This window comes from Chroicocephalus ridibundus, chromosome 2 (genome assembly GCF_963924245.1).
Source record: "Chroicocephalus ridibundus chromosome 2, bChrRid1.1, whole genome shotgun sequence".
In the NCBI taxonomy this organism is placed as follows: Eukaryota; Metazoa; Chordata; class Aves; order Charadriiformes; family Laridae; genus Chroicocephalus; species Chroicocephalus ridibundus.
In genome coordinates, this window is record NC_086285.1 from 39,303,472 (window position 1) to 39,425,020 (window position 121,549).

Genomic DNA, 121,549 nt, shown 5'->3' on the forward strand with positions numbered 1-121,549 from the left:
TTGTCACAAAAAATAAAACCAAGGGGGTTTTGTATTCACAAAGATCGCAACTGACATGTCGGAGCTTGATGCTTGAAGGAAGCAGGTTTTTTTTTTTTCCTAGAAATGTGCAATAAATTGCTATTGGGAAGCGCTGGTGCCCTAAAATAAAAACCAGGTGCTAGGCTCCTGCATGTTTTAACAGTGTAATGGTAAAAGATTCTGAGAAGCCTTCTGATGTTGTTTTCCTTATGACTTCTAAATCATTAAGTGGATTATAAACTGGTTTACCCTTTTTTCCCTTAATGCACATGCTTTCTTCAGCCCAAATGACATCTCTTTCACATACCACTCCTCAGACTCGCACCAAAACGTCCATTTAACAAAAGGCATTTCAAAACCCTTTACTTCTGTAATCATCCTCTTTCCCTCTAACCTCTTTCTGTCAACCCCTGTTACACTCAGCTTGAGCCCTATGGGGCAAGGACACATCTCTCTAATTGTACGGGCTCACCCGCCTAAAGAGTAGTATTCAACCCACACACACACACACTCTCTCCCTCTCACTGCACCAAAATATGGAGGAAAACTAGAATTTCATACCCCCCCGCAAATAGCAGTAACCTCCTGTCACTGTTAACAAGAAGCTCTTTCTTACCTTGAGCAGCTCTCCTGCCGAAGGGCACGGAACACCTTCACTCCGTAACGCAGCGAATGGTCACAAATGCCATTTCTGAGCCAGGAAAATTAAAATCCCCGTCCTCCGTAGCCTTTTCCTCTTGACACCTAAGAATCTTTCGGAAGCCTCTTTCTTTCTAGAATTTAGTGGTCTTGTAGTGAAACATCAGTTTCACCTTGAAGTCTGTTACTGGATCCGACTCCACCATAATTGAAAGAAAAAAACCCCAGGAAAATTAACCTATATAAACATATGCTGTATAAATAAATAAATGTGGTATTAGCTTACGCTGACGGGAACAGAGAGCAACCCCTGCTGTTCAGCAGCTACTGAGTTGGAGAAATATTCTCATCTCATTGTCGAATCATAGAAAAATGTTTATTCCTCTTATATTTGTGTCATCAGCTAAGGAGTGATTTGAGGAGAAAAAGTAGACTGATACTTTTTTTTTTCCCCCAAACAAAATATGAGAGAGATGCAAACCATCTCTTTAAGTTAAATATAGATGTATAGATGGACAGGTGAGTTACTGCTTTATTAGCCTGAATCTTTTTCTTCCTGTGACATTTATTTTACCAGTTCGCCGTGTGCTCATCTGGTACAATAAATATGAAGTATTCCTATAGGATTTGCCTTCATTAACTGGAAAAAAGATGGGCTATCCAGTTATCATTACGTCATTTTAGTTAGTAGGGTGCTTTTAGAACGAATAACAGAAAGCGCTTACATTGAAAAGTGTCTTTTTTCCCCCTTTGGCGTATAGGTAAGGTACTGATTAGAGTCCACCGCCACATGCAGCACCACAGGCACCTTTCTGCCGACGGAGCCTTTGGCAAGGATCATCCTCTAAAGCCAGAAGCGCGTCTCCTCTAACAGCCTTGGAGACATGAATCGCATCCACAACTCTTAATTCATAGGGGCGTTGGTATTGTTAACCAGCGTTCCTCATACTTTTGAGAAGCATTTATCAGCAAGAAATTAGTATCTGCTCTTCTTATACTCTTCAGACCTGGGAGGATGGAATTCCTGCATAAAAAGCTGATCGTGCTTCATTTCTGCCCTGTAATTGGCTCCCTGAGGCAAATGTACAGATTCACGGCAACTACAAAGAAAAAGCAGGGTATCCGAATGCAGAGCCCTTCCTCTGCTCGCCTCAGAAACCCAGGCTGACAGAGCAGCCAAATTAGGGGAAAATAAAAGTAGTATATTGGTTTGTTCTTCGCTTCATTTCCACACGTGTGTTAAAGCTACTTTGAGGTATTTCAGTGATTCTGTTTTCAAGTGCACAGGTCAAATAATCAACAACATTATGCAAGATGAACTGCTAGTCAAATTGTCTGTGCATTTAACCTCTCCTAAGCTCTACGTAAACTATTTAAATTATATTATTATATTAATATATACTTATTAATTACATTATATATTATTATTCAACATCTTGTACTTCTTACCCATCTTAGCTCTACCCCTCTACCTCTGCCCCCCGCTGTTTATTTTGTTATAAAATCTCTTTTCCATCCTGCCTTTAATTCAGCCGCTCCTCGTTGCCATCTTCATTTGGCCTTTGACGTTTCTTCACTTGTCTGAGCTGGGTCCTTTCCGTTGAACTCATCCCATTTAACGACTGTTGTCTGGCTCAGATGACCACCTGCTCTAACACCAGCACAACTCCTCCCGACAGAGTAGCCTGTGCGCTCCTCCCTCAAAGGGACTGGTCTATACACCTGAGTTTTGTTGGTCTAACAAGGCCATGGTCACATTAAAATACACAAGTGCCACTTGTGTGTGCTGTTGTGCTTCATTGTCACCAGCCGGCATCGGTACCATGTGGTAGCACAACCCATCGGGTCATTCCCTAGGCATGCCGGCAATACTCACTGGTGTCTCCTTCCCTTACAAGAGAGGCATGGTAAGATTAGTTTGCATCCTTACTGGGAGATTCTGCCCAGTTTAGGGGAAAAATAGGTTGGCGTCTCTCTCAGTGGGAAAGGAAAGGGCCTGGCTTCTCTCTCCACCATCCGCTGGGGGTGACAAACCCTGCTATGGAGCTCAGAGTAACTGTGGCTTCTCCGGGGGAGAAGTCAGTATGGAGTCCTGCCCTACCTCTGCGGCCAAACTCCCATTTCAGCTTCTCCCACCTATGGTGAGTCTCTCCACTGTTGGTGTGTTTCTCCACATAGGTCAGGTTTTCAGATACAGGAGGTTCAGCTCTGGCCTAGCCCTTTCTCTTCTCCATTCAGGCTTCAAATAAGATGATGACCGCCTGCTTTCACTTCCTTGGCCACTCTGGTGGTCTGGCTTTTTCAAGCCCAAAAATGGCAAAGGCAGCTGAGGTAAAAGGCAGGTAACAGCTGTGGAGCCTTGCTGCCGTACCCCAAGCCTGCCTTCCTCAGCCCTCATCACATCTGTATCATCCCTCCACCAGGTGATTTCAGCTCTCTCACTTTACTTGAGACAGAGGCATGGTGAAAGCACACACACGGTATCACAGAATGGTAGGGGTTGGAAGGGACCTCTGGAGATCATCTAGTCCAACCCCCCTGCCAGAGCAGGGTCACCCAGAGCAGGTTGCAGAGGAGCGCGTCCAGGCGGGTTTTGAATGTCTCCAGAGACACAGACTCCACCACCTGTCCGGGCAGCCTGTTCCAGTGCTCTGCCACCCGCAAAGTAAAGAAGTTCCTCCTCATGTTTAGGTGGAACTTCCTATGTTCAAGTTTGTGCCCGTTACCTCTTGTCCTGTCCCTGGGCACCACTGAAAAGAGCCTGGCCCCATCCTCCCGACACCCACCCTTTAAGTATTTGTAAGTGTTCATAAATTCCCCCTCAGTCACCTTTTTTCCAGACTGAAAAGACCCAAATCCCTCAGCCTTTCTTCATAAGAGAGGTGTTCCCGTCCCCTAATCATCTCGGCAGCCCTTTGCTGCACCCTTTCCAGCAGTTCCCTGTCCCTCTTGAACCGGGGAGCCCAGAACTGGGCACAGTACTCCAGGTGCGGCCTCACCAGGGCAGAGTAGAGGGGGAGGATGACCTCCCTCAACCTGCTGGCCACACTCTTCTTGATGCACCCCAGGATGCCATTGGCCTTCTTGGCCACGAGGGCACATTGCTGGCTCACGGTCATCCTGTCGTCCACTAGGACTCCCAGGTGTCTTTCCACAGAGCTGCTCTCCGGCAGGTCAGCCCCCAACCTGTACTGGTGCATGGGGTTATTCCTCCCCAGGTGCAGCACCCTACACTTGCCCTGGTTGAATTTCATAAGGTTTCTCCCCGCCCAACTCTCCAGCCCGTCCAGGTCAAACTCCAGACAGCTGAACTAATTCAGAGTAATTCAAAGTCACAAATTGGAATTGATTACGTGACTATAAAACCAAAACCATTTGCCCTTTTTAAACTGAAAAAAACATGGAAGTTCTCGAATCTTCCCAACCCTAAGCCGCTCCCGCGTTTACAGGAACAAAAGTTTACATCAAGTTTTCACTTAAATAAGTGCCACTTCCTCATAGAGCCTCATGTGCTCCGTCAGACTGGTGACAGAACACCAAGTAGCCAGTTCTCCAGCCCTGGTAACTCCTGCTAATTCGTGGTGAGGAGCTTCCCTTCATCACTACTGAGAGATCTCAAGTTCCTCCTGTTGGGGACAAACTGTTGGCAGTTGTGCAAGTACCACAAATAAGAAATCTCCTCGTGACCTTTATTTCTCTTTAGTTTTTTAAGCAGTTGGGATCCAGTTAAACAAGGTCAAGCTGCAATTCAATAAATGCTTTATATTCAAAAGTACTGGGACGGTTCTTTCTACCGCAACACTTTCTACTAGTAAAATGTTCATTAAATACAGTATATTTTTAAACAAGATTAATACAAAGCTAGTCCTTGAAATAGAAACCATCAGTAGAAGGATCTTATGCTAATAAAATTTGCAAACAGGTACTTAAAACTGTACAGAATGAAGACCTTATATTTAAGTAGAACAACTGAACCTTTTTTTGAGGCTATCGGAACTTCAGTTTAATCTCAAGAAACAGAATGAAATAATTGAACAATACCCTCAGAAACCGAAATTAGTTACAGTCCTGCAGTTAAACCACTGAATTCAAAATAAAAACTCTTTAAGCAATGAAAAAATACCACCGTGCTTTGTGTGTGTGAAATCGAATGGTTTAAACTTGAGTGCCGTTGTCCCAATTAGATGAATATTCAAAGTGCTCTCACTTTTTTCCCTTCTCTGCAATGTTCTGCCAACTGTCTAATTTTTAGGCATGGAAGATGCTTTTGAGCCACTCTAGGTGCACATTTGACACAGAACATAGTTTTTTGTACAACATTTTGATTTGAAGACTAAGGAAAATTATCAGAAAGAGATCAGTCAAGGGAACAAACAGCAAAACGCTTGCAGAGTTCTCGCTTTAGACAAACAAAAAGCAGGGGAATTCAGAATGTATTTCTCACCTTGTTCCCAGATTACTTGACCACTTCTACATAGGGATGAAGGTGGTTAAGAAGAGAGAAACTACTTCCTACATGTTTAAGAATACTGAAGTACTTGGAGAGCATTGGCACAGAAGCTATATTACACATGTACATTCACTTGTAAATATTTTAATGTAGCTCCAAACATAAAAATGCTGGTAATTTTACAGAATTCTGTTAGGTATCAGTCCCAAAATATGGTTCCTTGTATTAAAAAAAAACCCCTCTATTAAGGTATTTGCGTTTTGTAAGGTGATTTAGTGACATGTGTTGGCCACTGACCCCTGTGTACAATTTCAGTTCCTTCCCAACACGTATTTCATACCAGCGAGGAAGTGCTGCGAAATCACCTGGAAGAGTCAGGAGGTACCATCTAATTGCAATTTTAGTTGAAGAGCCACTGAAAGAAGTACATTTTATCTGCTTTTTTGTTTCCTGTTTTCCTGTCTTCTGCAGCCCCCACAACTACTGATGAACTGCTGATTGGCAAAGAGAACAGAAACGTGAACGGATAGGAAATTGCGTTTTATATCGGAATTGTCTGCCTCACGCAAATTTACCATGGGGTTTGTTTACCCTGTGTGCCTAAAATAGGTACATAATTTCCTTATTGCTTAAAGATCTGCAAGAGTTAATAAACTTCAGAGTATCAGCAGTAAGTATGCTATAGGAGATAAATACCGATAACAGCCATCTTACCTAAGCTTTCCAATTTCAGCCTGTTTTAAGCCCAAATACCAATTTCATGACACTACAAGCTTAAGGACAAAGTAACATATGGCACAATAACTTCTCCAGCAAAGATACGTGGACAAGAAAGTATTACAGAGCAAAATCTGACCAAGTGGAACGTTTGCCCTGACCTAGATAAAAACCTAGTTTGCTGAGGTCGGTCACAGTAACACCCGAGTATGTTTTCTGTCCCTAGTTTTTAATTTAAAGTGTAGCTCTAGGAGATAGTGTAGGGCATTTCCCACTCTGTAAAGTGGATAAAATGGAATTTTGTAATTAATTTCCATGGTTTAAAAAGCCCGGGCCCTGCAGTTACTTAAAATACCAAGATATCGATGTGCTAAGGAGCAAAGGAAGTACAATGCCAAAGAAATGCTGAATTGAGCAATGGAGTTACCGATGGCAATTAGCAAAATCTGTTCTTTTGTCTTGGCAAAGTATCAGCAACTCACAGGACTGGTGAAGCGCGGCTCTTATTCACCGGAGCAGCCCGTGTCCTGCCCTGCCCCATCGCTGCCATCACAGCCGTCCGGTACCGGAGCGCAGTCTCCCGCCTCTGTTCCCGGATCCGCACAGCAGCCAGATGTGCTCTGGCTGAGGCTGACCTGCGCGTCATTGTCATCAGTATCGGCAGGACACGTTTCTTCCGATGCCCTATCGTGATGGGTACCTCTGTCGTCGGTCCCTGCTACCTCATCTCCCAAGTCTATGACATCATCCAGCTGCTGTTCGGGATCAGGCTTTGTTGCTGTTGAGATCTGTGCTTCTAAGTTTCTTGTGTTCTCCGTGACTTCAAACTCCTGCTTCTCCTCTGCCATTTGCTTCTCCTTAGTACTTAATTTGGCCTTCATGGATTTCTTCGTTTGTTTGTTGTGCGTGTCATCTTTAGAGAACCTCCAGTGAAACTACAAGTAAGAGATCCAAATGTTAAAGGCCACTGGAGCCAATCTCACGTGGGCATTTGCTTTCCTGAGCACAAATTGTTGTATTGTTTATTTTTAATTCAAAGACTAGCTTGACCAAACAGACCTAAGATTTTAAAAAACTGCACGACGAAATCAGACGGTTTAAGATTATTTCTGCCTACATGTATATATCTGTTACGCACAGAAAAGAGAACGTGACGCATTCTGCTGCTGCTGCTGTTGCAGGTGCCCGGTGGGTTCCTCTCCACAGGCTGTGTCACCCTCGAGGTCTGCAGCTCCCTGGCAGCCAGCCTGCGCTGTCTGCAAAGCAACACTATGCAAAGCTGCACGAGGGCAGAGGGAGGAAGCAATCCTACGGCGTTATTCCAATGGTTTTCAGCAGGTTAGCAGCAGAACTAACGCTACACCCAAAACTATATCCAAACAGTAAAATACTCCGAACCATTTGTATGAAGGGTTTTTGATGAGAAAGCGTGAAGCTGCCTTTTGCAGCACTCGCTGCAAGACTTACCACAGCTGCCATTTCAGAAGCACGGCTTTAACTACTATTTAAAAAAAAAAAAAAGGGAACTACCACTACCTTGAAATACTGACTTGACAGGTATAACATATATAAAGGCTGACAAAAAAATATGCCACTAATATACCTGCTTCATTTGTCAAAAAACAAACGGACCTTCCCAAGGGAAGCCAGCCCATGTTCCGAGCCCCTGCTGAGCCACCCTACCCAAGTTTGCTAAGTACATGTCAATGTGCACAGCCATTTCGTCAGCAGCGTCCACGCTGATGGAAACTCAGGGACGGGTGGGGAGGTGATGTTTCGATGGCAGAAATAATCTCATCAGGACATTCAGCAAATTCAGCTGTGGTCCAAAAGCTATTTTTTCCAGCACAACCAGGTCTGTGCCAAAGTTGGTCAAAAGAAGGACTCGTGTTCATAAATTTTTGATCTAGTTATTCCTTAATCAAAAAGACATTCAAAACCTACTAAGTTTATTAGATTTCAAAGATGGAGCAATGCTCTTTCCTTCTCCTAGCCAGGATTTAATGTAAAAAGAAAAGAAAAAAAAAACCTGGCTTTCACAAAATTCTTCTTGGTTTTACTTGGAGGAAGCTATGTTTCATTTAAATATCATTACCATTTGGAGAAAGAGGAAAGATAACATCTCAGTTCTAGAGCTCAACTGTTTAAAATTCAGAGACACCTGACAGGTGACAGGGTGATAAATGTGATAAATATCAAACTGTAAGAGAATCTGTGTTTTATGGGCAGATGTACGTATACTTAGTCAGGTATTTATATCGTATTTCACAAAAATGGATACAGCCAATTTCTGCTGAAAGAAGCATCACTTTTGTAGAAAGCGAACAAACACAGTTACCTCATCACTGACTGAACACTGCACTAGTAAAAGCGCTCCTGTCTTACTGAAGAGAAAAATAAGTTTCTCTTACTGAAGAGAAAAGTAAGTGAATACGAAAAATAAACATGCATCCTTGCATGTTTCCTTTTCTGTTCCTCTGGCTAAACTGAAGAGCAGCTGGTTGGAAGAAAGGAGGGATCACTTTCCAACGCCGCAATGTCCTTTTATTCTTATCAACCTATTTCTCTCCTCCGAGGGCTTCTCTATAAACGTTTTAGACATGCTATATCACAGGTTAGAAAAACCCCAAGAGCCTGTGATGTATGTGTAGAATATTCAGCAACTTAATCAAACGCTGGGTTTGGCATCTTTGAAGTGACTCACAACAACCACTTACAGACGTTGAACTGGTCTTACATTTCTTTATATAACTATAATCAACGTACCCCATTTTTCCTTGACCTTTGGTATGAAAATGTGCTGTAGTAATCTCTGCCCTCAAATACGTCTGTATATTTAATACTACCAACGACTAAATCCTTTGTTTTGTCAACCAGACATTGTTAAATAAGTTTTTATATCCCCAAATGAAAAAATTTAAACAAAGTTTTGAGTCATCCAAATGGTATGCATTTGTTATTATAATACAAGAAATCAGTTATCACACTGGTTTCTCTATTTGAAGTCATACAATTGCTTACAGGTTCCCACCCTTTCCATTAAAACCACACACAGTGGTAGGAAAAGGATGACCAAATAAATACAGGCACTCCAACCCTCATCCTAAGATCCCTTTAATCGCCTGAAAACAAAGAGGAAAAAATGAGAAAGATGGGCTTTGTAACACATTCACAGAAAACTCTGGGCTCCAGCTTCACTAATGAGGGAGGGTAAATCCTAAACCACAGTCGTGCTCCCAGCAGTTCTCTCCTACTTCAGTCAGTTCACTCTCCTGGTCTCTGCTGTATCTAAAAGATGACCTTCAGAGAATCTGGCTCGAAAACAATGAGGGGTTCGGAGATGAAAACTATCTGAATTATCCAAAATGTTGGGTAAAATGCTCCTAGTGCTCAGCTCCGCTTAGCATTTCTGATCTCCTACTCTAGCTCAGCTTCTGCCGGGCCTCAAGCGCACCACTCCTTCAGGTGACAACTGGCGAGCCAGCACTCACGTAAGTGCACGGAGCTAGACTAAAAACGAGCCTGTATTAATTAGCAACCTCTTCATCACGTGGTTTCAGAGATCCGCTCCATACGTCACCTGGATTTTCTCATCCCTTGCCTACTGAAAGGGCAAGGCAAATTCAAATACTGTAGGAAGGTCAGCACTTTCCCAGTTTCCAATTGAAACCAGTCCTGGTATTTCCCTCTCAGCTGTACAGCGTGACAGGTTTGGGCAGGGGTTCCCACAGCTACACATTTGAAAATGGAAATGGGAATACATATGTGTATCCATACACGTACATCATTAACTGTCAGCTACATTCTTGGATAATTTAGCTGGATTCAGGGGGCTTTTTTTGGTTAAATTCTAGCAGAATTCATTAACATCCACACAACAGACAAACACCAGCCAAGATCCGGCCTGCACGGTGCTAGGCTCTATCAAAACACGCAGCAAGAAAGAGAGAGCAATTTAAATAGAAAAGACAGGCAATGGGTGAGAGAAAATAGTATTGGTTCCACCTTTCAGACAGTGAACACGGGCAGAGAATTTTAGGTCACGTATGGAGGTTTATGGCCCAGCTGTAAAGCGAAATCTACATCTCTTCTGCTGCCATGAGTTCAACAGAGAATGAAATACAAGAGCTTTCACATCATTTGAGCATTTTTTGTTTCTCTCATTTGAACAGCTTCATTCCTTGTGTCTTGCTACCGTAGCACAGAAACGCTGAGTAGGCCATTTTTACTTCTACGGGAAATCAAGTACAATATTAAAATACCTCCAGTGAAAACCAAAGAAACCAGGAACTCAAGATTATTTACCTTTGATTCTCTCTTCTTTGCTTTCTGGGGCAAAGAAGGTCTCTGAAGAAATACAATTTGCTTTGTAGATAAATTCCCCTCCCTGAAAAGAAACAAATGCACACTCCTGAGAATGAATTAAATTCACATCCAGCATCATTCAAAGCAAAAATCCATCTCAGTCATTTATTTCTGCAGGTCAAAGAAGAATAAAATGAAGAATGCCCTAAACATTGCCTGTCCCCAGTGTCTTTGAGCAGCCTGGTATTTTTTTGGGGAAAAAAGAGCAACTGCTCAGCCTGATAGAGCCTGTCATCCTGTGACATACTTTCGCTAAATGTTTTAGCGTTAGTGCGTAAACACAGAATAAATTGTTTGGAACAAAAAGCAAGAATTCCAAGCGCCCCGGTGCCTGTGTGTAGCAGCGTCTCAGAGAGACAGGAGTGCTCCCTCTCTCCCCACTGGAGCCCCGATCCGGAATGGGGCTGGGTGTTCCCTACAGGTCTGTGGCACAGCAGGAGGCACAACCAAGTGCCACCAACGGTCAGACTGGGTGGGTGCCCTTCTGCGCTGCCTGACCTGTGTTACTGAGGTTATAAATGGGATACAGGAAGCCAGAAGAGAAAGAAAACCATATTTACTTTTAACAGACAGGGCTTACAAATCATAATTATGATTTTTCCATTCATTCCTATATTTAAACATATATGAAAACTTAAATACCATTTTTCCCCCAGCACAGATGGCCTTTACTTTTTAGGCTTTTATGTGTAGGAGTAGTCTTCATCTACATCTCATAAAGAACCAGGCGTATTTTTACTCTTTTAAGATAAAAAATCATGACTGATTATATTGGTGTATATATAAATCTATTCCTGACCAGCGAAAATCCACGATGCGCCATCTTCACAATTGACAAGTGGGATGATTATTTTTCACCACAGTTATGAAGAATATTTTTAAATGACTTGCATTTATATTTAAAAACCTCTGACTTTTAATAATAGCAAAGTAGACCACAGAATGATTACATATGCGAACAAGGCTACTAAAGTAATGATACGCCAATCTCACATGGTTCTGCTCAGCTAGACAGTGTATACCAGCAGCATTAGACAAACATCAATTAAGAATAAAATTACTTTTCTTCAGAGAGGCAGCACCTCACTCCAAATGTTATCACAGGTTTTGTTGTTGCTCTAAGATGAGTTACTGTGAGATTCAGAGCAGGAATTTCACAATCAAGGGGTTTACAGAGGGGCAGAGACAATACCCAGAAGGTTCATGCAGAAACCACACTGCCACCTTGCAGTATGACAATACCCCGAAAATTCATGCAGAAACCACGCTGCCGCCTTGCAGCATTTTGCCCGCCAGACACGTGCTTCCTGCCCCACGTCGCTTGTGATGCTCAGAAAAGCCAGAGAACAGCTGCAGCAGGGTTTTGCAAGGGCAGCTACCGCGTTGCACGCAAGGAAATCCATGCTGACTCCCCAGAGAACTGCCAGTACGGACTGTGGTGCTCATACAGCAACTTCCCTGGCCAAAAGGCAGTGCCCATCCCCTCTCCATACCTGTTTGTTTTCACAATCGGAGTTGGAAGCACGCACGTCAGCTGCCAGCCATACATGGCAAGGGAATTCAGCAGCGGAACGTAATCTGTCTGCACTTCAACTCCCTAGGAAAGAAAAACCAACAGTTAGCATCATCACTTGGAGTGTGACATTCAGTATGACACACACAAAAAAAAAAACAAATCCAAATAAAAATAAGTGTGTGGGTTTTCTGGGAGGGAGAAAGGTTTTGGTTTTTTTTTTTGTACTGAAGTGGGTCATTTTTTATGTTCAGCTAGGCAGGAAGGAAAACGTTCGAAAACATGAGACGCAGGACCAATCACCCGTATGTTACAAACTGTTAAATTAGTTTGTTTAAAATGGTAAACATCTGTGATCTTGTTTTTACACTGCCTGAGTCATCCATCTAGCTTTAGATGATTCCAGATCTGAGCAGGACAAATTCATTGTATTTTATCAATTATCTCCTCCGGAGCAAAAAGATATTTAAGTAGTTAAAAAACTACAACATTGCTTTGCTTGGATTCTGCTCTTGTCTAGGCTACGGTAAATCCTGAAGATCTGTACAGTGACATACCGGTGCGTTGGATGGATGGATCAAAAGCAAAATAGCCAACAACAACAACAAAAATATAAGTACAGGTCTATTCCTTTTATCACCCACAAATACGCATCGCTTCCTTGTTGTTTGGAATGATAAAATCTGTGGGTGAGACCAAGAGTGTTGCTTTTCAGTGCAGAAGTGTGGCTGCAGCAGCAGATCTACCCAGCAGAGCCTTGCTAATTCTCTTTCTACTAAATGGCAGACCCTGTAATTCGCACAGGAAGAACCACTGGTGGTTTCAACACAGACTGCTCCAGTGCGGTGTCTAATTGCCAAGACTGCCAGTAATTTTAACAAATAGATGCAAGAGGACATTTACTGGTTTTTAATTTTAATAAACACAATGCAAGCAAATGGTAACTACTAGTCTCTACAAATATGACTACATTCCATCAGAATAACAATTACATTTGCCAAAAAGCTCAGGCACTTGCACTGGTTTCATGTGCACGCACGAGTTTTAACTGCCAATTCTCAACACTGGGTAAGGCACAATAGTTTTGCAGCTCCAAAAAATCCATTTATTCCACAGTAATAAAATAGTCATTTGATCAGAACTAATCCAAATCCTGCTGTAGTTATTTCAAGGTATTTTAGTGAATTCCAGTCTGAGCTATTCCTTTCTTCAAACGAATGTAATTTAGGTCACTTGATATCTTCATAACTGAATGACTGCCTGACTGTACCTATTAAAAACCTGATCATGACTACAAATGCAAATAGCTGAAGAAGCTGTACCCCTCCTGCTTAAAAAGGAGAATGTTTAAACACTCTACTCCAGAAAGCGTATGGAAGAGAACACTCTACGCACGTTACTTCTGATTTCTGTACAGAGGCTTTCAGGGATTACAGAGCGACTGCTACTTTACAACATCCCCATGTACAGACCAGAACTGCTTACTCCAGCAGAGGAAAGAGGTGCCCTGCGAGAGGGGAGCAATACCAGTGGCCTTTGACTCACGTCCTCTGAAGTGATCAGAATTTATCCTACAGTTGCGATCGTGGTAGATTCACCCTCCTCAGACTCCCATCTCCCTCCCTAAGACGGATATTTCCACCGTCTTTCCAGTTTTTCAAATAGAGTGTCCAAGGGTAATGCAAACATTATGACACATCTAGATGCCTTTAAGAGCTAGTGTCTCCAGAAAACACATTAATAACACACTGAGATTTATGAGACTGGTCAACAACGCCTCCCAAAAATAAAGACGAAAGTATGCAACATGAGCATTATGAGGAAGGTCGGAGCATCCACCATCGCAAGCCTGCCGTGAGGCGCCTGGGCGAACACACAAAAAGACCTGACCAAAACATTCCCTCCAACAAACAGCATTTATGGAGGAAAAACCAGAAGGGGCTCACTCATTTAGAGGGTGGCAGACTAGCAGGTCAGGAAAGACTGGCACAGCAGACCTTGTTTGTGCCCCAAGCAACATCTTATGTTGCAAAGAGGATTTCTGTTTTGAATTCATTGCCTAAGGTTGTCGATTAGCCAGGAGAACCTTCTCCTTGCATCAGGATGTGCAACAAACGTCAAAAATCAGAGGAAGATTACAGCAATGAGGAAGGACATCAATACCACGCAGAGCTCATTTGTCTGCTGCAGAAGCCCAGTTGTTTCAGGGACGCGCTGTCACTGCTGCCACAGCCCACTGTCCCTGCAGGCTCCGAGCGGCGAGACAAGGCTGGCTTTGGACCTGTCTGACTTGTCAGGATTAAGCATCATCTGCAGCAGAACATGTTGTATTTCACAACCCCAGGGGTGCAGAAAGGAAAAGAGCAGGTAAGCACATTCAAAAGTGTAAAGTTACTGGAAAATAAATTTAAGATTAAAGTCAATTAGGCTTAGAGAATTAAAAAAAAAATATAAAAATCTGGAAATGTAAAAAACTCTGTTGAAAGAGTGCTGTACAACTGTTACAAAAAGCTGACCTCTTATTTTTCATATGTGCTGGTACCTGACACCGCAACCTGAGTGTTAGGCTGTTGGGAGGAAGGAAGCGTGTGCATTATGCCGAGGTGCACACCTCCTCCCAGCTCCGCATGCTCTTTAACAAGCTCTCTCCGACTCTGCACGACGCTTCACTGGAGTCAGGCACCGCACCTCTTCCCCGGGCCCCTGGGGGAATAAACTGCTCCTAATAATTGCCTGCATTTGAAGATGATAGACAAGAGAAAGAAGTCACTCCTGAATAAACAGGTGTAATTCATACGGGCTTCAAGCTCCTTACTTGCAAATACAGGTAATTGAAGCTTTCTTTAAGACCACAAGAAATTACTTCATCCTCCCCCTCCTGAATCACTGGTTGTAATCCTATCCCACGACTGGAATTTGTGTGCCAGCAGGAGTCAGGGTTACACAGACCTTTAATTGGTGTCACATTAAATGCCTTCCAAACCAAAAATGCTTCTCAATAAACAATACACTGGGGGACGGGTGCAGAGGAAAAGAGTCATCTTGTATTCATTTTATATTTAACACAATAATTAAAATTATTTTATCTACTATTGTTTGAGACAATGGAAATAAAATTTCAAACATACAGTTTCATAAGACGAAATTACAATGGCTCTTTCTAGCTAGCAAATATTGGATTTGAACCCCAGCAGAAGCAGAAAGTACGTGCCAGAGCTCTACCGAAAAAGAAGCGTTCAAATAATGCGTCTCAAACTGTGAGACATTTCATTCAGTGAAAGGGTGGAAAATTTTAATTAACTTGCTTCCCACTCTCCTGTGGATGATAAGTAATCTCTGATCACACCTTGAGTGTCAAGAAGCCAGAGCATATCGAGCTAGGTTTTTCCCTTCACTTGCATCACATGAAAAGAATTCATTTTATTTATAGTTGTACTGTTTGTTTTCAGCATTTTCTCCTTTCACAGTTGCTTCTGCTCATTAGAAAAAAAAAAAGATTAAAAAATGATAACGATAATATCTAGGGCAAGCTACACAAACAACTGCATTAACAATTTTTCTTTTCTTTTCCCCCCCTACTGAGGCAATTTTAACCACAGCAAGACAATAAACAAGACGACTACTAAGCTCTTGTGAGACAGAAAGAAGTTCTTTAGAAATCATTCTTTCCTGGGCTAAGTGGACGTGATTTAGTTACAAGGCATCTACGGACTGTCACTATTTAATATTTTTTTCCAACGTGGATTGAAGAGTGGAAGATTGAAAATCCCATTAAATAAACCTTAATAAAACCTTTATCAGCAAATCCTAACAGACTGCGTACTAAGATCTACAGACAGATGGCAAAGAGGATGGGAAGGAAAAAAACATGAGTCGCTTTAAAAGTGTAACCTACTGTTTGTGGGGGAAAAGGGGCAGTGTGTTCAAACCCAGCTCCTTACAAAAAAATAGAGGGAAAAGCCCGCGAGAGTGGCAACGCACACCCCCAGCCAGGGCTGGTTACTGGTCCCCACTACTGCCAAAGCCAGAGCTTTCGCCTAGGGCACTGATGGGAGGATGAGGAAGGTGCAAAAGCAGGACTTGCGCCTTAGTGGAAAAGAGGGAAAATAAAATGAGAAAAATTGAATATATGGCCTGCCTGAGAATGACCCCGTAAAAGCGTGCTGCAAATGTTTTATGTCTGCAGTAACACAGCTGACACGGAGACTAAATCCAGGCTCTAAATTTGTGCATCATTTGCCTTTTTCCCTTTTCAGGCGTCTTCCAAAAGGTAATTTCTGCCAATAGTATAACATTATCTATCCATTAAAAACACTTATTGGAAGCAAAAGAGAAGTTTTAGAAGTGTTTCCGCAATAAAACTTGGGACTATGCTCCTCTACTATTAAGCTGCTCCTGAATTTCCATGCGTAACACACCACAGGACCTTGCCAGCAGACACTTGCTATGGACCGTTAGCTGTGGAGCAGAGGGGTGTGGGATGGCTCCTGCAACCTTAGAAACCACCAGTGGCTTTTGGCAGCAGATGGGTCACTGACCAACGAACTAGCTGCCAAACTGGGACCTTGGTGAAAAGTTAACAGAAAAAAAAGTAATAAACAAACCCACAGGCAGGCTTTTTGCTCTTATGCCCATATTGCTCATATTCTGGGCATATGTAATTTAGAGTTATTTATGATTACTTAAGATACGTGAATTAATGCACTGTGAAATATTTTCGAGACTATAATAAGGCTGTAACACTATATGGGATAGCATCCTGTTAGGACAGTTTTTCAAGATGTATCCAGTCACAATTTCAATCCACACATAGGCTGCTGAGTAGCATTCACATCTCTCTCTACATACAGGGTAAAATAAAAAAACAACCAAAAAACCCTCCTGTGCCCACAAAGCCCACTTCTCTGGGTGACTTCCGTGGATGCAAATCCTACTTTCTAGCATATGTATAAACTAACAAGAACGTTTGAGTGCTCCTGATATTGCCTGCACCTGTAACACAGAAGCATATCGCACAGAAACACAATTTTTCACTTATAGAAGCACTGGATAGGTAGCAAAAGCTCCCCAAGGTGAATGTGCTGACATGGAGGGCTCTCCACAAAGGAAGCATGGAAGCATCATATGAAATGAGTTAAACTTACTATTGCATAGGCAACGTACATGTGATAGGACAACTCCACATAATTGGCCATGGAGCTCAAGAAATAAATGTGATCGGTACATCGGTACATTTTCTTAAATAACTCTGGCATTTTACCTTAAGGTAAGCGCTGATTTTTCTGTTTGTCCATCAACGGTTTGGGGGAAAAAAACCCAGCACAGAAAAACACTACCTGAGAACTTGTACACTCCAGGGTGCCTTACCACACACTGCCTGTTCATCTCCACGCAGCTTCCCCAACCTAATTTCCTTTGGCCATAATTTATTCTCAAACAAAATCTGGCTCTTGCAAATGCACCACTCCACCATTATGGAAATTATAACCTATTTCCACGCGAGAAACGCAGCTGAAGCACCACAGACCCTCTGCTGCCAGCGGGTTCAGGCAGCAGGAGAGCAAACATTGGCACTGCCCTGCCCTTACGCGTGGGCTGCGTGTGTGATTTAGGGGGTTCCAAGCACCTGCTTCCCGTGCCCCTCAAAATGCTGAGGGCCCTCCCAAACCTGCCTGGGAGCAGCGTAGGGTCAAAGAGGCACATTCACCAGGGCACTACTGTCTGGCTACAGGTGACCTGCTGGGGAAAAGAAGCATGGCTTGTGCCCCGCGTGGTTTTTTAGGAAGTGGAAAAGAGGACTGAAATACTTTTTCTCAGCTTGTTCTTATGTGGAAAGTTCAGATCTGGTATGCTTACTTTTTCCTGAAAGATTTTACAAGTGAACAGAGAACTACTTGTCTTTGATGCTGTCACAAACCTAAGCAAAACGTGACAGATAGGAAGCAATTTTTTTATTTTTTTTTTAATTCAGACTGTTGTAAATCATGTGCTTTTCTGCCTGCTTAGTGCAAGTGCCCTTTACTGACGTGGAAGAAGTGTTCGCTTTGTTAGACTTTCAATACTGCCAGCACCACAGGAAAGTATCAGGAAAGTTCCAAGTGTGTACTGCTAGATTTTATTACTAAATTTATCAAGAACACCAAAGAAAGATTAGTTTGCGCATTTTAATCCCACACAGAGCACATGTCTACTGAGTTCAGCAGACAAATATGTATATATGCCGCTTTCATATCTTACATTAAAAAAAAGAAAAAAAACCCTATAAAAATCTGTTGAAGAGGCTCCTGAAAGTGGGGGGTTTTTTCAGCTTTTCTTAAAAAGCAACAAGAGGCAAAATGCTGAAATATTATGCCCAGACAACACATATGTCTTCTGGATGGTAAAGAGGGTCACTCACAGAACTGCATTTCATGCCCATTGCCATCAGCTCCTTTGCTGACCGGGTCATGCCTTTCTCCCCTGGCTAGAGACAGCAGAACGTAGCTTAACTGACATATGACCTAAATCAGATTTACAGACAAATCAAATCCTCGTTTCCAGGGAATTTGTTTCAAGGCTTACATTAAGGCAACTTGCAACCTAGGCTCAGCAGAGATCATTTTTTAAATCTTCTGATATGTTGTACTTTGAAAGGTTTACCATGTCTACAGCAGACACTGACCCCATTCAATTCTGCCAGGGAAATGGCAACACCATGATGTATTTGAGACTTTAATTCATGTCAGTACACCAAAGATATATGGCATAGCAGAAAATAAAAAAAGTGATGAATCACCAGCTGAAGATTTTCAATGAGAAAATACCTGTAAATTAAGGACAATATTTTCAAAATGAACAAGGTTTCAGAAGCAGAACAATGCAGAAATCTAAAATAGATGTTACAGCACTCAATTTTAAAGACAGTATTAGCTATTTTGTCTTGGGTAATGGGGAAGAGAAGGTGACAGATTAGAGTTGGGGAGAGGAAAATCATACAGGGTCTGATTAATCAGAGCTGTCTACCCACATTTGCCTACGCAAGCAGAATTAAAACCATCAAACAAGTTTTAGTGCTAGATCTCAGAGGCTGCGGTGGAAATAATATGGGCTGACATTTTTAGAGTTAAAGTGATAAGGATGAGAGCAGCATTTTGTCATTAGGAGTCCTGTGGTCATTTGCAGAGGATGCCACAGCTCTACTTCGAGAAGAAAGAGTTAAATTACTCAGAGCTATTACATCCTGTCTGCTGCTTGGCGGGACCACATACTGTGACAGCTGCGAGCTTTACATCCTCTACAAACTGACATTTTACACACATACTGAGTGCATCACACTGTTCAGCTTGTTTTCTCTATTAGCCTTAGCAATTAAAAAGGCAGCACTTTCTCTGCTGAGAGGTGTGCCAACCCCTCTTTTTTGCCTTTATGGTTAAACAGCAAAACTTTACCTTTTCATTTAGAAAGGTTATCTTTTCATTACTAAGGGCACCAATACATGCTACATGTCTTCCTTTTTAAAACAGCTTTCTTTCGTTGTGGCTGGGATTCTTTTGTTTGTTTCTTCTATTTAATTGGGCTACAGCACAATAAATTTACATTCAGTTCAGACCACATCTGAACAAGCCCATAGCTCATCCAGATAATCAAATCTGATACAAATTTAAAATAAGGATCCATTATACACATTTACGTCATGCTGCCCATCAGTTCTTCCACTACCTTGGTACAAACAAAAATGACAAATGGAAAAGGTTACTCTAGATCAGAGCTGAACCTATATCAAAAAGAAAAAGAAAGTCTACATTAATGAGTCATTCCACTGCTCCATAATTATCTCTGTGATAATTATACTTTGAAGTACTCATAACAGAAACAAAGTCTTTACTGGCTTTTGGACATCTTCTGTCACTACTGAACGTTATCTCCTTCCCTCTGCATCCCCTGTTTTACAGTCCCTTCCTCTGCCACTGCATTATTCCATGTTTATGGTAAACAAAGGTGAATTCTGATAGGGTTTAATAGAGAGGCAGCTTGGTCTTCTGGGTACGGCACTGGGCATGTACCTGCAGATCCCCCAGCTTCCAGTCTTTCTTTCATTCTTTTGATGACTTTGCCTATCTCTGCCTACTACGTCTCAGAAAGCATGAAGCATCAAACACCCAGGCAGTTATTTAAATGTTAGGAGAAGAAAACACAGGCGGTCAGCTCTGTTTTTCCTGTTTTTCCTGTAAACGGGTAAGACCTTTGCAAGAGTTCCCCAATGCCTCAACCTCTTCCTTCAGTAGGCTTTTTCTTCTCCATATGCTTCCACTTGCAGGTTGGTAACATGTTCATAATGTCCCCAAAAAGAAGGGCACTTGATCTCAGAAGAGCAAAACTGTCAGGGAACATACAGTATCCAAGTTTCAGACTGCAGCAGAGAATAATCTGATCATAATGGCGAGCTGTGTATATGCTATCAGTCAGTTTCTGAAATTGCACATACCAAATCTTATGTTTGGAACAGGCGATTCTCCACATTAGCCCTCACACAGACATGGGTGCAGCGCTACAGCATCTCCTGACACACCAGATGGCATTGGGAAGTTGGTTCCTTAATCTGTTCACCAGCTGTGTCTCCGGCATGGGATTGCTAGAATTGAAGACAAATGATACTCCACCTACCAGGGCCCTAACGCTTCAAGAGGCCCTTCTAGAAGATACTAGCATTTTGTTCACCACACTGCCATCACAGGATCTCCATTATCAGATGCTGTGCTTGTCATGTAGCTTGAGAAAAACTTTCTTGTGTCCACATAGAGGAAACTAAGAGGTGCACAGCGGGCATTATGGATAACTTTGTTGCAATATCCTACTGAGACAGAGAACCTTTCACTGGTTGTCCAAGAGCCAAACTCATTCTGACCAAGAATCCATTTAACCCAGAAAGCTGTCCTCAACATGGCTATAAGTGACAGCTAAGGAAGAGTAACATATATTGGGGCAAGCATGTAGGATACCTGCCTCAAATGTTTTGTGTACTTTCTCTCAGCATGCCTGGAATCCAGTTTGTGCAGTATGAGACCATTCTGTGATGTGAGCTGAGGTATATTAAGTAGGGAGGATCAGGGGGTTCAGTTAAAAAACGCACTCCTGATCCAAATTAAAATGCTTGTATAAACAGAGATAGATAAGGTAGAGGAAAAAACAACATTGCTTCCACCTGAAGCCATCTAAACTTCTTGAACCCTTTCTTGAGCATTCTCCAGAAAGGAGTTCTACAGATCCGCTGCCTGCTACACAAAATATTACCTGAATTATTTCCTTTTGGTTTGTTTTGCACCTAGCCCCTACTAGTGCCATTTGACAACCCTTAGTTCTTATACTGGAAGAGACAGCAAACAGTCAATCCCGTTTACATGCCTCACATGATTTAGGAGACCTCTACCTATTCCATTCCCTACAACTCTTTTCCAGGCTGAAAGAACACACCATGTAAAGTCTTCCCAATATGGAAGCTGCCTGTATCACTGATCTTCCTCGCTGCTCTTCTCTGAACATTTACCATGCTAACGTAACCTTCTGAAACAAGGTGCTGCCAAACCACGGCTTATACAGGAGTATGTAGTCGTATACGCTTGCCGTTCCACCCTCTATTCTTTTCCTAACAGTTTTTTGCGTATGGTTAACATTAAAGCTTCTTAACATTTGCCTTCTTGATCAGCACTGACCTAATGCACTCATGGAACCATCTGTCATTATCCCAAACCCTTGCTCCTGAGTGACAACACCGCAATTTGACGCTAAAAATGAACAAGAACTTCCAGTCAAGTCCGTAATAACTGGAATAACATTAAATGTAATACAGGAATCATTTGTTCAGATGCACACTGGCACAAGAAAAGCTGCCATTAATGCGCTACACTGTGCTTCAAGAAGTTTCTAGCCATCATTATATGTCAATTTCTTGCTACACTACAAAGTCATTATCTAATAACCAAGCTCTTAACCCTAGTCTCCTGGAATTTTACACATTTAGTCTAGCATCTGTCTCATTTTCCCTTAATCCATCCTTTTGGCATGTGTGTGCCATGCTTGTCTTAGGCTTTTACACCACTTACAATATATTCCAAGCAAAAAGGTCAGGCACTGCCTTTATAGATGTATAACATCTATTTCTGGCAGACTAGAGTAATCAAATAAAACAAAAAAAAAAGCTTCTAGGAGTTACACAACAATATCTTCTTTTCCCCCATGACCTTTTTGCTTCAAGTCACAGAGAATTTTAAGGCCAGCTTTTCAACTACTTATCTATCAAATTTGCTGTGGAAGATCAGTACTGACCTGATCTAAATGGTGTTTCTCCTGATCTGAGTGTGCACTTGGATCAGCAAAAAGCCAATCTGTGACACACATGGTTTGTTTATAGGGACCCATCCAGGATATACAGCGCTCTCAGCATATGAAGGAGGTCAGACAGAAGCGAATGCAGTTATCTGTGCATTCCTACTGCAGCTAAGCCTACCTAGAGGGATGCCTTCTTCAGAACTGCAATGCTACAGTGACTTGTGTCATCATGTCGCCCTGACAACCAGTGGAGATCCCCTGTACAGTTAATCCAGCAGACATCTGTAATTTGGGACAGACAGCCCTGAGTTTCATTGCTCACCATCACTCACATTTCCTACCCCTCTCCAATAAAGCGTGGAGATGACAAAAATCAAAAGTGCACTGTACAAACCTAGAGTGTGGTTAAATGGGTTACCGTTACATTGCATCCTTTTACCTCAGTTGCCCTTCTGGTACTGTTGAACCACAGATCAGTACATAAGAGTCTGCCTCGCAGTCTCCAAGTGTTTCGATTTACCAAAAAAAAAAAAAAATCAAAGAAGGAAAACTGCGCTCATACCTTCAGGACGGTCCACTGCTCTACAACAATTGCATCGTAGCTCTGTGTGGTTTTACTGTCTTCCACAGGAACATCTTCAAAGAGAAATACTCCATCCATTGTGCCGTGTAAAGAATCTATGAAAACACAGGGTGATCTGTGAGCTTTATGGAATGCACCCCACGTGTAGTGAGGCATTTGAATTTATTAATAACAAATTCTTCCAAGGATTTCAATAAAACGTGCATAGACCTTTCTCTGATAGTCCAGCTCTATTAAATGAATGAGACTAATATCTCTAGCAGTTTTTAAGAGCAATCCTACTCTCAAATAGCAGACCTCACTATCCACTCTGTTATTTCAGAGTTTGTCCTCAAAAACCACAGCTCTCCCATTTTGAGCAGGCAAAATTAATTCAGTCCTCAGTTCAGCAGTATTGCTCGCCTACCTAAAGTTATGCCTACACTTTGGGGGCTAAAGGCCATGTAATATGACACCTTTTCGAGGGCTTTTGAAGGTACACTGATATTAATGACTATACCCATTCATTCACACAAGTCAGAACCCTACATATGCATCAGCCTTTGCAGTTACAGTGATCTACATGGACTAAGGATGATCTGGCATATCTGAATGGTGTGAAAGAAAAGATACATTCATAACCATTTAATCAATTTATGAAGGCATTTTGACCATCTGGTTTAGTGACTCTTTATTCTCATTTGCATTCCCAGCACATTCAGCCTTTTTTCAGACAACACATACTATTAAAGTTACTTGAGCAACACTTCCTCCTTCAACTTAGCTGTATAATCGGCAATCACTCCCATACCCAAGAACTCAAGTTTTGTCAGCTTCATGACAGAAAAGAATGAGAATAACTGGAAAAATTACTTACCTTTCTTTGCTAAAATAAGCTAAATGATGAAGCAATAGAATTAGATTTAGAAAAACTGTAAATAAGCAGTACTGTACTCTTTATGAACACAGAAAACTCCTCTCATTGTCACAAAGCGTGTTTTTCAACCTTTCTAGTTTAAACAATACATTTACCCTGTATGAACGGTTATAAAGTCCTTGCTCATCTCCTCCCTAAGTGCTGTATTGTGCATGATAGTTTCTTTACATTTTTAGGAAAACTATGTTCCTTGCACCGGTATGATATATGTTTTTGAAATGCAACCACAGAGGCCAAACCAACAGATTCCTGAACTGACAGGAGAGTCTTCTAGATAAGTCTGGTTAGCTGCCTCATCAGGTCCTCCTGCTTTCCCTAGTGGATGTTATGAGGTCAAGAAATGGCAGTGGGAAGGCATCGCTGCCTCCAAGGGAAAACATGTATCAAACTCAGAACCAATTTTCACAAAGGAGACAGTGAAGAGGATTAAGAGGCTTCTTACCTCTTGCAGACACAATCTCAGTCAACATCTTCCAGTGTCATTATATGATCTAAATTCAATTTATTATCTGGAAATAATAAATTTGTTGCAGGCAAAGCCCACAACAAACCAGACTCCTACATTTGAAGGCTTATGTCTACAAACACAACATAGCAAGACTGTTGCTGCAGGTGTCAAGCATTTTGCGCATCCCTTTGCTTCTATTTGCACGGTCCACTACTCTCTCTTGCTGCAATTTCAAGATACCAAGTTGTACGTGAGCAGATGCAAATACTCATGGCTAAACTACAACAGGATGATTTTTTTTTGCTCGGTTGTGAAGGAAAAAAGTTGTAAACCAGTTACTAGAGACTCTGCTAGGGATTCTGTTGGGAGACTCAAAGAAATTTTAGAAAAATATACTGTGTACTTTCAAGCTGACTGTCTCCCCAGACAAGTTCCCTGTAAGTCCATTTAGAATAAAGAGGGATGAAGACTCCTCACCACTACAGCAAGCCAGTATTACACATCGCTCCAAGGAGGACGAACTGGACTACAAAGCAAACTCCTGTCATCTACATGAATTTTTCATCTGAGTGAAGAGAACAGATACTTGTGAAATAACAGGCCAGATCACTAAGTAGCTGCGTTGCAGATCAGAAAACATAGTGAGAACAAATGGGTACAAGAGATAATTATCTTATTTCATTCAGAAATGGCACTCTGTTAGACCCCACACTTCAAAGGGGGAACCAACTCAACTTCTGTATAATGTACCACATTACAACACCCACACCCATACCCAAATCTATTCTAGAATGCATAATGTACAAATAACCCTTTAATTTTCCAAAGCAGGGATGACAGGACAGCACCTAAGGCTGAAATCAGAAACCCCATGGATCCCTACTAGACACAGACACCCAGGTCTTGCCACGAAGCTCTATACAGCCTTGGTGTACTGCTCCTGTATCGTGAAATCTTTTAATGAAACCCAGTATCGCACTGTTGGCACAACTGCAGCTTGAGCTCACCCCACGCATTTGCCAGCTAATTAATAAGCGATCAAAACACAATCAGCATGTGTGTGTTTACACTCCCTTGTAAATCATCCTTTATGTTTCACTCCGCTGTGCATTCCACTCGTGCAGTTCACAGCTTCCACATATGTGAACATTATGGCACATATGTAATGTTTTAGAAACTAATAGCTGAGCTCATGAGACCCTACGGGCAGCAGACAAACTTGAACAGGACTTCCCTGTTGAATGTACAACAATTACGGTTGAATACGACATCCAGTCAATCCTAAGATCCATCACCTTTTTGGCCAGGAAAGAAACCTATAGAAAATGAGAAAACTGTAAGGGGAAAAACAATAAAGGGGAGAGAGCTGCTGCATACTGGTGTCTGCTCAACAGAGTGATGCTGGTGAAAAACTCTATAAGAGAAACTGGTTAATGACACTAAGATTTTCCCCCTTTAACCATAACCAAATCTCCTCCCTACCTGTCCTACCACAACATTTAAACTTTCATGCCATAAATGCATGCCTGCCAATTCTCACACCTTGGCCGTACATCTTCCCTTTTACAGGTCATCTTCTACTCTTCCAGATGAAAGCAGGAGGTAAAGGAAAGAATAATAGGATCATTAATTCCTTTGCATGTGAAGCATTTCAGATGCTGAGAATAATTGGGGGAAAGGAGAAAGCAGCAGAAAGAGAGCTAACTGGATAATGTTCTGGAGAAAATAACCCATGCTATGGTGTCAGGTTCAGCAGGAATTTCAGGGAAACTCTCGCATAGAGGTGTGGAAGGGCAAGGAGATGCACAGATGCATTGAGTCTACTTGCAATACCTTTATCACACAGATGCTCTAGAGTTCTGCAGCAACTTAAGCCTACAGTCACATGTTCCAGAGCTGGCCCCCTAGGTGAGATTTATATAATCTAACATTAGATATTTATGATATAGAGGTCTACAGCTGAATCAGTCATCGAAGGCTCTCTTTACAATTGATGGAGAGAAATAAGCATTATTTCATTCAGGACCCAGTTTCACAGAATCATTCAGGTGAATGGGGACCTCAGGTCTCCAGTTCAATCTTCTGCTCAAAGCAGGTTCAATACAAGTGCAGAATAGATTGCTCAGGGCTTTACCTAGTTGCATCTTGAAAATCTCCAAGGATGGAGCCTGTACAACTTCCTGGGCAGCCTCTTTCAGCGTGCCTGTTTTCATGAACAAAAAGGTTTTCATTATGTCCAACCAGGACCTCTCTCTCTCATTTCAATTTATGCACAATTTTTCTCCTCCTACCATACACCTCAGTCAAGAGCCTGGATCCTTCTTCTTGATAGTCTCTCCTCATAGGCACTGACAGGTACTGTTAGGTCCCTCAAAGCTGTCCCTTCTCCAGGCTGAACTACCCCAGGTCCTTCAGTCTTTCCTCACCAGACAAATGCTCCAGCCACTGACTATCTTGTTGGCCCTCTGCTAAACTAGCTCCAGTTTGTCAACATCTTCCTTTCCCCTTTTAGGGGAGGGCCCAAAACTGCACACAGTATGTGGTCCAGACACAATCTAATGAGCACCAAGAAAAGGAGGATAATCGCTGTCTTTTATCTACTGGCTATATTCTTCTTGCAGCCTGATACACTGTTGCCTGCTCTACTGCCAGGGCATACTGCTGCTTCATATTCAGTTTGCTGTCTACTAACATCCCCCAGGTCCTTTTCAATGGACCTGCTGCCCAGCCAGGCAGTCCCCAGCCTGGACTAGCGAAAAGGCCCCTCCCTTCCCAGAGGCAGGACATTTGTCCTCATGGAATTTCAAAAAGCTCCTGCTGGCACTTTCTTCCAGCCTGCCCAGTTTTTTACCATAGCTGTCCTCCCATCTAGGCTGCAGGGTCCTAACTTGGATCCAAAAAGCCAACGTCAAACTTCCTTGATGAATTCACTTCAAATGATACCTACTGCTTTCCCTTCATTCACAAATACAGTGATTTCATCAGAGAAGATAATCAGTTTCATCAAGTATAATTTACTCTTGTTAAATCTACACTGACTGTTCCTAGTCACTCTCTTCTCCTTCATGTCTCCAGAAATGTGTTCCAAGAGGACTCAGTGATTTACTCAGGAATGAAGTGAGGCTGACCACCCTCTAGGTCCCTGGATTGTGCTTTTGGCCTTTGTTTAAAGATGGATGCAACCTTTGCCTTTCTTAAGTGTTGGAAACCTTCCCTGATCTCCATGACCTTTCAAAGGTGAGTAAGAGTGGCCATGTTACAACATCAGCCAGGTCTCCCAGCACCCTTGGATGCAGACCATTTGGTCTCAGGAACTCAAGTAATCCCTGTCTTGATCTTCATCCACTGCTCCTAGTCCTGCATCTCTCCTTGAACCTTGCCCCTAAGCTTGAGGCTTGGAAGACTGTGTCAGTGAATACTAAGGCAAAGGAGGCACTGAATATCTGTCTTATCTAAGTCTGTTGTCACTAAATCACCCACTCCAATCTCTCTCTCTCTTTTAGATACCTGATGTAGGATGAGGTAGATCACAACACAAATCCTACTGACTATATTGGTCTAGGCCTAGATCTCCATTGACTATAACAGCACTTTTGGGTGACAACTTATATGCAGATACTTGCAGGGCAGATGCCCACATTTATTCAGCTGAATCTTTCCTAACCTATCTACAAAGATCAGCCACCTAAAGCTTCAGAAGCGAGTTGGTCTTTCCAGTTTCCACTGTTTCTCATGCAAGGTATTTCCTGATTCTGATGCAGTTGTATTCTCTTGTATTCTCTTGTGTCTTGGTAATCTCTTGTTTAACAAGGCTTAGTTCCTGGAACTTAGCCTACATTAAAAAAGTCTTTACTAATTTCAAACATTAGTTCATTTGCAATAGGGCAGTATGGAATGCCAATAAAGCAAACCATTTTGACTTCGCTGTTTGTGGTATCACTTCCCAATCTCTACTCTTTAACTGACATAACTTACCTCTTTCTTAAAGAAAAGGGTCTGAACATGAAGGTTACAATCACTGTCCTTCCTCTGAAAATCTTCCATTACCACTGAATTTTTTATTAAGGTATCCTACTGTGCACAAAAAGCTATTTTCACTGGGTTGTATAAATATTTGATGTAGCTCGGTTGACAAAAAAAGCTATTTTGATGTTCTTGCTTCTGATTTACAAGAAGTACATGGGAAAAGATTTCTTACTTTACCATGACAGCTTTCCTAGTGGGCAAAAATTTTCCCCTTTTTGTCTTTGAACTACAAATCCCCCTTATCTAGGAAATTAACCTTTAGGCTGTTGTTACTCTCAATGAGGAAAATTACCTATCTGTGGCTTTATGTGGCATGTGACCTGAATGTTGGCCTTTGCTTCATATTTGTATTCCTCCCTCCTCTTGAATCTTTTCACCTTCAGTACACACAGATAAAAATAATTCCATATGGATGATAAAAATCCCAGCCACTTCAGTGAATAAGGTGACTATAATTGGCCAAACGCATCACTGGTTCATCTCTGTCAGAGGCAGTGCAAATATAACAGAGACCATCAATCTGACCCTCTAAAAAATGCCTGTGTCCCTCTTCCAAGCAACTCACATTTTTATTTCATTGTCTTTGTCTTTAAGTACTGTCAATGTTTTCTGGTTGGTTGCCTGGCTTTTTCTAAGTTCGAAAGGCAGGAAATTCACAGACAGAATGGTAAAACAAATACAAGGATGCCAGACATTTAAAGACCTGCAGTTCAAAATGACTAAAGATGAGCAGGCTTGTGATTACTCTGTTAAGGCATCAAAACATAACCTTAGCTTTGACTCTTCCTCCCTCCTCACTCTCACGTTCTCACAGTGCTGATCGGAGACTTGCTGTTATAGGGAAGAAAGAGATCCCACTGTTACATCCTTTCCATTTGCAGTGGTATTAATCTGCAGCTTGCTGCTACAGTCTCCACTTCTCACTAGAAGAGGGCAAGGGTGAAGTCCCATGATCACTTCAGATCACTAAGCAGGACCAGTTTACACCCAGGACTACAGGCACAATTAGCAATGACATGAGTTAGATGAAAAACATCAGCAAGTAACTGAACTCCAAATTTAAGCAACTGTTATTTGTCAACATCTGTGAACATTCAAGGGCCAAGGAAGCTGCTGTTTCTAACTTACTAGCAAAATCTGAATGTATGGTGTAACTCTGCGTGGTTTACATATTGTAATTTGAAATTGCATTATATTTCTGTTTATAATTATCTGGTACAATAAGCAAAAAGAAAGAATTGTTATCAGTGAAGTTTAGAACTCTTTTAAAGGCTAATTAATAAACTGTTGGCAGAAGGAAGAAACAGATTTATGACTACTGACAATCTGGAAATCTTCACTTCATTGGGCATTCCAAGGACATGGGGGAAAAGAAGAAGATAATAACCCTGCTTTTAAGTCCAATAAGCAAAATAATGAATTCGTACTATAAGCCAAAGAGAAAACCAGCCCTCAGAACAAAGAGATGTGATATAACCAATTAAAGAAAGTATGTTATTACCTTAATTTGGAAGAGGATTAAACGGTGAATAAAAGACCAGCTATGAAGAGCTGGACAGGATGCCATAAAGGACTAGACAAAAGTAAGGAGCTGAGAAGCCCTCAGCCCACTCTTTCTTCCCTCCTCCCTACCCTGGGTTGTTTCATACTCATTGGCATATAAGTGAAAAAGCCGTTCTGTTTCTCTGCAGCATAGGAAAATTTTAGAATTTAAATCATAAACATTTCACTGCAGCTGACAGCAACTTACAGATGTTCTTAGCAAATGTTCTTCTAAAAACATGTTCACGGCGTCTTAACGTAAGTGTTCTAATTAATACACTTTTAGAAACCTTAACTCTGAGCTTTTTGACTTCTAAACCTGTTCTTCCTGTAACTGTAAAACCTAATAAAAATGTTTATTAATTGTTCATTTTCAATCTCTCATCTAACTTAATCCGGAATCTGACCACTTTTATACAATTCGTTGTCTTGTTTATGTTGAAACTTTACTGCCATCATTCAAGCCTACTCTATCTATGTCCGTAGGCAGTTATCCAGCACTCCCCACTCTGGTATCCAAGTACACGAACTTCCCCCAGGCGTCTGTTATGTAAATGAACTTTAGAAGTTTAAATAACAGAAAAATGCTGTGTTTAAAGCATTTTAGAGAGCACTGATAAGCAGTTTTTATTAAAGAAAACACTGAGCCTGATAGAGCCAATTAAATTTGCCTCTATGAGTTGCAATTTATACACATAAAGTAAATGAACATTTGTTTTTAAGCAAGTTAACTAGCAATTACAAGGCTTTCCAGGAAGCTGTGTGAAAGCATTCCATCAGCTGAACTTTAGACCTTCCTTTTTTGCTACTTGCTTGCAAAATGAAAAATTAGGATTGCCTGTTAATTTCCTGATTGACTTTTACCAGAATCGACTCATATTACTGTGTTTTATTATGGATCCTGGAATTCTGACCAGCAGCAAAATGGAAAGACGATGCTCTGGAAGCAGTTCCCCTATAATTTTGAGGCACAAACCCATGAACCTCAGTAGCATTGCCCAATCTACGGGTTACCACATTCCTTTTGAAGAATGCAAAACAAACCAAAATTAGGTGAAAGATTCAGCCATAAGCACTTTAACCATGAAGTATACTAGTCACAAAATTTTCCAGTAAAATTAATCCGGCTGTAACTTCAACAGTTTTATGTTTGAGTACTTCCCGTGGTTTGTTCTCATGGTCCCTTGGTTACATCTCTCACATCCCTACTATGCACCAAAGTCTTTCTTTGTACAGCAGGCTTGTCTTCAGAGACACCATGGTGGCCACGAGTGTAGTACAGACTGGCTACAGTATTAAGCTGGATTCAGTGCCACATTTTCACAACATGCAAAAATCTGGTTTTTAATCTTCTCTTCTGAATTTAAGACCATCATTTAACCATCACTTATATGAACACACTAGCTAGGATGAAACAAACATAGAAGACAATTTTATAAAACACTGTGCCATCAAGGTGGAAAGGGTCTCTGGAAGAACTGGGAGTAACTGACTATGCGTTGGCCAGATGGAACTGGAGGGTCCTTACACTGACCTGCAATCAGCCCCCACCGCACTGTATAGCCGGACAGCTAAGAGGAAAGCCACTCCTCCATTTAAGTCATCTGCTTTGCAATCTTATTAGTTTAATTCATTTTACTTGGTACTGTTTATTAACTCTGTGTATTTCTGCAATTACAGGGTCATCTCTAGTATGCTTATAAAATACAATACATGATCTGTTTTCCTTATTCAAATGCCAAAATATTTCCTGTGCTTTCATTCCATTTCACTGAAACAGGCTGATCTAAACCGAATCTGCCCCAAGCCTATATTAAAGCACCTCCCAAATGTCTTCTCTTCAAAGATAATGGCCTCTATTAGAGGAGAAAGGAAAATAATCACAGCATAATGCTTTCTGTAATTTCCATACCATTTACCATTCCAAGGCTGAAGATGGCATTTACCAATGAGCCTCCTTTCCTGAAGTGATCTGTCATGTGCTCCAGCCAATTTGCTTCCAAGCTGTTGACGGTCTGCCCATTCCTGGAGATCCTCATAGGGATAGTCACTGTATAATACTGGCTGCATCTTTGTGGGGTTTTTGGCTTGTTGAAGAGAGCGAAGATCTCTGCTTCTACCAAAAAGTAAAAAATGGAATAATGCAACAACTACTTTATGATATTTCAGCTAAAACAACGTATAACCCACTGTTTGCCTTTGCCTGATTACACTGTGCAACTGCAAAAAATACTTTGGGATATGGTTATCTCCTTAAAACATTTCTGAAGTGCCCAACACAGTAGGGTCCCCAAACCCAATACAGTATTTTGATTGCTGTTGAAATATTTGTTACTAATTATAGATTCACTCTTGATAATAAAACACTTAAAGACAGAAATACCTGAGTACTAACAGGCCATCCCCCTACTGGAGTTATCAGTGTAAACCAAGATAGGAAAACATACTCCACAAACTGCTTTAAGTACTGCAGCAGTCACAAAATCACTAAAAATTAATGCACAGAGTACCTTTAACTTTCTACTGAACGAGATGTTAAAAGAACTGTGACACTGAGGACAGTTCAATACAAAATCTTATTGCAAATTTAGAAGGAACTGCATTCCATAGATCATGGCAATTAAACTAAAGTATTCAATAACTTGGTTTTGATAATACAATGGCATGGGACCAGCAAGTAGTAGCCTCATCTGGAGGAAATGCAATGAAACATTACTGTAGAGACGTCACTAGCTGGCTATTTGATTTACTGTGGTTATTTGATTTATATCTGAGCCAAGATGAAACATTAACACAACAGTAAACAAACTTTGAAAGTGGAATTGTGAAGAGTTGTACAAATGAGGACATTTTCCGGACTCTGCTCCATACCTCCTCTAGTATATCGTAGGAGCAGTTAATGTAGGCTTACCATCACAAAAAAGTCACTGTTGACAGCAAAGCTGAGCTTTCACAGCCCTAAAATTGGAACAAGTGAAGATACACCTTCCAAATTCTCAGATGGGTACAACCATCAATAGAATTACCGATAAAAAATTTTTTTGACATTAATATTTTACTTATTAATGGACATGGAAATCAATGGTAGAATTTCTATTGACTTCCAAATGCCAAAAATTCTCCCAAAATAAACTAAGATAAAACATTATATGAAATTCATTCATTCAATAAGCTCCTCTTGTTTCCAAGTTATTATATTCTAATCTCAAGTATTAAGGTAAAGAAAGAGATTTCAAGAGAAATGTTAAGATTGCTCTCTAACAAACGTCACTGAGCAAGTGGTGTGTAAATTGAAAAAGATATTAGAAGGCAGATGCTCAGAGCCAGGCTGGCACCACTTGAAGAAGACAGCAGGAAGCTCACGATATAACCACACATGAAAGAGAGACCTAATGATCTCAGACATGAACCATGATTCAAACAGAGTAGAAAGGAATAAATTGTTGACAAGAACCCTCTTGCTGCTTACCACTTGTTTAGAAAGAACAAAATTATGATAATCCTAACTCAGAAGAGCATACACAGAAAACTTCTATGATCGTTTTGATTCTGATCCCCTAAATAGACTCATGTTGAAAATGAAGATCTTCTCAGTGTATATGAAGACTTCATATTAACAATAGTAAATCATGGAATTGGAAAACCATAGGGAGATGATAAATTGGATTTGACACCAGGCTGTTGACAACATGCTTTTAAGATGTGCGGGAGTGTTTCAGTGATTGACCTTGTTTGTCACCATTATTGAGTTTAGTACCTCAGTCCTAACGACCATTCAAGTCACTATTGACAAGAGTTTTCACTGCTGAAGTATGGACAAAGACACCTTTGGTTTGGTTCTAGGTAACATGGCACTTTTGGACGTACCATTGGAATATCTGTGCCTTGATCACAGGCAAATAATTTTCAAAACTGCTTTGAAGAGCCCTTTAATAAAAGAAAAAGGGAATGAGCGCTACAAAATATTCAGGAAAAAAATGGAGAAGCATAAAAATAACACTTGAATAGTATAAAACCTAAAATAAAGAACAAAATTAAGATTCCACAAATAGTAAGAAATATTACATTTTTTTTCTGAAGTTTTATGTAGGGCAGATGGAGTTCAAGAGTGGTAACTTCCTATGGAATAAGTAGGCTAACTGGAAAAGAAAAACACCTGATGCTTTCTATCTTTATGTTCCCAAGGAAGGATGGAGAACTGCTGCCAAAGACTGAAATACATTTTCCATGGGAGGAAAAGGCAGTGCTGTAATAACAAAATTTCATACAAGAGTAATAAAGAAATCAGCAATGTTGTACAGGCAATAGATTTGGGAAAATCCTGCTATAGGTGAATTGCCACATAAAACTGCCTTCTCAGAACTTCAGTCTTGGAAAGTATTTGCATAACTCACCAATTAAAAAAACTGGATGAGAAATAAGTAAAGCCAAAAAAGCACTCAGAGAAAGAAATACAAATGAGGAAACTAAAGGCATTTTTAAAATAAAACCTCTTCTCTGGCAAATCAGCAGCTCTAATAAAATCCTGGGGTGTTACAGACAGATAGAAGTTGGGAAGACTGGAGGTCATCAGCTTCACATTAGGCAAAAATATTAAGAACAGGATTACTTGTAGCAAAAGGTATCCGCTGTTTAGTATGGAGAACAGCATCAAAAAGATTATTAAACTTGCTTGGTTAACTCTCTCAAAGACAGCATATATAAAAAGAGAAAGAATTGCTCTGATTAGACTTGGAGATAACTAATTTAGAACTATAAAACCAAGAGAGGTTTTATAATGTGTAAGATTCTAATGTAAACCAGAACAAATTACTAAAATAATAGCTATGCTTTGACAAGATCTGGCTGCCTCCTTGCCCAACAAAAACTGAAGAAAGTATGGTGAAAGGTTACTGGAGTGTCGTCCAAATCTGATGGCAAAAAGCTAATTACACCAAAATGCAACGGAAACCAAGACAATAGTCCAAAGAAGGCACAATGCAAAAGCATTCTCAGTCCTACATACAAAATCCCCAAAGGGGTAAGATTGTTTCACTGATTCTATGTAAGATATAAAGAATAGGGATAAAATAAAGTCAAGGACAGTACCAGGTGAAAGAAATATAGATGGAATTTTCTTACGTAATTTGTAGCTTGAAGGAAAGTAAACAAAGCAGTAAGAGACAAGAGTGTACACACTGTTTTCTAGGATTTAAGCAAACATAGGAAAGAAAAATATTTTGAGGTTTAAACTGGAAACGGGACAAGAATATTTTTTCTGATGACTTTTCATTTTCTAAATTACTCTGGTCTACATCCTATTTTGAACTACAATTCCTGCTACTGAAGGAACCTCCAAGCAACAAACACCTTAAGGAGGGTATTTTGTGACCTCAGCTGAGACTTTTGTTTTTAGATGTATACCTGAGGAGAATTACGTCAAAGAGATGAAAGAAAGAAAACTGGTATATGAAGAATAATCTTACAAAAATATGAGAACTGGAAGGCAAATTATGAGGAGCACCACTACCAAGAGGACCTTTACTGTGAATTAGCAAACATGAGCCATTAACAAAGTAACTGCTGCTTTCCAGTAATTACAATTCTGACTGCAGCACTGACCCCAGCCTGACCATAGGATGCTAGGAGACTTCAGAGTGCAGATCACACATATTCCTGCTATTCCTGATGTGGTTTAATTTCAGCTGTCTGTTCACCTGCTACAAAGGGGCTAACTGTGGTAAGGCTTTGTGACTTACTCCTTCTATTGCTGCAAAACCTTGTCAGGCAGATCAGCAGCGCTTTTTGTTCAAACCGACAAAAAGGATGCAAAGATCAAGAGCTCTCAGGATATCAAAACAAATACAAAAAAGAACCAATTCAGTTGAACAGCAGACAAAAATAAGTCTTTACACTCAGGCATACACACGGGCCGTAAGAAGGTTGCACCTGCTCATACCACGTCTTCATTTGCCACCTGACTTGTCTCAGTCATTGTGAACTGTGTAACCACGTTGAAATCAGGTTAAGTGGCTCATTTGATGCATTTTTTCTTCGCCATTACAGTGGTAAGGTCCTCCCCACATCCCCACACCCCAAAGCAGCTGGGAACATAATTGAGGCAATTTTAACTCGGCTTTTACGTATGAAAGGTCACTACAATACTTACTGCCAGTAAGTGGTTTTAAGTGTCGTGCTGGTGTTTCATTCTCTGCAAGTCCATTCGGCTTGTCTGCTGCTTCTCTTACACTCGGGTTCGCTTGTTTAAACTGTTCTTCATTTCCCTTCGCAGACTTGAGATTCAGCTCGTCAGTAGCCTGTCCTTCACTTCTCCAGCCCTCCCTGGATGTGTCACATTGGTCACCACTTTCCTCACTCGGTGCTGGAGTATTGCATCCATTAATGCCACCTATTTTCTCGCCATCCGGTGAAGCATGATCCTCGGGACAATTTGAAACATTTTTATTATCTCTTGATTGCACAGAGTTGTTGCTGGCGGGTGTCAGGGAGGCGCTGACAAGACAGTTCTTTTGGGAATGGTACTGAGGTATAATTCCAACAAATTTCAAGCCTTGACTTGCAGCATCTTGAATCTACAAGTCAAAGAAGATTAGATTTTTAACTGTCAAGCTGTCTTAGCTAAACAGAAATACAGAAAATAACACCCTTCAAGGCAGCTTGCATGTCATTTTGCTACTTTTGTCCACTACCACAAGAAATTGTCACGTTACATTTACATAAAAACCTACATTCTAGATAAGCAGGTTGACAAGTTTCCTAAACTGTCCGAAAATGTAGAAGTGGGAAGGAAAAAAAAAAAAAAAAAAAGGAGAGAGAAAATGCCTACGTATGTTGTATGTTTTCACAAGGGATAAAGTATCTGAGTGAAAATTTTGTTTAAGCTAAATTACCAGAAGTGGTATTACTCACACAAAGTTTTAGTATCAACATTATGAACTAAGGGACTTAATAGGACTTAATATTACATCTTCTCTGTATTAGGTATGTGATTATGACATTATGCAAAAAAATGTTAATTCTCTCTGTTATATGCACCATTATAACAACAGTTATAACACCATTATAACAACTCGGAATAGAAAAAGGCATGAGATGAGCTAAGAAGAAGACAAATGGAAACTTGGAGGCGCTATTATTAATCCTTTACACTTTAGGTAAAGGAGGAAAGTGAAGGAATCAAATCGCAATAGATCCTAAGAAAAAAGCATTGGACTAGTAGCAATGACAATTAGATAAAGCTGGAATTAACTAAGGAAGGTTTGAGATGAAGCAGAAAGAGAAATCTCTTTTAAGCAGACTCAGCACTACGGAGGCACCATCCATTTGAGTCACCAGCCTCTAACTCCTCAAACCCAGGAGAAGCTGCAATGAGAGCCAGATTTCTGTGAACACACGAGTGTCTGCTGATTCATTTATCAAAATCACCCACCAAAAAGGAAAGTTTTCCATGTAATGTATACCCTTCATATAATATAAAGTGTAAACACACATAAATATTTCAAAAAGAAATGCTTTCAGAGTGGAGAAATAATTTCACTTTCTCTGCACACCATGTAATTCTAGAGAGTTAAGTGTCCTAATTTTCTCCAAGGTTCAATTTAGTATGATCTTACGTGAAACAGTTCAGGCCTTTTTTTCAGCAGCAAATAAATAGGAAGAATCTTGTACTTTTTTTTTTTTCTTTTTTAATCTAAGAGGAAGCTCATTTCTGTATCTTCCCTACCCAGTTTTTTGGGGGGTTTTTTTGGTTTTTTGTTTTGTTTTTTTTTTTTTTTTTAAATGAATCATCTACTTCCTGGTAACGTGTTACTGTTCTGAACACACAAACCTACAGATGGTACCTGATCAACAACAAGAACTTCCTCTTTCAGACCACTATTTTATTTTCCATATTAAATTAACTCTTGATTTCGTGATCACAGGAACTTGAGCAGAGCTCTCCAGGAAACAAAGGAACGGTCTTCACAGGTGTTTAGCCTGGCAAACATGGGATGCTGACTTAACTAAAGCTCATCGCTAAAGAGGACAATAACCTCCAAATAAAAATACTGCCATCAGTATCCTGATCAAACGAATTTCTGTCTACAAAGAAAGTTAGCACGTAAGAAGCTTGTTCAGAAAGGTTTAAGTGAATGTCAATGATAGATGCATTCATAACATGCTTAATGGTCCTGAACCCCTGATGTAATTTTACAAATACTTTTTGACACAGTCAATGATCGAGTTACAAATTCAGTTCATTTCTTATCACTAATCTACAGACACACCATTACATTTGACTAGTAGGTTGCAGGGCAGCTAATTATAGAAATTTAAACTAGTATGCAACTGTTAAGAGTTTGAGGATAGTACATGTGTAGTTATTATACTGGTCCTAGTCAATAAAGACTGCTTGTCAACCTATACCAGACTCTCCCACACTGTGATTAGGATAAGAACAGCTTTCACAGGTATTGTAGCAATGTTTTACAGTCTTGGCTCTCTCAAAAAAAACATGTTTGTTTTAAGGAATACCTGATCCTAAGGTTTTTCTTCTGAGGTTCGTTCTCAGAATGGAAACAGGAGGAACTAAGGACTGAATGACAGTCTAAGCTGCACAGGCCTAATAGTTTAGCAGAAAGACTAGGAAAAACGACTGTATCTTCAAGGCCCTTTCCCAACAAATTAATCGGCAGTATACAGAATACAAAATCTTATTTAAACCCAAATTTCAAATTTTCCCAATTACATAAGGGAGAACCAAGCATCCCATTATTTTCAATAAAGCCAGTTTAGCAGGAAATGTTACATCAACGCTGCAATGTAAGCTGCAGAACAGCAAAGTGATGTATCAGCAGACACAAACAGTCTTTCCTTCCAACTTTCCACAAAACCATGAAGAGGCTAGATCACGTAATAAATAAAGTATAAAGCCTGAACATCTTCAAACTACAAAGACAATTTGATTTTTTCAGCATCCTATTGAGAGCTTAAATAGTACAAAATTTTAGTTGCCTTCACTTCCAGAATGAACTATGCCACCCAGTATACACCACATTTTCTGTTTCCTGTATTTGAAATATCAAATATTTGAGTTATAAAAAACAAAAACCCAGACTTAAACAAGCTCAAACCTCATTACCGGAACAGGTCATGCCCAGGAGCCAAACAGGGCAGAAAGGCTGTTTCTACCAGCCACCTGGGGGTTTTGGACCCTTTGAGGCATCCTGTGCTGGTACACACAGACAGGTATGTCTGTTCCAGCCTTTTGGGAAAATATCTTAGCAGATGAGGTGCTGGGAATCAGTAAGAGGGCAACACATGGGACAAAGCAGGGGTAAGGGTGAACTGAATGGGAAGAACATTATGCTGCTCTGACATGGTCACCCAGAATATATTCCAGATTGGATAAATACTACAATTACTTGTCTTTATGTGCCAGTTTACAGTACTAACAAAGAGTACCAACAAAGGTCCTTCTCATACCATGCTGTATGACTAAATGAGAGGAAAAAGCATAAAAAGCAGAGCAACTGCATCTCCACCACTTACCACATTGGAAAAAAAGCCAGATTAAAAATACCCTTACATTAGGTGATCCATACTAATTTCAGTTGTTTTACTGACCTTTTTTGTATTTTAAATACACTACATACTTGCTCTTTACATTTTGGGAAATCTTTAAAAGGGAAATTCCAACAAAATTTACGATAATAATAAATTGTTTGGTTCTTTCCCCGGATAGGAACAGAAACATTATTATTGCCTCATAAAGTGCTGTTTGGATGATACTATCCACAAATACAAGAACAGGTCTCCATCACAAAAGATGTTATTGTTCAACAACAGAAGCAGAATTTAACTCATTTATTTCGACCTGGAAAAACCCCCAAGTGGGTACATACACATCAGTTTATAACTGGCTTGCAACAAATTGGATTTACGCCAGTTTAAAAATAGAACCTGCTTAAAGATGGGGTGAAATTTCATGTGTACAGAGGGCCGAGGCAGCTAAAGAATTTAATGTCATCCCTACAATTTGCTTGATTAGAAACCTGGCATTTTCCCTGAAGGGAAAAAAATGACAGATTTAGCCTTTGCTATCTGTGAAATAAATATCAAATCTCCCACTAATTCTAGCAGGAATAGGAACAAGCACCATATCCAACCCTGATGTCGCTACCTTAATTGAATTTTAGCTGGGGCACTTGTGTTAACATTTCTTAACAAGTATGAAGTGTTATTGTTTATTTCAGAACTGACTGACCGCTATTTTTATACTGCTTTTGGAAAAAAGGAACCATCAGCAGCACAAAGCAGTGTCACTAAACATTATGTTGATGCAGCAAATTTACGTCCCATCTTTTTAAATACTTCTGGTACTCCTGACGGCTCCCTGCCTCATTAGAAAATGGCTGACAGCCTAAATATCTGTAAAACCACACCTGACAACAGTATGGCTGAATGATGAAATCCTCTTTTCTGAAAACTACTTGTTTTTAAACTGTAGGCCTCACAACCATGAAAGACGTGCAGAGGCTCCAAGTTGAAAGCTCACTTTGACCAGCTGCATACAGGTTTTCTTTTCAAATCTATTTAGAATAAAGACATTTGGCAAGTTCATTGTACAGTCCACATACTGTTTGTGATTCTGCATTTCTTGTTGCATTATCAGCTCCGTAATAATCTCCTATTCATAGCAAGCATGATGGTACTACTTATAAATACATAAGCTCAAGGATATAGATCCCATGCTGAACAGAATCATATACTTTTGTCAGCTTTAGTAATTGCTTACAGGGAGATTCTATGCGTTTCTCCCATGGGATGGCACACAGAAAATCAAACACTTCCTGCAAGCTCAGGATAGTATTCCACCCACATCAATAAACATGGGAAATAATGCACAGCGATTTAATAATGAGGATCTCTCTCTTGGATAAGGATTTTCAAACAAATTATTTAATAAGACAAGTGCTAGGAATTTCTGTTAACTCTGGTATGCCAGGAGTTGGACATCTTTGGGATGCACCCAGAGGAAAAGCAGTTTTACTAATGTCATCAGGGCGCTCTAGTTTATAGCAGCCCTAAACGGTCTCAAGGCTTACACTTCCTGATGAGCTGGAAAAAAACTCCTTCAAAACCTGAGCATTAGGACCAAAGAGTTCATTACGAGGTTTGCTATATGGTTCATGACATAATAAGGTACAGAAAGAATGACATAGCAACCCCGTAAAAGGGACTGCTAATATAAAACCAAACAACAGGGACAATTTATAAAGAGCACACATAGCAAAAATGCTCTTGGAGAAAGGACAACGTTCTCTGTGTGCAATGAACTGATTTTCTGATGGTCAGATGCATTTAGTTAGCTCGGCAGCAAACTAAGGGAGAGACTGCTACTTAGTCCTACTGATGGGAAAACATATGGCCTCTGAAACAATAGCTGGGTTAATTTTGCTCAGAGCTATCTAAAACTTTTTTAAGCCAAGCATAAGCTGTCCTAGCCAGTAAAATAAATTCTTGTCTGTCCGTCTGTTTATTTGGTTTCTAAAAGAACAACTTTAGAGGCATTAGACCTCATAATGTGTACCAGAAACAAGATCACTGTTATTTTTCTACGTTCTTTTTAGGATTCAAGCAAATCTCTTTTGACAACAGATGTAGCATCCCGGATCTTCATGCAAAGAACATCATCTTGTGGTTTGAGGGGAATGCTATGTACTGCATACCAGGAGTTGGAACTGGAAAAGGATGTTCAAGACATACTCTTCCAACTGTGTCCTCCTTCATTAATATTTAGTACTACATGCTTCATCACAAATACCGAACATCCCCTTTCCAGTTTGTTCATTTCTGAAAACAGATGTTTAAAATTACGACAGGCTTTTAGTTTGCCTTGGATATTTTCTGTAGGTCTCACATGCTGCTTCCTGAGAAGACAGCAACAACAGTCATCAAGAGTTTACTGCTTATTTTAAAACCAATTAGGCTTAGCTAATGTTCTGAAGGAGGGGTTTAGGTCTTTCTAAACAACTCTAAACTTTTGTGACTTTGGCAGTTTTGCATCTCTAGTACTAAGTACAAAAAATGACAATTCTACTTATCAAAGAGCAAAGCAGCAAATGCTAATAATTTCTCTCAGTCCTGTTAGTCTGAGACTCTGTTTCACTACTTGCAGATTTCCAAACTGTGCAACCTTTCTGACTAAGACGCTCTGTCATTTAAACCTGTACTTCCCGTGCATTTTTAACCTTTTCCAGTCTGCACTCACCAGTTCTGAATTTGAGATAGACAGTTCGTGTTCATACAAACGTAGCTTTTAGAAAGTCAAAACCCAGTCTGCATTCAGGCTTTCAAATTACCAAGTATTTTCACTGTCAATTACAAAAAATAGGCCATGAGGGATCAAACACTGGAGGAGTGCCTTGAAAAATGTTACCGTAATCCCAAACCACAGAGTTATCCTTTAAGCGGTGTTGTTAACTGTGTTTATATTGATACTTCCAATAAAAACCTTGACCAGAATTTTACCATTTGGGAACTTTAGATCTAAAGACTGTTAGAAAGAAGTTGGTAGATCCAAGAGAAGATAACAGAGTACAAAAACAAACCAAAAACTTAAAAACTAATTAGTTTCTTGAAGAAACAAATGTACGTTGCCTTTCCATCGTTGCAGTATACAGCCCATTCAACAGAACCGTTGACTCATCACTTGAAGCTCTCGCTGTATTTGTGGTGGAGCAGAACTAGGCACTGAACAGGGAAAAGAAAACAAGCTTTGCCGTTTTACAACATGCTCACTGGTAGCAGCCTCCGCAAAAGGGAACTGAAAGCTACAAACAGAACAGGGAGAAATACAGGGAAGCAAGCAGCTACTGCAACCTACTGCTATGCCGAATAAAACAGAAGATAGGCTCTTAAGACAGTGCTGCCAAGAGATATTAAGTTACAGTGCGCTATATGTCTCCTGCTACTGGAGCCAAGGCAAGGATGAGAGTAACAACTTGAAATTCCTTTTCAGCTTGCATTAGCTGTACATTCATTCCTGAGAACAATATAACCACACTAAACATGTAGTGCAGCGTGGTGCCAAGTACACTTGTTCCTTTCAGCATATCTCACTAGATGACAGGTCTCGAAACCATACTGTCTCATCCTCTGTGGTCTTGGGTGCGATGATTCTTCTCAAATTATTGTCTTATTTTAGCATCTGTTCCTTCACAGAGCTGGCAAAGGGCAAACATTGCTGGATACAGGCTACAAAGATTCAGTGACTGTGGTACCTGCCCAAAAGCCATGTAACATACCTGTGTCCTCCCATCCTTGCCCTAAACTCTGAAAAGAAATCCTGAATTTAACCATGTCATTTAAGATTTATTCCCTAAAAAATGTTTTAAGACCTGGGATAAACTGCTATGAAGCAGCCAGCTATGCTCATTCAACTCAAATACTCTATATATGTTGTCAAAAAAAAGTCTGTAGAAACTCTGTCCCAAGCGCTTGCTCTACAGAACAGACATTTTCAAAACACAGGCCACGTCTTGTGCATGAATCTTTTGAGAGAAACTCCTACACCAATGGGTGAACATAAGCAAGGAGAAAATAAAGATTTATAGAGATGGATGGTTGCGTATTGTATCTAACAGACGTTTTAGCCGGATGAACATAATTCAGTATTCTTTGTAGAACATGAGAAAACAGTTGCTTATTTGTGATCAACTAGCACTAACGTGATTCAAAACTGGCACACAGGTTTAGTCCATCTCTGTCCTAAGCAACTAAAACAAAAACCTAAAAGGTTCAGGACAACAGGAATATTTTAAAAATTAAGAATTCAGGATACAACTACAATACAAGTTACAGACTTTACATTTAGCTTACAGGGAACGTTTTCTTTTATCTTTATATAAACCAAAGAGTGTTTCTTTAGAATCGCATTGTTTCATCAAGCCATCTGTTACTCGTAGCCAAAATTACAATTTGAAAAATTTGCCCATATTTTATTTTAGCACAGTATAAAATATTATCATCTTTATTGTTATTTTTAAAAAAAGTTATTTTTCCCACCAGACAGAAGTGGGATCATTAAAAACATCAACTACATACTTTATAACATCTATTTTTATCTTGGTCAAGAGGATGACTCTGAAAGCTGCTGGGGGCAAAGGATTATAAAAGCACAACCAGGCTCCTGGGAGAGTCCTGAAAATAGTTTTGCAATGTTCATGGAAGATATATATCAACACCACTCTTACAGGGCTTAGTCTAAAGAACACAAGTTGAAAGAAGCTTAACCAGGAACAGATGTTTCCCTTCACACCAGGCTGTTTAAAATACAGTATATGCTATTTTTTACCGTCTCTTGTTATATATACACTTACAAAATGTTAACAAAATGCACTTTAATAAATATTATCACAGCAGATCACAAAGAGCAGAACTATTGATGTGGAGTTTCAACTTCAACTTCATGACCATATCTACTTCTAAGATCCAAATACTTCAAAATAAAATAGGCGCTCTGTTTGCACTGCAAACATGCAGAAAACAAAGCGGTCGGCTAAGTGCTCAGCAATGGTTTTCATTACAATGCGATAAAGAAATAAATGTTGTATTGTTCTTTTGCAAATACCCTGGAGAGTGAAGGTTTTGGGGTGGGATTTTTTGGTTTGTTTTAAGGATGGAAATTATTTTAGAAGAGGTTGAGATCACATCTAGATAGTAATCTTAGGTAATAAACAGTACTCTAGAGGGGTCATTTTCTAGCCACAGAAGTAAATTTGAACTGCTTATTCATTTGAAGAACGATCCTCTGAGCAATATTAAAGACTCAATTCTCAATTTTTCCCCTCTTCTGTCTTTTACTGCCACCTGCTCTGACTTTATACCCTACAGGAAATTTCTGAACAGGCCAGCTAAACATATCTAAAGTAAAGAATAAGGTTTACAGTAACGATCCAAGGAGCCCTGGCACCAACAGAGCAATCAGAGACTTCACACAAGAGATCCTTGTAAGACTGCAGCAAGAGAGTCAAGAAATCCACCAACAGTCTAGTGCTCTTCAGAACGTGTAAGTGCATCTCTGTTCATTCTAAAAAAGAAATCTCAATGCAAAGATGAAGAGCTGAAGAAATGACAGACAAGAATGTGAGAAATACTGGAACAGCTATATAAAAAACAGTGTTTTTCTTAGCGATTGTAAGTAGAAGTAAAAATAATTACAAGATTAGCAATTTTCACATTCATTTTTTCTAGGAAACTGCAGACTTCTGTCTTCGAATTTGCCTGTTACAGTGTTACAAACACAAATAATTATAAACAGAAAAAGAACATATTATTATGGACAAATTTGTCCTATGACACTTTCTCAGCTGCCACATCTTCTTGCCATTTCATAGGTAGGTGCTGAAGAGAGTTTTAAAACGCCGATGTTGAGAGTTCAAAATCATTTAATATCACTTTCATACACTATATGGATATGTGAAGTCCCTTGTTTTGATCACGTAAGACAAATGTCAAAAAATATGTAGGAAATAAGTGAAGAGCCAAATCTGGGCTGAATCACTCCCTTGACTAGGAAAATCTATGGAAAAGGTTTAAAAAGTTTTTGAGAATTCATATAGGCATTCAGTTTTTATTTTATAGGAGAAACAGAAGTCCTCCTAAATACTCCAACCTTGCTTCTACCTAGCACCTTAAAAGAAGCAGGAGAATTCGGCTGCCTTTTAACAGCAATACTAATACAAAAATTCTTCACCAATTAGTGCCATAACACAGATGACTCTCCAGAAAACAATGTGCGTGAACTAAGATAGCGGTTATCTTGACAACACCGAAACAGACACAGGTGAATGGAGGCTAAAAACAAGAGAGCAGGGAAAGAAGCATCTCGGTAGTTTGATAAAAGCATCGATACGGAGAAACATGCAGTGAGACTGACCTGTTGTCCTTTGGGGTTTGTAGCAGTTCCTTACCCAACTGCTCAGCCAGTCTCCTGCCTGCTGCTCCCTCCAAAGGAGTGAGGGCAAATAACGGGCAGGGGTATCGAATCCCTCCAAGAAATGTCTCACCTTTCAGGAGTACACTCATAAGTTCAGCTACAGTTTAAACTAGTTGGTAGTAACGTGTATTACTTTCCAGTGTATAAACTAACACTTGAAACATACTAATTCCTCATACCAGTTCTATTCCTGATAACATTCTCTTTTTTAAAAGACATTTAGAAAAATTCCAGTAAATACCAGTTAATACCATATACTCCAAGGGCTCAAGAGGGCTCAAATTCGTTAGATCTTTCAGCAATGTAGGATGAGAGGTCTTCATAGAAGTGTTAGTATTGTATGGCCTTTCTTTCAAAAGTCCAATTCCCTACAAAAATTGCTTTTGTACCGGGGAGAACTGGTGGTCACTGTTTCAGATGTCAACTCTAGAACATGTACGAGGGTGGCAGTGTCCTTGCAATGTGTTTTGTTGGCATATTCTTCCCTGGGGTCCCACTTGCTCAACTCTGAGAGGTACCATCACTTCCTTGGCTCAGCAACGCTATTACTAGAAAATAAATGTCAATAAAAAAGTCACTACATTTGCAGGAGTCAAGATTATTTCTAGGGTACTCAGGACTACAGAAGTTGTTCAGAGGACCACTTAAGGGAGTGTTACTAGTAGCTTTTGAGCTAGTGCTGGTGATGGCATTTATATACTCTCTGAAGTTCACCAAGGCTGTGAACAGAGGGAATGGCAATGAGAAGATCCGACACTGTCTTATTCGGCAGATTTTGCTGCAAGATAAGCATTACACAGGTGTTTCAAGATGGCAGTTGTGTTCCAAGCTTAACTGGTCCACGTCTGAAAATGTAAAACCAATTATTCATCTGGATGGCCTTAGGTTTGTTGGAAGAAATTAGCCTAATTTCTGAGTCAAGTAAGGACAGACCATCAGGGAGAGGTCCTCATCTAGTCAAAAACACAAAAGGAAGATGTCTGCATTTGGATTTCAGTTAAGCTGTGGCATTTTTAAACTACGCTTTTCTGTGCTTATCATACTTCCCTAGGGAAGGATAACGAGCCCACAGGGACAAGAAATATGAACTCTGCAATTGGGTCAGACTCAAAAAAAAATTTAACGTACATGAATTTCCTTCTGACAGAGCATTATTAAGCAGGCAACCAAGGATACAAAGATTCCCTTCCTAAATTTTGAAAAGTCAGAACTGGGAAGAAATGGTAAAGAAACTACCCTCCGTTTGCTAACCTTCCACCAACACCGCAAAGATGTGAACACAGGAGCAAAACCTTTTGCCCCTTACAGTTCTTCTAGAGCATGTAACTTAGATTGATGTGGAAAACAAAGGTCATGAGAAACATATTTGGCATTCATACATGACTGCGTATTCAAAATAACTCTTTTCTTGGGATGTCAGCCTAACTTCTCCTTCCCTTACTTGTCTCAGCAGATTCAGGAGAACACTCTCAGATGAAAAAAATGATAACAAGATACACAGAAATAAAGAGCAACTAAGGAAGCAATTAAAGGCTACCCTATTTTACATGAGACACAAGTCAAAGTATTACAAAATACAGTATCTTAGAAGTAACATCTTGCGAGAACTTCAGAATGATCTGAGCCACAGCAATCAGAAGTTAGCTTTGCTCATTAAAAAGCAGACGAGCAAGGCTTTAATCTCTGTTTTGCCTGAGAGCTAGACAGGAGTGCTAATACCAACACAGGAGTAAAGTACATACACAACAGTTAAGTTACTTCTTTCATTACCCAGAAATTAAATGACAAAGACATCATGGGACTGTTTGAGCTCTCTAGGGCACGTTGAGCTGCACTAGATCCACACTGATATGAAAGAACAAACAGAATGTAGTGATGTCAACATGATTTTAAGGTGTGTACCTCATGCAACATTACGTCCCCAATACTCAACTGTGTCCTGCCTCCCATGGCTCTTACCATGGTTGGAAACCACAGTGTTGGCAAAAATGTACAGGAGAGGCTAGAGAACACGGACAGAGTCCCAGAGCGCAGGAGGATCTCAGCAACAGAACACAGGTTGGACCAGAGAGCTGCCTTTGGCATTTCTTAAATGTTTTATAGTCAACACTGTACTGAGGCGAGAAGCATTCTCCAGGTGAAATAATTTTCTTGTTTCTACTTCATTACTCTTAAACACTTATATGGAGTTACAGAAGAAGAAAAAAGGTACTACCTATGCTGTATACCACTGCAAAATTGATTTGTGTTTGCCGGGACCTAGCAGTTAATATTCAACATGACATACATTTTCAATGCAATAAAAAGTCAATTGAGAAAAGAAGTTATTAAAATCGCATCCTTGTTCAAACTCCATGTAAACAATAATTCCTCAGTAGTGCATGATGAAATTAATAAAATTAATTTTCTCAGGGTAGAGGAATTTTTTCTAGTGAATTCACAGCTGGAGAAAATTTTGACTTGTTATTTTGTTTTGAAAATATGGCTACTCTATTTGGTATCTTTTTAAAAAAATTTAGTAATTTGCAATGCAGTAAGATTGTAAACCTGTGCTAAAAGCCTCTGTTACGAAAAGCTCTGCGATCAAGGATTTGCCTATTCAATTACAACACTCTATTAACTTCAATTGTATTCCACAGTTCGAGGAATTCCAGGGTTGTTCTTTTTTGAAAGCAAGCAATTGCCCTCTCTAAAAGGTTTTTGTTACTACTTTCTTTGAAGAACATCCTTTATTTTTCATTTATTTTGTTTGTAAATATCTGTTTTATATGCCCTTAAAAGTAATGGACATTTTTGTTGCTCAAACAAATTAGTTAATATGACAATTAATTCCTACTCCCAAAACAAGTCCTGTTTCATGAGTTAAGATTTATATAAAAGTGTTGAGACTTTCATAATGTGTTTAATCAGATATAGACACAGCACACACTTGACAGCAACAGCTTCAAAGAACTTCAAATTTCTCTACATCAAATAACATCTGAGGATGAGCGACATACTCAGCCACAGAGAAACAGTAAATATACATTTTAGCTATTAAAATTTAAATGATTATATTTCAAAAAGGTATCTTCATAACCCCATAATCAAATAGCTTCTACCAACAGAAACACTTCCATGTCTAGAAAAGCATTCTAAAGAGTCTCAGAATTGGATATTTATGGAAATAAGCTGACTCCTGGATTGTCATTTTGTTTTCATGTTAGCCATACTGTTTCTGAAGTTACAAATACAAAGAAATTTTCTGTTGCCGTGATATAAAATTTTGCTACCAGTTGTGACAGATAAGTCTGTATTCCTAGTCTGACTCAAAGAACTGAAGAACAAAATCAAACATGTTGGAACCGGTACACAAGAACTACACCAGTTTTGCCTAAGTGTGAATACATTGACATAATCGAAGATAGTGCCAGAATAAAAGTGCAATACCACAATAAACCCCGAAACAAAATTCGGACTCAAACTTTGGAATATTAGTAAGCGTTCAGAAAAGTTCAGTTTGTTCTGATACCAAAATCTATATATCTTTAAGTCTGATGATGATGATCAGATACTCATAGCTGCAGTACTTTTAATCCAGTTTTTACAATTCATAGTAAAAAGGAAAGACTGAACATGAGTGCAGTCTGTCAAGCTAATACAGCCTGTGCTGAAATTTGTTCTACAAAATTTTCTTAGCTATCATCACTGCAAGATGGATTAAAGCTAGGAGAGTGTGCCTACTCAGGCTGGTCCTGTACCATGTGGCTAAGTAAATATAGCATTTAGTGCTAGTTTTTATAACACGCAATTGGACACAACAGATGCTGCAAAATTTGAAACATGCACAATGAATCTGTCTTCACTAAAATGGACATAACCTGCTAATTTCCAGTCTGGCAGAATATTACAGCATCAAAAATAATTTGAAAAAGAAAGCAACAATAAAGAATTGCAGGGTTCTTTTCAAATTCCCCAGTATGTGTAAAAGTTTAGTGAAAGCAACACTATTCTGGATGACAAAGGTATCTAGGTTACAAGTACCATTCTCCAACTGCTAACATCATGTGATACTGAAACAAAATGTAAATAATCTGGAGGATTCCAGGAGTTAATAGGTCTTTTAGCTACAGTACTATTCAAGGGGATATTTTGATGTTAAAATGGAAATCACCTATATTGTTTCAACTTCAAATATTTATACCGTTATGGGATTGTCTTCCACATTTGTAACTTAGTTGATATAATCTGTGAGAGGGCACTCTCCTGTGACACTACAAATCATTTTCTCATCGTAATATGGTCAAACTTGCTTCTCTCAAGAAGTATAATTGCCCTTAAGATAATTAAAATTACAAAAAACCAAATTCTAGTGCAGTGTTTCAATTGCACAAAATGTACACATATTCCTGTTGTCTGACAGAACTAGAAGCAGTAATTATAGTGCAAATAAAAGCATAGTGTGTTTTGGTTTTTGCTTTTTTTTTTTTTACTCACTTTCTTAATAAAATCAGGTATCTCCTTTTTGTCTGAAAGTTGGTTTAAATAGGAGCAGCACTCTACCTCCAAGACATATCCTTCACTACGGACATCACCTTTTGGAGACCTAAAGAGACAGAAAAAAAGAATCAGTTTCTGGTCTTAATACTGGATACCCAAACATCCCCTTTATAAATATTTCCTACGGAGAGCTAACCTTCAGACAAAACTTCAGTTCCAGCACATTCACACTCCATTGAGCTCAACACAGTTCTGACAAGCGGCAGCTACAGTGTCTCACGTACTTGCTAGGGAAGGGAATTAAACCGACGACTGTGGATGGTGGAGTGCCTCAGGGACTTCCAAATTTCTTTGTCTGTCCAAGAAACACTCTGTCAGCCTGGCATCTATGAGACCAACGCCAAGGAGATGCACAAGTGATGTAACTCAGAATATGCAGAAAGCAGGTTCCAATGCAATGGGATGACAGATGCTCTGAGCCCCACAGGGCAGCGCGAAGTGTTTCACAGACAGTAATTAAAGGAATCCCTTCTCTTATCTACCACCATTCTAAGTCAACATTTAAAAATCAGGGACTAAACAAAGTAGTCTGTCCTTCAGTTTTACCTTATGCTTTGCTGTTGAGAAACTTAAAGCTATGTGTGAATCCCCTTCTCTTTCAGAAGATACTAACTCTTAAAATAATTCAAAGTGTATGGCATCTGACACATACATTGCTGAACAAACTAGTGCTGTGGAAACATGATATGGGTCAAAATATGCCAAGGGAAAGTTTGGAAGTTCTCCTGAATGATCTTGAGAAACAGTCCGTAGGCGTGCACTGCAAAGCAGTGCTACTGAAGGCAGTTTTCATCTCCTCTGGACTCCTGTGAATGGAAACTGATAAGCCTAATCGATAGAGGTAATCTAGAGAATCATTTGTTTTATCAATTCTTTAAGAGAACACACGGAGGAATGTACAAACAGAAAAGCTAGCCTTATTAACTCATGGGATTAGAAACAAAGTAGTGATCTTAGCATCCTATATGCAGAATGAAAAGATCTAGTTTGAAGTAAAGAACTAACCCTGGCCAGCAGTCACTTGATGCGCTGGGTACCTACAGGACAAAAAGAAATGTGCAGAAGTTTGAATGCAGAGTGCTGAGGAAACAGCAAACAACAAAACAAGGGCTTTGCAGGCTTACCAAAGCAAGTCTGTGTAAAAGCCCTGTTCTGGGGACTGAGATAGTGACACAAGTAAAGCACGCTTCAGCTACAGATGGTCCCAGGGGCTTTCCCGAGACGCTCACATTTACTCGGAGCCATGAGATGCGTAGGCTGCCGACTGCAAACTGGCAGTGTGTTTCCTAGGCAATACTGCAGAAATTTTCTGAAGTATCACATGACGTTGTATTTTGTACTTTCACACGGGCTATACTCTGACTTCATTTCTCTTATGTCACATGTGGGACAGGCGGTTTCAGACTGTAAATTGTTTGGGAACACTGAAGTCCTTTCCATATTTGTTTTTTCCCTCCTTACTAGGTTCTTCTCATAACTTGTGGTCCCATTTTGCTCTTGGTTCTGGACAAAAATCTTAACAAAACGTTAGTGTCCATGGAAACTCTTCAAACATCTTTATAGGATTTACAGAAATCACTGCTGGGGGACTAAAAGCGGTCTACCCTCTACTCCTCTATAACAGTTGTACAGAAATTAATTTAAGCAGTAAAGAACAACTTTCTCAGGAAAAAAAAATAAATCATTTTGTGAGGGACAACCCATGAACTGCGGACAACCATTTTTGCTGTTCTAGGTAAAGTCCTAGGTAAGATAATCTATTCTATTTTCCACCACAGGTGAACTCAATGAATTCAAGAACATAAAAATAAACTTAAGAAAGTCTCTCTGCTATAGTATTTATTACTATACTTATATTTTTTTCTAAAATCTGAATATGAATAACCAGAAATGTAGCCCTGATGTTATCTAGCCAGATAGAAACAAGTAGGAGCTAGGGCCCTCTAATGCTCTAGCAATCAATAAACCATCAAAACTGCCACTTGACATTGCTTGATATTGCAATGCAAGGTCCATACCACATCAAATGGAGCAAACACAATTCTCCAGTGCTTTGCTTGTTGTTTAATTACAAACCACAAGTGGGTTACCAGGACCAGGCAGCAAGGAAACAAAGCCTGTTTAGAAAACCAGACCCATTCTGGGGGGACAACACTAAGCCTCTACAAACGTGAGCATCAAAACACCTCTTCCAGTTCCCTCACTGGAAAACCCACTGCATTCATCACAGCCCCCTTCCAGCCATATTCCCAGCCTGGAGACTTTGAAATCATACGGCTCAAATTCAAAGTTAAGATATCAAATCCCAGAAATGAAGTATGTGCCGTGCTATTTCTGTGACCACTCTTTCACCAAGGCTTGTTCTTCCGTAGTGATCAGGTGTCCATGCAAACTGTGGCGCTGCTGTAAATATTTGCTGTGACAAACATAAAAACTTACTATTCTAATTGCTCCGAAAGAATGAGATAGAGTGTATTTTCATGTTTAAACCCACTAGCTACTTGTAAAAACAAGTTCTTTTCAACCTATATTGCTGAGTTTTATACACAGGTGTAAGGAAGAGGGAAGTTTGCCCTTGAACCACTTTCTCCTAATTCCTCTCCTCCCCCTCAACAGCTCCCTGGACTCTGATTTTGTGCCGTTTTTAGAGGACTTACTTCCAACTTCTTTGAAAGCAGTATGAGTTATCTGAGGTACAGATTATATCCGTAAAAATATAGTGATTCTTACTGCAACTGCTTAAAATGACCTGTTTATTTTTCCTCCTTTAACAAGTACTTTGAAATACACTTGCTGCTTGTAAATATTTAAGCAAACAGGAGACAGTGAATTCTTCCTCTAAGAGTCTCAGAGCTACCTCTGCACTAGAGCTCATAAAAGAAATTGCATCAAATACCACTGCACTCTGTTAGGAACATTATTTCACAGAACACACATAACAGATCCTGCTAAAGGCCATAAAATCTTAAGTTAAAATCTTCCAACAGAAGAACTCTGTATTACCAAAAAGTATTTTTCCATGCTTTCAAGTAAAATATATCCGTATATGTTAAAGCCAAGTTTTTGTCTACACGGGTAATTTTCACCTTTTTAGGAAACATTTAAGAGTCTATTCTTCTGTCAAAAACAAACAAAACAAAAGCCATAGCTTCTCACGTAAGAACAAACGGTTGTGGATTTTACAGACCACAAAAATAATTTTCTGAGCAAATCCAGGTGGGCAAGAAATTATTTCCAGCTTCTATAAAATAAACAATGCATTTCATAAATTAATCACAAAGTATTTCATAAATATCTTATAAGTCTCTCATTAAACTCTTTGAATATTATTATACTCAAAGAGTATAGCTGTACAGAAGTAGCTAAATATAGGTACAGGTAAATTCTATACTGAACAGAAATTATTATATTTTTTGTTTTATTTATTTAATGGGACTACTTTTAGGACCACCTTCATTAGAGACTATGAATTAAGACCCCCAAAAGACGCAAATCTATCAAGATCAAAGAAGTCCAAGGAAAAGGCAAAAGCAGAGCTCAGGTCTCCAGACTTCAGTCCTGAAATCTTCTTGGCGGCTGGTCACCAGTGGTGTCTCTCAGGGCTCAGTTTTGGGGCCAGTTTTATTTAATATCTTTGTCGATGATCTGGATGAGGGGATTGAGTGCACCCTCAGTAAGTTTGCAGATGACACCAAACTAGGTGGGAGTGTTGATCTGCTTGAGGGTAGGAAGGCTCTACAGAGGGACCTGGACAGGCTGGATTGATGGGCCAAGGCCAACTGTATGAGGTTTAATAAGGCCAAGTGCCGGGTCCTGCATTTCAGTCACAACAACCCCAAGCAACGCTACAGGCTTGGGGAAGAGTGGCTGGAAAGCTGCCCGGCAGAAAAGGACCTGGGGGTGCTGGTGGACGGCCAGCTTAACATGAGCCAGCAGTGTGCCCAGGTGGCCAAGAAGGCCAACAGCACTCTGGCTTGTATCAGGAACAGCGTGGCCAGCAGGAGCAGGGAAGTGATCGTGCCTCTGTACTCGGCACTGGTGAGGCCTCACCTCGAGTGCTGTGCTCAGTTCTGGGCCCCTCTGTACAAGAGGGACATTGAGGTGCTGGAGCGTGTCCAGAGGAGAGCTACCAGGCTGGTGAGGGGTCTGGAGACCTGGTCATGAGAGGAGAGGCTGAGGGAGCTGGGCATGTTTAGCTTGGAGAAGAGGAGGCTGAGGGGAGACCTCATTGCCCTCTACAACTACCTGAAAGGAGGCTGTAGAGAGGTGGGTGTTGGCCTCTTCTCCCAGCTGAATAATGACAGGAGCAGAGGAAATGGTCTGAAGTTGCGGCAGGGGAGGTTTAGATTAGATATTAGGAAGAATTACTTTACTGGAAGAGTGGTCAGGCACTGGAACAGCCTGCCCAGGGAGGTGGTTGAGTCACCATCCCTAGAGGTATTTAAGAAACATCTAGATTTGGCACTTCAGGGCATGCTCTAGTGGCAGAGATTGTAGGTTGTTTGGTTGGACTCGATGATCTTAAGGGTCCTTTCCAACCATGAAGATTCTGTGATTCTGTTCCTGCACTTCCATCCCCCTGTTCTCTTCTGGAAAAGGACTGATATCAATCATTTGAGAAACAACCCGTAATCCATACTCTGGAGTCTCTTATCAGTTTTACAGCACAGGAAGTTACTCAGAGTCCAATGTGTAAAATATTTTAAAATTAGAGCAATGGTTTTAAGTGAAGTTAATTTCCACTTTCCCACCATAAAATATTTCTCAACAGAAAGTGAAAGAGAAATGCTGAGATCAGTTTAGTAAAAAAAACGTGTAAGCCCCTACAGTTTGGAAGATCTTTTTCTTCTGGATGTACAGTCATCAGTTTCTTCCTCTTCTCTTCCTTCTCCCAGGTTGGAAAACTGAATCTTCCTTCCTTCATTGTCCGCAAACATTCGAGTTTTTTTAATTACCTTTGCTCCTCTAACAAAAAATCCCTGGGTTAATTAAAAATGGCCCAGTCCTGAAAAAAGAACACCTGGATACAGTAATGCTGTGCTCTGCTTGGAAGCTAAGATGAACCAGAGAAGCTGGTACACCCTGGATCATTACAACGCCCTGTACTCTCTCTAACAGCTTTGTGATACCTGAGAGGGAACAAAAGGGACAATGCAAACAATGCCATCGCTTCGCCTGCAGTGGGGAAAGGCCATCTCCTGCCCACCACCCCAGGAGAGGATAACCACTGGTTAACTGTGGAGACCAACAGAAATTTTCACTGCATCTTATTCACCCTGGGCTTTCATTTGTTTTTCTTCCTTTGTTATATCTCATCGTTCTTTTATCGATTTTCCCAAAGCAGAATTTTTCTGTCACTGTAGGTACCCTTGGTGACCACCATGGACAATGTTAACCAGAAGGTGGCAAAGAGCACAGAGGGAATTTCAGTGTACGTGGTGCTGTGCAGAGGGATGGCATTTGCGGGCACGTCGAGGCCGGGGACAGAGGGTACCCTCAACTGTTACTGATACGGAAAAGGCTGAGGACCACAGACTTAAAAGGAGTGGCGTCTTGAATCCTAAATAGGACCTCTAGTGCCACTAAAGAAGAAGAAAATGCATAGAATAAATAAGATTTTCACTTATAATTGGAAGTTCACTGGCCAAAAATATTTTACAATGGTTGTTTCAGTAGGCTGTCATTTCCTGCACAGCTGTTTGCAGTTAAGTGCCATTTCATGGTAGATAAACCATAACCAGCTGCAGAGTACCAGTAACTTACACAGTAACTACTAAAGCTGACAACTTGGTGTCTGTTACAAACTGGATTTCCACTCCTTTTCAGATACAAGAAGGAAATGAGGGAGCCAACATTTGGTCCTAATCTTCCTGAAGTTCTCCATGCCCACGAATTCGGAAAGCCAAAAGCACACTCATAAGCAGTGCAGACAATCTCAAATGACTGTTTGATTAAGACACTGCTAGGAATCTAAGTGCAGTTTTGAGATTTTCCACTACATAGGAACAGCTCTACAGTCCAAAATATAACTGTACATTTATAACAGACCGATCTACATTACAAAAAAATAAAACCGCATCAAAGTGATTAACATGAGCAGTTGCTACCTGTATAATTCCAGGTTAAAAATCTAGCAAAACTAGAGTATCTGAAAACCATGAGGGCAGTGATTACAACCCCATAGGTTTTATGATGCCCACCCAACAAGCACACCATTTTTCATAAAAATAAAAGCAGGTATATATTGTATTGTAACAACCTCAACTCTAACCCACATTGACTCTTTTAGCTTTATTAGCTACACATTTTCTTTACCACAGGAAACCTTATCACTGGAATATATATTATTTGTTAGTAAAATCTATAAACTTTTTTTGATGACAGCATATAGAGCTTCTGAAGAAAAGTTCGGGCATGTATGGATACATAGGCATCTTTAATATGCGGTGTTTATAATTTTGAGAACACAGATGAAAGAACATTTATTTTGGGTCAATGTTGAAAGTTGTTTTGAGGAAATATGTATTTCTTTGAACTTGAAACAAATAACAGGCTTTAAAAACTCAAGCCATTGTCCCTTGAGCTAAAGGAAGATATATCTGTTGACTCTTGGCCATGGAATAAATATTATTTTTTCAGCAAGCTGAAATCAGCCTGCTGAGAGCAACAACACACACTACTTTTGCACACAAAATGTGTTTGATCCTAACGCTCATGAATGCAAGGTCAGACATTTGCCATCTTCAAGCCCAAATCCTACGTGAAAACCAAATAGATAGCTATATATATGCACACACATTCATGCATTTACATTTAAATTAAAAATATATTGTACCAATGCAAAGCACCCGCTCTCCCCAACTCAAGCAAGCACAGGAGCACTGGAGGAGATCACTGATATTTTTTATCAGACTGTATTGTTTTGAAATGCCTACAACTGGAATTCCTGTATTTCTACAGAGATCCTTTGTAGCACATTTCAGGGTCCATAACAGAGAAGGATGCTGGGAATAGTCAGCATGGATGTAGCAAGGGTAAATCATACTTGACCAACCCAATTGTCTTTGATGTTAAAATGAGTGGATTTGTGGACAAGTGTAGGGAGGGCAGTTGCTGTCTTCAATGGCAATTTTAGCAAGAGGTTTGGCACTGGCTCCCACGCTATTTGTGTCCAAGTCAGGGTACTACAGTCTGGAAAACCAGATGAGTAAAAGCCAGTTAGTTCCATGGTTAATGGTGACACCCTGTCTGGAGGCCAGTGACAAGTGGAGTTCCAACCCAGGGGTCTGCAACATGGAGCCTGTCATGTTTAACATCTTCATTGATGACACAGAGGGGTATTTGCAAACTCTTGTCAAGTTTGCAAATGACGTCAGAGCGGTGGATGCAGCTGATGTGGCAGAGTGCGTGCTCCAGGAAAGCTCGAGACCACTACGCATATTTTACACAGTGATATGCCACTGAAGGTCAAATGTGGCATGAAAAATTTTCACATGGAAAATGAAATAATATCCACAGAAACTCAAAGACAGGCTTGCCAGACAGAGGCACTAGTCATGGCTCAAGGCTCTATCCACTGAGTTCTACACAAAGTCAGAGCAAGAACTCCCTGTTTCAAGTGCCTATCAAAAAAGCCTGAAGAGAAGAAAAGCTTTTTGGGGCTAGAAAGTGTCTCAAACGGCTAAGAATCAGAAACTTGAGGAATTATCCGGATGTTTTTACATTTTCCTTTGCCTTCAAAAGGCAAATGTGCAAATCCAAATGCCAGAGGACCAAAGCAAGACCTCACAAAGCATAACACTTCCAGAGGCTGCTGCTTCTTCCCAAAGCAACTACGTCTTTTCATACTTCATCAGTTCGCTGGTGTAATACAGTTTTCCTTCCTTTCACGGAAAGAGCTGTTCACTACTATTAAAAAGGGAGTTTAGTACGACTGGAAAAAGACAGTGTGAAAGAATTGGTCTTTCAGGTATGAAAAATCAGGATTTCCCCTGACTTGGCGGCCTGAAACCCCTGGTCAACATAATTAAGCAATTACCAAGTGGACCCTGACAACGGCAAATGCAAATCTGCAACCGCATCAAACAAATAACACAACTACTGCCTTGTTTAAGTCATTTCACAATGCATGTTTAAGTCGTTTCAGTCTTTTGCATTCACATCATGCTACATCTTCTATAAATCCAGACTTTCTATAAATCCATTTTCTGTATTTTCTGTAAATCCAGACTTTAAACAACACAGAGGACACAAAAATCTAGCTGTATCTCAGAAGACGCCATTAATTGAAATAACTTGGAATTAACATTGCATACCAGCAAAAAAAAAAAAAAGAAACTGTAAAAATCCTGTTTTACTATTAAACTTTTGAACTCAGTCTGTCAAATTCCTTTGCAGATAAATAGAGTTATTTTTGGCCAAGTGATGAATGTTTGCATTTCATCAGGATTAATGGATATAGGGAAATTATAGAAATAGAATCAGAATCATCTCATCAAGTATATCACTGGCACACCTGACACCTCATTATTTTACAGAAAGGGAAAACAGCTGCAAAGTTGTTTGAGGTAAACATAGAAGTCTACTCAAAAAAAAATATTCTGAATCATACTACTTAGCCTACTTCTGCATGGCAATGTTTCCCTGATGATTGCTTTATTGATCGCAGGCAAAACCTGTAGAAGGGCATGTCCTAAGACACAGATGGAACCACAGAGAGAAAGACCCCTCTGGAATTCAATTTATATCCCCTGCTTCACTCTACTGTGGATAAATGGAGCATCTGCAAACATGTAAACACTATTGTAAGCAGACAGTTTATGAGTCTGCACCATGTATCTTTCCTAGTGGAAGAGAATGGAGCTTTGCTTTCTGGTGCGCAGTATTTAGAAAGGGAAATAAAAACATTTTAATTGACATGAATTTTGAAACTTTAAGATACCAGACAGGGGTGTCACACTACAGGCAGCTGCGAATAAATTAAAGCAGCTTTGTGCTATGGTTTTTTTACAGTTTTGTTCAGGGGCTGACTCTGTGATTTCTTTGCAGGGAACAGGTTATCTGCAACAGACCCAAGCTGTCCAAAATAGTAACGTGCACGAGACACCTAAACAGAGATTGTTATATTAAAAACTAGCAAGTATAGAAATAAAAGGGCAAAGAGAGAAAGGTTATTACACACACGAAGAACTAACGATCTCTGTTTCTCAGGGGAACGTAAGTGACATACGTGCTACTCTCCTTATCTTGGCTAGCCAGAACCTCCCAAATGCACAGACCTTCCCCTGTCCCCTTGCCAGGAAAGATACGCTGTCACACGTTCCCGCTTTCTAGGGTACCACCATAAATACCTTTTCCTGAGATTCTTGTCTTCAGGTGTAAATCAGTGTGAAACCAGCAGTCCAGGGGCTACACTTCACACCTGAAGCCTTCCCCGTATTCACCTAAAAAACCCTGGGCTTGAAGATTTTTCTTTGCATATTTTTTTTTTATGAGATGCTTTCTCCAAGAAACTCAAGTATCACAGAACTCAGCACAGTCAGTAAAACAGTCAACTGCTTTTTAATTATAAAGTCCACTGAAATTTAAAGAGAGAAAGAGAGAGAGAAAGTATCGACAGGAGCATTAAAGTTGTTATTTCTTTATCTGACTCTTTGACTTCCAAACTGCTTCCAATTAACTGGTTAGTGTCCACAATGCAATCAGGTGCTCCAGAAATATTTAAATTTATTATATTAAATTTAATGAGAGCAATGGCAGAGTCGTCCAGCTACGTAGCAGAGCACCTTCATGCCCAGTGCCTCTAAAGAATTAAACACTCCTATATTTACTTCGCTTACTTTAATTGAACACGACGCTTTTTGCAGTGCTAACAATTGTATTTTTGATTTAAAATAAAAATAAAAAAATCTGTCCTTTACTTTCATATTCTCCCTAACATTTCCAAGGGATAAACCTTGCTTTTCAATATTTACAGCTTCCATATATGTTAGAAATGCGTTTCCTCAAACGTGGTAGAGTAGGAATGACTCCTACTTCCTTATTTACTGGAACTGATTAGATAGCTAAGAAAATTAAGCCACAGAGATACCAGCACAGATTAAATACAAAACTATTGTAGTGACTTTAAAAGTCACCTTAAATGTACAATGACATTGCAAATTCACATGAAGTATTTTAAAACTCCAGGACAATGGCAAAATAGGAAGAATAACACTAACAGGTACTTCTTCCATGAATTTTAATGCATAACACATCTAAGCACTACCTTTTCCATTTCCTCCTTGAACAAATTAAGGCACTGAGAATCTCAGTAGCAGCGTGTAGTTCCTGACGCACATCATCTGCTGCAGCTAGTATAGCTAGGATACCTTCAAAACGGTATACTCAAAATGTGAGTCAACAGTATTCATTTTAAAACACAAAACTGACGTATAAAGGTGCAACACCGATTAAAGACTAATTCAAATGTTCATTTCTGTCTCTGTATACACAGGATTGACATTACTGTACCAAAAAGGCACTAATACAACAATTTCATTTCTATTCCATTCAGGCAACAAAAACAGCAAGGTGAAAAAACAGCTGGTACCTGCCGGATGACTGACAGATGAAGCGCATAGTGTTAGAGCCACTGAAACACCTGCAGTAAGGAAGGAGCTACAGTCCCAGGTGTTTTGTAGAAAGTGCTCGGAAGGCCTGAGAGTGGGCCCCACACCGGCGTACGCAGCTTTTTATGACTCCTTGGCTCCCCATGAACGACTGGCACCACCACTACAGAAAACAGCAGGGGACCACATTGTACTTCAGAGCATGAATGATGTTACTAGTGATACTACAACTGTAGCTGGGCTACTTATACGCATAAAATCTTACAACAGAAATAAACGCTCCTCTGATCAACAAATATCCTAAGCGGACCTTAACTTCTACCCAAGAGTTCAGCTGCTTTATACAGAGACAGCCTACAGATGCCACAGACCTGATAGTCCTCAGTAAAAAATGTATAATTTATTCTTTATCAACAGTATAATGAGAAAGGTTAATTAAAAAAATTAACAGTATGTCTTTTTTTCCCCTACTGTCACTTGTTTCTTCTCCCCAGCTGTTAGTGGAATAGGGTAAACTCATGGTTCAAATACAGCTGGTCTCCATGCAGGCCATGGTCATCTGAAATCTGTGCAACACGCATCTCTCTCCAATGGTCTTGGCAAAGCAAACAGTCATTGCACCCACACACTCTGGCAGCGGCTTCTCCCATACTCTCAGCCAAACTCAGGAACATTTAAACTACATGAAACACCAAACTGACGTCATTTCCCTTTCTGGTACTTGTCTGGTTTTTCTCTTCTCACTGCACCAAGTCTCTTCCGCTTCCCTAGGCAGTCAGAAATGACAGATAAGGGAATGCAAAGAAATGGAGTGTGAATGTAAAAGGAAAAATAATTGGTTCAAGACTCTCTACTGTCTTCAATTTTGTACAGTCATTTACAGCTGTCTGAAGTGTGTGAAACACTGGCACCCAAGTGAGTGAGTAGGCAATTAAGATTTTGTACTCTTTCACAACCATTCTGCACAGATGTAAACTACTGGATACAGTATGAGACAGCAGCGACACACTGAGCGCTCTGACAAGAAGGATGCTGCTTTTCCCTGACAAGCCTTCACAACTCAGTCCTGGAAGATGCTGAACCCTTGGGCCCCAATCCAGCAGAAGTGCTTAAGCGCTTACTTAACATTGCAAACTTATGCATGTAAATACTTTCATTATTTGCAGCAGGGTATTTTGTAGGCGGGGAAAGTAAGGCCCCAAAACGAGGCGAGCTCAGCCCAATATTACTTAAGAAGTCCAGCCAAACATTTTAGGTTTTGACCATAAAACTGGAAACCCTTTAAACAATAATATCAGGCAAGCCAGTGTGAAGTTCTGTCTTAATAAAACTAAAAGCAAGTCAAGGTAAATTGAGAGTTATTTTAGAAGCTAAAATTGCCTGCAACACCTAATGCCTACATATATTTGCCAAGGAAATGCAAAACTTTTTCCTTAGGTCACAGACTGAAGTCCTACCCTGTCTGAATTGTGACCGATTGATTACCAGGCTGTAACAAATTGAATGGTGGTTTTACTCTAGTTTTAAAGAGGTACCCAGAACAGTTACATCCTTTCCTTCAAGCATCAGCATGAAGAGAGGGACTAGGATTGGCCAACGGAGGTTTAATTATCCCTCAGCCTTCAGTACGGGTCACTGTAAGAAGGGGTGGACTGGGGAATGCAACTAATGTGGGAGAACTGCACAGAATGGCTGCACCAACGCACTAGCTGCTGAGTTGTGGGTGGTCAGATAATGTTAAATCATGTTTTAAACCACTAACTAAAAATCATAAACATATGTTGATAAATATTCACATTTTAATTTTCTTCTGGGCTGTTCAACAGCACGTTCTATTGATTTTTTTAAAAATCAGATTAAACCACAAAAGAACAGTATTCCTGTTTGTTTATTCATCTTCAGACTTTGATTACGTAAACCAATCTTAATACATTTTAAGAGACCGAACAAAGCAGGAGAGTCATCTTTTTATTTAAGGAGTTTGCACTGACTGAAAAATTAAAAGAACTTGTATTGTTTAGAGGACAGAAAGGCCTTAAGCCTACACATAAATTTAAGTATGCATTAGTACGGCAGTTCTCAAATTAATTGTATTAACTGTCTAAACACAAAATATGCCTTTTCTAAGCAAATATTTCTTCTGTCTTAATTCAATCTCATAAATTCTTAAAGGGTACCAACAGTACCATCCTCGCAAATTGTCAGGCACAGGGCTTGTTTCTTTGCCTCTCATGACAACACATCCCAAAATACAGAGCATATTTCAAGTTGTTATTCTCCGAGTTGTCTGCCAAACTGCAGATGAATTGTAAACACGAAGAACAAGTTAAGCCTATTCAAGCCCACAAAAAAAAAAAAAATTAAAAAAAAAATCAAGTCTTGCACAGTAAACTCTGCTATAATTTCCTGATGTAGGTCAAAACCCAGCAGGAAATCACATTGTCTATTTTTATCCCAGTTCACTGGAAGTGCTTTACCTTTCTGTTTTCTTGATAAGCACAGCCCTGAAGATTTGTTCCTGGGGAGATTTCTCTTTTTCATCAGTTGGTTGCACGAAAGGGTGGACAGCAGCCAAGACGAAGCCCTGCTGGTACAATTCTTGCAGCTGAGCTGGAAGATCACGCAAGGAGGAGAGCTTGATTGCAGATGATCCTGGCAGCTCAGCTGGAAACAAAAAGAAATCGGTCAATAATCCTACACTGGACTATCATGTTTTTTAAAATCCACGCTCTTCAGAGTCAAGCAAGCTTCACAGTACTCTACAATATTAACACAAAAATTGACCTTTCCTGAGGCCCATTTTGTATTTCAGATTTTAAGCAGGCTGTCTTGGAGAAGGTCTTGTATCACACAAGAGACTGGTGCAAATAAACAAGAAGTCATACACATTAAAATGCCAAATTCACTACACGGTCTGCAAGAGATGAAGTGGAGGATTTAATAAAAACAAGGCAGTCGGTCAAAAGGCATTCTAAGTTATAATAGTCATCACAGCAATGCAAGTTGAAGAGAGCAAGCCATGAGTCAAATATATAAAACAAGAGAAAGGGGATATTCAATAAAGGTAAAACACGTCAAATTCAAGAGCAATAAGCAGAAGCATTCATCTATACAAAAGATGTATTATCAGACTAAAAGATCACTGATGCGAAATGCTGCTGAGATCAAATATCTACCAACATGCCTAAAGTACTCTGTAGGTATATTGGTAACAGGAACACTAAGAGCAATGCATACCTGTAGTGATGAGAAACCTTTTAGAACAGACATAAGCCTTACACCTCAGGGTTAAAACAAACCTATACATACAGGAGATGATTCCTATACATATTAAAGATGAGGATTAGACCTCGTGCATGAAAATAACCCTTCCCCAATCTGCTTACTGTGGGGTTTTATGCCTTCCTGTGAAGCATCTGATGCTGACTCCAGTCAGACACCCAACATACACACAGATACCGCAGTCAGTACAGCAGTTGCCCTTGTTTCCTTGGAGTCTTGTGGGTTTCAAAAGAAAATCCCTTAAATCACCTAAAATAACCTCCCATTCTCTTCGTCCCTACATCAGTAATTCTTCACGTGTTTTTCATATTTTATGGGAAAAGGCATCTATCTTTCCTGACTTTTGCCTCTTCATTTCCATCTCTCTTGGGGAGTATTTATTATTTCATCCCTAGCCATGCTAGGGCATACAGGGTGGTGAGGTGCTGGATGTTCTCCCCTCCCACTGAAACCAATAGGGAGGGGATGTTGCGAGAAACACGATGGAGGTTCCCAGCACCTTGCAGGCCTTCATTAAAAAAAAAAAGCACTGGAGAACAGTGCGTATGAAAGACACCAGCTATGCAAAATAAGGTTTCATTGTACTGCTTTTTTCATCAAACTGTGTGGCTACCCTTTATGAATAATGAAAGAGGTTATAAAAAAACTAATAAATATTCAAAACCAATAATACAGATGAATAATTTAAATAATAATGGAATAGCTGTACTTGGTATGCTTTTGCTTCATATAAGACCACGTTCCAGAAGAGGATAATGGAACTTTTTGACCAAGAACTATAAGATGCAGAATTTTTATTATTTTTGCAAATAAAATGAGAAATCCAAGCAACGTGTATGCTGACAGACAATAGGGCTCTACCTTCTACAACAGCATACAAATCACTCCAGACTCATAAAAAGAGATGGCCCAATGAATAATGCATAAAAAAATAATAAAACCGACTGTTACTTACTGGACCCTACTGGGGCTCAAAATGGGGAAAGAAACCCCAGATGTCAGAACTCCTTTTTCCCCTCTTGTGACTCAGAGACTCCAAAAATTTTAGACTACACAGCAAATAGTTTAATTCATTAAAAGAATACGGAAGTCGGAATACCTTTCTAAATGAGGGTTTTACTTGAATACAATGGAATCACCACACATTGTTCATTAATGTTAATTCTGGTAATGGTGCTCCGATTTTTAACAATCACCTACGAAAAGTGATGCTTGTCTTGCATATGAACCTAGTATCTGGATTCTTCTGAGGATGCCTTGGTAAAACTGGTAGAAAGTCCAGTCATTAACACGGAAGAATGATTGCTTCTTCCTAAAAGCTAAACATGAGGGGAAAGCGTGAAAACGCATGTAATTGGAGCCTTGGGATGTACACTTGATGATTAAAAAAGAAAGGTAGCAGAAAACAGAGCTGGGAGAGATTATCCAGCTAGTCCATCCTATTACCTAGAGGCAGGATCAGTTCTGGTTTAGCTATTTCTCACAATTTTTCTCATCTATTTTTAAAAACCTTTAGTAATTGAGATTCCACAAGCCCCATAACTTATGTTTCACTGCTCCTATATTCCTACTGTTCAAAACCTTTTCCTACCACCTGGCCTAAATTTCCCTCTCTGAAATTCAAGACTGCTACTTCCTCACTAGAAGATTTCTTTTCTGCATCAGCATTTTACAAGCCCTAATACCCATCACGCCTTAATCTTACCTCTTTAGACTATAAACTCAGTCCTGTCAATGTTTCCTGTTCCCTGTGTTTTCTAGATTTCTAAATAATTTTTCATGGTTCTCTCCTGATTCTCTTCAGTTGGCCCACATCTTTCTTCAAGTATAGTATCTAAGCCTCACCACAGTGATCCAAGCACAAGCCTGATCGCTGCTTTGTAGAATGGAAAAGCTCCTTCACACTTATTATACGTGCCATGCCAGTTTATATCATTTAGGGGAAAACATGAAATTCTTTTCCGCACAACTACCAGTGGCCAAATTTCCTTGCCCTGAGTGAATTTTAGGGGTTTTTTTCCTTTCCATTTTCAAGGGCCATTCTGGATTCTGACCTTCACAGCATGAACAGCACTTCTCAGATTGGCAAACTTCAATTAGCATACTCAGCAGTCTATTGCTGGAATAGTTAATGAAAATGGTCAGTTTTAACAGACTCCGGACAGAACCATTTTAAGCCTTACACTCAATACATCTTTTGGGTTTGATGCTGAACTGCTGCTAATTTGTCCTTGGACTAGAGATTGTTCAAAAAGAAAAGACAGTTCCTGTTACACAACTGATGCCCACAAGGTCTCCGTGAGTTTCCTGGGTGTACAGAACTGCGCTGTTACTCTTGTTACTCTCCCACAGAGTGGCTCACGTGATGCAAACTCCTCCCCAGAAATCCCTGCTACACATCATCCTCCAGATATTTCGTAAGTTGTTCCAGTATCATTGTGGGAATTAACTTAGGCTAACAATCACACAGTTCTCTTTAAAAGTAGGCTGAAAAAGGACATAACACCTTCATGGAGAGTTACATTCATCATTCAACGGTCTTCAAACTTAAATGGTAAGATTTCAATTATTTCTTCAGCTAATTCCTCTTAAGTTGCGTACTTGTAGGTTCAACCTACTTGAAAATGCTTAATTTGTGAAACCACGTGTTGATCTAGTCTTTATCTTAGAAAAATGCTAACATTTTCAGAAAAACTTAACTTCCAATAAAATCCATGAAAACTTTTGGTTCAGTTGTTAAAGAGAATTCTAAGCATGCCACTTTCAAAAGAAAAAGGAAAATCAAAATTGTGTGCAACAGGGACTTGTGTAAGGTAAAAGAGCAAATGAAAAAAACAGATAAAATCTTGTGTAACTCCAGTGCTTATTGTAAGCCTCTAGTTTGCCAAAAGATAAAGCTGAATTCTTTCAGCAGCCTCCATGTTGCTCTTGAAACGCAGTTAGCTCTAAGTTTTATATTCTGCACTGTGTTTCCTTATTTATTGTTGCACTTCACAACCTGACCTCAAGAGATTCTGTCTACATCTAGACCAGTGCGTAAAAAAACTTCTAAGTGACAGATGTTGTGTTTTTCAATTTTGCTAAGGCTGAAAGTGGAAATAGAAGTGCTGGCTCCTTTTGGAGATGATTACCAGGCAAATTAATTTGTTGCCTGACTGATAATTGAAGCTGAAAACACTTCCAGAAATGCTCAGATACATACAGAAAATTACAGCTTAGAAATCCGTCAAAAAGGAAAGGAAGTTTGTGTTACACAACTGATACCTGTAAGATGACTTTCCTGGGTCTAGGGACTTGCGCGTTCTTTGCTGCTAATGGAAAAACCTGACCAAACACTCACACTGTCCCCATCTTGCCACAAAAAAAAAAACCCAAACAAAAAAAAAATCAATAAAAGGATTGAGTTGACATAAAAATCTACAGGTTGAGTCATGTATATTTGAAAGGAGTCACCTCTGCAGCTGCAAAAAGCAATTTATGGAAAACAGAGGAAGGTGGTGCAGTCTGCCAGAGGGATCCTGAGGGACTGAGAGCAGGTTGAGAAATATGGTTGGGGAGACAGGTATTGAGGAGAACTGGTTCCTCCTGTGTTAAGGAGCTCTGCTTTCCCTCCCAATGGGTCATCCAGGGCTTCTACCACAGAGATCAAAAAGCCACCGACCAGCTTCAAACTGAAGCATCTCATATTACCTCTGACAATTGCACCATGGTCCATGCTAAATAGGTGGATGTATCCCGATCTAATATTAAGAGAAAAGACAGTTACAGCAACTGTCTGCAACAAGTAGGTTAAATTTTCTATGTTAAAACAATAGATTTGGGTACCTTTGAGATGCTATAGCCCAACACTTTTAAGTAAGAAAGATATATTATGCTTTATGAAATAAAGCATCGATTCATGTATTAGCTCACACTTAATAATCATCAACTACAGTACATTTTTATATAATACATATACTCAACAGAATCAGATGCTTTTAACTCTATTCTATTTGATAAGCAGCAATTTTCCCTTCCTGCTAGTTAGGTTTATGACAAAGCTAAACCAAAGTTTATTGATTTGTAATTTCTTTCTACTTGAATGATAGCTATGCTCCAGGAAAAATAAAATGTTAAATGCTAAAATGGCATTTATTTAATTTCTCTTTACTGAAATGGTCAAATTCAGAGTCAAATTTAGGTCAGTTTCTCAGTGCTTATCCTTAATACTTTATTTAAAAGGACAAGCATACAGTTCTACTCTAAATTTCTATTATCCTGTGTTAGCTGTTTACTTGGTTTGCTTGCTCCAACAAAACAAATTAAATGCTGGGATTTGTTGGTCTTCATTTTTTAACATGTTTTCTTGATTAAGCTTTTATGCTCTTATTCCAGTCACAGCTGTTGAAGACTGGCAGAAACCTTAATGACAGTTCACATTACACACGAAAATGTTCCACAAAAACACTGGACTCCTTTTAGCTAGTTCTTGTTTCCCTTTAAACTTTTCATGTTCATCTGCATTTTCAAAGTAAAGTTCATCAATTTATTATGTAACATTAACTAACCTTTTTTCCTTTGCATTAAAACAATCAAAGATGAAATCGGTGTATACATAGATCATGCACACACTCTGTCTATACTAGGTACCGAGGAAAGCACTTTGCACCAATAGACGCCCAAAATGGGGTATGTACTGGGGTCTGAAACAAAAAAAAAGAGGACTGGCAAACTCACTGGACTCAGGCTATTAAGTGATGCAGCAACTCAGTTCCCCGGCAGCAGCAAGTACAATACTCCTATTCGATCAGGATTAACATACATCAGCAGGCTCAGACCCTTCAAGAAATACAGTTGTAACTGTTTTCTTTTTCAACACGCAGGATGAGGCCGTTCCCAAGTCTGTGGTCATTCCTGTGAGCCATTCCCATTCGAGGCACCCAGACCCAGCGACCTATGGAATCACTTGTGCTCCTCCTCGTACCTCCTCCTTCCAGCACGACAAACTTGCAGGCCCTTCTGCAAAGCTACAGCTCCTCCAGATGACTCATGGGAAGGACAATGTCATAGAATCATAGAACGGTTCGGGTTGCAAGGGACCTTAAAGATCATCCAACCCCCCTGCCATTGGCAGGGACACCTCCCACTAGACCATGTTGCTCAAAGCCCCATCCAGCCTGGCCTTGAACACTTCCAGGGATGGGGCATCCACAGCTTCTCTGGGCAACCTGTTCTAGTGTCTCACCACCCTCACCCTCACAGTGTCCTCACGTCTCCTCCCCAGGAGAGCTAAGGGCTTATGGAGCCCTCAGAAGAGGGAGATGGCTGGCAGAAGGGCCAGAAGGGCAAGCACAGCACAGATCTTCCCACTGCAGGCTCAAAGGCAGGTATTTGCCCCTGAGCAGGGTTGTGCCTGTGAGCTAGAAAGGAGCAAACATTCAGGCACGCTACATACTTAGTCACTCCTACTTACTACTTCCATGCAGCTCCCTACCCAGCATGAATTTTTTGCTGCTGTCCTTCTAAAGCAGCTGAATCTCCCTCCTCCACTCCGCAGAGCACGTAGGAGACCACCTGAAAGAATCTGAATAGTGGCCAGGCATTAGTATCTACGGTCCTTAACAGATCTAGCAATGAGCATGTAAAATGAAAACACAATGCAAGCAAAATTATGGTCATAAGGCAATACAGCCATTACCCCAACACCATCCACTGACATCCTGCAGGGCTTTATAATAGATCTGGCTATTTACCTCCTGCCTTTAGTGACTGCCTCATGGAAAACGGCATTAGCTCGCTCTGTTGTGCCTCATGCATCCCACCAAGGTGGTCGTTATTGTATGTCTGCTGGCAGGAAACTAAATAGCAACAACGAATGGAGAGAATAATGTGGAAAGAGAGTATATCACCGAGCATGTGTGTGAGCAAATGCATAAGTTTGGCCCGAGTCCACAAAATTTCCCATGTTTTCACACAGGGCACTTCCCGAGCATGTTTATGATTGTTTAGAACAGCCCTGATCATTTTGCAGAGCACCAAAGCAAGCACGCTTCCTCTGTTTAGCATGAGGACTGCCATTTCTTAATTTAATATTAATTCCTTTCCAGCAACTTTAATTTCATTTCAAAAAATCAAATCTACAGCAGACTAAGTTCTAGTAGAGCAAAACATTGTCTTTGCATTAGGGACAGTCAAAAAAAATTAACTAGAAAGTTTACTATGAGAAGATGCAGTTTCACCTACATTAAAACATTTCATTGGAACACGTCAAATGCAGTTTAGTTTTTCATTTTGATAACGTTCAGAAGTTTAAATAAAGTAATGCATTAATGTTTTACACGATGACAATGGTTAAACAAACAGCATTTTTTCAGTGGTTCTGTGAATTTTCACTCCACTTGAAATTTTGGAATTACCTGTATTACTGAAACCGTGATTTCTTGATGGAAGATACAATTGCAGTGACAGAAGGCACACGCTCACAACAATTAGGATACACAAACAAAGCAGTGCCTGCAAGCTGAACGCTGACTGCTACAGGAAGGACCACCCTGTCAGGTCTCTTTCTGGTTTGTCAAAGTCCTTGGGTTTATCTGTGTAGGCCCTGAGGGCTGGATGGTACCGCAGCTCCTTGCAGGGGCGGGTGAACATCAGAATCCACCTGGAAGAAGGTGCAGGGTAAAAATCTATTGTGAAGTGCTGGCTTTCGTCTAATGATGCAGCACAGACTGGAAAAGATCCCCCCTCTGTACTATAAATAAGAAAGTTTTTATGGAACTTTTTGCTGACTTATTTAGCAGTTGGTTTGGAACAGATGAAAGAATCCAGATCATCATCCTTTCCAACCATTAAGGCTTGGCAAGGCCAATTCATTACTCCAGAGAGCAGAAAGCAAACTGTTACTTCAACATTATCAAAACACTTATTGACTGATCCTGGGAGAATGCTGTTATTTCCAATCAGTGTCAGCCTCAAACAAAAAAAGGCATCTGTATTAAGGCACCTATTGCAAATTTTCATTTTTTGTCACAAACACTAAGGAACTCTCTTTTAGGCTGCACAAATTGTTTGCATGGCAAAACAATGCAGTCATGTCACTCTCATTTAACTATAACTGTTCTTTCCTCATCAACCCACAAATACTTTCTTGTCAATGACAACAACAAAAACCTATCAGGGAATCAGAGTACCTCCAATGAAAATAAAGACAAACCCACTAATAATGTAATTTAAAGATCACAAAGCAGTAAAGAGATTTCTGGGGAGTTTTGTGAGGAATTCCAAATAATTGATTCTAAACTAAAACCTACCAAACAAATGCTCAAGCAGTATAACTAAGCTAGCAGAAAATATATGGTGCTTCTGACACTATGGCACAGCTTTAATTACCTGAAACACACTAAAGGTAGAATTTGTGAGTTAAAAGCTCAGTCTTCTGGAGTAACAACTATACAAGCTGTACTATAGTCTCTTTTCCTTTCTAATACAGCCTGAGGTTCCATGGGGTGTATATAGAGGTTCCTTAATTTTGAAGACAGGACAAACAGTCTGGATGCATTACTGTTCAGGCTGTTGGCAGAAGCAAGACACTGGATGTTAATATGTCACACTGCTTTTTCATTATGCTAAATGACATTCTCAGTGGTTTTTCTTTCAATCTTCAAGGCAAATACAATAAATGTCCCCATCAAAGAAAGTAAGAATGAATATGCAAGAGAAATCAGGACTTTAAATGAAGGATGACGGTTCAATAAGCTTCTAATGTTTACTTTTAGTGAAAATGTAATAATGTAACTAAAAAATATTCAAAAGCAAAGCACTGTATCTTAAGAAGGCAGAGAGAGCAAAAACCACAGAAAGACAATGAAACTCCATATATACCTTTTGAAAGGATGTATGTATATAAATATGTGTATATATAGGTATGCATATATATATATTTGTACGTATATGTATATCTACACAGATGTACACCCACATTCTTTTCTTTCCTTTAGGAAATAGTAGATATGCGCATTAGTCAAATCGAGAAAGTACTAAGATAATTCACAGATGCAATGAGATTAGACAACTTTATCTAATCGATTGTGTTGTCTAATCACATTGCATCTTTTGAGTTATCTTGTTTGTTGTCCATTCAAAGTTTCATTTCTGTATCTTGCAAGCATAAGATAAATATCTTAAGAACTGGGTACATTTGCCACAAACATGATGTGACTATATACAGGATACTTTTATTTTTGGTGTTTCAGACAAAAGGAAATACCCAGGCTATCACTTCCACTAAGCGAGGAGAAAAAAAACACTACCCAGAAGTTTAGTTAACAAAATAAATTGACAAGCACTTCTTAAATGACTCACAGCTTACATATATCAGCTTGTGGGCAGAATTATGCAAAATGGGCAAAATTAAGACTACGTACTAGACGCAGGAAGGGTTAATGACTGTGCAAAAAGCAAAAAGAAAGAAGATGAAAAAGGAGTCTTCTCATTTAAAACTTGCACAGAAAAAAAGAACAAAATCCTATCCTTTTTGTATTTAAGCAGCTCTTTGAAATGGTATTTTTTTAATTTGCCCCTCCCTCCTGCTTGGTTCTACTTCCTAAATTGATGCAGACCAAACAGAGACAACAAAGACAGATAATTTACATTTCACAAATCGAAGAAAACTCCAGTTATGTCTAACCAAAAGGAGAAAGTGTTCAAAGTTGCAATATTTCATTCATACAGACTTGTTTTCTGTATAAGCTCCAAAAGGCAAGTATCACACTGAATTACAGAGAAGGGGTTAATTCTGAACTGCAGTGGGGGCCAGCATGTTAATTCACATCTATTTGCAACCCCCAAAAAAGTCCTGGTTCCCTGCCCTAAAGCCTTTAGACACCAAGTTAATCTCCTTGATGGCAATGCTTTAGTTGCCCCAGTCAAACACTGGATGCCGTTCATTTCAACAGCTTAAGAAGTTGTGCAATAGGACTTCCCATCGCTGCCACCAGTGGTGCAGCACTGGTGCACCACTATGTTCTCTCACTGCAAGTACCCAGTAATCAAATACTTTTAAGAGGGAGGGAAGGAGGAGCTATCCAAGGAGAAAAAAAAAAGTAAAACATGCTGAGGAGATCTTCTGATAGCTTAGGAGCTGGTGTCATCACAAGATTTGCACGACTGATTCTTTTTTTGCTTTGACCCCTCTTTAGCTAACGTGCCTACCATTTTTCTTAGCAGCAATACTAATGAACGCTAGCAAGTTTCACAGCTAACCCCGCAGCCTACAAAATCTTCTCATTCTCTCCCTCCCATACTTTTAATTTAACACATATATGTCTTTTTTTCCTGGCATAGCCCCCTCCTTTTTCTTTTCCTCTCCTCCTCTCTGTTTCATGCTTCACTTTGATGTTCTTTCCATGTATCTGGCAATTTTTCATTTCAGATTTTAGAACTGCAGAATATAACAAAGAAGTATCACTGGATTCTTTGCAAATTTTACAATAAGCAAGGTTGGACTGCAGTAAAAGAACTGTAAAAAAAAACTCACAGATAATATCCTCAGAAGAGTACAAAAAAAATGCCTACTTTAATAAGTTCCAAATTATGCAGAGTTTATTCATTTTATGTTAGACTTAGCTAGATGAGACAATCTCTGAAATGGAATTTGTAGTGTTTCTAAGCTTTCCAAATCACTATATCCTATTGTCAATAAAACGCTGCATGTGCTGACTCTTCAAAGAGTTAAAAAGCAGAAAGGTTCATATATCAATTACGTACTTCACAGAATCAGAGAATGGTTCAGGTTGGAAGGGACCTTTAAAGATCACCTAACCCCCAAGGTTGCAAGGGGTTTGCACCATCCACATCCAGCACACCCCTGGACTTCCACATAAATTGTGAAAGTAGGGATTTTAAATCCCAATCTATTCAGCCTTCATCGCACCCCCTGAGCTGCCTCGTGACCCTTCTGTGCTTTGGTACCGTATGGGAACTGGAATAGGAACAGGGGGTCTCCGTCTGGAACTACCTCATACTCTTCATTTACTACCCCTGTTTCTTGTTTTCTTGGTTTTTTTGATTTCCATCCAAACTAACTGAGAACAACCTTGAGATTACTCTTTTTATTCTTAATCAAGCACAGATGAACAAAGTAGGTTGCGTGCATTATATTAGGGATTTTTTTTCCATACTCACAAGATAGTTAATAACTATAAATCTGATTGAAGCCTAGTTTCCAAACTGAAAAGTGACAAGAGGATTTCAAAACCTTTAATGAAAAGAGAGCAGAAAGAAGTCAACAGTAGTAACTGCAGGTGAATACATGCACTGTGATATGGTGTACATTTCTCATGATACACTGAAAATTGTGATTAAAATCAAAGATCTGGCACAACTCAGACAAACAAGAAGATAAAACTGCCAAAGTATTAAAAGGGTTTTTTTTTCTCAGTTCATCAGATAACTGTTGTGTATCGTAACCACACACCAGGAGAAATAACTGGAAATTAGAGCACTTAAAAGTTTGCATTTTATAAGTTCAGCCTTCAACACAAAGATCTAAATTCACTGACATACCGAGTAACCTTAGGAAGAAAGGTTTGGATTTATCAAGATAGCTCTTATTCCCCAAGCCAACCTGTGCAACAGAGAACTGATAGTCTCCAGGGAAACCAAAATCTTCTTGGCAGGTCATGACTACATATACTTTAAACATAACACTTTGCATTATGTATACAGAAAAGGACAGATAGTTTTATAAATGCTTGAAGGCTTTATTCAAATGTCACCTGCTAGTTTCTGTTTCTTTTCACTTTAAATCTCCAGTGTTTCACATGCATTTTCCCCTTCTGTTGTCATAGGTGCTTTCAGTCTTTCTTGTAAAATCTTATTTAGGATGATACTGTGTGCCAAGTTTGTTTGATTTTTTTAAAAGCTAGAAATGGATTTTTTCCAATCCTGTCACTAAAGTCCATTTATTACCCTATTTCAGATGTTCCCATTTTTTGACTGCATCAACCAATAACATTCCTTTTTTTCAAAAGGCAGTGGTACATACTAAGCACTTAATATTTTAAATTAGAATAAGTAAAGTATCGTAGTTACTTTCACCTTTTTATCCTTTTCCTGGCTTGAAATATTTTATTTTTTAGATAAAGAGAAGACATTTCCAAATTATGTGTGTTTTTCATTTGGAAGGGAAAATGAAGTTTAACTTCTCAGTGTTCTTTTGGTGCTCCTTTAAATCAAATTCCCTTATTGAGGAAATCTTGTAATTTTTCATAAATGTCTGTTAAATTGTTTTCAGCTTTACTGGCAAAACTAAATAAATATTAAAGCAGCCAAAAATGTAACATACATTGTATAACTAAGCAAGCGGTGTTACTTCAAGATATATTCTCTATTAGATTTTGGCCCCAGGTTTAGTTATGTCAGAAAAAGAAAGCTGGGGGAGAGAATGCTACATGATGAATTCGATATAAACAATTGATATTCAGGGGCAGGTAAATTAAATTCAGATGAAAAGCAGAGATAATGTGTTTGGATTTTTTTTTGAACACATTACCCTGTAGCCATTCTAAGACAAACACTTCCATGGGCACCTATACAAGACCCAGAACACACAACAGCTGTTAGATTATAAACAGAAACAAAACTGATCCATCTAACTGCGTCGAACTCTCCAGGAAAACTTGAAATTCGAAAAAGGAATAAGAAGTAAATTAGATCTGTCTTTGTTTCCAATCATTAGGCCTGCTTGGGGAACGGCAATGAAAAACCAAATGCAAAACATTCGAACTATTTACCATTCCTCTCAGCTCTCCTGCCCCATGCTTCTACTTTTTGTTCATCTTTACTGCTAACAGGAATACATTCCCATCACTGCAAACTGTTAAGAATACCTCTGTTAAAGTATGTGAATTTCACGTAAAGAGTCTGTGCCTGTACGCAAGCAAGATTTAAATTTTACTGTCACAGCAGACCTCATATCACCCTCACAAAACTTGCTCCCAGTGCCACCGCTGAGCTGTACTTGGAGATTTCAGCTACCCCAGAGCATCGAAGGGAGCAATCCAGTTGGAACTAAAGCTTTTCTGATATTTGCAGAAAAACAGGCCTGAAGAGGAAGATCTGGTGATCCAAATCCTCACCGTTTAAAATTATCACAGGAAACCCCCTCTCTGATGACATAATTTACACGCAAAAATTTGCATGGGAATGTATGAAAATACAGGGTGGCAGTAATCCCTATCAAGCAAGTTCCCCAATGGTTCCTGATTAATTTGGCATGTGAAAGAGCCATGTATTACCCCATCTATGATTTTTAGAATGACCACACAAACTAAAACTAATTCTGCAAGATACAGAGCTAGAACCACCAAATGGATGAGCTACTTTGCAATGAATTAGGCAATTGTGTCCTTTAGAAATGAGGTAAGGGCAGCTATACCAAAGAGGACCTACTTTACAGTCAATACATTATTGGATTTGCTGACTCTATTGGTACACAAAGGTGGTTAAAGATTTGATTAAAATCAGTGCTAGGTAAAATACTTTTTGCTACCTGTATCACTATATATAGTGCTATTATACAAATTCCTACTCCATTTTTTTTCCATTAGCATAGCAAATGAAGAGTGATTGCCACTGATGAGTCTTTTGTTCTCCAACCTCACTGCTGCCACAGCCACAGACTTCCCTTCTTCTCTTTTCTTCCCACCCCGTGGATTGCTCAAACTGATGAGAAACAGAGATTCTGTGGCTTTTTTGGAGCGATGCACTGGCTTGTTGGCCAGCGAGCTGTCACCAAGGGCAGTGTGCACGGCTTGGTTCTCCTCACCTTTCCCTGTTCAATAAAGGTTTCTCTCCTCTACACATCTGCCAGGTCCCACATAATTAGGAGCAGCCTAATTGTCTTTAAAAATTTCTAGCAAATTGGTTGGAAATTGCATGGTTATAATTATTTGGAGGAATGAGACAGACAGACTGTGAGCCTTTTTTAACTCTCGTTTCCCTAGGAAACCGGTTCAGAAACAAAACAGAAAAACTCATCACACTACCACCTCCACACCCTCTGAAAAAAAAAAAATCCTTCAAAAATAAGGACCTGAAGAGAAAATCCTGCAAAAGGTATTATGGGATAGTGCCTTTTGTAACACCTCTGACAGTGTATTTAACAGCGATAAGGCTTTCACAGAATATTGAAAACGACTAGCAATAGTTCACCACTGCCACCTAAAAGAAGTATGTCACTGCCAAACACACCACATCACTTCAACTTGGCAAGAACACTTGATAGAAAGCCAAAGAGTAGTGGAAAAGGCTGTTAAAAGTTAACAAAGCACTTCCCAAAAGTACTGTTTTGTTTTTTTAAGCAAGTATGCTAGAGCATGGGTGATGGATTTACTAAAGAAAAAAGTTTTTCTTGGCAAAAAAGCCCTGCTTTTTTTGCTCAGAGCAAATTTTCCTGTCACTCTCCAGAACTTGAACTCCTACTCCCTCGTTTCACAAAAATGTGTCCAGTTTCTGTTTTCAAGTGAAGAATTCCCACACAGTAATATTGATAGCATGCAAATCTATTGTTTAATATGGGTCATGGGAAAATGGCCACAAATTCAAGCATCATTAGAATGGAATGACCATAGTTAAACTGTAATTTTTATTTATTTATGTTGCAATAAAATGGTCGTTGTTGCAATTTTGTTTGCAAAGAGGAGCAGAGTATTTCTCCAAATGTTTATGAGAAGGAATTATTTTACCTTTATTTCTCAGCATAGTTCTGTCAGAAAAAGTGCATCCAAAACATTTATTGGAAATAAAAAGGCTAGAAGCAGAGACACCTTCCCCTCAAAGCTGCCAAAGAATGAGTTAATGAAGTTATTATAATCTAATCCCAAAGTAGTAAGTATATGCAATAAAGATGTAACACATGTCCTGTCCAACAGGGACAGAATTCTTTCACGGTATGAAGGTGGTAATTAAAAAGCATTATGCAGACAATCTTAAGATCTAAGACTTTTCTTACCCCCTGGGTAGAATCCCTTTCGGGTTAGTGACATCAAAAAATTAGTTTCATAAATGCACAGTCTTACTGATTAAATAATAAAATACAGAAGCAAATAAACAGGTCGAATTCTCAGTTCCCTTTGCAAGGAATAGAAAATAAACTTTATAGGTGGCACAGTGGTGTACGATGATGCATATTCACAGCCAGCATACAACAGCAGAACTGTTTGCTATTATTCTTGTCAGCCACTGCCAGCACAGGCAATACCTCAGGAGCAAACCTGTGAAAGCGTGCAAAGCACACTGCCTGTGTGCCTTGGCTAATACTGTTTTCTCGCTGTTCCTAATAACGCAACCCAAAGAAGGGTCACAAGCAGCCTCACGTGGCTCTAACTTCTAAGCATATGACAGCCCACGCTCAAGATACTTTCACTTCTCTCCATTCCTAAGCGTATTCTGCAAAACAGAGAATCGTTTCTAAGTCCTTTTCAGTCAAGATGGGCCAAATCTGCTACTGGCTAATAATGAAATATCACTGATAAAACAGTCTGAGTTTTCACCAAGGGTTCTGGAAGGGTTCCCGGGAAGTATCTGTTGATGAGCAGACCGATTTTTCCCCAAAATTTACTATAATAAAAAAAATTAAACAAACAACAAAGCTGACAAGTAGTGCAAGAGTGCAGCTTGAAAACACTGTCTTACAATTATAAAGTATTTTATTCAGTGAACACGTGGTGAAGAACAATGAAAATAATCCCACAGAATATGTACAATTTTATCTATTTGATCATTTGAAAGGCTTCATCACGGCATTCAACCCAGCTGGAAAAATCGGGTAGAAGGACTACAGAGAAAGACAGATGCTGCATCTGAGCTGAGCATTCCTAAGTAAATAAACAACAAAAACAAAACAAAACAAAAAAGCGATTCTGACACAGTTCCAAACTTTATGAGACAATAACTTAACAAAAGACCGTTTATTCTGTCACTCTCTTTTCGTTCTTTTGTTTTGTGATTTGAGATAAAAGTAGATGCTAATTTTTTTTGCTTACTAATAATCTGTACAATAATTACTAGTGAATTAACCCATGCAATTTAGCACTATTTGTCAATTCTTATATCAGTTGTTATTAAGAAATTCAGGAAACAATTGTTCAAATAAAAGAACACCAATAGAGGGCTTAGCAATCAAGGAACTACAGCAGTAGACTGCTGTGTATTTATATTTCACCAGTAACTATGTCTTGGCTTATTGCTAACTTTCTCAAAACTCCATCTATTTATTTGTAAACCTCATACCTCATTCTCTTTCAGATTTAAGGCCTTTTATCAATTCATTTGGAAACGCATGGCATCTTTAGGACTTCTCACATCCTTGATGTCTTTAATTTTTTATGTGCCACATAGTACGCAAAAGCCTCTGTATTCTCAGACTGAGATGAACTCTTTCAACTGATGACTGTTTAACAGAGATGGGTAATATTTTTGCAGTTCTTAACTCACCTGATGACTGTCAAGCTTGTCTTTCGCGTGTTGATCAAGAGCTGCAGCTCACAGCAAAGGCTTAATGAGATTCTCTTCCCCTTGAAAGGGCTGTTTCTTTCAAGAAGAATCTGTAGCTAATCACTGCAGGTCTCAAGTTGAGAGGATGATTATTCAGGGGGAGAAGGAAAGGAAGGAAGCTGGGAGTCCTTTACAATTTCAACTAAACAGAGCTCCATTTATATGAAATAAGCAGGGTTTGCAAAAACCAGTTGGCTGGAAAGCCTTAAAGTTGCAGTTCCTGTCCAAGACCTTGTACAATGCATGGGTTACCATTTACCAGTAAGAGCCATACCAGTTAGCTACAGCAGCTGCGTAAGCACCCGACTCAAATTTCTCATATGCCACCTCATACCTGCGAAACCCCCTAACACTGCTGCTGATCCAAAGTTTATCATATACGACAGTGTGCCACAGATATCAAATCATTTGCAAAAGCATGACTGCACACAAACCAAGAGTTTGCTGGGTGTGCAAGTTATCTCACAGAAAGCAAGTTGCAATTTCATGCAGTAATTATGTTACCTGGACTCCTCTTAAGTCCAGGATATCACCTATTTGTATAACTGCAGTAAGATGAAACCAAGTCACAGAGACCTGTGTTTAGCGTTTAAGATACAGGGCAAAAATATACGACACATGCCAGGGTTTTGCCAAGATACCTGAACGAGTGCCAAAGAAGCTAGCTTGGGAACTGGAAGCAAGAATCGCACGGTGCTCAGCAAATGCTAAGTTGTTACTGTCCTCTACATGAGCCATGAACATTTTTCCAGACTGCCTCATCACTTAAAGAGGCGGCCACAATCTGGAGGCGCGGATCAATTTTGATCAGCTTTGTAACATGTTATGGCTGTAAAATAGTAATATTCAAACAGTATTTAACCAAAAAAATTACACTGAAGAATTCTGAAATTGCTCCAGAATGGCCATGAACCAACAAGCAGGTGTCAGAAGCACCTGGAACGCAGCATTAAACTGAGACCTAATGCAAAAAGGCGCACTATACTAGTCCCAATTTGAGATGTTTGCTTGGCAATACATTTACATCTTCTACAGACAGAACACTTACTAGGGTGCCTATCATCTGTGCACATACACGCAGGCACTGAAAAACAAAACAGAAACAAAGGTCTTGTGTAGATAATGCACTATCAAAGACATAGGATCGATGCCTCTATGTGAAATCAAGGTAAAGAAAATGCGGTTCGGACATTCACACACAAAACCCATGCAAATGCCATAAGAAGACTAACCTGAAGAACAGTTAATACTTGAGACACAATCATTAAGGTTTGCAAACTACATTATTTTTCTGAGTACAATGTTCATAACCTTAATTTAAATTGCAGTCACAATTATGCTTGTTGCTAAAGCAACAATTCTATCTATTTACAGAACTGGGCAAAGAAAATGAAAAATCCTGCAGTTTCAATGCACAATAGACATGATAGGTTTGAACTACCGAAATGTTCCCTAGTTATTCTTCAGATGAAATTTAAATTGAATGTTGATCTTTCCTAGAAATGATAGCATTTTAAGGTTTAAAGTAACCCTTCCCTGTACAGTAATGAAATAAGTGTAACAAACTCAGGGAAGGTTTTTTATGTCACTTCCAGTTTCAAAAAACGAAGCAAGTTGTCATGAAAGACCCAGAAGGGATCTGAACCCAGCAATGTAAATTGTCATCTTCAGTACAAGACCATGTGCCGTCCCAAGCACAATACTATGGGTTTTATACAGGCAGAAATCAATAGCAAATCTCGTCAGAATGACAGCTGCAGTCCGTGCTGGGCTTCATTGATATCAACACAACAAAAAGGCATCCCTCCAGCAATGGAAAGCTCCCAAAGCTCATGCAATGCCATGTCCTCTCTTCTTATTTAACAAGTCAAATGATATCTGTCCCTCCATTTTTACTGCCACCCATCACCCTCAAGGTTTTTCAGTTTGTGTGTTCAGCTCCTCCTGTCCCTTGATATTCTTTCCCTATTTTATCTGCTCGACTTTCTCTTGATGCCCTCTCCTTTCTGAAGGCCTTGTCTCATCTTCCCACCGTGCATAAGCGCCCGCATCTATCCTGGCGACAAAGTGAGGAGAGCATATGAAGCGTCACACTAACACAGCCCTCTCAGGCTTCCAGGTACAGAGAGATGCTGCTGTGAAGCCTCTTCCCTGTTGAAACACCAGGGAACGCAGTGGCCGACACCACAACAACGGCACTAAGCACAGTGCTTGGGGTCTCCAGGCCCATGACCTACAACCACATGGGTCCAGGCCAGGGTGGTTCTACCTCTCTGAAAGACATAGCAATAGGTGGTAGAGGCCATCAGGGCAGTGCCCTTCCCTTCCCTTCTGCACTCATGAAAAGTCACCTGGTCACATACCCAGCACCAGCAACAGAGTCCTGCTCTCGAAGTCCTCCCAGCTGTGCGCGTGACCCTCTGCAGAGAGCCCACAGCATGGATGAGTTACATTGTATTGGTGGGGTGTTCACTGGAAGGATGTTGGGTACAGACTTGCTTTTATTCCCTACTTCAGCATGCAACAGGGTGTGTACCTCTCATATTCTCCGCATGACCATAGGTGCAGTGCCAGATGCCCAAACTGGGCTCTGCTGTTTAGTCTTTGCTCCAGTTAATCCTCTGGACAAACTGGGGAATTATTTCTGGTGTAGGCCATATCAGCACGCCATCACCTTTTTTCCCTGTCTTTGTCCCTGCTCCAGAAGTTACAGGCCCCACTTTCCCTCCTTTGCTTTTCACTTCCTTATAACTTTTGGGTCATGTTGGTCTTCTCCGAGAAAAAAAGCTGCCAAAGGTGCCAACTCTTTTGCCGATCCATTGCTGTTTAGCTGCAGCTGTGCCTTCCACTTTACTTTTTCAGCGGAGAAGCCTAAAGCGCCCGCATTTTCTAGGGTGCAGCAGCAGGAAAGCTATGGCAGGGAGCCTGGGCTAGGGATGTTACAGCTCATCACAACGCTGACAGACATCTTGATTGCTGCATTTTTTGTGGAAAAGAGCGTGGAGGCAGTTTCTAGGATTGAAGGATTCTGGCTATGAAGACCCTTTAGAGCTTCATACGAGCAGACATGTCAGCAGAGTGTTGACAGCCTATCAAGCAGCTGACAGGGCACGGTCCTGCTCTGAACGGTGTGCTTCAGCCAAAAGCCTAGGAACAGGACTGGCAGGCCATTTCCTCTGCAAGCTAAAAGGAAAGCAGGGAAGAACAGATGCTTCCCAGGGAGAAATGCATGTTTCCTTGTTGAGAATAGGAGAGAGTTGATCTCCATACCGCAGAACTTAATCAGCCTGTACTACCCCCCTTCCTTGTCCTTAAAAGTCTCTCATCTCCCAAGCCAGGGGAGCAGAAGGACAGACTTCATCACTCTTCCCTTTGTCACTTCTCAGAAGAGCAGGGCACAAGATTCACCCTCACCCCTCCCTTTTCCTGCATGGTGTGCTGCTGCTACTTTTCAGCTATGCTTTTCCTTAATGAACAACTCAGTCCTAAGTCTGTTAGACTTCCTGAGGGCCACTGAGCCACCAGCCAAAGGCATCCACCAACATGAAGAAAAAGTCAAAACAGGCATTGAGAGTCAGGGAAGAGACAAAGTAACTGCGCCCACCTAAAAGGGGTAAATGGTCAAACGCCACCAGAAGAATGAATCTCCTCACTTCTGGACGCTCAGCTCTGCTGTGCCTCTCTGCAAGGGCAGTGTTTGGAACAGCATTTGGAGGACAGCACTGCAGATCTTGATCATGACTTTGTCCAATGCAAATTTGTCCTCCCTCCCCAAACTGGTCAGCCACTGACCAACAGGTACTGCAATCATGGGACTCCATATGGCAACAGCAACACCTGTGAGAGCAGGTTTGGACTCCTAAAATTTCATCCAGCGATGGCAAAGTCACAGCAGTAGCTTGTAACAACAGCATGTTCTCACCCACCACACCACCCTCAGTGCAGAGAGGCAATCACTAGCCCTACCAGTCTAACCGTGTGTCCCACACCCTCCAGTAGATGCAGGGCAGAGGATGCAGAAGAGTAAAAACTCAAGAAAGTAAAGCACAGTCCATGTCTTCCTCCTCAGACAAAAGGAAGGAGGGAGCAGAAGGGATTCAGCCTGTCTGAGGTGTGCTCCCATAGCACAGGAGGACGCTCATCGTTTTTGCCAATGGCAAAAAAGTCAAGAGAAGTTGTCAGACAGCAGGTGCAGCAACAGTAGCATATATGAAAAAGCAGGAACAGAAAACAAACCCAGAACAGAAGTAGAACAGAAATTAGACTTGTTTCTGCAAGTGAAATCTCTTTATAAGTGTCACTGGCACAGGCAATGACAAGCTACCATCATCTGCACAAGACGGACATTGGGACAAAATGGCACCTCCTAGAGCGGCCCCCAGAAGGGCTTGTAAGCCAGAAAGCAAAAGTTTTTCAGATACCTTTCCTTCAGGCTGCTTTGAAAAACATGCAGTGGGATGTTCAGCCTACAGGAGGAGACTACCTTTCATCCCAAGTAAGACCTCCAAAATGCATTCAATGCAGTGTAAAAACTCCCCAGAAGCAATTGCTGTGACCTGGCTGTCTGCTTCTCTTGCACCACCCCACTGGCTTGAGATACGCACAGCCCGATACCATCCAGGGCTGAGCTATGGGGACCCTTGGCTCTGACCCACCAAGACACTGTTACGGGTTATGTGAAATAGCTAAATGCCCACGCTGTTTCCATCACAATAGAGACTCTTTATTCTTCATATAAGATGATTAGAAAAATAAATGTGAACAGAAAAATTCCCCCATAATCAAGGTACATCTACTCAGTATTTTCTTTTCAGTATGACTAAGAAAACCGACTTCTCACAGTCAAGAGCAGCTGACACCAACAATTCCTGTTTTTTTTCAAAAAGAGTATCCTCCAGTCAGGAATAACCAATTCTAAGCGTTTCATTTGCATGAGATTTTAGCGAAACAACAGCACTTACTTACAAAGTAAATTACTAAGAACTCCATTAAAATGAAAATATTGCATAATTTTGTATACCATCTTTAATCTGGCTGATGTCAAGCAATTTGTAGCAACAAGTCATAAGCAGACTAAGTAGATCACTAGAGAGATGACTCCTAATCGCTTCTCTCCCATAATGAAGCCATGAGGTATTTATTATTTAAAGTTACAAGCCACTGCGTGATCTCCTGTTCCAGTTAAACACAGGGGAAGTTTTGTTTCTGAGAAAACAGGATTGGGCCCTTGTGGCTTGAAAAATTTCACCGTTCCATCAGAAATGCTTGTCTACCAGCCTTGCAGACTGACAAGTCCAGCTTCTTGGCTCGTGCACGGCATCAGGAGGATGAAAACCACATGAAGACTGGAAAAATGTGCAAAGCCAGAAACAAAAGAAAAGACAAGGCAACTCAGAAAGATCATGTGCAATTCCTAAGTTGCTGATAGAAAGAAAGAGTTTCTTGGAAGTTCAGAGCTCTTTTCAGACAGATCTGTAACTACTTGTAATTCACTTGCATCATGACAAACATTCATGTATATGTGATGTACGGTATGCACCCCTTGTAAGAATTCAGTCTAATAATCGGTACAGACTAGCAAAGTTAGCACAAACATGACTATTGCAGGCATGTTTTTTCACAATGTGGAACATGCATAAATAGAAAGCATCCTACCTTAGTCCATTTTTCATTGACTCACACCCATTGCCCAAGTACATATGGAGAATCCATGTAGAAAAAAGTGACTGTTACATCACTAGATGTATTTGGGGTGAGATTCCATAAAAGCATCTAAAAGAAAACTACATTTCCAACCACAAGTCGAAAATACGGTTCCAAAACACATCATACTCGTGCTTTTTAATGTATTTGCAACTTCTAATACATGTGCCATATTGCATCTAAGATTTCATCTAACCTGTAATGTATCATTCTAACACAAAATAGCAGTGCCACAGTTCAGCTGAATCTTGAGGAGACTGGCAATACCAACAATTATTTTTTTTCCATCTGAAAGTATGTGAAAGGTACAGGTTTTTTGCAGGTATATAACTGCTAAGATATGGGCTAGCAAATTTCATTCATAATGTTGAGCAGCCTCTTGCCTAGGATTCAGTGAGAAGGGTGCTTTGAAGGCTGTGATCCAGACACTAGAGCACTGGACTGCCAAGGACCTATTCCCAGTTCTGTCACAGTCATGACAGGACTTTAGACAAAGCTCTTTGTATCTTCCATTGTACAGCGCAGCCATAAAGCAAACCACTAAAAAACCCTGAATGTTTGTATCCTCGTTAATTACCCCTCTCAATAACATAAATGCATATACAATACACACGCGTGCGTATGCATCGCACACATATTACTGATGTACAGATATAGATATGCTTACATGTATACAAGAGAGAATGTGTGCATACAATTTACCATAACAAGGATCCATATACAATAATTATGGAGAGCAAAGCTTGTATTTAGAAACTAGAATATGTCTAACAGATTTTACTGTTATGCATCCTTATTAAAGAGCCAACCATGGTAAAGAACTTCAAATTATTCCTAACAATTCTTTAAAGCAGTTACATTTATGATGTAATTTATTGCATTCATTACACTACTAACATATGGAATGCTCCTTTTATGTCAAATTGCAAGTTTCCCAAGACATACAAGTAAGTTTTAGAAATTGCTACAGCGTGAACAGTTCATTTCGCTGTGACTTAGAGTGGCAAGTCCTGAAGGGTTACATATTACTACAGACTGCAAGTCCCTTGAAACAAAATACCCAGAGAAGCCAAAAAATTTCATTTCTTCATGTCTGCATTAATGGAGAGGACTGAAGCCCAGATGCAGCAAACCCCTGCTGCTGATTTTTTTTTTTTATCACGTCCGTATTTTCATGTGCATATAATCAAACTACGTTGAATAGGATATGCACATGGACAAAGCTTAAACAAAGGGGAAGCATTAGCAGAATCTGGGCTACACAGAAGTAATCCATTGACCTGTCCTGCTCGTCGTCTCACTGCTGTGAACCTATGACATATTAATCTCTTCTGAAGCAATGCTTTAGTCCGTTCTACACGATCTATACACAGTCCAGTTCAAGCTATCATCAAGCTAACAATATTTCACCTTGCTAATTTTATTTCATCACTGCTGAGGACAAAATAGTGGTAACAGACACGATCAACTGGAAATACAAAACTCGAATGCTAATTTCATTTATATTCTTTTGCTTATAGAAATGAAAACAGGAAATTAAATAACTTCACCAATGGGGAAAAAATTCCTTTTACTAGTCTTAAATCAAATAATAACACCTGCAAATGCAGGGTGTGTTCTTTTTTTTCAGCCGTACAGCCATTTGCTCGGAGAAGTCGGGGGTTTTTGTTTGGTTTTGATGTGTTGTTTGCTTTAAGTGAAGGGTGAAGAGAAACAGAAAGCAGAAGCCAGGCACAAATTACTGTTTAATGTAATATAAAAATTACCAATAGGAAGAGATCGTAAGCATCAAATCAACCACAAAAATTATGTTCTCTAGCAAACAGCCTTTCCTGATAAAAATGGCATACATATTCTATAGGAAAAAATGCCTTCTCTATTCTCAACTCGCACACTTGCAAGTGCATGACACTTCCAAGTTCCAGTTAGACAACTTCTTTCCCCTCCTCTGAGGGGAAAACTGAGGGGTTTTTAGTAATTTAAGCCTACACACAATTGAAATTTAATCCCAAATTAAGAATATGTCCATACTGAAGCGTTTCTTTAACTATTGATTCTAATATAATAATGTTTCCTATAAAGGATCATTAACATATTATTTATGTCTTGTATTAGCAAAAAAGCAGTAAAATAAAAAAAAAAAACCACCAGTCAAAAGCTCACCCATTGTAGTTGTAGTAAGACTGTAACAAATCTTTTTTGAGCAGTATAACTGGTTCCAAACATTATCGTATAGTATCCAGAAGCTTGTCAGAACTTGAAAGATAGATACACTTTCAAATTTTATATATATATATATATGCCTACATATAAATTTACATACACATAAATATAAAAAAATGCCTCAAATCAGAAGGTTTTATATATGTAGTAAATTTGTTATAATAGGAGTACTGTCCTGGTAAAATACATGTCCTTAGACAACACCACTTACAAGACTCAAGCAAAAAATTGGGTGGAATGCAACTAATAACCTTACTTTTTAAATACTTTCCTTCATTTTAACTTTTTTTTTTTTTTTACTAAAGAGACAAGTTCTTGACAATAAGGATAAAAACCACATGCCCTTGTATTCACGTTATAACTTAAGAACTTCTTTGGGACAAGTGAAGCATTGCTATTTTTCATTCCATCAGTCAAAACATCTGGATTTCAGTGGTTTTATAGCACAAATGGCTTGTTCAGAGTATAGCCTTTCCCATTTAAAAGAAATTTATACCCCCATTTCATTCTCATCACATGGTTAGCATATGTTTCATGCCAACTTTATTCAAGGCCAAAACCTGTCGTAACTCATCAGGCCAATGAGTTACTATAGGAATGCAAAGCAAAGCAAAAAAAATCTCCAATCAGGTCAGTAAAAAAAAAGTCAGAATACCAAAAAATTCCACAGTATCCTGAGGAGAAGGAAAGACATAACTATCAGATTCTCAGTTTCTCTCTGAAGGTCACATAACTGAAAAGAGGTGGAAGAAAAGAAGTAAAGAATGAAGAAGAGGGAGAGCTCAGTGTCCGCATGACTTGTCATTGCAAGTGAAGTTTTCCAAAATAAGTAGATCACATAAGAGCCAGGAAAGCAATGCAGAGTATTGAAATATTTCTCTTTCAAACAAAATAACAAAACAAACGAGCTTGCCCCATGAAGTCACTGTTGAAAACATGGTTGCTTTAAATTAAAGCTATTTCATTTGTCAGCGCACATGCTCCTCAGGTTCGCTCAACATTTACCTCTTATTTCCAATAAAACTTGGAGATGAAAGAGATACAAGACAACAATTATTCAGCTCCTTCCATTTATACAGAGAGGGATGCAAAATAAAGAACAATTTTTTACTTTTGGGGGGGAGGGTGATATAGTATTTTTGTGGTTTTTTTTACAGTAAAGACCTGAAGTATATACATATAGACCCCGATTTGTCTCTTCTGGCTTTGTTGCAAAAGCTTTGCTGCAACGTTAATCTAATGCTAATGCCTTTTACTGTCCTTAATTTTTTATTTTTGTTATAAAATTCAATCATTGCTACTTAGTATTGCCTCAAAGTCAGTGAGAAGGCAGCCAGTTGAGCAGCTCTGAAGTGAGGATTAGCCAGCAGAGAGCTACAACATTCAAACCGCAGATAAAGCCATTGAGAGTAAGCTGTTAAAAAAGCGTGCACCCTCTCCAAGGCATTACCTGCACTCATTGCATGTCACCACTGGGAGTGTCAGGACAGAGTGACTCAGAGGGAGCAGCAGAAGAAACGACCGAGGGTAGAAACCTGTCAGAAGAAGATGGAGATGATGCAGAACTGGACTGTACAAGTGAGACTGACTCAGTGAAGGAACGAGCCTTACAAGATAACAGCAAGGTGGCATGAATTCAGGAGCTGGATGAGCACACCAAGAATGAAGCTACATGTTACAACTGGGGCAACCTAATAGCTCACTGCTGCCAACAGGAGGAAGATCCTGTTCTTCCTCTGCACCATTTCTGACATTTTGCTGACCCAGCAATGAGTCATCCAATTTACAAGCCTGTTAATGTCTTCTTGACAATTAAAAAAAAGTGATGATTTTACCAATTTAATTCAGGTGAAATCTGGTGTGATTTCACCAGAGGGAGACCAGCAGCCCAGAAATTTTAGACACTACAGAGGATTAAAGAACTGAGCTCAGGATGACACTGTCCAAAGACAACACTGAAGACAGACTGATTTCTTAGAAACGGACACCTTAGCATAAACAAGACAGATAAGGCTCATAAGCAGACATTATAAAGACAACAATTCAAAACAAGCATAACCACCTCAAGGTTTTGAAATGCCTCAGCAAAGTGCTCCTTATTCCTTAAGTGCCAATCTACACTAGATGATAACCCTTTGCTACTATCAACTATCACACTTGCTCAAGAAGTAAAGGACAGTGGCAAATCTAACCATTTTAATTCTGAAGAACCATGCAGATCACCAGTGTTGTGGCACATGATGGATGCTGATGGGTTCTTCATAGTCTAATTTCCTCGAAAGCCTGGGAAATCTTTCTCTAGACACTTTACTTCCCAGTACATCGATTCTGTTGGGAGATGTCAGAATGAAGGCTATGCTTGCAACCTTAATTCTGCCTTTTGCATCTGTGCATTATTTATACAGTACCTAAATAAGTGATCAAACACTATCTTCATTGGACATCTGCGTCAGTGAAAAGCAAGGCTCAAGTTTGGAAATGAATAAAAATGTATAATAAAGGAGCGTATTTCCTTACATTCCTTTAGCTGTGTATGTCAGAAGGCAAACAGAAACCAAAAGACAGCAAGCAAGAAAAGTTGAGTTTCTGGCTAACATAGCAGAGAATGACCAGCAGGACAGCATTTGATCCCCGTTTTCAACAGAGTGATGCTAAGGGAATGAGTTCCTAACAGTGTGAGCTGATTTAAAGAAGGTCCTTTTTCTTTTCCTGACTGCATACTCCCACCACTTCTGCCAGCTCCGGCATTCTTCAGACCCTTACACAAGACACTGATCTGGAAGATGATAATGAAACAAAAAGATTGCATAGCCTTCTGCCAGATCCATGAGTTAAATCAAGTCGCAAAGCTGACAGGAAGCGAGAGAGGGGATAAATATCTCCAGATAACTTACCTGACTATGAAATTGCAGTTAAGACATGCAGTTAAACATTCTGGAAGTGATCTCTGGTTATCTGGATATCAGATTTGAGAATACAAGCAGTTTCAAACTGCGAATACAACCACCATCCACATTTACATCTAAAGTCAATGAGAGCTGCTTTTGGAACACATGAAGAAACACTAAGGACTTTGAAAACTTCCTGGCAGTAAGTAATCTGTGCATTAGCTCCCACTTGTAACATGGAGATAATCACACCCTTCTCACCGTTAAGACTAAATGCTTGTGAGAGATACAGTTATCTCTCACAGTAAACATTATAGAAAAGCCTCAGAGAAAAATGAGTACCGGTCTTCAGAGACAGGCCTGCTAGTGTTGTAAATAAGGCATAGAATAAGGCTACAATAAAATACTCTGCAGCTACTCATAATTTAGCATGGCTTATTCTAAAAACCTAATGAAGCAGAAAGCCCGTGGAAAAAATGATGTCAGGATATATATACACACTGAAAGGGCTAAAGTAGATTCACAGAACACAGACTTCACAATCCAAATGTTCTTTTTACACAGCTGCGAGCATTTCATTTCTAGAAGCCTCTGAATCCATGCAGGCATAGGTGAAACACTTATCAGTTTTGGTTATCTGCAGAGGTTATTTCTGAGCAAAAATATAAAAGAACCAGTGATGCTCTCACCATTGAGAAAAACCTGGAACTATGTGGTGGGATGTGAGCTTTCATACAGCCAATGACATGAATAGGGAGGGAGCTGCGTTAACGATGAGCTGTTGCTCTGCCAATCCTGAGGACACAGCCATGGGTGATACTAAGGAAAAAGAGCAGGAGCAACAACTCCATCCCCTCCTCATCTGCATATCCGCTGGCATCTTAGGAGACTGGAGTGATGGGGATACAACATGTCAAAGCAGAACTCAATGGGAGCTGAACAGCTTATCCTCTTTGGCAAGCCAAAGAATTTGATAAAACTACTTCTACTCACAGTCTCTTTAAAGCCATGCCTCCTGAAATCATCCTAAAGCAATCTATGATGAGTAAGAAAAACGTGTAAGTATCCTTTACAACAAACCTATCCATTTAATCAGATTTGGAAAGTCTGGATTTAATTTTTTGCTCTGTGCCAGACATCCTCTGTGCCTGAGGCAAGTCACATTGCCATTGCATATACTGATTCTTCCTCCATACAGTGACAAAGATGAGACTTCATGAGATAGCAGGAGAATGCTCACGCTAAAGCTTGTGAGGCACTCAGACAGAACAGTGATGAGCATCCCAGAAAACCCCATAAAAGTGTGTCCTCAATATTAATTCATATTCACTAATGACACAGTACATCTCAGTAAAAGTTATCAATCTATCAAATGACATAAACAGTTCATTTTGAAATAAAAATACGTAAGTGTAGAAACAACTGCAATACATAAACATGAAAAAATACCCTCTCCCTTAGGTTCTTTCAGTAACTGCAGGGCATCCCAATCCCAATACCCCCATTAGTATGACAACAAACAGAATAATCGGTGAATAAAAAGAGAAGCACAAAGAAAAGTCTGCAAAGACAAAATTTCTCAGCTCCCATACTGCCCACAAAAGCGCACTCCTGTCTGACCACCTACTCCAAACTTCCACCTTTTTCCAAATTCAAGTTCGCTTGTAGCAAGCTTTAAAAAACAACAAATTCACTCTACTCTGGGCTGAACATACTGAACTGCACTAGAGGTGTCAGGCCAAGAGACGCACCAGCAGCTCTTTGTCTGACACAGTGAGAGACGTACGGCTTTGGCTTTGCCTTTGACCTGACTTGCAAAACAAGAGAAGCAGCCGCGCACTGCAGGGCAAAAGCACAGAGGGTCTACCTGGCATCCCGCCAGCTAGCTCTAACAGATTTTGGTACTGTGTTGTTTTATATATAGCAAGAAGCAGGTCCCAGCCTTCTGCTCAAGCTTCAGATTTCCAAATGGTGCGAGGAGTAATCGCTTGTAGAACAGGCTAATTTTGAAGCGAAAGAGGGCACAGGCGATGGTGTGAGCAATACTGGCAGAGATGCTTGATGTCAATCAGGAAGTAAAGAAATGAAATATCTGTGAATTGTCATTTGAATTAAAGCATGACTATTTCAGAATTTCAGATAGGGGAAAAAGAAAAAAGGTAAAATCTGTATGAGACTGGACCTTCACCCCCTTTGATGTTTTAGATCTTCAGTGTCTCCCACTATCCTGTTTCCACCCACATGAGTGCACCTGTAAGTATCTGTACCCACATAAAAGTTATTTAAGGTAAGTTAGCAAAACTGAAAACACTAACTTTAACCTCTCAAAATACTCCTGAAGGAGCACAGGGAGCAGAAGGGGAGAAAGAAAAAAGAGCAGACCTGGGAGACCTGAATTGCTTTACCATATGAAACCTGGATAAAATGCAAACTAAGGAGAAAAAAAAAAAACAAAACATATTAGAGTAAGCCAAAAAAAAAAAAAAAAGGAGGGGGGAAGAGAGTGCGTGGTGTATAAGAACCAAAAATCTGAGAAGCTACAACTAGCTCTAAGGTTAACAATTTACAGAAAATTCTCAATAAGATCTCTGTGTGTCAACATTATGACTGAAGAGAAGGTATTTACTTAAAGAAACTAAAGACGTTTTAAAAACTTAGCTATTACATACACTATTCAAAACCCATTATGAAGCAATTAACATGTTAACTTGAATAGAAAAAAAAATTCTAAAGTAAAATATTGTGAACTTACTATCATTTAGTGTCGTGAAGTCCAGAAATCGATATTCATAGCAAACATCTATCTTGGTTTCTACTTGGGGCCTCTTTAAAGTTGAATAGATATTGCCAGGTCGTTTTTCATCATGCTTCTCTAGTTTGTTCAATCCACAACCCATTTCAGCAGCTCCTGATACAAAAAGGCAGGGAAAGAAAAAAGTGAAAACACATAAACACCATTCATTTTGGTTTTTTCTTTACGGTTTCATGCAACACAATAGTACATGACGGTGATTTTTATTTTTTAAATACAAGCTGCCTACAACCTATGTGAAATTGAATAATTAAATAAATGCTCAGACAGTAACTTAAGTATATACCACTTATATTATCCCTCCGGTATGCTATTATTTTACTGGAAAATTGTCAGTTTAATGCATGTATTTTGCATGTTTGACATGTATTCAGTAGTATACTCTGGAAGACACATATTCCATTACAAAAAGTGGACGAAAAAGCAAAATAACTTGCTGATATAAGGGTTGACAACTTAGTAACAATTTCTGCATGTGCAGTTATTATGAGAGGAGATAGTATTAGCTTTTACACAGATTTCTGTAACATTCAAATTAATACCTAGACTTGTAATTTAATGGAAAAAACAGGTCTGCAGAGGACTACCAGCATCTAGAAGACTACCTCATGGCCTTCCACCTCATTTTTTCAGGTAATCCACAGGAAATAATGGCGCTTTATGGATGCCATCTTCAAACCAGAAGAAGCACATGACCACAGAACTGGACTAGATAAATCTAGTTCTCCTTAATAAGCTGCCAGTCCACAACATTTTAAAGGATTACTCCTGACAACTATTTCTGCTACACATTAAATGTTTCTCAATATCCTGTATGTTACGGCTCATCTGAGTATGAAAGAATGGAAGAATCGCTTGGTGAAAATACTCAGATGATCCAAATCCTCTCATTCCTCTTCAACAACGCTGGTTGGACTGAGGGAAATCATTTCAACCAGCAGTGAGTATAAGGAGATAAAAAGACACACCAGCTGGGCACCTGAGGTTTTTCCATTACAACGCACCCAACATCCTGCCTCCACCTACATGGAGAAACTCATGTGACGGGGAGGGACATGCAGAATAAACATTCTGGGATGAAGAGGGGCTCCCGCAGGCCACCCCGGGCACTTCAAGGCATGGGATCCACTCAGTGTAAACGCTCTGCATGAAGCATCATAAAGATCTGCGTCAGGCTCCCTGCAACCTCCGACAGACAGCAATGAGCACATGAAAAACTTCAGCCACAGACTAGGGCTGCCTTTACCTTGACAGTTAATAAACCTAAAGCGGAGAATGAAAAACTAGCTCAGTTTCCCTATCTCCAAAGATAAGCTTACGCCACAGCTTCATTCCCTGAACAGTTACGAAGTTAGTCAAATTTCCAGCCCCAATGTATTTGGAATCTACTTGCAGAAATTTATTTATACTTATATTGTGCTTTAACTTTCATAATTTTTATCCCCCCTCCGCCCCACCGTCTTTCCTTGTGAAGTCATTTTTATGAAGTTACCATGTCCCTTCCTGTGCTCTGCTAGGATCAACGTGCTCAAGTCCTTTCCTGCCACTTACAAGACAGGATCTCTGCTCCCTTCATCACCCCACTCCCTCTTGTTTGTATCACTCCTGTTTTCATTTCCCTACATGAACACAGGTGACCATATGCTCAAAACGAGATCTTAACAGGGCCATTAAAATAACATTAATGCTTCCCTGTCTCTACTGCAAATAACATGCCTACTGCACCTAAAATCATCGGTCACAGGTGAATCACATTCAGAGTTTATGGTCAGCTTCTCAGTAGCCAAAGAACCTATTTCTCTTTATTTTTATCCAACACAGCTAATTAAGAAGTTCCCAACCTATAACAGAGGGCTTTGCTCATCACATAACCTTGCTCTATTCCATTGCATTTCTACGCTACTCAGTAATAATCTCATGCCATTTTTCTGCATTCCTGGAAGAGCTGGAAGTTATTTCAGGCTCAGCAACAGAGCCCAACTTCACATCATCTGCAGAGTCCGCGAGTACACACCTACGTCTTATTACAAAGTCACTACTAAATACACCAAAATAGGACTTACCAATACATCAAACCTTAAAACAATCCCATAGTAAATATCCGATCACACAGAAACTGGATGCAGACAGAACATTTGCTAAAAAGACGCAAGAAAAATAGATGGTGTGTCATACACATTCCTGAACTTTAAGTATTTGGGGATTCATCCAACAGATAACAACTTTCCCTGCTTATTTTGGAAGAAAAGTAAAACTACATTATTTTAACAATTTCTATAAATGAAAGATAGGTTTGGGGATTATTTTTTTTGACATTTAAGGTAAATATCCTCAAGATCTTTTTTTATTTTCCAAAATTGTATTTTCTACAATTTTTTTTTTTGGTAATGACAACTACTACTACTAAGTGAAAAAAAAGAGGATCATTCTTTCATATATACAGCAGCTTATTTCTTTTGCTTAAGTCTAAAGTGTTATTTCTTTTAATATATCAATGTATATTGTGTATTAATCTGCCTAACAAGATACGACGAGTATTTCCATGGTCTGTAATGGAACACACCCAACAGTGTACTTGTGCTTTAGCATACTGTAGAGTAAGGAACTAAGACAGCAACATGTTAGCAAGTGTATCTAATTTCTTGTTTCAGTGACAGCCCAGTAATTCTTACACATCTTAAGTATACAGAATGCTATTTTGTAAGGAAAAAAAAAAAATCCGTTTCAGAGGTCATTAAGCAGCAGCGCCTGCAACCCTTAGTTATACAAAGAGTCTGAAATCCACAAGATTCTTCAGACAGTGATGGCTGCGGAAGGAGGCCTTAGGGACTTGGTATTTCACATCATGGCGAGTTTTGCATTCTTTCCTAAATTCGGGTGAAAGTGCTAGAAAATACAAGCCTGCTTTTCCAGTGGCAGCCACGGACACTCTGCTGTGCTTCTCTAGCAAACATTTCCTTGGACCTTTTGAGAAAAACAGTCCACCCTCACTGCCCACGTGAGTAGTAGTCTCTGCAAACAGTGCCAACCCACAAGTCATTCAGTATGGAGACACCTGCCCACTTGGGACTGGACTGAAAATGTACTTTTTTTGTATTAATTCACTGAGTGACTGCTTACCAGAGACTGATTTTTACCTTCCTGCTGCTTGGCTAAAACTTCAAGTAGCATCCTTGAGGATAAATACTTCCCCACATTTCATTAAGTATAGACAATTATATGTATGTTACTAAAGCACACATGTGGAAAAGGATGCTTTCATTTGAATAAAAATGAGGTATCAGTAGGAAAAATAAGTTTGACAACACCACAGTCTTTTTTCACAGTAATTAAGACGCAAATGCTGCTGCAGTAGAAAAGAAATCTTAAGAAATAAAGTTCCTACTTTAATACAGGAGTCTAAGTATTTAAAAAATTCCAGAGATGAACGAACACTTAAAGTCTGCTCAAAGATATTGATAATGTGTGTCTGACAAGTAATCACTGAATCACTAAATTCTGCTCAATGTTATCCCACAAACTTCTACTGGGACAGCTTGCTTTATAACCTTCCAAAGATTTTTTTAACATTAGTGATTACTCTCTTCCTTCCTTTCCTTTGCCACAAAGTTAGTGCTGTTCAGAGTCTTTCCATGCCCGCCTGAAAACAACTCCTTGCTTTTCAGTTACAAATCTAGTTGTCAACAGGACATTATTCACCTTCTTAATTTGCTACATTGAAGTTATCAGAGTGCAGTAAGAGGTGTTCATCACTGATCATTACTCAAAGTAATCTAAACCCACTTCAGTCCCCTTTTTCAGCAGGTATATTGTTTTGCTATAAGGGATGCTTAAGGTTACTGTAGTATATGTATTTATCCTGGCTTTCTATACCCACATGTGAATTCTACTTTTTTTTATTCGGTATTAAAACAAAATATCACTAATACTCACTGTTTAGTAAATTAAAAAACAATTCTTCAAAAAACACTGCAAAATTTTCAAATATTTTTTGCTCTGCCGTAACTTTTCCATTAACGTAAAAATCACCTATCAACTCACTAGTTCCCTACATACAAGAAATACCTTGAGTGAGGGAAAAAGTAACACCTAATGAAGAATATTAATCACCAAAATTAATGTTTAGCTATGGGCTCTTACAGCTACATATGCTGGAAAAACTAATTCTGTCCACAAACTCACTTAGGTTGCAAATTAATCTTAAGTGTAATCTTCATAATATCTAAAATTAGTCTTGTGCTCAGCCACGTGACGATAAAACTAGAACTGAAACCCAGATCTAACAACAGATTTATTTTTTTTTTGTCTAGATCTCATTTTAATTTTGCGGAACATGAAAAATGGAAGCTGTGATGAGTTACAGAACAACAGCAAGGCCTACAGTCAATTAATTCATCTGTCTTGTGAATGACAGCAAAGGCCCCCACTGGTTAGGAAAAGAGCAGCTTTCATCTGCAAACTGACTTCAAAAATTTAACCCAGGTTTTGTACATACCAAGCAAACGCCCAACTTGCAAGCCACAGAATAAGCCTCTTGCCTCCACCTCCTCCTCCCCATTACTGCCCTGTGTCATGTATTTTAAGAATAGAGATGCTCTGGGGAGAGTCTAGAGGAACAGGACAGAAACCCACCCCAGCATGGCAAATAACCTGCCCCAAACACTCCTTCCCAATGCAAGTTTTATTGAAACTGGTACCAACCTTTGCCATGAAAAACAAAAAATTACAAAAAATTGTACTCAGCAAGAGGAAAAAAAACCAACAGTATTTCCATTCTTATCTCCGTGATCCATGAAAATGTGCGTATCTTGAATAAAATATCGTAATTTTTATAGCTCTCAGAGATCTGCCAAGTTTTCAACTCGTCATCTCTGAACGTAAGCTTTGTTAAAATACTCTCTGCAGCTTGGGTTTGCTTTCTCACTTTACTAGCTTGTGTTCAAAATAGACGAAATACAACAAGTTCAGAATTAGCTAACAAGAACAAGCATAAAAGAATATCATGTAGCTAACAACTTATTTTCTTGATAATAGTGTCTCAGGCCTCAAGAGTCCTTTTCAGCAAGAAGAGGGCACAAAGAAGAGAAGAAAAAAAACCCTGCCTTCTGCCTGTTTGGGGCTTTTTTGGGAACAAATGGAGCTAGCTTTCTGATGTACCACCCCCTCCTTTCATGGAACTCCATAACAATCTATCTCCAAGGAATAATAATGAAAATTACACTGAAACGTAACAGAACCACATGGCTAATGGAAGCTTGAATAGATTACCAGATTATGTAATTTAAGGGTTGTTTATCAACTAAGTATATACTGGCTAAACAGTTTATTTCAACTACATCAGTATTACAGAAAATATCGTGTCAATGAGTGCTTACAGGGATGATTTGAAAACACTTCCTAAACAATTCTTTTAAATACATATAGCATTGGAGTCAACTGCTAAGCATATAGCATTAGACTGAATATTCTAATACGCATGTAAATGCAATACACCACCACCTGAAATAGAAACAAGGTAATTTTAATATTTCTAATGGCATCCAAAGAAAACATGCCATACAGGCAGATTATGCTACTGTCAGCTTGTTTTTAAGCACAATTAGTGAAAACAAGCTTGCCTTCATTAACACATTTAAAATGTTTATTGTCTAGAAATAGTGACCTCATTTTGTAAGCTTTATCATCAATTCATTTATTTTTTAAAATACGTATCATAAATTACTGCTAAAGTTCCTTTCACAAAATCATGGAATACAGTGTTCTTACTGGAGAGTGCAGCAGCAAAACAAGGTAACTGCAATGTATTAATAGGCTTTCTCTCTTAATTTTGGTTAAGTCCTTTCATCCTGATTCTTTCTTCCATGGGTAACACTTAGCTACCTCACAGGGATGCTAGAAGGCTTTCACAAATAATTACAGGACTTCAAATTTGTTGTGCAGTAATGAGATGCACTTATTTTCTTAAGCCCTCACTCCTGCATCCTCACCTTTCCATTTTCAAAATAATAAGCACTTCACGCTCAGCTCAGTTCACTTGCTGGTATGTGGTCACTTAATTCTTGCATCCTTTCCAGTCTACAAAACACCAGAGTGTTTAGTCCCTCATTCAGCTCTAAACAAACCCTGACAGAGCCTGCAAATTATGGTCGAGTCCCTTTCCTAGCATAGTTAAAGCAATGAAGCAGAAGAGGAATAACAAGGCAAAAAAAACATCAGGCAGAGAAGCATAACCAAAGCAGAGGATTAAAAACTCTAGACCTGACAAACTGGATGTACAGGTAAACACAGAAAGGAGAGTAGTATGCTAGGATGATCCTTCGTACGTTCCCAGAATAGAGCTATGTTCCTGACATATCCCCATGTCCTGGTTTGAGGTAGAACAGAAAAGTAAGAACTTCCTACTTTTCAGAAAATTTTTCCTTCCCTGGCTTACCACTGTATAGGTTTTTTTGTGAGATTACACTTATTAAAAGGGAAATTCTGTACCTAGACACACTACTTGGTCCTTTTCGAAGAGTATTACTGTCCAGGTAGCTATGGAAGCACATATTCAATAAACACCGCAATAATTTTTATTTGTGAGGAAGGATCAGTTGTTAAAGTAAATAATGTTTACCAAGTAATTTAAAAGATTCTCCAAGTCTTATTTTGAAAATACAAAGAACAATTACTGTAAATCAGTCCTATCTATTGATGGATGTCACAGCTGACCAATTTTTTCACCATATACTTACCAATTTGACTAGCATTATCAGGATTTTAGACTTGCAGCTGATAACTAAATCTCTGCTTGCAGAAAGGTTGGTGAAAGAATAATCCCAGATTTATTCTTTATGATTGATTTTATTTAAATGAAACAGTAGAGTAACGCAAGTAAATCTGCAATTAAGGTTTTCAATTTCAAAAGGCAAATCTCAAAAACTTAGGGAACTCATTAGTGAGATGAACAAGAATGAAAAGCTGGAGGACATGAGCACAGGGGAGGTCTGGAACACGTTTAAACTATAATATGAGTATCTGCAGAATTTGTAACCCAAGGAAGTGACAAGAGAATTCATAAGAAGGTTTCCAGACCCAGTGAGATGAATTACCTAATAAAGAAGGAAAGGTAGAATAAGCAGAGAGCTTTCAAGGGACAGGAAAAAAGCTCAGCAGAGGAAACTACAGTCTCGGATCAAGAAACACCAGCACAAAGTGAAATGTGCCAGAAGCCAAGCCTAGTTAGAGAGGCCAAAGATACCACAACTAAACAGAAGCAGAACGCAAATCAGGAGGACTAATTTGGACTCATACCAAGAACTCTGGAAGACCTGTCATGATGAACTGCAGATCCAACCACTGGAATTAAAAAACAAACTATTGCACTAGGTTTGGTACCATCTCCCTGGGAGACAAGAAAGTGTACTGCCTATGCAAAAAAAGGAGGAAAACATAATTTGGCCAATTAAGACAATTGCTAGTTTATCCTCAAGAGTTTGCTAAACTTTAGGAAACTTTAAGAAAAAAAACCAAAATAATACATGGATAAATATGATATAGATTCAGTAAAGCTAAAACAGATTACCCTGACAGGTCTTATACACAAGTCACGAAGAAAGCACAGCCCTAGCATGCAGCATGTCAAATAACACGCCACAGTGATAACATGATTTCAACAAAATATTATTAGGTGCTATTTTTATTATGGCGTTCACAACACTAGCCTTGGGATCAACTCTACTGCTCTCTGTAACACACACTGCACTGTCCCTGGGCTACCTCTGCAGGCTCCCTGCCCATAACCAGGGGTTGCCACCAGCTGCACTTAACCCTCTCTAGGGAAACAAAGCTGGGTTGCCTGTGCGTGCATGTGGGTGAGAGGGTGGGAGGAAGAAAAGCAAACACGATCAGAAAGAACTGGTGGAGGAGAAAGGCAAGCCTTGTGCTGGTGTTGGGGGGCAATCTGAGGAACAGTAGGTTGGAGAGAGACCCTTGCTCCTCACCTACATCACCCTACAACGCTCGTCCAGAAGATGTAATGCTTGGTGATACCACAATGCTGTCTTTTACAGTACAGCAAAAGATTCAGATGGTACCACATATTTCTACAAAATACTTTTAGGCGTGCTATTGCCGGTCAAGATAATGAAGTATTATCATCACTGGACAAAGCACAGGTAACATTTTTTCTGAAATACCACCACCACAAATGTTCAAGCAAGATGCCTCCATGTGAAGACAGGAGACTACTGAGATGTGAAGGACTAGAGAACTACTCTCAAGAACTTAAGGGGAAACTTTAGTAGCTAACATTTATTATCTAGCAAATTAAAGACTGAATGGACCTGAAAGAAGCATGCAGAGGAACGTCAGATATGAATCCAACTTTCCTTTAAAGTTAATCCCACACCACTCTGAACCCACAGCAAACAAGCATGAAAAACAGATGCATGTTGCAATGTATGCACATTAGCTTCAAGGACAGCGAGTAAAACCATGGTAAAACACAAAGCTAGACAGACTTGACAGTCCTATGCTTACTGTCTTTTGCTAGTTTGCCATGGAGTAAAACCCTGGCCAACCAATTTGGGGTAAAAGGCAAAGTGGACCACTGGAGCCAGGTATGAAGCTGTGAAATATCACATGAAGTTTGGGGATAGAATAACAGTTACGTGATTATGTATTTCTTTTTATTTTTTTAAGTACAGGCTTCACAAATTTTTATCTTTGTTCTTCATAGGGCTGTGGCTCCAGCTTTTCAGCTTTTTCGCCACAGATCCTAAGGCCACTTCATTATACCCAATATGGTATCTGCGTTTCCCAGTACCACAGCTCAGAACTCCCCTAGGTATTTAATCACAGCTGTATACACTCATTTCATACAACTCTCTCTCTCTCTGTAAGACCAGGGGAATGCCAGCATTCAAGCAGTGGAAAGCCCCTTGTCTAATATAACTAACTTGAGGTTAAGTTAGATTCCTAAAATAACCCTTCGTTCTGAAACTTTTTTTTCTTAGAAAAAACAGAAATTAAACACAAAAATGTGACCGCTGGTATTGTGAAAAAGAGGGTTATTGCCAGTAACTTGTTATGTGATACCAGAAGCTGAAAAGGATTGGATTCATTAAAAACAAAACATAAAAGTAGATGTACAAAAAGATTTCCCCATGTAAACTAGAGATCAGCTATGTCTTGACAATGTTAATTATTCTCCTACTGAATAATAAAGAAAAAACTTTCTTGACTAAAGAGTGAATAAAAATAGAAGCAGTATACAATCATACCATGGCTTCCAAACTTTGGCTGAAAACTTTAAAGAATGTTTTGTCAGGTATAGTTAAATTTTTATTATTTTACATCCAGCAACCACTTTAGCACAACAGCCACCCCTACCAAGACGACTCCGTCCCCGCTGCCTGTCCTGGCCCAGCTTGTTCCCTGGTCCCAGCCGGCAGCGCGCTGGAGCCAAGCACGCTTAATGGTAATGGAGAACAAATGCCTCTCATTAATTATTTGACCAAGTTGGAAGTATCACAGAAGAGCTCTAAGAGTCCATCCAACTAAATTCCCGTTTTCCGAAAACATACAGGCTGCGAGAAGTAGCTGCTCTGTCAGGAATTAAGATGAACAAGAGAGGAGAGAGATGTATTTCACGCTCAGATACACAACTGCTGACCCTCGGTCGCCCTACCTCTCCTTATTTTGTCCTAAAAACGTGCGGACTTAAAAACGGCAATATCCATCCCAGCCTTTGAAAACAACCGTAAAATCACAAACCCCAGCCAGCCACACGATGGCACGCCGCGGTACGGCCGCTGCCAGGTGCCCGGCGTGCGGCGAGGGGCTGCGGGCAGACACCCGCCCGGCTGCTCCCGGAGCGCTCCCCCTTCCCCGGCTCTGCCTCGCCGCGGCGTCGGCCGGACGCGAACAACCGCCCCGGCTGGAAGCGATTTGCAGCGATGCCGCCTCCGGTCCCCGCAAGCGCCCCGGCCGCAGAAAGCCCCGGCGGAGCCCCGGGTGTCTCCTCACCGTCTGACAGGACGGCACCGCCCGCCGGCCCCGCCGCCTTCCCCCGGCCTAACGGCGAGCCCCCGCACCGGCCCCTCGGAAACGGCAACGACCGGAGCGGGCGGGACCGCCGCCCCCCTCGGAGCGGCCGTTCACCGGCGCTGCACAAACCGAAATCGTGCTCGGGGAAGAGGGAGGGAGCGCCTCCCCCCGCCGCCCCCGTGGAAGCCTCGAGCAGCCCCTCCGCAGCCGGGCACGCCGGGCAGCCCAGACCCCGCTCCCAACTTCGGGACCCAAAGGATCAAGACGACTCAGAGCCCGGTAGCCGCTTTCCCCGCTCTTCCGCGCCGACCCTGCCCAGTAGCGACCCCCCGACTGGCCCCGGACACCCCCCGCACCCCCGTCAAGTTTGCCCGCCAGGCCGGGCGGGTGCGCGTCGGTACCTGGGGCAGGCGGCGGGCGAAGCGCAGCCCGGCGGTGCTGAAGGATGCCCGGCGGGCGGAGACGGCCGGCCCCACTGACAGTGCTTCCTCCTCCTCCTCCTGCTGCTGCCGCCCGTACCCGCCCGCCGCGCTCCGGGGCCGCTCCCCCCTCGGCTCCGCCACGGGGAGGTGCCGGGGCAGCGCCGCGCCGCCACACGGCCCCGCCGCCCGGCAAAGTTTGTGCCGCGCAGCCTGGGGGCGGCGAGGAGGCGCCGGGCAGCTCTGCTCCGCTCCGAGCCCGGCCGGCCTGGGGCCGCGGCCACTTCCTCTTCCTCCGAGCTGCCGGGCCGAGCCCCGCGCCCAGCCAGGCAAGGACGGGGGTAGCGGCGCTTCCCGCCTCCGCCACCGAAGCGGCCCGAAGAGGGATTGCTCCGCCCGCCGGCCAGGGCTGGAAGTCCCTTCGGCACTGCCGGTCTCAGCCCTCAGCCCGCCCCGCGCTCCCCCCTCGGCAGCGCTGCCGCCTTCCCCTCCGCCTGTGGGCTTTCAGGCCCACACCGTCTGGCCGGACTTGGGCTCACCGCTGAGGAATCGGCCTCCTTGTACCCAGAACCTGACCCTCTCCTTTAATATGCCCGTTCTCTCACCCCCCCTCAGATGGGGGCAAGCCCTCCCTTCTCCAGGTCAAGCAAGTTCAGCTCCCTCAGCCTCTCCTTGCAGGACACATGCTCCAGCCCTGGCCTTGGTGGCCCTCCACTGAGCTTGTCCCAGCTTAACAACTTTCTTGTCAACAGCATTGTGAGGGGAGGATGATACACCTGCACACAGTATGTGGTCTAGAAGAGCCCTAATGAGCACCAAATAGAAGAAGATAACCACTTTTTCCGAGATACTGGCATGCTGCTGTTACCTTCTTTGGCTGTGGTCACCTTGCTGCCTCCCAACATCCCCACAGCCTTTGCAGGAGAGCTGCCACCCGGACACGCAGCCCTCCATTCCCAGAGGCAGGATGCTGGTCCTTGTTAAATTTCCAGTAGTTCATGCTGGCTTGTTCCTTGAGCCTACCCAGGTCCTTCTGGAGAGCAGCCCAGCCCTGAAGCTTGTCAACTGCAGCCCCAGTGGGCTCACGTGCAAACATGGCGACAGTGGATCCAGCCATTTCCTCCAGGTCCTTGAGAAAGATGTTAAATACAACAGGCCTCACAATAAGCTTTTTACCCATCTAGCTGTCCACCCACCCAGACATCAGAATCCTCAGCATATAGAAAAATAGCACAGGAGCCAGTGCCAAGCACCTTACTAAAGTTGCCATGGCATCCACTACCATTCCCATGCCTACAAATGCAGCCTTTCTATCATAGAAGGCAAACAGTTGGTGAGGCATGATGGCACCCTTTCTAGACACATAAAAATACACAAAAGCAATTCTGGTCCAAGGGCCCTCAACGATTTTCCTCGGGACCGATTTCCTCATGGTTCCCCAAACTGTCCTTGGCATTTTCTTTAAAAGAGTGCAACATTTGCCATGCTTCAGCTGTTCCTCCTTTAGTCCTCACCCCACTCTAAACAGTAGAGAGCAGGTGTGCTCAAAGCATCAGTCAGATCTTCCCTGCAGCCTCAGACACAGCCCAGCCGGTCTCAGATTTGCACAGATCAAGTTCTCAGAAGGAACCCCTGTCTTGATCCTCATCCATTGCTGGTAGCTCTTGCTGGAACCCTGCCTCCATGCACACTGGTCAGTAAGACCAAGAGGAAGAGCAAAGGCAGCTCTGAGTACATCAACCTTACCTGTGCGCACATTCAACAACAGGCCTACATATTCCTTGTTCAGCCTCTTGTTCTGTTTTTGAGAGCAACATGAGATTCCACAAGCCCTTGTGTGTGTCACCACCATCTCTACGGGCCTTGGCAACATTTCTAGTAACTCCTTTGCCATAACCTGTTCTTGCTTCCACCATGATAGTTTTGCAGGGAAGTTCTGGTGTTCCCCATTCAGCCTAGCTGGTGTCCCAATTCATCAACTTGTTTTCCTATTTGGATGTGCCACTCTTACGTAGGGAAAAGGTTCCTCTAAAAAACCTACCAGATTTCCTATGCTCCCTTCACCTTTCAGAGCTGCCTCCCATGGCATCCCATTTACCACTTCCCCAACTATGACAAAGTTTGCTCTCTGAAGTCCAATGACTTACCTTCCTCACTCCCTTCATGACCTTGAGCTCCACATGTCTGATCATCACTACAGCCAGGGTTGCTGTTACAACATTCCCAAACAATTCTTCCTTGTTAGTGGACGTGCATTTGTGCAACGCCTCTGGCTGGCCCATTCAGTACCACTACCAAGAAAGCTTCCTGAAATCTGCTGGATTGCTTGCATCCCACCATGTTACCCTTCCAAGCTGTCAGGGAGATTAACTCCTCTCCAAGCATCAGGATCTGTCACCCCTAGATATTGCTGAGTTGCTAAAGGTTTAATCAACCTTCATCATGAGTAGCTGGTCTGCAGTCCAACAACATGTGACCCTCAGTATCCTCTCCTTTGATCCTTACCTTTCTCAAGCAGTCTGTCATCCATCCAAGAGAGCTCCATACATTCCAGCTGTGCTTTTCACAGAGGGGGCAACCCTCTATCCTCATCCTCCCTGTCTCTCCAGAAAAATGTGTTTCCATCCCAAACGTCATGCTTGTGGACCAAGTCTGGAACTTTGCTTGCCACCTTTATTGTACTTCCCCCTGTTAGGTCAGAAACCTGCTCAGCCACTCCTAAACCACCCTTGATTAATACTGAAACTGCCTGAAGCCCTTATGCCCAGCAAACACAACTACATTTGCTACACTTTGCCCACTTAAGAATCTCTCTCCCTACTGTGCAGGTGCGTAAACCAAATTAAATTATGTAAAATATATAAGCAAACACTACATTAGAACCTCAATTCCCTCCTAACTGCAGAGTACTTCTGTATTTAAGTCTGGTATTGCGATGGATGAAATCTATTGGAAAGTACTCCCTCCACTTTTCCCCTCGAGTACCATCAGGAAACAAGAAAATTTCCCCAGAGTGGTCTCTGTCTGCGTTCAAGTCCTCTTAAAGCACAACTATCAGCATTAGCTAGTAGTCAGTAGCCAAAAGCATAACATCAAAACAGGGAAAATGAAGTTACTTCTTTAGCAGCGCTGAACTATGAAGCAAACACTAGTAATGCATTTTGCGTGGGAACTTTACTCATCTCCTTTTTCTATTTCCTTCTGTGTGTTTTTGTGTTTTCCTCTCCATTTCTTTTAATTATTTACACAGTTTTTCCTTTTTCCTCATCCTTCACCATTTTTCCTCCACTCATTAGTTTCTCTGGCTTTCCAACTGTGTGAGAAAGCAGCATGCAGTCACATCAGGGTGCCACGTAATTGAGCTGTTTTTCTGATACCACTGTTAAAGCATATGGGGAAGGATTGCTAAGTGCATAAGGAAGAAGTGAAAATGCAGCTTTCCTGTATTATAAACACATCAGGTCATAGATGGCTCCAGAAGGAGCATCCTGGGCACCAGACCTTGCCGACACCATAGCATTTGCAGATCCGCACCTCAGGGGTTGAATCAAAAGGCTGTCTGACAACATTAAAGACTTTTGCTGGTGTAATGTCTTCTCAGATACAGAAAGGGACATCACCACTAAGAAAACAACATTCCTGGATGGCCATAGATGGTTAAGAAGTAGCAGTCCTACGCAAATGAGAAGTGTTTCAAATTAATATTTACAGTGCATCACATGGCACAGACCCAGGTGCTACAAACCATCTTTCCACTACCCACTTGACAGTCAGTAACGATCAGACATGCCTGCAAACTTAGAGCTATCAGGTCAGGTGTTTGGGCGCACCAATTTCAACCCGGGATTCCACTACTCCAGGGTTAAGTATACAACCCATTAAGACATTTCTGCACTTCTTAAATAGAGACAAATTTGTATTAAAATTTTGTTCCACAGGATTTTTGACATGAAGGTGTTTTTCTCCGACTGCAAAAGTGCGTTACAGAAGCAGCAGATTAATTAGCAGGATAGGATATCTCTACTGTCACCTATTTAGGTATGTCTACATTGAAATTCAAGGAAACAAAGATGGTTCAAGTGCATGGTATCAAGGCATGTAAGTTGAAGCATAGCATACAATCTACCACTCTGAGAATTCCAGAATTCCACTCTGGCTTGCTGGTGTTCATACATTCTTTAAAAAAAAATAAGCACTGTTTCCATATTTTGATATTATTTGCCTCTTTCAGAACCATTTTGGTACAGATTTGATTTCATAAGATATTATCTAAAACTTATTCTGACTGTAACAGGTATTCCATGTGGTGCTCTAACAAGAGGGAACATTCTGCCCATGAAAAATCTGATGAACTTGAAAAAACCTAAACAAGCATCCTAGACATTTCAGAGTTGTTCTTTATACGTGTGTATATGTATATATATATAAAAATGCATGTGTATATACACACACCCCTCACCTCAGAAGAATAAACTCCTGCAAAACACAGTGACTTGGTAATTAAATAGTAAAATACTGCTCTAACAACCATTTAACTATAAACAACTGAAGGACCTTATTGCTTTAATCAACAGTAAAATGTTGCCCCGAGACACTCTGTTAGGGAATTTAGTTTACCTTAGGAGTTAAAAAGTGCTTTGATACACTTTATTTCTGTTTCTAGCCACTGTAATTTCTCTTGTCAACCCACACATTTAGCAGTGCAGAGCTCTACAACCTCCTGTACCACAAGCAGAAGTGATCCCATTTTCCATTTGCACTTTGTAGTCCTGGGTGCAGCTGGGTAAGGCAAGGTGTAAATTGCTACTGGTAGGGATTGAAGAATTCTGCTTTGCCAAATATCTGTACTTATTTTGGCACAGGCAGAGAAGATCACACATTGTGAAAAGCAGCGAGAAATCACATGCACAGCATTTCTCTCTCCTGCAAGGTGTTTCTAGTTACACCGCTAGATAACCCCTTGTTGGCTATTGCAAGCCTTATTTGAACAACTAATTGGAAAGATCCACATAAGCATAAGCCATTTATTTCTTTTGTACGCAACTCAATATACTGCCAGTTACTGTATTTCAACTGCAAAGTTAGACTCCAGCATTCAAGTTAACCACATCCCATTTTTCCAGTTTTCGCAGTAGTATGAAAAAAAAAATTAAAGCTAATTTAGAACAAAATTTGCTTCCTTTGTCAAAAAGCAACAGACGCCTGCAATATCACATTGAACAGGATTCAGCAAAACTTAAGTTACTTCTGATTAAACTTAAGTTAATCAGAAACAGATACAAAAATATCAGTAAAGAAAAATATTTTATTATTTACCTGCCACTCTGCACAAGCATGCTTAGTACATACTGAGATTTCTATCAATAAGATTAAATATGAAAGAAAAGCCGAAATATGAAAAACTAGACTCCATTTAAGATAGACAACTCATTTAGCGTATCTTACTCATTTATTTCATCAGGTATTATTGAGAACTAGGCCACAGCTCCTCAGAAATAACAGGAAAACTACATCCAAATCACAGAAGGAACCAAGACAGAATAGAAAGCTATGGAGAAGTCAGGTCGATACTGCAGCTAAAGAGAGAACTGTACCAGCCCCTATTGCTGGTTATTCTGCCCCAGCAGCAGGGCACAATCTGCCCTTTGCTCAGGAACAGCAGCTACTTTTCCCTTTCCAGGGTTCCGGAACAGAGAGAGTGGGCCAGCAGCTAATGCACTTATGTACTCAAGACTGGCTCACAATTTTAGCGCAATTAGTTGTTAAAACTAGCTCATATTCTATTTCCAAAGATAAGAGTAACTTCAACATGAGTCCTACCACTACATCATTTAATGGCAAAGAACTTTTTAATTTTATTTTTTATTATTTATTTGCTTCTATTGCCCATCTCTAGGCAACTACTAGGGAGCTGCAGAGGCTAGATATCATTAAGGATCAATTTTCTATTTTGGAGGCTCTTTCTGAGAGCTGTTTTCTATCATTTGGAAACTTAAAATACACTTGTGGCCATAGATTTCTCAAGACTACACATAGTTTATAACATTATGTGCAGGTAACTTTGACTTGATCAGTATCCGATAAGATATGCCTCTGTAGGAGTAAGAGGAAAGCTGTGGCTACATATTTACTGATAATCTATTTAACTCATCCCTATTTATTTTACCTTTCTTGAATGTTTCATTACACATTTGATCAAAATTATTAATGAAATGAGAATGTGAAATCTGTATAATTTCTGCTAAATGCAAGCTGTAGAATAACCTTCAGAGACAGGAGAGATATGCCACAAAATCACAGAATCTTAGACCAGTTGAGATTTGGAAGGGACCTTAAAGATCTAGTTCCAACCCCCCTGCCATGGGCAGGGACACCTCCCACTAGACCAGGCTGCTCAAAGCCCCATCCAACCTCATCTTGAACACTTCCAGGGATGGGGCATCCACAGCTTCCCTGGGCAGCCTGTTCCAGTGTCTCACCACCCTCACAGTAAAGAATTTCTTCCTAATATCTAATCTAAATCTACCCTCTTTTCAGTTTAAAACCGTTGCCCCTCGTCCTATCACTACACTCCCTGACAAAAAGTCCTTCCCCACCTTTTCTGTAGGTCCCCTTAAGGTACTGGAGGGCTGCTATAAGGTCACCTCAGAGCCTTCTCCAGGTTGAACAACCCCAACTCTCTCAGACTTTCCTCACAGAAGAGGTGCTCCAGTCCTCTGATTATCTTCATGGCCCTCCTCTGGACCCACTCCAACAGGTCCATGTCCTTCTTACGTTGGGGGCTCCAGAGCTGGATGCAGTACTCCAGGTAGGGTCTTACGAGAGTGGAGTAGAGGGGTAGTATCACCTCCCTCACCCTGCTGGCCACGTTTCTTTTGATGCAGCCCAGGATACAGCTGGCTTTCTGGGCTGCAGGCGCACATTGCCGGCTCATGTTGAGCTTCTCATCAACCAACACCCCGAAGTCCTTCTCCTCAGAGCTGCACTCAATCCATTATCTGCCCAGCCTGTATCTGTGTTGGAGACTGCCCCGACCCACTTGTGTGCACTTGACCTTGTTGAACTTCATAAGGTTGTCACAGGCCCACCTCTCAAGCCTGTCAAGGTCCCTCTGGATGGCATCCCTTCCCTCCAGCATGTTGACCGCACCACAGAGCTTGGTGTCCTTAGCAAATTTCCTGAGGGTGCACTCAATCCCACTGCTCATGTCACCAACAAAGATGTCGAACAGCACCAGTCCTAGTACAAACTGCTGAGGAATGCCACTTGTCACTGGTCGCCACTTGGACATCAAGCCATTGACCACAACTCTTCAAATGCGGCCATCCACTGATGGACAACTTGGCTGCAAAATGGCTGCATACAAAAAACTGCTGGCGAGAGAACAAGACTTACTGCTTCATCAAGGCATCACTAAAGCAGCTCTTGCTCTAGGTGATCAAAACAGGGGCCAAATCTTCCCTGTCAAAACAGCGAATCAAAACAGGCATTAGAGAAGCTATGACCCATCTCAGATGGCATTCCCCAAGCTCGCTCTCTTGCATCTTCATTCTCAGAAGTAAAAAAATGGAGAGTTATTAATTTCTGAAAGGTGCTTCAAAAACCTGCAAATGAAAACCCTATATAAAAGGTCAGCTTGTAAAAAGCCAGTGCAGGAGGTTGGGTAGGATTTAATGTTAACAAGAAGCACTACATTTCTGAAGCAGCTGGAATATCTGCTATTTCCTTTCTTTGGATATACAGACCAAACACTACTCAATACCATCAAGTAAGGAGTTAGATATCTATTCAGACATATTTCTGTTTCTTAAACATTCCAGTAGCTTAATAGAGCACTATAATCAATCAATGGGTGGTTATATCAAAGAACTGGTTGGGGATGTGAAGGCTGGGGGTAGCCTTGGCAGCAGTGCCCCTGAGATGGTGGAGTTCAGGATCCTGTGTGGAAGAAACACGGCAAAAAGTGGAATTACAACCCTGGACTTCAGGAGAGCTGACTTTGGCCTCTTTGAAGATCTACTTGGAGCAATCCCATGGGTTAAGGCTCTAAAAGGTAGGGGGGTCCAAGAGAGCACCACTTCCTCCAAGCTCAAGATCAGTGCATCCCTATGAGTAAGAAATCAAGCAAAGGAGGCAGAAGACCTGCATGGATGGGCAAGGAACTTCTGGAAAAACTCAAATGGAAGAAGGAAGTTTACAGAATGTGTAAAAAGGGACTTGGCCACTTGGGAGGAATACAGGAACGTTATCAAAGTATGCAGGGATGCAATGAGGAAGGCTAAGGCCTACTTGGAATTAAATGCAAAGGATGTCAACGACAATAAGAAGGGCTTCTTCAAGTACATCAGTAGCAAAAGAAAAACTAGGGAAAATGTGGGCCTGCTGCTCAATAAGGTAGGTGCCCTGGCAATGGAAGATGCAGAGAAGGCAGCGTTACTGAATGCCTTCTTTGCTTCAGTCTTTACTGCTAAGGCTGGCCTTCAGGAATCCCAGACCCTGGAGGTAAGAGAGAGTGTAGGGAGAGAGGAAAACTTTCCATAGTTGAGGAGGATTGGGTTAGAGATCATTTAGGAAAACTCGACACCCACTCGACAGCGAGACCTGGACAGGCTACAGTGTTGAGCAGAGAGGAACTTAATGCAGTTTAACAAGGGCAAGTGTAGGGTCTTGCAGCTAGGGAGGAATAACCTCATGCACCAGTACAGGTTAGGGGCTGACCTGCTGGAAAACAGCTCTGCAGAGAGGGGAGCTCTGGGAATCCTGGTAGCCAACAAGTTGACCATGAGGCAGCAACGTGCCCTTGTGGCTAAGAAAGTCAATGGTCTCCTGGGATGCATTAAAAAGAGTGTGGCCAGCAGGTCGAGGGAGGTCATGCTCCCCCTCTACTCTGCCCTGGTGAGGCCACATCTGGAGTACTGTGTCCAGTTCTGCCCCTCCGAGTTCAAGAAAGACAAGAAACTACTGGAGAGAGTCCAGTGGAGGGCTATGACAAGGAACTGGAGCATCTGCCTTACGAGGAAAGGCTGAGAGACCTGGGTCTGTTTAGCCTGGAGAAGACTGAGAGGGAATCTCATCACTGCTTATAAATATCTAAAGGGCTGGTGTCAAGAGGATGGGGCCAGACTCTTCTCAGTGGTGCCCCGCAACAGGACAAGAGACAACATGCACAAACTGGGAAACAGGAAGTTCCATCTGAACATAAGGAAAAACTTCTTTACTTTGCGGGTGGCAGAGCACTGGCACAGGCTGCCCAGAGAGGTGGTAGAGTCTCCATCTCTGGAGATATTCAAAACCTGCCTGGATGCGTTCCTGTGCAATCTGCTCTGGGTGACCCTGCTCTGGCAGGGGGGTTGGACTAGATGATCTCTGGAGGTCCCTTCCAACCCCTACCATTCTGTGATTCTGTAATGCGTTTTTCAATTTCTCAATTGCATTAAGCTAATTCATATAGAAGAGAAAGTAATTCTCAGAACTTTTGATGTTTTAGATTCCCATCTACCATGTATCTGATGCCCAACTGTACTAACGAGGTCAACTGAGATTCTCATTTGAATAAATTTCAGTAATATGAATAAGGACTAGGCAACCAGGCACTTTAAATAATGCAAAAAGATTCATGAAATTTTTAATAAGTCTATTACCTTTATAGTAGATGGGTAAGTAAGCTACACCCCGGAAAAAACTATTCCACAAATCTGCAGCAGCCCAGCTGTTCCAATGGCACAAACAGTGACTAGACCAAGCAAAAGACTAGAATGGGTCACTGCATCCTACAGTCATTAGCACTTGACTCTAGACCTACTGGTAATAACTTATGGAAAGAGTTTGCTTCATTTCCATCTGAATAAACACTACATAAATACAATGCCAGGAAATTCAATATTTAATGCCATGATCTGAAAATCGGTACATTTGGTAAGTACGGTTTCCCAACCTACAGAAAAAAAAGTATTTCTGCGTAGTGGAAAGGGAGAAGCAACAGCAACTTGGTATAGGAGCTTACAGAAGAATCTGTATCATCCAAGGGGATCCAGTTCATTAAGTTAAAAGCAGTATCACAATCTAAGACTTTCTAGTCATGGAACAGTTCTCCCAATCCAAAAGTCACTTTGCTACTTTAACAGGAAAAAGTGTTAAAACCCTTGAGAAAATACATCCCATGGCAGCTACGACCCTTTACCTGGCCCTCAAGTCTCACTCTGAGCTCTGGTAAAAGAGAATGACATCAAATTCTAAGAAATTTCACCTTTTTTTTTTTTTTTTTTTTTGATATCAGGGACTTTTCTGCAAGTTAACTGAAGACACTTAAGGCTTCTTAGTCACACACAGATCAGATCTGTAGCAGTTTCAGTGGAAGTGCAGAACCGAGATCCAACTCTAGTTCCCAGGGAACAGTATAACAAGAAAATGAAAAACATCACATGACAAGACACTCTGGTATGCAGAATCTGGTTTACACTAGAATTAGTATCTCAGAAATGCAGTATTGTTGATATATTCCAGCAAGCTTTGATGAAGTACCAAACTTAGGAAAGAGGTTATGCAGCTGCAGACACCTAATGCATTCAGTACAAGGTACATAATGTCTTGCTGAGTGACAAAAACTGGGGCAAAGTGCCTTGAGTCCAGGTGGTCTGTGAATACACCTGAATATTCAGCACCCTTGGAAGCATCTGCACAGGTAACAGGATCAGGATGAAAGGCTGAAGACTCTTAAGCAACTATTTATCAATTTGTGGCAAAAGAAAACCTAAAGATGAACACAGAAACTTTGGAAGCCCTCTAACTTTAAAGTCAAGATCTTTATCAGCAAGTATGAGGAATAATTTTGTATGCGCTGCACCACATTTAAAAATGCACAGCCAATCCTCCAATAATTAGAAATCCACCTGCTCAGCAGAACTAATATGTACATGTTCCTGATCTGCAAGTGAAAACTAACTCCCCCCTAGCACACCTAAGGAAATCACCGTTGAACATAGCAAACTAAACTTGTGCATACACAGTAGATGCATCTCCAAGCTCGTTTGAAAACAACAAAAAAAAGACCAAAAATATCACTTAAGTGACACAACGCTTCCTGAATGAGAAAGTAAATTGTAATGAATTAATCCTTTTCTCAAACTTAGAATCTCCCACAAGTTGTATATGAACTGTGTATTCAGAGTGAATTAATAGGTTTTATACAGAAGTAGTATCACCTTGGTCTGAACTACCTACCTCTAAATTATGTTTAAGCTACCCAGACCTAGAAGTCTTCAAACAGCGCATTTTACCCTCCACAGTAAAATATGCAAGACGTTTTCAGGTATCTTTGTTGTGTAACTGGATCAGGTATAGCTAATAAGATAAAGCTTGTCAAGAAAGACAAGGGACACTGGTTCACGAGTATACTAGTAGAGGATCTAACACAACTCCTAAGCAGCAACACAAAGAATGAGTATCAAAAAGCACTTTCTACACTAGATCTAACTAGAAGTATCAGTTCAGGACAGGACTAGCCTTCTCCAAAGAGACTCAGTTATCAATAGAAAAGCACGAGTGGAGGAGCTACGCATTCGTTTCACATTTTGAAAACTATAAAACCATACTGATCTAGGCAGTTCCATTATGAAAACTTTCAGCATACGGAACTTTATAAATCTGTGACACCAGAGACAGAAAGCCAATGGTGTTGAAAAGAAGCTGCTTGAACACATGACAAATTAACAAAGCGACTAGCATTAGGATAAAGTAAATGTGGACGCCATACTAATTAGCATTTCCATGTAGATATAATAAAACACAAGCATGTCTGATGTTGTATGTACACTTATACTAGTAAACAAAGATTTTAGTTGACTAACTCACTGTAACAGCAAAAGCTGGTATTTTCTGCACTATTTTAGTTTTCTGTAATGGTAAGGTACAAAACCTGCTCCAAGTCTTTAGAAATCTATGCAGTACACTTGGGGAATAGTATTTGAAAAATAAAAACATTAAGTTTCATCCTTGACCCTACGGCTAAGTATGTACATTTAAAATATATCCTTGTTGTCATAGGTAACAAATACAGTAAGAAAACACTAGTGGCATTTGGGACTAGTCACAGCAACTCCATTTTCCCCGCTAGCTCCGCCTTCTCTTGATCACTAGGTATGAAAAGCAGCACACAATCAAAGAGGAGGTAATAAGATTCTTAAAATTAAATATCACAAAAATCAAGTTTTCAAAAGTAACTTTCCTAACAGGTTAAAGAGACTGAAGTTTAAGTTTCCATGTTATTTAATCCAGACCAAAGGAAAAATTAACTCTGCTCTTGCATAAGGCAAGACGAAGATCATGTCTGTTTCCCACATTCTAGCCAACTACCCTTCAGCCAACAATCCTCTTAACCACTCCTATGCTTAAACTTAGACAGAATTCTGTCTCCAATTAGGTTTGAGATTTTCTGCTTTCCAAGTTGAAAAGCATTCTTTCCAAAATAATTAACAGTGCTATAATACAATCCTGTTTCATCCTTAGCTCATACATATGTGAGGGAACAGACACAGAAAAATGAATTTTATCATTTCTGAAGCTGCACATTACAAGCCAAACGGGCTGGTTTGAGATAATACATCATCTGCTGCCAAAACACAGACCCCTGCCACTTGGATTGAGAGACCACGCTAGTAGCCGTAACAGGATCCGTCAGGATCACAGCTTCAGGACACAGTCAGTCATCATTAGCTATGCACGTCCCCTACATTTGTTACCAGAATCTTATTCAGGCAATACTTTATTATATACACCAGAACTTCCCTAATTTAGCTTGTCTGGACACAACCTGTGGCCTCAGGACCTGCTTCTAATTCTGCATACAGGATATTTTTGGCTGGTTAGGCAGCATGTATACAGCACTGGAAATTACCATATTCACAATACTGAGTGTTTCTGGAGAGCTCTAGGTATAAATACAGAGTAAGATCTACTACTGCCTTATTTTTAGGCAGTTCTATCACAGGGTTGGGATATTTTTATATAGAATTTAAATTATTTTCAGAACACCAAGTATGGCAGAAAACCTGTTAAAGAATTCTAATGGTCTAATTTTATTTGTTTAAAGTAACAGTTTTGTTACAAGTTAATGGATTGTTATTTAGGTTAAAGCATTACTAAGTCCCTAAAGGCAAGGATGAAAACACACTGGACTCATCCAGCAAACAGAATTCCTTTTATTTCTAACACCATTCTATGACATTGTGGCAAAATACTCTAGTACAGCCTCCCTTGCTACTCCGTTCAGTATATACCAAAAGGAAGGACCAAAGACAACCTCTAGCTCAGGAATCCTGAGGCACAGGTTGCTGGAAGCTGAGCATATTCTTGAGAATCTACTTTCTTGCCTTTTTATTTTTCCATTTACAGACAGGTTTCCAATAATGACCTACAATACTGAACTAGACAAAACTTGATCTGGACAAGCACAGTGGTTCTTAACTATGACTGGTTAAGGGTCATCACCAAATGTAGGAACTCAGCAAAATAATACTTTATTATTTTTCACTTCTTCAGTGGTGCTTCTATAATAAGAAGCTAAGCAAATGCATAACTGAACCTCAACTTTTTTTTCGTCTGTTCACTGTTGGTTTCGTAATATCCCATCATACATTGTCATTTATATTGGAAAATGTCACCCAAGAAAGCAAACATTTCAGAGAGCTCATAATTCCCTAGGGGAAGCAGACACAGCAACTGAAAATTTAGTTATCCACAACTTCTCCTAGATAAGCACCTCCTGTTCTCCAACCAACCTAGAAGGATCTGGTACTAAGAAACACTGAAAACAGCACGTAACACTAAGCACTAGTAGCAAAGGTAAACCACATAGCTGAGTTCCTACCCATTGCTAATTACTGTGTTCCGTTTACAAGAACAGAGAGATCCAGAATGAGTATCCAGTTTAAAGAAGTGGTCCATGTTCTTACTCATTTCAACCCTACCTCTGGAAAAAAGGGAACAAAGAGGGCAGCTAAGTGAATACATTCATAATACACTAAGATTTAAGTATCACGCTAGGCTTTTCTTTTTACTATTTTGTATTTCTCAGATTCTTGGGATTGTAGGATAAACTAGGCTTACCTGACAGCAGAAAGCAGGACTGAAGCCTTTTTGGACTTATACCCCTTTGAAATATTGTCAAGTTCATTTCAGGATTTGATTTGTAAGCACTGCACAGAACAGAGGAACTGAGAAGAGTTACGAATAAGCTGACAGGAATTTTCAGCTATGGAATACATCAGTGGTTTAGGCTTCCCTGTCCTGCTTCCCTGCGGAGCGCCCATCTTGGTCCTAACAATATACTCAGAACCAGTGTCAAACCTGCTAACAAACCCTGCCTTTCTGCCAAACCCGTCACGCGTTGTAACGTGACCTTTGGTGATCTACAAAGTGTTTTCATTGCACTTCTTACAGCTTTATTTTTTAATGCAGAAACTAATTAGCCTACAATAATAACTGCTACATTCCGCAATGGACAGCTTTCATTGTAAAAAGAACAGACTGTAGTGTTCCACAAGAGAAACATTTTTTTAAATTACAGTATTTGGTAGATTTTTGTTAGCTTAATGCCCCACCTGCTGGCTGATGACTAAATTACATTGTGACAGTTATCAAAGAAGTCACATGCCTATTATTCTGTCACCAGTAGGCAGCCATACGCTGTCATGGCAACTGGTACAATTCTATGTAGAAGATGGACTGCACAGCTGGGTCCACCACAGTGTGAAGATTAACGTACAGAAATAGAATTTAGATGGTTATAAAACAGACGTTAGTCTTAAGATTTTTAATATCCATCCAGATTGATCACACAGAAATATTACAAAGCATAATGTGAATAAGAAATACTACAAAACCAGTGAACTCCTCATGTATCTTTGGTCTGTAAGGATTGCTACACCTTCAGCTGCGCCCAGCTCAGTCCCCATACTGGGTTATGTTACAGTCAGGAACAGCTTCTCAAAAATGGATCAAAAAGTCTAGAAGAAGAGACAAAAGTTGAGGTTTATAATGAAAAAATATTTTAGTGTCATTTACTTGTGAATACCATTTGAAAGAACAGTTTTAAAGATTAGCTTATTTTAAAGAATGAGTAGAGTCTCCTGCTTGAAAGCCTTACTTGGTCGAAGGAGCTCGCCTGAGTTTAGGACCTGCTTAATAATTTGAAAAAGCACAAATAAGGTACCTTTCAGAAGCAGATGTGCCTGCCTGTCATGTCTGTCCCCACAAGCTCAGGGAAATGGAGTCAGTAGACATTTACTCAGCTATGCTGAGACATGAAATGTTTCTACCGTGGCCCTGAATTTACACAGAAACCTAGAAAATGTTCTTTCTCCGGACATACAAGGATTTGCCAAGGTGCCAACTCCAGGATTATCTTCTATTTCAATCCACTGATTCCCCAGCTCAAGTCCCCTGAATCTCTTGCAGATACTTACACATGGAATCAACTGCCTAAAAGACTGTTACTGAAAGCTGAACAATCAAGTCACATTTGGCAAGAGAAGTCAAAAATCCATATTCGGGCTTCCTTCACCGCACTGTATGTTTAGTACTGTCTGTGTTACAAAGCATGCCTTGGTGTGAACTGTGACACAGCACAGCAGCTACCCATCTTCGAGCAGCCCAGCATTCTTACCTGCTGTGCGCCACGTCCCCAGAGACCATGACAAAACAAAGCTCATCAGCCCACACTTCACAATTTACTAACGGGCAACACAGCACTAAAAATACCATTTCTGAAACTCCACCACTATTGATCCTTTTTATCTTACTTTGAAAAATCTGTTTTTAAAACCTGTTAACAGAATTGCACTTGTAATTAACGAAACTACCACCAACTTCCTAAGTGAACAAGTATTTCTGTGCCTGGCTGTCTCCTAAGTCAGGGAATAACCACTGCAACAGTGCTACAAGCACAACTGACAAGGTGAGTTTTATGAAAGCTATTGTAACTTTCAAAGGGAAAGACCACACAGACTTATTTCCCTGTCAAAAACAGATGAAGTCCAGCATTTACAGGAACTGTCTTATCAATAAAGATCTGTTGTCGCAACATTTTTCTTTAGAAGATCAGCAAGTAAGTTGCTTAACAATGTATACAGATCTCTACTCTAGTGAAAGCAGAATCAGGAGCACTAAGCAACCTCAATTAGCACTCCTAACATTTAGTGCTGTAATGGCAACTTCTACCTGCACAAGTGAAACATCTAACAAAAAGACCTACTTTTTTTTTTCTTTAAAAAAAAATAATTTACTCTTGTATTTTATGCAAACCAATTCTGCCTATTTACTCAAAATAAAGGTAAGTAACCCCCTTAACTTCAGGGACAGTAAGGGAAATCTTACAATGTAAGGTTTGGTATATGTATGTACAAATACATAGACACACACACATATATAAATACACACACAAACATATATGTATATATATGTATATATATGCTACACATACGTACCTTGCCCACCGTTTTCAGTTTAATTGCTGTTGGACATCTAACTGCAGGATGATGTTTTTACGTAGCACTGCACGCCAGAGCCCTCTAATGGCTATAGTGAAAATATCACCTGTAGCAGACTTGAAACCCACCTGCAAATCACAGGGCGGTTGCTCAGTGCGATTGGGTATTGATTGTCCTACGAATCCTGACAAGTCTGAAGAGGATTTTCTCCCAGTAATTAAAAATACTACCGTCAGAGATTTCCACCCTAGTAGGTACGTAAGAGAAGATACTTTAAGGGTCTGTCTCAAAGCTTTGCAGGGAGAAAATTAGAAGGGCCAAAGCCCAACTAGAACTTAATTTGGCTACTGCCATAAAAGACAACAAAAAATGTTTCTATAAATACATTAACAGGAGGGCTAAGGAGAATCTCCATCCTTTATTAGATGTGGGGGGAAACACAGAGACCAAGGATAAGGAAAAGGCTAAGGTACAAATACCTTCTTTGCCTCAGTCTTTATAGTAAAACCAGTTTTCTTCAAGTACCCAGCCCCTGAGCTGGAAGACAGGGGTGGGAAGCAGAATGAACTCTCCATATAATCCAAGGGGAAATGGTTAGTGACCTGCTTACAGCACTTAGACACACAAGGCACTTTTCATCATTTATCAGCAGTCCTAGCTAACTGGAGAGGTCCCAGTTGAGTGGAGGTTACAAATGTGACACCCATCTGCCAACAGAGGCCAGGAGGATCGAGGGAACCACGGGCCTGTCAGTCTGACCTTAGTGCCAGGGAAGGTTATGGAGCACATTACCTCGAGCGCCGTCACGCAGCACATACAGGACTCGACCAGAGCCAGTCAGCATGGGTTCACAAATGGCAGGTCCTGCTTCACTAACCTGATCTTCTCTGACAGGGTGACCCGCTTAGTGAACGAGGCAAAGTCTGCAGATGTTGTCTACCTAGACTTTAGTAAAGCCTTTGACAGAGTTTCCCACAGCATTCTCCTGGAGAAACTGGCTGCTCATGGCTTGGACGGGAGCACCTTTTGCTGGATAAAAAACTGGCTGAATGGGCAGGCCCAAAGAGTTGTGTGAGCGGAGTTAAATCCAGCTGGTAGCTAGTCACAAGCAGTGCTTCCCAAGGCTTAGTACTGGAGACAGTTCTCTTTGGTATCTTTATCTAAATCATCTGGACAAAGGGATCAAGTGCACCCTTAGTAAGTTTGCAGACAAGGCCAAGTCAGGCAGGTGTTCATCTGCTCAAGGGAAGGAAATTTCTACAGAGGGATCTGGACATGCTGGATCAGTGGGCGAACACCAATGGTATGAGAATCAACAAGGTAAAGTGCTGGGTCCCACACTTGGGTTACAACAACCCCAAGCAGAGCTACAGGCTGGAAAGGCACCTGGCAGAAAAGGACCAGGGGATGTTGGTTGACAGCAGCTGTGTGCCCAGGTGGCCAAGAAGACCACCATCAGAAACAGTACAGCCAGCAGAACTAGGGAAGCGGCCATCCACCTGTACTCAGCACTGATGAG

General features: G+C 40.4%; 1 protein-coding gene across 2 annotated transcripts; it reads right to left on the reverse strand.

Annotated features, from left to right (window-relative positions):
* Window positions 1-4,339: 4,339 nt before the first annotated feature.
* On the reverse strand, window positions 4,340-103,885 carry RFTN1 (raftlin, lipid raft linker 1). 2 transcript variants are annotated; one of them, XM_063325145.1, is made up of 10 exons: window positions 103,529-103,885; window positions 93,039-93,194; window positions 63,134-63,320; window positions 49,984-50,092; window positions 35,674-36,097; window positions 31,438-31,641; window positions 22,573-22,688; window positions 11,686-11,789; window positions 10,133-10,214; window positions 4,340-6,762 (listed from the first exon to the last, which is right to left on the reverse strand). In XM_063325145.1, the coding sequence occupies exons 2-10, from the start codon at window positions 93,181-93,183 to the stop codon at window positions 6,331-6,333; spliced, it is 1,803 nt and encodes a 600-aa protein (XP_063181215.1). In that variant the 5' UTR covers window positions 93,184-93,194; window positions 103,529-103,885; the 3' UTR covers window positions 4,340-6,330. The 2 variants fall into 2 exon arrangements, with proteins under 2 accessions (XP_063181215.1, XP_063181216.1); XM_063325146.1 differs by lacking the exon at window positions 103,529-103,885 and adding an exon at window positions 103,107-103,222.
* Between the last annotated feature and the right edge of the window lie 17,664 nt (window positions 103,886-121,549).

Bases quoted from the DNA above. Each gene is read 5' to 3' on its own strand.
- RFTN1 (XM_063325145.1), bottom strand. From the start codon at position 93,183: ATGGGTTGTGGATTGAACAAACTAGAGAAGCATGATGAAAAACGACCT. The intron at 50,093-63,133 runs GTAAAGCACTTC...CTGTCTCTTTAG, and splicing joins CTTATCAAGAAAACAGAAAG to GTCTCCAAAAGGTGATGTCC. The intron at 6,763-10,132 runs GTAAATAATCTT...TCTTACTTGTAG, and splicing joins CAAAGAAGAGAGAATCAAAG to TTTCACTGGAGGTTCTCTAA.